Here is a 104,350-nt window from a genome sequence, read left to right as displayed (position 1 = left end):
AACTGTGGATGGATTTTCGCAGATCACATCCCCATCCCTCAGTGTCAGCTATTTAGTACACAAAATATATGAAACATTGGTAGTTTATTAGATTGATGGGAAACAGTGGTTTCTCTTGCAATCGAAAGTAAAGAAACTCTGGTTCATAGGTGACAACTCTCTATTTTAGAAATTTCACCGTGTGGACAGCTGTGGAGGCTTACAGCTCATCTACTGCAGCAGATCAGCATCAGCAATGAGACATTAGCATAATCTGTGCCCTCTACTGCCCTGCACTCTCCTCACTTTTATTTGAATGGTGCACTAACAGCACTGAGTAACACAAAAGTATCAACTTTTCCATCATCATTGCAGATGAAATTTTTCTGTTCTTCGATATTTTAAGATTTTACAGCATGGGATAGGAAGATTATGCTTATTTTGCTCTGAACATTGGATATTGAAAAACATCCAAATTATAGAGTTAAATTGACAATCCAAGGGAACAAGAATCCTTAAAAATGGAAAGGAAGATAGGTCTACAGAAAAGACCATACAGAAATGCACCTTTACTGGCTTTGAAGATAGAGGAAGGGGCTGCTAAGAAGCTGGGAAAGACAGATTCTCCCTTAGGGCCTCTATAATAGGATAGAGCCTTGCCAATGCCTTGGGTTTTGCCCACTGAAACCTACATTGGACTTCTACAGAAAATTGAATAAATTACTAAATATGTAAGTACATTTGTTTAAGCCATTGTCTGTAGTAATTTGTTATAGCAGCAAATAGAAAATTAATACAATTATATAACTAAATAGTGACATTTGGGATATATCACCTTAGATAACATACAATTGAAGTAAATTCAACTTTTTAAAAAAATCTTTTTAATGTGGCTACCAGAATATTACATATGTGGCACATTGTTTATTTCTATTGGACAATGTTGATTTAGCACTTTATGGCTTGGTCATTCTGCGTGTTGGAGAAATGCAGGATTATTTTTTGAGAAGGCTCTTGGACTGTCCTCAGGCCCTCTTTTGGCTACTTCTTAGGTTGTGGCAAGGAGGTGACTTTCTGTTTAGTCATTTGACCTGTTGAACTCCTCAGCTTTCAGCTTTCATAAGACAGTATCAGTCTTACCTCCACTCTGCTGAGTTAAAGCATATGATTCAGCATTAACAGGCAATATAGTTACATTCTACATGTTGTTAGGGAATGTGACCTCAGACTCATAGTTGTTCAACACTTGCCAATTTGAACAAAGTTACAATGCTCACTTAAAGAAGTCATGATTATTACTGAAATTACGGAAGGAAAAATAAGTATCAACATTTACCTGTAGGCCTAGTTCAGAACTAACAATGGATATTCGTACAAACCATACTATAGAATTTTTTGTGTGTGGTAGAAGCTAGCTGAATTGACACTCGGTATTCTTCCTGGGCACACATTTCTCAGTCTTCCTTGCAGTTAGCTTGCAGCCGTGTGATTGGGTCTGTCCAGCGGTGGTGGGCAGAGAGGATATACTTCCAGGCTTGGCCATAAAAACCCATACATTTCGTCCACACTTTCTTTCCCTCTGTGATAACTTCAGGGACCTCTAGTGTAAGATGGCAAAAATCACAGAATGGGAGGATTCTGGATCCCTGGGTTACCACCTAAAAGAAAGCCACCAAGGAATGTTACAAGGCTGGCTTTGTGAGTGAGAAGAAGCCATTGATCTTTTAAGTCACAGAGATTTTGTGGCTTATTTGTTACCACAGCATATTTTAGCTTTCTCTGACTAGCATAGTTCTATTTAATAATGACTTTAGGCGTTGTTTAATTCCAGAAACCACACAGGTAAGTTTATTTCCAATTATATGTAATTTCTAAAGTACAAAGCCCATCATCCAACAGGCAAATAGTTCTTAAAATATATCTAATGCAAAAATGTGGAACTACTCCATGCGTCCTTGGAGGCTGATGTGAGGATTCATAAATTCATAACAGAGGAGAGGGACATGATCAATGTTTTTACAGTTCAGTGAAATTGTAGTTTAGTGATCTACTGGAAGCTGGAGGGTTACAAATTCCAAACAAACAAAAATAGTACCGGTGGCACTTCTTTTGTTTCTATTGACGATTTCAGGGTTTTAGTATTTCCCCAACTAGAAAGTGCTTCTTCAACTAAAATTTTATTATCTCACAATGTGCTCCTAGATTCTCCTGGGTAGCCACATTGTTAAAGTATTTCTAGATATTTTTGAAGCTTGAAGAAAAAAGGCAAAACTCCTCTGCCATTTTTGTCACTTAAGGTGGTCATTGTTTCACATATTTATTTTTTATCCAGTAGGAATTTTAATTATAGATAAAGCTAACTTTTTTTTACTGAAGCTTTTATATAGTATTTATACTTATAACAGTCACTGAGGCTATTCTTAAAAAAAAAATCCTTTATAAACACACAAAAACTCTCTTCTATACTTTAATCACCCAACTGTAGTGAGAAGTGATAAATTATATCTGGTTTGGAATTTTAGGTTCATATCAACGTTACCAGTGTTCCACAAAGCTCAAGTTGTACTTTTTTGAAGGAGCAAGTGGGGTATGGGTAAGAGGAGGAATTAAGTCCATAAAGAGTGATAATCAAACAAGACGTCTGTAGAGTGATTCATTACTCTTTCAAGAGTTCAAAGGGCTATCTCTGCAATTCGTCTTGTCCAGCTGAGTCACAGAGTCATACGCCTCATAGCTATACTAATGGCAATGTAATGTTGTTTCTAATAATGCACATGCTTAAAAGTTCAAGAGGATCAATCACAAGGGCTTTAAATGCTGAAATGTGCAAAGATGCAGAATTTCTGCCCTGAGGCCTTTGGGAATGAGATATTTAAGATGGCATAGGTATGAGATCTTGAAGACATATTAGAAGTTATAACAGAGTCAAGCTTAGTCATGGTATCTAACGGTTATAATCTGAATTTTCACTTCTGTGGTTATTTGCAGGAAACTTAAAATCCGAGTAAAATTTATCTTGCCCTCAAGATTACCTTAAGATGGTTCTTTTTTGCCATCAGTTCACATATGTGCACATATGTGTGAATATAAATTTATTTTAATATAAGTTTAAGAGAAATGTTGCTAGAAAAGTTATGGCAATTATTTCCCAGGCTCTCACAATGTGTTCCAAATACAAATATCAATAACTTAGTTATTCACATTATTAATGAAGTTAACTGAGAGTTGATATCAGATGTTCCTCCAGTTATAGAGGACTGATCAGACCAGGGGGGTAACTCATGTAGACTGAAAAAATTATTAAGAACAGTAAAGTTGATATAGTAATAGAGACCCTTTGGAGTCTCCTTCAGAGATATCAAGATCTCAATGTTGCGAAGTGAACAAGGACATAATTAACATGCTTTTAAACTTTATAACTAGAAAGGAAATTTGTTATTCCTAAACCAACCATAATAATCATAACACTCAGATAATTCTAGAAACTTCCAAATTAGAGTGCCTTGTGAAGATGAATTCTCAATCTCTTTTATCACATTGTAAGAGATAAATAAATAAAACATAATCCCACATGATCTACGGAAAAAAGTCACAAGTTATCAGCTTCTCAGATTGACTAGCCTGGATGACATCATGCCACGTGTTTCCGGGATCTCAACTTGCAAACTTCCCCCACAAAAGCTTTATAAGTCAGTAAAAATTGCCCTGGATCCTATTGGTTTGATGTAAAGTAAAATATTATTGGTGGAGGAAACATATGTTTAAGAAGGTTGGTCTGTGAAGTCCTGTTGAAATGAGAAATGTAGACTCATATACATGGTAGATAGCGTTTGAAAACATTTTGTCTTTAGGAAATGTAAAATAAACTCCTAAGGTGACAGTAATACAAAATGCTTGAGGCATTTGTTACATGATTGCCTTCTATGAAGCAAAGGTGAGCTCAAGTCATGGTTATTCCTGAGGCTAAAAGAATGTGTGTATTTGGCAGTGTAATTGTAGTAGATTTAGCGGATTAATTCTGATTGGTGGGAAAAGCCTTGGAAATCACCTTCTCAAATGGTTTCTGGTTGTTTTCATCAGCAGCTGTACATTGTTAATAGAATTTGATGAGTTAAAAATGGTACCAAATGCTTATTTTGAGGTTAGTCAGACTGCATTTCTGTTGTTTTTTTAACTAAATAGTAGGCTTATGTGTGGTGAGTCATTGAGTGTTAGCCTGTAGATACAGACTCAGGAGAAAAATAAACATGTGTGCTTGAATTAGGGTGCAGCCTGCTGGATCCATTTCATCTCCAGTCCCTTCTGCTCCAGGAGGTCACCCATGGGGTGAGGCCAGTATTCACAAAGTAATTGCAACTTTCCTGAAGATCTAAAATTATTTTAAAATAAAAAGTAAGCCTTCTGAAAACAGGCTGACATACAATTTTCCAAAACCACTGAATTTTTTTTTTCCTGCAAATAATTTACATTGCTTTACTTTCATTCACTTAGCATGTCCTAAACCACTGATCTTCCTCTCTTCCAAACCTGCTCCTCTCCTGTGCTCCTGTCGTGGTAAATGGCAGTACCATGCTCTCTCACTTGTCCAACTAAGAAATGGAGAGTCATCCTTTGCTTTCTCTTCTCCCTCACTTTGCAATGAATTGATCAGCAATCCTGAATATCTCCTTCACAGTCTTGAATTTTGTTGTCTTGTTTGTCTTCCCCCATAGGTTATAATCTCTCCGGGGGGCCAGGGCACTGTCTACTTTGTTCCCCATGTGCTCCATATGCCTCACACAGTTCCTGGGGCATAGCAGGCACCCAAAAGCTTTTTGTTAAATAAGAGAATGAGTGCACCTTTTGTTGAATGTTACTATTTAATGGTATTTTCACATCTCAATCCCCTTGTATCTAACATAGTGGGATGCATCTATATACTTCCTTCCTTCCTTCCTTGATGTTCTGATTGCAGGAGTCAGTGAGATTGCAAAGAAATCACAGAATGTCTGAGCTGAAAAGACTTGCAAATGTTGTTAGTGCAAGTCTCTCATTCCGTGAACAAAGACCTTGAGGCTTCAAGAGGCTAAGTAGTTTGCCAAGTCCTAGCAGAGGGGGCATTTATGTCTTTGTCCTAGGGAATATGGAAGAAGTGAAAGGGAAAAATAAGGAAAGCATCAGATCTATTATCCTATACATCTTTGAAAGAAATGGATAAAGTAAATAATAGATAAATAATAATTACAAAGGATTTGTCTATTCATTTCCATGCAGAAATTTTTTCTATAAACTCTTGTGAAATTTAATATGTGGGTGAGGCATAAACATGAAGTTGCTGATTTTTTTGGTGAATTAGTTTATTACTTTTTTTCTTAAAGAAGCTTAGGGTCATGAGACACTTATGGGCATGGACACTAAAAGAGGCAAGAAGGAAATGGTATGTAAATGCGGAAAGGATGGCAGCAGGGAGTGAAGAAGGCTGATTTTGGCGGAGATCATGTAAGAATATATACAATTGATTCATGTGAGTTCTTTATTTTTGTTTTTTCATTGAAGTATAGTTGATTTACAATGTTGTGTTAGTTTCTGGTGTGCAGAATAGTGATTGAATTGTATGTGTGTATATGTACAATTTTTAATATTCTTTTTCATTATAGATTATTACAAGTTCTTGAATATAATTCCCTGTGATATATAGTAGATCCTTGTTTATCTATTTTATATATAGTAGTTTGTATCTGCTAATCCCAAACTCCTAATTAACACCCCCTTGCCCTTTGCCCTCTGATAACCATAAGTTTGTTTTCTATGTCTATGAGCCTGTTTCAGTTTTTGTAAATAAGTTCATTTGTGTCATGTTTTTTAGATTCCACATATAAGTGATACATTTGTCTTTCTCTGTCTGAATTATTTCGCTTAGTATGACCATCTCTAGGTCCATCCATGTTGCTGCTATATGGATTCTTAAAAGACACTCAGGCTATTGATGATTGGAAATTACTAGGTATACTAAATATTTCCATACTGTTGCTCATTAACCTACTCATATTTAGCAACTTGTCTATGGTATTTGGGATACAAAGGCTTTTCGTAGTTTTGCTTGCTAGATATTTTAGACTTTTTACTGCTGTTACTAATAACGACCCAGTGACAAAGATAAATATGAGATCCGATCCTTTTTGTCAAATTTTGTTTTACACAAGAGAAAATTTAATCGAAGCAATTACTTGACTTTCGTTTTGAAATGAAAGAGAAGCAGCTGAGCTACACAGCTGAAGATAGAATTTCATTTAGTAATGAGGCATGAAGAATCTTGACCTTGAAAAGAAATCAATTCATTTATATTCATTGATGAATGTATTTGTTCATTCATTCATTCAATAAAAAGTTATTGAGTGATGTATGCAGTAAGTGATGTAACCTAAGAGACTTGAAGAATAAGTAGGAGTAAGTAAAGCAAAAACATGAAGTTATAAGATTAAAAACACAACATCATTCTCTTCCTTAAAACTTCCTGTGGCTTCCCCATTGCACTTAGATTAAAGCTCACATGTATTTCCACAGCTAAAATTCCCTGCATGGTTGGACTTCTGTCTGTGTCTCCCACTTCATCTCCGACCACTCTCCATTTACCTTTACGTTTCTTGATTATATATACCAAGTTGGTTTCCCCTTTAGAGTTTTGTTTCTGACACACTAGAATGCATCCAATATGCCTCTTTCCTTTTTTCTTTAAATCTTTGGCAATCTAACTTCAGACAATGAAGAATGACTTTCTCGTTAATTCTTCCCTCTGTTCAGAATATTCTACCTTCCTACTCCTCCGTCTTAAATCAAATGTCACTGTCCAGAGATGCCTTTCCTAACAATTTTATCTAGGCAGACAACTTCTCTGTAATAACTTATCACTACCTGCAGTTATCTTGTTCATTTATTTGTTTGTTTATTCTTGTCTGTCTCCCTTCAGTAGCGTACAAGGTCCATGAGAGCAAGGACTTTGTCCTGTTCACTCTTGTGCCTCCAGTCCCTAGAATAATGCCTGACACACTGCTGGCATTCAATAAAAAAAAAATACATGTCCTGGAAGATGAGTTTTGTCTGTGAAATAGTAAGCTCATTGGTGCAAAGTTGGTACTCAACAAGCACTAAATTCCCATCCTGTCAACTGATGAGACTAATCAATTCTGTCCCCTGATATGCAAATATCACATACACACCATCTTGGATACAGAAGATGTGGCACACTATTAGTCAAAAACACACAGTAAAGGAATAATGACAGTGTATCTTTCTGCTCCTGCCAATCCACTATTGCCGCTCTGCTCTGCATCCCTAGAATACAGACCTTTAAAACTGCTTCAGAGTTTCCCTTATTCTCTGGCATCTAGCTGGGTTTGGCCAATAGGAAGTACAATCAGGAGATCAGAATGACGAGTGAAGTTTTCTTGACTGAGTTCCTTTACTGGAGGCTTCAAGTGCCTGTTGGGCCGTCCTTTCCCATGATTCTCTCCCAGGCTGTGGGTACTGTTCCTTCGTGCCTGCAGATTTTACATGCCTTGCTGATCTCTCTTAACCCTGCCCATACCTTTGTTAATAGTCCATTAGAAACTCCTCAATCACTGAAGAATGCCATCCCTCAAAATGGAATACCCATCTGTTTCCTGGTAGAACTCTGATTGATAGACAGAATGAGAAAAAGTGGGCAGAATTAAAACATGGCCTTCAGCAACACAAAAACAAAAAGTGACAAGAGCCATGGGGTGACTAACACCAACAGTGGGCCAAAATGTGCAAGTTCTGCCATCTCCTCTTTTTGCATCTGTGGATCATTAGCTTCTGAGGTTGGGTCCTCTAGAAGTAAATGCTGAGACAGATTTTTGGGTTTAAGGGATCAACACTATGAAAGAAGGAAGAGAAAGAAGGACTGGGCAGAAGGGGAAATCAAACTGCAATGCAAGTTCTCCAGAGCTTCAGTCAACCCAACAAGGAGCCCAGGAGTGAGGAATGCAGATCAGAGTGTCTCACATTAGGCTGAAATGATCCTGCCTTTGTAATCCCTTGTCATTTATTCACTAGATCACCCACGAAGGGGTGATCTTGGGTAAGGTGGCTCTCTGCAGCTGAGGCAGACCTGGAAGTAGCTGCCAGCCAGAGGCTGTCTGATAACTGCACTCCCTGCAGTTGGGGAGAAAGTCTTACCTTGAAGATGGGATGTGGGGGCTGTCTCCATGTCTTCCACACCGGTTTGATTTCAGTCTCTCCTGGGCCTTATCTATCACTATGCACCTGTCTATCATGGGAACTGTTTCCAAAGGCTCTGTTCTAGTGCCCCCCTCCCTAATAAGAAGTACCCCAGCTTAATTAGTTCAACTTATTCCAAGTACCTTCTACAGTAGTCCTCCTTTATCCATAGGGGACACATTCCAAGACCCCCATGTATGCCTGAAACCATGGATAGTACTGAACCCCATACATGCAATGTTTTTTTCCTATACATACATACCTATGATAAAGTTAACTTACGAATTAGGCACAGTAAGAGATAAAAAATAATAATAAAAAATAGAACAATTATAACAATTTTTTGTGTTTTTTATAATGATATATTGTAATAAAAGTTATGTGAAGTGGTCTCTTTCAACATTTCTTATTGTACAAATTTAATGCCTTTTCCATCTTTTTAAAAAACTGAAATATAGTCAGTTTACAATGTTTTGTCCATTTCTGGTGTATAGCATAAAGTTTCAGTCATACACATACATACATATTTTTTTTTTCACTATAGGTTACTACAGGATATTGTATATATTGTATAGTTCCCTGTGCTATATGGTATAAACTTGTGTATCTCGAACTCCCAGTTTATCCTTTCCTACCCCTTTCCCTCCCTGGTAACCATGAGTTTGTTTTCTATGTCTGAGTCTGTTTCTATTTTGTAAATAAGTTTATTTGTATCTTTCTTTTTAGATTCCACATATAAATGATATATATGCTTTTTCCATCTTAACTAAGCACTTACACACTATATGGTCATAACTTTTGCAGTTTGAGGTGTGATAGCAAAACGAGCGCAAACTTCTTTTTCCTTCTTCACGGCTTCCTGATAGAAGATTCATTCTTACTGTCTATCTTAACAACTTCAGCATATGACTTTTATTTCTTCCCTTATTAAGTCGAGAACGTTCACCTTTTCACTTAAAGGGAGCACTTTACAGTTTCTCTTTGGCATATCCAAATTGCCAGTATCACTGTTCTTGCGCTTTGATGACATTATTAAGGAAACCAAGGACTCCTTGAACACAAGCACTGTGATATCTTGACAGACGATCTGATAACCAAGACAGCTGAGGGAGTGACAGGCAGGATGTGCTGCACAAAGGGATAATTCATGACCAAGCAGGAGGGAGCAGACAGCATGAGCTTCATCCCGCTACCTAGAATGGTGCACAGTTTAAAACCTGTGAGTTATTTCTGGAATTTTCAATTTAATATTTTCAGACCTCCGTTGACCAAGGGTAACTGAAACCATGGAACTTGAAACCGTGGATAAGGCGGGACTACTGTAATCAAGTTTCTTTGTCTTATAAACTGCCGGAGTAAGAGGCAGCTGGTGAAGAAATATGTTCCCGCTTCAGGAAATCTGAGGTATTAAGAGAAAAGATAGTACTATGTAGTACCAGAAATAACATCACCAACCAGTAGAAGTGCAGCACTCGTGAGTACGTCTATATTCTCATGGACAGTGTTGCTTTGCGATATTGTCTCCAAGATTTTGAACATGTGTGGCTTTGATGATTGATTCTTAAGCTTTACGTAGTGGGCACTCTTACCTCCTGTGTGGTTTCTCAAGAAAGCTATAGCCTTGCAAATCAGTATTCCTGACAGTGTTACCATGAAGTCTTCCTCAGTAGCAGTATTATATTTTAATATTGACACAGTACTTGAGCTGCAAAATGCATCAGCAATTAGATAATGTGTGGCTAGTTAACAAGACTGTTTTTACAGGGGAAAATTGATACTTTGGTTTCTTTAAACTTAATGTTCTTATCCCTTTTATGTACCATCTCTTTGGATCTGTTAGAGACAGTTGACATTGGGCTCCCTCTTTTTCAGATATCTTGTTAAAATATATTTAAATAATGGTCTGAACATAAAATGAGATAATCTGAGCGCATTAAATAGCAAGAAAGTGGGAGCATTTCTGGCAGGAGTAAATCTCTCCAAGCTGGTATCTTAGGCAAGAGCTTTTTTTCTTGTTTTTCTTGACTCAAATTACCAGGCAAATTAAAATTTACCTAGGTTCTTCTCCCTCTTATCTTAGAACATAGTTAAATTAACTAGTTCAGTATTTAGTGGTAACATTTTAAATACTGAATACAGAAAATGATAAAGTCATTCATTACTCAGTATTCTTGATTTGCTATCATAGATTATGTAAATAATTCTGTGCCAAAATTTGAAGCTGAAGAGCCAGTCCTTCTTTGTCTTTGACAACATAGTTTACAGATTTGCAAAAGTGTTCAAGAAATGAACCTACACTTTTTGAGTGTGCAGATGTACAGCTATGCAGTGCTCTGCTTGGAAACCAAAGGAGCCTCCAACTCAGGCTCTATCAGATTCTTTCTAAGGATGTAAAAATCTTTGATCTCAGAGAGCAGGCTTCCTACTAATGATTGGTTCTGGAAAACAAACAGAAAATACACTTTCTTCTGAGGGACTTTGAAGGCAAGTCTTTCACTTTAGCTTGCTCAGGCACTAGAGGGGAGTGCAGTGTCATTCAAGCACTGAGTTCTGTGAACCGCATGTCCTCTGGCATGCCCAGACCCTGGGGAAAGGTACTGCAAAGAAGGGCTGACAAAGATATCTTCTCAGGATTGAAATAGGACAACCTTGGTTTCCAAAAATCTACTGAGATCTAGTGTGTTACACAAAAGTTCCCAATAAAGGGATTTGATCCCTTTTAAGAGACAATAACATTCAACTAACTTGATTTTCATAACTTTATTGATATTTTAAAATGTCCTATGCTCACTGATTTTTAAAAAGAAAGTCAAACAATATGGAAAAGTACAAAGAAGAAAGTGAATACAACTTGAGCTCACATGATATACTCCCACCATATGGGGGAGGATTCTTTCAGATTTCTCTCTCATTCTCTATGTACAAAAATATACATACAATTTCAAATATATAAAATGACATTGTGCCTGCTCTTTCTGGAATAGTACTGTTGCAAACAGAGTAGACCTCTTTCTGTGGCAGATGATGCGGTGTTGAAGCACAGTGGTGTGAGTGGGAGAAGTTGCAGAGCCCTGGCTTTAAATTTCTTCTCCACTCACTATGTGACACTGGGCCAGTGAGCTAATGTATCTCTGTGTACCTCAGTTTCCTCATAATGCAGAAATGGGGACGATAATATTACCTACCTCAGACAGTTGATGTGAGAGTAAAATTAGATCACATAATTGCCTAAGATAGTGCCTAGAACAAAATGAGTATTTAACACATTCTAACTATTACTCTTAACTAAATACAGATTTTAACTTCAGAGAACACTGAAGGCTTTTAAAATATGAAAATGGAATTTTTTTCAAATAACTTTCATCATGATATTCAAAAATCATGCTTTTAACATGAATTATTATTTCTTCTACATTTAACTATATACTTTCTCCACTCTTGCTGTTATCTGTCTGTTTGTTTTTTGAGGAGGGGAGGTAATTAGGTTTATTTATTTCCTCATTTTCAGAGGAGGTACTGGGGATTGAACCCAGGACCTTGTGCATGCTAAATATGTGCTCTACCTCTTGAGCTAGACCCTCACCCTCTCTTGCTGCTATCTGCACGCAGCAAATACTATGTAATTCTTAACTGATTTGCTGGAAAAGTTTAACGGAAAGAGATGAAGTATCTTTTTGTGGAGGCCTGTTTAAGAATTGCCGCATGGAGTGCAAGGTGCCTTTAAGCCAGAGAGTTTCACTTGGGCCAGCTTTATAAGACACGACTCTAACTAAGAATTCCTGTTAATTATTAAACCCTTGTGTGTAATCTGGGTACCTGACACTGCAGACACTGCAGATTGAGAACGGAGCGTCCCTCAAGTTAAGCCTAAACACCGATAGAAAAATGTAGTTAACAAGGGATTTAAAAAACCGAAATCTTTTCCTTTAATACTTAGTAAAGAGAGTGGGGTGTCTCCTGTTTGGGCTGGCATATCTACAGCCTAAACAATCAGTTTAACTCTTGTTTGGGATTCCTTCTTGTTTTAGCATGGCGGAGCTTGGAGTTCACAGAATCCTCCTCTTGGTTATTTCTCTGACAAAGTGTCTGGAAGGCAAAAAACTGCTGTCAGACTTTAAAAAATGTGGTGACTCGGAATGTGAAAGTAAGTTGCTTTTCTTTTTTCCTACTTTTCCTCTTAAATGAAGCTTTCAAATGATGTAAAATGTTATTGTGAACAAGTATGACAAAAATAAACATTAATATCATTGAGAAATAGGTGTAATTATAAAGTATAGCTCACTATGAAAATGATATGCTGGAAGCAAAGCATTTTGTGATAGTTTTTAATGTAAATATGCAAAGGGACAAAGATCAGCCTGATATATAAATAGATCAGAAATTATAAAGATATTTATCCAGACCTCAAAAACAAACTAATCAGCACTTTTATTATTTTTTTAGGATAAATGTAATTGATTTATATTAAAAGAGATAGCAAGCCATTTGATAGTTTCTATGAAGCCTTTACATTTTTTTAGTTCTATTTCACAATTAGAACTTTCTGATTCTCATGAGTTTTCTAGGAATGTTTTTATTTCAAACCAGCATGATTTATTGTCTAAACTTTATCAAACATTAATCATTTCTGTGTTCACTTATTATGCAAAAATACTAAAATCAGTGTTAAAGTACATAGATTTATTTATATCCTTTAATATTAAAGTTCCTCTATCTTCTACAAAGGGAAATTAATTTTCACTTTATTACTTAAGGACTTCGTTTATTTTCTGACATTAGCATTATGGTACAAAATGAATAGCATCCCAATATATTTAGAATTGCTTTAAATATGTTCTCTCTCTCCAGTATGTGAGAATTTCTTATAATTTACCACATGTAAATTAAAAATGCAAATGATTACTAGTATAAACAAATAACTTAAATTTTTTATGAGTAAATAATTTCCTTAATCATTTGGATATGTAATTTAGTATGCAGAAAAGGTTTACTAGGTGATATCTTATAATAATAATAATCATCATCATGATCATCATCATGATCATTATCATCATCTTTCTTTCCTTCTTTACAATCTCTTTTTAGTTTCCTTAGGGCTGGAACATGGAAAGAGAACATTCAAATTTATAGTAATTGCTACTGTTATTTTAACTTTAAGTGTGTGACAATCAAAACGTTTTTTATATTATATGTTAGTATAATTATGACAGTTAATACGGTATGTATATTACTTTATATGTTGAAGGGCTAAATCTAGCATATGTGGTTAAGATCATTCATGGTTATTAACAGCCTATTGTATTCTGAGTCTAGGGGTGAGGGATGTGTATCTAACAGAAATAAAATGAAATGTAAGATAAGTTTATTGTCCTCCAGGAATATTCATTCTGGTGAATAATGACAAGACAGGTCAACATGAAACTGTAAACAGTGATACAACAGACGGATAGTTGGTAACACTGAAATTCAGAGAAGGGGCAGAGTAGGCTGGGCCAGTTAGGGATGGCTCCTAGAGGAAGTAGGATGTGAGTTGTCCATGAGGAGAGACTGATGGGTTTCTTGGAAGGTTTAGGAAAGAGTAGAAAGAAAAGTTCAGCAAATGGAAGGCAAATGTTGCAGTGAAAAGAACGTCAGTGCAAATCTGGCTCCACCATTTACTATGTGTGTAACCAACTCTTTGAGACTTAGTCAAAGCTCATTTGTTAGTCTAAGATTAGATTATTTACCTCATAGGTCTGTTTTGAAGATATAATAATAATAATAATAATAATAATAACAATAACAACAACAATAATAATAATAACAACAATAATAATAATAAGGCATGAAAGAGCTTGTCATGATGCCTTGAATATTGTAGGTGCCAAGAAGAAAACTAATTATCTTTTCCTTCCCTTTCCACTGACAAGAATTATGACACATTCCAGGGAAAATGGATAGACCAGCGTGTCTGTAGAGGAATAAGAGAAAGTCATTTTAAACAGGGAGGGAGGACTTGGTCATGGACAGCCTTGGATACCAATCCAAAGAGCTTACAATTGATTCTGTGCAGTGGGAAGTCTATGTAGGTTTTTGAGGACATCAATGAGATGAAGAAATTAGCATCTGGAAATGCAGAGGATGTTTTGGAGGAGGGCAAGATGGGAGGGGGATAAAGAACATTTTAATTTAAAATGTGTGTTTTTCTTTGCATGTTTACATAGCTTTAATAAGCAGGGTCTTAGCCACAAGAGACTACAAAGGATCTGACTGTCGATACCTGAACTTCACTAAGGGAGAAGAGATATCTGTTTATGTTAAACTTGCAGGAGAAAGGGAAGATTTGTGGGCAGGAAGTGTAAGTATCTAATCTTATAAACTGAATACAGAATAAATCACCAGCTTGCACGAGGATGCCTGGTTTTCATCTCTAGAGGAACTTCAAGAATTTCAAAGCACTTTATATATATACCCTTAAACATATTTAAACAAACAAAAAGTGGCTATGTTTGGTGTTGGTTCCAGAATTTCTATAAAAGTAGCTTCTGGGAAGGCAGTCTGGCTGGAATGAAGGATTAATAGTGCCTTTAAATTATTTTTACACAGCATGCACAGTTTTTGGACTTAGGTTTTATATTTACTTGGAGACACTTTAGAGGTGCTGATGGAGATTATGGGATGACCAGGCAACCTCAGCCATCTCTTGGTGCTGCCAATGGCCAAGTTTAAGAGAGACTGGGAAGTTTTAGTTAATCAGACTAAAAGGCATGTCTTTCTGAGCAAATAAAGGACTGAATTGCTGAAGAGAGCCTCAGAAAGATTAGTAGCCTAGGGAAATGAGGTATATAAATTTTTCATGGAAAAAAGGAATAACTGAGAGAAACTTTTATTTGGCCAAAAGTCCTATTACACTGAAATTCTAGAAGCCTGACTCATCTCTCTAAATACCACAAGAAAGGTGTTTAAACTCAGAAGGGCCAAGATGGCCCACCATTACACCTCAGTTGTAAGTCTTCCAGCTCCAGTTGCTGTAACTATTTGGAAACTGACAAAGTGAACTCTACAATGTTGTTTCTTAAACGGGTATCTGCCTGGATTAAACATCTAATGCACAAAATGAAGTGTGCTTGGAACTTCTCCCTGGTTCTACACCAAAGTACATGCTGCTTTTGTGCAGAAGTATTATTTTCACACAGAGAAAACAAGAAATAATGCTTTCTTTTCCTTCTGTGTTAACTCCTGTGTCATTTTTATTATACCTGCATTGCATACCTCCAATGCATTCAAGGCAGAGAAGTGGTATGTTTAAGGCACCACAAACGGTAGGAAATCTTGGGAGCTGCAAAGTCCAGGCAAACAATTCTGGCCAAGGAGAGGTTCAGTCATATAGTCCCTGATGCTAAAAAGCAGGATAGACCCAAATAGATTCTGTTCCTTCAAATAAAGATCACAGAGGCTACACAAGAAAGAAATCTTAGTGTGGAGGAAGATACAGCTCAAGTGGTAGAGTACATGCCTAGCATGCACAGGGTCCTGGATTCAATCTCCATTACCTCCTCTAAAAATAAATGAATAAATAAACCTAATTACCTCCCTTCCCTCCTCAAAAAAGAAACAAACAACAAAAAAAGAGGTCTTATGTATACACAATATGGAAATGATGTAAGTATCAGACTGGTTATACTTGTTCAGCTTGGGAGTAAAATTTCTCATGGCATCTTTTCATTCTAAAGCATAATAATGTAATATAAGATACAAACCTATTTTCAATTGAAAGCTTTAACCATCCATTTTCCTATGATGCTGGATTAAAGGACCAAAATAAATATATTCTTTAAACTTTGACAGGTATAGGAAATGGGCTTGTGAGATGCCTTCACTCCTGGGGGACATCTTGTAAGCACTTAAAAGGGATTAAGAATATCATTGTTACCTAGGTACCCTCAGAAGAGTTGAATGGAACCAAATCCCCCCTAGAGGACTCATAGATCTTCACCATCTTGATGAATCCACCTTGGTCCTTCAGAGTTTTAACATCTTACCTGATTTTGACATCCTGAAAATGCTGAAATGTCACAGCTCCATTGAGCATGGCTACTGTTACCATTCCCTTGCCTTCTGATATTCCAGGTTACTAGAGTAAATCTGCGGTCCACCTGGGCAAGAAAGGTCATTAAAGAACAGAAAAAGGAAGAAAATGAGTGGTTTTCCCTGTCAAATTTGAAAAAGTGGCATTTTATAACTTGGCCCTTTATTCCCTCAAATTAATGTTCTTTTGAATAGCAAAAAGAATACTATTTCACGCACTTTCTTTTATGTGGCAAATGAAAGCCAATTAATGTCTGTAATTTAAAATAGATGAAAGTCAAGGACATGAAACAAAATTAGGCTCAATAGCTATTATTGCTTTGATCACTCTTACTTGCTAATCTTTGTTCTTCATTTTGATAGAAAGGAAAGGACTTTGGATATTTCCCCAGAGATGCAGTCCAGATTGAAGAGGTGTTCATATCCGAGGAAGTTCAAATATCAACTAAAGTGAGTAAACTCATTTCGGTTATTAATTGAATTAAAAATGTCTTGGCTGGAACAGTTTTCTGTAGTGAAAGTGCCCATTGGTCATGCATCTTGTATAGTGGGTCCATAATAGAACTTGTGACTGAGAACTCACTCTAAGAATAGTTTGAGATATGAGTAAAGTTAGGTAAGACTAAGGTGATGACAAAGATTTTGCTTTCCGGAAAATTAACAGACAGGTTAAAAACATGGATTCTGGAGGTGGACTGAGTTCAAAGCCCGGCTCAGCCACTCAGTAGCTATGTGGCCTGGTGTGCTTTAGTTTTCTCTTCTGTAAAATGAAGATGATGATTCTAACGTAGTGCCACCTCATAAATTTATTGAAGAAAAATGAGCCTGTGTAGAGCACATAGAACAGCACTCAGTAAGTGCTACATAAGTGTCAGATATTATTACTGTTGTTATTGTCCTACTGGGACAGAGCCTATTATTTCCCATCACACTTTCTAGGTCTCATATCTCATATCTAGGTCTCTTTCACTGTTGGAGTTTTAAATGGGCTTCATAATGTTGGGCTTAAGAGTGAGAAAGGGCATCAGAAGGTGGCTTTTCAATATGTGAATTTGATGAGCCTGTTTAATTCAGATTCCACGTTAAGCCAATTTCCCTTAAGTGAGGTCAGTGTGAAGGGAGTCTGCCTAGTTCAGTAAACTATCATCTGGCTCTCTACCAACACAAAGTCTGGGATTAACTGTTCACTGGTCCTGTCAGTTCCGTCTTCTCTTCATTTCCACTCTTCCCAGAGCTTGCATTCAAGGCCTCACTATCTCTTGAGTAGAACCGTACAGCAGGCTTCTTACTGGTCTTCTTACCTCTACTTTTGCCTTTTTCCAATTCATTCTCCAAACGACAATGGTTCTTGTAGATACAAAAATGAACATAAAAATAAGCAGATCATGTCATACGTTTGGTTTAAAGCCTTTAAATGGCTTTTTGTTGAACTTGGATTCAAGCCCTGACTCCTTATCCCGGCCCTACATGATCTCTTCCTGCCCCGCTGCTGACACTGTCTTCACCACTCTCCCCTCACTCACGGTGCTCCTGGCCACACTGGCCTATTGACTGTTCTTAGAACATGCCAAGCTCTCTCCCAGCCCAGAAACCCAAATAGGCTGTCCCTCTGGAATGCCTCCCCTAAATTCTTCACTTGGCTAGTTCCTTCTTACCTTACTGGTCACAGCTTAAACGTGAGTGCCTCAGAGAGGTCTTGCATGATGATTCTAAAGGAATTACTGCTTTTTAATCCCAGCTTCCTGTTCATTTCCTGCAGAGCACTTATCACAATTTATAATTATTTTTTCCTGTTGTTTACTGTAGAATGCCAGCACCTGGCACAGTGCAGGGCACACAGTAGTCATATGGAAGGCCCGAAGTCTTAGGTCAAGTTCCCTGGAAAACAGCCTTTGAGCTGGACCTTTGCATCCAAGAAGTTTACTGGAGAGTACTCTTGGGAATGGCACCTGTGACAGAACAAAAGAAAAAGCAGGATTGGGCAGACAGAGAAGTTGAACCGTGATGTAGTTGCAACAAAAGTTTCAGGTGATTCCATAAGGGTATTTGAAGCTGGGATGGCCTTTCAGAGTTGGCCTGAATAGAGGCAAGGGGTTAGGGCTTTTTATCCTTGCATTACTGGCTCATCTGGGGTAGTGTGACCTTGGGTTAGGTTAGGCTAGTATTTACTAGAGATGGTTACTATTTTAAGTATTTGATTCATTTAGTCCTCACAACACCCCTATAAGATAAGATAGGCACCGTCATTATGCTCATTTTACAGATGAGGAGACGGAGAAATAGAAAAGTCATCTAATTCACCCAAGGTCACAGAGCAAGTAAATGTCAGGATCAAGATTTGAATCCAGGGAGCTTGGCTCCAGAGTTTGTTATTAATCACCTACTCTGTCGCAGTGCCGAAAACATAGTATAAAGTTGCAATTCTGAAGTTTCTTTTTAAAAATTCTGAGCTTTATTCTCATTTCATATTGGTGCTATCCAAAGAGCAGTGTGTATCACTGTTTCACACCCTCAGATGAAAAAAAAAAATGCTCCACCATTTTTCTTCTTGATGATTTGGTTGTTCTGTGAGATGAGCAAGGGGATCCCTATCTCCACTGGCTACATGCAATTTCTCAATAAAAGAAGTCTAAGTGTTTCAGTGCAGCTTGTGACCAGGCCTTCATGCATTAGAGTCTCTGGTTTGTCTGAGTTGTGACCATGTGCCGTGAAATTCCACACCCTGAAACCACTGCACAGCTGCATGTGTCCATTCAGGTACCCTTACAAGGAGCAAGATTGTGTGGACATGTACATCTTTTCATTAAAGTTTATTTGCAGAATATACACAAAGCCTTGGTTGTCTCTGCTTCTCAAACTGTTCAATAACATTAATGCCAACAAGCCAGTTATGATACAAGTGTTTGAGATTAGGAGATATATGATTTTAGCTTTTGCTCTGTTGTTGAGCTAGTTGTGTGGTCTTGGGCAAATCATACTCATCCATCTTATTAAAAATTTTTTTTTAATTCTTATTTTTTATTGAAGTATAGTCAACTTACAATGTTAGTTTCAGGTGTACAGCAAAGCCATTCAGTGTGTGTGTGTGTATGTATGTATATATATGTATATATATATTCAGATTCTTTTCCATTACAGCTCATTACAAGAAACTGAATATAGTTCCCTGTGCTATACAGTAGGTCCTTATTGTTTATCTATTCATACTCATCCATTTAAAATGATTTAGGGAGAAACAAGGAATTTTGGTATATTAATGTCAATCATAATTTTTTTTCTTTCAGGAATCTGACTTTCTCTGTCTTCTTGGAGTAAGCTTCGTATTTGAAGATGAAGATAGTGAATTAAACAGTGATAACAGTGAAAATATATACCCATATGGAGAAGATAAAGACACCAAATCTAATGTATATGAAAATGATTTTCAGACAGAACCTGGCTTTTATTCAACTCTTGAAAGTATTTTGTTTGAAGATCAATTTCCAGCATCAGAGGCTCCTGAAGATGTCAGAAGTACTAGTGAATCAAAAGACTGGGAAGCAGTAAAAGCTGGAAGTACGGAACAGTATCCTAGTCCAGAAGTGGATCATGTCCCACCATCCTCAGCTGTGCCTGAAGTGAGAGGATGGTTTGGATTTGGAAAGGATCAAGCTGATGGAAGGACTTCTGAATCAGTTACTGAACCTCTACAAGAAAGCTCATTTCAAAGTAGAAAAATAGCAGTGGAAGAGAACAACTCAGAAGAATTAAACAATGGTGAGTCCCAAACAGAACATAAGCAAGAATCTGAATCAGAATCCGATTCAGTGCCAGAGCAGCAGTCTGAGCTAATGAGTGAGTCAGAGCACATTCTCAATCCTCAAGACACTGGTTGGTTTGGTGGTGGATTTACAAGTTATTTTGGTTTTGGAGGTGAGGATACAGGGCATGAATTATTGTCCGAAGAAAGCAACCCACCATTACAAGATGTTCCTAATTCCATATCCTCTGAGGAAGAACCCACAGTTCCATGTACAGAAGTGGCAACAGAAAAAGAAGACACAATCACTAATGATAGCTCAATTCTCAAGCCAAGTTGGTTTGACTTTGGTTTTGGTATGTTAGGTTTTGCATATGCTAATAAAGATAAAATTACATCAGATGATGAAAAAAATGAAGAAGGAGGTGGGGGAGATAAAGGTGGACATCCTCCAACAAGTGAATTTGACCCTGAAATAAAAATGATAAAAATTATGGAAACTGAAGATCAAATAGTCAAGGAAAGAGTCTTAGAGAAAACAAATGATTTGGATACTTTACCATATTTTAAAAAGTTCTTGTATAATTTTGACAACCCCTGGAACTTCCAGAACATTCCAAAGAAAACAGAATTGCCATTTCCCAAGCAGACATTGGATGAAAATAATGTAGGTGAAAATGATGAAACAGAAGAATTTTCACTTGAAAATTACCCCACAGATAATATGGAAGATACGATGTTGAAAAGCAGATACAGTCAGTCAGGTTAGTATAAAAATATCTGTAATTTATTTCTAAAACATAATTTATTTTTCAAAGTATGTATCACATGAAGAAGTCCAAGAATCCATATTTCTCAAAATACTCAATAATCAACAGCAACCTTATTAACCACCCTTTTTTCAATTTCTAGTTTACTCCAGGACAGATCTTAATATTATAAAATAAAATCTCAAGGGAAAAAATAACTGGATATATATGGATATTTCAAGGAAATCTCAAGTTATTTTACAATAAATTTTTATCAAATACTATATGTAAACAGGTCAAAAAATATAAATAGTGCTAAGGCTTTTTTTTTTTAAGCAAAAGCAATTTCTGTTCACTCTGTCCATCTCTACTCACACCTCTGTCCCAGGGATAATAATTTCTCTTATTTTTTTAAGCAAATTCCTTTTAGTATTTACATTTGTTTTCTAAGTAAAATATTTATATTGTTCTGCTTTGATTAACCTTTTTAAAATAATGTCCATTGACTTTCTTTTCTGGTAGGTGAGGGCTTGTGCTTCTTTACCCTCACTTTTTAGCTCATTTACAAAAAAAACCTTCCCAATACAGCTATATTTGAATGGTGTTCCTAGAAACCTAAGCAAAGGAAGACTTCAGTAATTCAAAATAGTCTTGATTCCTAAATGATACTTTATTCTAGGTCTGTATCTCCTCCCTGCCCCTCCCCTAGAAGAACCAGGGTTTACTTTAAGTGTATGAGATGATAAGGAAACTCAAGCAAAAATAATGTAAAAAGTTTTCAACTTTCTCCCTCAAATTTCTCAGTTCTGGGGGCTCAGCAGAGGGTAGCAGAAGAGAGCAGAGTATCAGAGGACACTTCTAGATCTAGATATCCAGGTATCTAGCTCTCCTTTGGCTAAAAGCCTGTGGATTATATTTTAAGTAAAGAATTATATAACATGACTTTTCCATATCTCCATTCTGATGTCTATATGAAGGGCAGATTAGAAACTCAGCAAATATTGGCCAATAATACAGAAATAGTTGAACCCCAGAATGACAGGAAATCTTTCACAAGAAGAGATCAACAATCAGTTGCAAAACTCAAACACATTTCCATTAGAGCTAGTTGATTTTTTGAAGTTTCAGAAGAACTGTATGTCATTTCTTTTCTTTCTTTTTTTTAAATTGAAGTATAGTCAGTTGCAATGTGTCAATTTCTAGTGTACAGCATAATGTTGCAGTCATGCATATACATATATTTGTTTTCACATTCTTTTTCATTAAAGGTTATTATAAGATATTGAATATAGTTCCCTGTGCTATACAGAAGAAATTTGGTTTTTTTAATCTAGTTTTATATATAGTGGTTAACATTTGCCAATCTCAAACTCCCAAATTTAACCCTTCCCAACCCCTTTCCCCAGTAACCATAAGATTGTTTACTATGTCTGTGAGTCTGTTTCTGTTTTGTAGATGAGTTCATTAGTGTCCTGTTTTTCCTTTCCTTTTCTTTTTTTTTTTTAAGATTCCTATGAGTGATATCATATGGTATTTTTCTTTGTCTTTTCTGGATTACTTCACTTAGAATGATGATCTCTAAGTCCATCCATGTTGCTGCAAATGGCATTATTTTATTCTTTTTTATGGACAAGTAGTATTCCATTATATAAATATACAACTTCTTTATCCAGTAATTTGTCAATGGACATTTAGATTACTTTCATCATTTCTTAATATTCTACAAAATGTAAGTTTTTTACTTGATCAACATCCTTAACCAGATAATATACTTTAGATTCTAACTCTTTTCTAAATAAGAAAGGTGTAGGTGTGATGATTTTCATCACTGAAAAACCTTAGAGACCTAGACTGTCAAAGTCTAGAGGAAATTATTTTATTCTAAACTTGTTAGATCCTAAAGGAATATTTGTGAAAAAGCATATAAGAATAATTGGAAAGAAGAGAGACTAAAACAAAGCAAAACAGTATCAGGCCCAGAAATATAGAAGATTCAAAATATAGATATATAAAAATATTTTAGAGCCTATTTATAGAAACTCCAGGGCATTCTGAATATCACTTTAGTAGAATTTATCATTTCATATAGTGATGCTGGGAGAATTTCTAAATATGAATAACTTGGTGAATAGTCAAATGAGAACAGGGCATTGAGGCAATTATAACTAGTTTTTGCAATTTGCAGATAGTAACTACTATATGTAAAATAAACACATGTTTCTTCTGTATAGCACAGGGAACTATATTCAATATCTTGTTGTAACCTATAGTGAAAAAGAATATGAAAATGAATATATGTATGTATTTGTATGACTGAAACATTGCTGTGCAGCAGAAATTGATACAACATTGTAAACTGACTATACTTCAATTAAATAAAACTAGTTTTGAGGGATTTTTATAAAAATATTCAGAAATTCCTTTAAGTTTCAAAAAAAGTATGTCTTTACTATATAAACAAAGTGAGTTTTTTAAACATTTCAATATTAATTGAATGAAAAGCAACCTGGAGTCATGCAAAGTTTGTTTTAAAGAAAAAATACTAAAAGGGGGATTCAGATAAGGCCACAGACTCTATTTTCTGGATATTGGAGAAATAGTCAAAACAGCCAATATTTTCAGATAATTTTAATAACCTTTAGAGAATAACAAATGGAAACTTGACTCAATTAGAAGGAGTACATAAGAAAAATGAATCACTGATCTTGAATCAATATTTGTGAAAAGTTGAGATGTGAGATAACCACATATACAAAGAAACTAATATGCTGACATAAGAATTTGCAAAACAGATAAATTAGGGAACAGTTATTTATATCACAATATTAATAATTATTTTATAAGAGGACTCAATTGAGCTTAAATAATGAATTTCCCGAGTACAGTTAAATATGAAAAATTATTCATTATTTTATTTGACATAAAAATTCTGTTTATTAACAGTTTTAAGAAAGTCTTACCTGTATCTAATGTAAATTTTAAAGCTTAACTTTAAGTCATGTGAAATTAATACCTCGAAACTAATTAAATATGAAAATACTATAGGAAGTTTTCATTTTTCTTAACATATATTTATTTTAAATGCAGTTTAAAATAGTATCTTAAAGGAATCACTTTAGCCACATATAAATTTGGTGTAATTAATTGTTGAATAAACCTTTTTTCCTCTAACGCCATTAAACATTAATGTAGATCACTCTTTGAATCTTGTATTTACAACAGTCCTATTGTATTCAGACTCTTGAGTTGATTGCTCATTTTCACTTTAATGTCCCCAGGTGGCATTATTAAACTACAGATATGTGTTTGCTCAGCTGGGACTTTCATCTTTTAAACGATGCTAAACAACTGACAGCATCAAAGCAATGTGTTAAATTCATAACAATGAGTTAGAGATTGAATAATTCACTTAGGACTATTCTTTAATACTGTTTTTCAGGACTGCACTGATACTTTTCTACCTTTGTCTTAAAAAGTAACTGAGAAATAAATCCCACAATTTACTTGAGTACTACACTTCAGGCTAGGACTAGTTAAATTTTTTTTTTAATCCTGTTTAATTCATTCAATCAAGTGATCGGTTTAAACTGTTTGGAAACTGAATTGTCTTAAATTGATGGCTCTTTGACATGGCATGCACTAAATATATGACACAACATTACAAACATGGAAAACTTTATGTCTCAACATTTTTTTTTTAATTTTGGGGAAGGGTAATCTTATTTAAATGAAAGTTCTCAAGATGTGCATATATATATCTTCATTCTAAATTTGAACTCATGTGTATTTTTGTTTAAAGGTGTAAATCATTTAAATGTTTAATATGTAGCAGTAGAAAAATCAAGAATATTTTATTTAAACCTCTATCAGCTTTGTTTAATTGAAACGCAAAATAAAACTTACATTTTCCCTAAAGTAATGATCATATTATCAGCTGAGTAATATGCATTTTTATCAATAGTGTAGATTTATATAAATTCTGTAAAAAAAAAAGCAATGATGATATTGATAATTTCTTGAGTTTTCTTTCTGAAATTTTTGACACTCTTATCTTACTGAAGCAATATGTGAATTTCATGATATAACCAAGTTAAGGAAACATAAAATCTCTTGTGAAGTTTTGACTTTGTCAGACACATTTATAGCATAGAAATAGAATTCAAAACACAACTTGGTATTGATTTTAACTTGATTTCTCAGCACAGCTTTATGCTGTTATTGTATCTGAAGGAAAAATAAGCATATACCTGTGTATATTCATGGCAGCATGTACTTTACTGACAATTGTATGAGAATATATTATAGTTGTTATTTTTATGTTCTATTTACTTATATAAAATTTTGGGGGGGTAAGAATTAGGTTTATTTATTTTTTAAGTGGAGGTACTGGGGATTGAACCCAGGGCTTCAAGCATGCTGATCATGTGCTCTACCACTGACCTATACCCTCCCCCTATATTCTAATATCAGTGTTTTCCCTCTACTGAGCTAGCACAAATACAAAATGTTATTTTAATGCTGTCAATCTTTTCTTGATAATTTCTGAAATAAATGGATAATTCCTAAAATAACTTAAATAATGATGTCAAGAAAACGTTTTGGATTTATATTATCGATATTTGTTTTACACAACACACTCTAGTAAACTAGTAAATAATATAATATGCTTTAAAATATAAAACATTTTATCAGTGCTAACTAATACGGATTGCTCTCAATTATATCTTCCTCCAAAATTTTCACTTGATATAAAGAATGTAGTTGATTTTGGGATTGAAAAGGCTTCTATTCATTCATTGTTTCTTGTAATATACTTAGTAGATGATATATGATGTATGGTATGGTATACAATGATATACTGGACACGGGTTGAAGGGAATAAAAAGATTGAGATTTGAAATTACTAAAGCTCCAAGAGAGTGGGAAAAGTTCAACACCTGACATTTGATTGGTACCTTATCATTTTCAAATTTGTTTCAAATATCTTAAGAATATGGGTACCTTTCTGTGCAAACGACTAATATAGTTTCTTTAGTAGCGGGCAATTCTTCCACCTTTGGAGTAACCTCATTAAAAGACTAAGTGATAATGGCTTTTATGTTTAATAGTACATATTAGCAAATATGTGTTGTTGATATGCATGATCCAGTGGATTAGATTTGAGAACTTGGAAATTAATTGCTGTTAAATTCTAATATTGCCTTTCTTTATCCAACTAGCTCAGTTTGTCCTATTTTACTAAACAGAATTAACTATCAAGTTGGATGTAGAAACTAAGTAATTTTGTTCATCCTGACTCTCTGGTTCTCTAACAAATAGAGCAAGAAAAATCTAGCTCACCAGTTTTCTTGAGTGTCAGGAATATATATTTCTTGCAAGCATTTAAATATTACACCTTCTTGGATAATAACTGTATCTTAGAACAGTGAAATCCTGTGGGGATCTATTTACTGTCTGAATTCATAGTCATAAGCTTTTACATGGTGTAACAGGGTTGTTAGTAATAGTTATGTTTTTTAAAAAATATTTTTAGGCAGTGTAGAGAATAGAGTAGTATACAGTTTAAAAAATTCTTCAAAGGTCAAAGAATAAGGGAAAGGCTATGTGTAGGTTGAATAATGGCCCTTCAGTCTCCAGACACTGTGAATTTGTTACTTTACACGGCAAAAAGGTCCTCGCAGATGTGATTAAATTAAGCATCCTGAGCTGGAGAGATTATCCTAATGGGCCCAGTATAATCACAAGGTTTCTTACAGAAGGAAGGCAGGAGGGTCAGAGTAAGAGAGAGAGGTTAGAAGATGATGCACTGCTGGCTTTGAGCATGAAAGATGGGGCCATGAGCCAAGGGATGCAGGTGGCCTTCAGAAGGTAGAAAAGGCAAGGAAATGAATTCTCTAGCGCCTGCAAAAGGAACACAGCCCTGCCAACTCCTTGGTTTTAGGGTTTCTGATTTCCAGGATTCTAAGAGCATATACTTGTAGTGTTTAAGCTGCTACATGTGTAGTAATTTATTATGTCAGCAGTAGGAACTAACACAGGCTACAAATTTATGTTTTAATGAATTCTTTCCATAATGAAGTAGTACAAGGACCACAAAGGTTCAAAGAATGACCTTCCTAGAAAACAAATAGGAAGCCCACAACGAAGCAAGTGTCAAAAAATCCCCAAACATTTCTCTTTATTTATTTGCAGATAAGGTCTCTAATACAGAGTTACCTATGAAAATTCCTGAAGAAGTACATTTCAAAACTCTGTCTTCTAAAAGTAATGATGAAAAATCGGAAACACCACTAGATGCTGAAAGGCCTGCTCAGGTAGAAATAGACACACCTGTGGAAAACTCCCTGCCAAACAGCCAGATCTTTTCAATTGATTATTCTTTGTCTTCTCAAAATTACATTGTTCAAAAAGGTAAGAAACAGGTTATATGTTCTCTAATGCAGCCATTTAGGAAGAAATTAGATTCAAAAGTTACATCATATCAAATGTTAACGTATTTTTATTTACGAACCGACAGAAGATGCTTCTGAGTGTCAGATTTTGAAATATTTATTTCAAATTGATGTTTATGATTTCCTGAATTCTGCGTTTTCACCAATTGTAATTCTTACAGAAAGGGTAAGTTGACCTTTAAAATTTTTTTTCAATGATTTTACCTACTTTATTAATATAGGAGCAACTGAAAATTATATTTGAGTGAATCCTCCCTATTTAAATGTTAAATAACTTTTATCTTTATGTAAAATCTTACATATAAGCTTTCTCCTTACATGAATGATTTGTTGCATAGATATTATTAACAATTTTTAAAAAAATTTTTCCTTAAGCTTTGTTGATCTTGAGCATTGTTTTTTTTTTTTTCTTCCTTTTTTTCAAATCAGGGAAAATTAAACTAACAGTTAACTCAGAAATAAAAATTAATCTTAACTTATTAGTATTTGAATGAGAGCTGTGACCCCAAAATGGTGTAATAGGAGAATCCTGCAAAAGCAACTAGTATCTCAAAATTTAATCAAGTCATAACAAATTCCAAAATCTATCTACTTTTTCATTTATTGTAAATCCTATTAAATTCTAACTCATTTATTGTAAGTACTGTAGTACTCGACACATAGGAGGCCTTTTTACAAATGTTTGTTCCTTTTCTCATCTATTGCTATTATGTAAATAATTGAGGAAGTACTTTAGTTCTTATTTACATTTTAAGATGAAATTTAACACTGGTTCCCTTCAAGGAACTCACTCTAGTTGGAGGACACAGGTAAGAAAAGCAGTAATTGTAGTACGGTGCTGGAATAGCCACAGGATGCAATGAATATACAGGAGGAGCTGTCTAGTAGACTGATTGGAAGTGGTAGGTAGAGAGAGTGGAGAGCCTGGGAAAAATGTCCCAGGGGAGACCTTATTTGAGTGATCTTGAAGGAAGAGTAGGAGTTAGCCAGGCAAGAAAGGATGAACATTCCAGGTTGAGGGGAGAGCATTTTTAAGAGTACAGAAGTGGGAGAGATCCTGGTATTTTTGGAGAATCTATAAGCAATTCAGTCTGATTGAATATAGGGGGAGACTGAAGTTGTATACTGGGATTAAATAAAAAACAGCTTTGCATGTTATGATAGGAAATTCAACTCTATCTTTTTTTTTTTAATTTTTTATTGATTTATAATCATTTTACAATGTTGTGTCAAATTCCAGTGTTCAGCACAATTTTTCAGTCATTCATGGACATATACACACTCATTGTCACATTTTTTTCTCTGTGAGTTATCATAACATTTTGTGTATATTTCCCTGTGCTCAACTCTATCTTTTAAATGATGGGGGCACTACTGAAGAATTTTAAGTAGGGAGTAAAATGAAGTTTCATTTATAAAGTCTATCTGTCAACATTGTCAAATAAGAATTGAATGGGTGAAGATCAGAGGCAGGGAGCCAAATCAAGAAGGTATTGCTTTAGTTCAGGAAATAAATAGTAGAGGTCTAAACCAGGCTTTATAAACTCAAATGGGATGACTGTAGCATAGGTAAAAGTGGGAACTGTAACCAGCTGGAGAGTATATGCTTTCTCCAAAGGATGTAGGTAGCTACTACTTATGTTCAGCCTGATTTTTGCCATATCTTTTGATATTTTAAGAAAAGTTAGAAATCTAGATATTTTGGGTGTGAATGTCCCGATTGTTAATGCTGGCAAATATTCAGATTTAAAAAAAATACCATGCAGTTTAGACAAAACATTCTGTGGGTTGGGTTTGGCCAACATTTTTAAACTTTAACCTAATATCTGATAGTGGTTGTTAAAATGATTGGAAGGACAATCTAGATAGATCTTTTGTAGATAAAATTCATTAGATTTAATGTAGTAAGGAGAAGAATTAATTCTACTTTTTAGTAGGTCCTACTGACATATCCCTCCTCTCTCATTCCCCTCCCCTAGAAATTATACCAGTGAAGTTACTAAATTAAAAAATGAATTACTACTTAGTACACCATAGTCACCTCTCATATAAAGTGCTTATTTAATAAAGGCTATGCTAAGTATGCTTACTTTTGTGGACTCAATAAAAATAGCCAAATAGAGTTTAATTGAACCATTTCGGCTGAAATCCTTTAGACATGAAAATATTAAATTTAAATTTATGTCAATTATCTTGTGACCTTGAAAAGTCACTTAATCTCTGAGGGAGCCTCAGGTTTAAAACTCTAACATCAGTAGCTGAGACTAGATGACAGGCTACTGGTCAAAACTGGCTTGGGCATTGTTTAAAAAATTATGAACCAGCCAGTTGCTAACATTTAAAAGGTGAGTTCATATAAAAAATATGGATTTCTGGGTTCTCTTGAAAAAGTGGAAGGTTGTAATACGTAGTCTCCCATTTTTCTATGACAACAAGAAATTCAAGCCGGATAGTCCCTGCATTGAATAGACATGCATTTTTCATTTCTCTACACTTATTTATACTGTTTGGCCTCTATAGGCTTAAGTTCATAATGCTAAGACTAAATGCTCTGAAGAGTTTCTGCAGATCAGGAATTCTAACAGTCTTAGTGTGTTTATTAAGCACCCATAATATAGTTTTGAATAGCTGTAGTAAATAGACAATTTAAGCAATTTTTCCAGCTAAATTTAGGTGAAAGGGTTTCCTTTTCTTCTTACCTAAATGTTTCAAGTAATGGTTTCTATTCGCTGGTAATTTCAGTTAGATACTTCCTGTATCTGTATGTATTTTCTAACATACTCTCACTGAAGGGTTTAAGTAATGGGAATCAATACCACTTTTTATCTACTATCTTTTGTAATTGAGGAGGCTCTTTAAGTTATAACATTTATATACATATTTTTCCCTTTTCAGTTTTGTTAGGTAGAATTATTACAGTTTGACTGCACATACACATTATATATATATTTATATATAACATTTATATATTCTTAACTAGAATGCTTCATTTATCTGTGGAATAAACAATGGAAATTATCCAGCTGTTGTTCAACAGGTAGCTCCTGATGTTATATGTTCTGAGAACACTCTTACATCATTAGTACAGAAAATGAAGATGAGGCTCAGCATGTTTAACCTCCTTTCAAAGACTAGATCTTATAGCCTGTGACAGTGCCTGTTTAATTAAACGGAGTAACCGGTATTTACAGTTTAGCAACAGGGCCCTTCATGGGGGAAATCAGCTTCTAGGTTGTGGCCAAGGTTTACTGGTTAGCATGTTTCTAATGCTCTTGTTTGCTTTCTTTCTTTCTTTCTTTCTTTCTTTTTTTTTTTTAACATTTTTTATTGATTTATAATCATTTTACAATGTTGTGTCAAATTCCAGTGTTCAGCACAATTTTTCAGTTATTCATGGTTGTTTGCTTTCTGATAGCTGTCGCAACACCAAGGGCATTTGTTCTCCATTTCCTTTAAAGCAGGCCTATATAAGACAACAAAATCTCATGTCTACTTCAGAACAAACCTTGACTATCTTTTTCATGGTAAAAATCATGTACTCTATATGAATATACTGTAGCATAAAACATTCAATGTTATTTTATCAGTTACCAAATTCAGGATTTCTCTTTTCAATTGTCGATTTTGAGAGGGTAGAACTATGCGTAATATTTAAGTAAAAATTTCACCAGGACTTATGTCCATGAAATTGGATTATGGGTTGGTAGTCACAACTCCACCTAAAGCACCCCTTTACCAAACAAGTGTCAGAACAGGATCACTGTCAGTGTGGAAACAGAAGAGTGAGTGCAGGATGTATTAGAATGTGAAATCTTTCGCAAGGATATGATGTCCTTAGTAGAACTTTATTTACATATTATGATATTTTAACATGAACTTTTTAAAAAAAATGGAATTGAAAGATCTAGAGGAAGAGGTAAGCTTCTATATGACTATTAAGTGTGCAGCAAAGAAATTAGGTTTAAATCTGGTGTTGTCTGCTTTACTGTTTTTGCCATGGGGGAAATTTTTGGATTTTTCTTTAAAATTTCACTTATTCTTTTGTCCCTGTCTATTTTTAAAAAAATTTGGAATGGTAATTATTGAAAAATCAGAAAAAGGCACAGACTGCCTTAGGGAGGGCAAAGGGATTTTTCCAAAAAGTGTTTTAGGTTGTAAGTCCTGAAAGCTGATAACGATTCTAGAGTTCCCATGAAAACGTTCAGACTTATTAAAGAATTTTCATTCAGTGTTACAAGGATCTAATTGAGGCACATATTGCTCTAAGATTCTTTGAAATTCTAAAGTTTTGGTTTTGCTTCTGTTTTGACTTTAGTAAGCTATTTACATAGTTTAATTTCAATACACACTGTCCAACACATTTGAAGGTTGTGTGAGATCTTAAAAATGGATAATTGTTAAGCAATTTCTGCTCTTTGATACTGATGGTTCCGGAAACTTTTTAGGCTGATGTGGCAAAAGAGAGAGAGAGCCCGTTGAGTTTCGAGAAACTAGGTTGCATTTTGGTGCTGAAAATCATTTGTTGTGAACTTGGGCCATTTTTGGATTTTTTTTCTGGCACAATAGTTCTGTGGCTGCTAGAGCTTAATATTAGGGAAGTTTCCCAAGGATCTAAGATTTTGTTCAACTGTTGAGTTCTTTTGGGTGATTTGTTTAGGAAAGAGTATCTGTTCCTTTTTGAGTTGCTTCACTGAGGACTTCAGTTAGAAGGCTGATTTGGTGAGAACGATTATTATGGGGGCAGGGAAGACTTAGAGATGGGTTATACTTTACACCTGTGTCAGTTAAAACCCATTCCCAAAACAGATCCAGCCCTGGGTACTTTATTCAACAGATCTAAATATAGGGTCCTAAATTTAGAGGGCAAGGTGCTACTTTTAGCTACACTTCTCAGAGAAAAGCACGCGCCCAGCTTCGTTTCAGCGTCTGGGTTAACTAGGAGCTCATCGCGTTTAAGACAGTTTTGCTGAGCAAGTGCCCAGGTAACTCAGGTAAAAGTGAGTATATCCCTCGAGCCCTCCGCTGGGCAGAGGAGGCCCCATCGGTATTCTCTTGCGTGGGAGAGGTTAAACTTTGCCCAGACCGCAGCTAAGCCAAGACGCCTTCCTGTCCAAAGTCCAAAGTCCGGACACGGTTGGCAGGACGCAGAGGCGCGGGGCCCTACTGGCCATTCTCTGACTGGAATGGAGGCGGTCGCCGGTTTCCCTGGGCCGGCCGGTTCCCCCGGGGTACGACGCCGTCCGGGCTTCTGCAGAGGGCCGCAAGAGCAAAGAGCTGGGGGTTGGGGCTGGGCCAGGCGCCGGTCCCAGGGCAGAGGGGGCGCGTCGCGCTCACTCCGCGGGGCTTCGCCGAGGGGCCTCGGCCGAGGGGCCTCCAGGAGAAGCCTCGCCGCCGCCACCTGAGGTGTGGATTCATGGGCCATAGCTCTGGTCTTTGGGGCGGTGCGGCCCACTCCGCAGCGCAGAGCCCGAGGTCGAGTCCCACACTCAGCCTCGAGCCCCTCGGTTTCCAAGGGTGGGTAGCTTCGCCAGGTAGAGCGTCGGCCCCTTTAAGAGATAACGACCAGGACACGTCTACCAACCTCGCGCGAAGAAGGAGGGGAAATTTACGCGGCCCCGCGACCCCGCCCCCTGCCGCGGTTTGGCCGAAACCAAACTGAGGGGTAGGCCGGCGAGGAGAGTGCAGGTCGCAGGCTTGTGCTGGAGGGCGTGGACCTTCGAGTCTCGGGACGGAAAGCATAACATGGGGGCTGAAGCTCCCCTGGTGGGCAGCGTGGACACTTGAGGCCTGTCGGCGCCGCTCACCTTCAGCATCCCCCCGCAGCCGGCTCCGCAGTGGTCTGCTCCGGTTGCCGGGTGCGGGTTTGGGTTCCGGACCGAAGGCTGCGCGTTCTTTGCCGCTTGTTGTGGCTGGGCCAGGCCCTGGTTACGGCCGCCACGGCCAAGGCAGCCTTATCGCCATGGAGGGGCCCAGGACTGCCCCTCAGCCGTACTTGGGGCTGGTCCTGGAAAAGCTTCGCCGGGTGAGTCAGGGCGCGATCAGGGTTACTTGGCCCAGAGGTCGCGGGAGCCTAGGGAAGGAAGCAGCAGAGTTTGGGTTTGGGGTCTGAGCGGCAGGGGTCGGAGGTCCTGAAGTAGGTTCTCACTTGCCGCCGGGCTCCAGGCAGTAGCTAGGTTCGTAGGATGCTTGGGCGTTTATTTGTGTGTGCGGTGGAAGGGGACATGGAGATGAGGAAGGTGAAGAGTGGATTTGCTTAGCGGGGCTTGACAAAGGTGTGTTTCCCGGTTCCTAAAATGAATTAGTTTTTCCTTCATGTTATTTATTTTGAACAGAGGTCAATGACACGTGGTTTCTCTGGCTGTGAGAGACTTGAGGACTGATCCTCTGAAATGATTTCCTTTTCGTGCTGAAACTTCTCCTTGCTTGAATGGACAACTAAACCTAGTCAAGGAGTCAGACTTCTGATTCTGTATTTTCTTTTAATAAAGAATGCTCTTTTGAGATGCTTTACCATAAGTGAGATTGTTTTTCGCTTTTTTTCCTGTGTCTTCTTAATGTAAAAGGTTGTGTTAATGTAAAATCTGGTGATATTAAACTCCCAGTGTTCACAATTTTCCTCTTCTTTTTTTTTTTTTTAGGTTCACTTTGTAATCAGGTTGCAGGGATTTTTCTGTTTACACCTGTCTTTATAGACATGCTTAGGCATATTTATGTCACCGTGTTTTAAAAAACTATTTAGATTAAAAATTTCAAAAGCCCCTTTAGATATTGGGGCAGTTATGATGATTGGTTTCTTTTTACGTAAATTAAAAAGTTCTGTTGCCATGGCGTTTATTCAACCGTAGTGTGCCTACTGATTTTACATATGTATACATATAAATACGGATGACAGGTCCATGGAGATTCTAAACGGACTAAGATATGGTCTGGGCCACTGGTGTCATACTGTCTGTTAAGGGAGAGAAGACAAAAACAGTACAAAGTAAAAACTGATGCATCCATACAAAATGCTGGGGGAATAGAGGGGTAAGAGAGATTACATTTTCTTAAGTGTTTATGAAAGCCTTTTCAGGCTGAGCGAATAGTTTAAGCAGAGTAGGCATGAAACAATATGCTGTGTACAGTAAAGTAGGAGCTGTATTATTAGAGTGTAAAGTGGGCTCAGAGAGTAAGGCTTTTGGTTTAACTATATCTTCCTGATAGTAGTATGTAGGTTAGATGTAAGGACAACAAAAGTAGAAACAGGGTATATGGGAGAGATGACAATGTTGTCAAGTAGAGCTAGAGAAGAGGGTACTGAATGGGAAATATTTAGGAGCTAAGAGCTAAAATGGGTAGGAATTTATTGATGGGATGCAAAAGATAAGAGAGAAAAAAGAAATCTAGAATGACTCCTAGGTTTCTGGTTATGGCAACTTACTCATTTGAAGAGTTAGGATTTATAAGAAGAGAAGGATATTGTGGGATGAGGTAATTTCAGATTGCACACATTTCCCTTTCATTAAAAACAACAATAATCAAAACTTAGTTTTTATAGGACCATCAATGGAGAGAGACATGGAGAAGGGTAGCCAGATTTTGTAGAACTTTTTTTCTAATCCATGAACAGTATCTTCACCTGGATTTTTTTTTTTTTTTGTGTGTGTGTGTGTGTGTGCTAAATATGCTATGCTCACAATACTGGCCTGGGACCTAGGATGGCACAACACTGCTCTGCTTTTTGATTTTTTTTTTTTTTTTAGTTACATTATTTTTTGAGATATAATCACATAACATAAAATGTATTCTTTTGTACTATCAAATTTAGTGATTTTTTTTGGTATGTTCACTGTGTTGTGTAAACCATCACCACAACTTGCAAATACTTTTATCACCCTAAAAAGAAACCCTGTGCTTATTAGTAGTCAGTCCCATTTCTCCCCTCACTCCATCCCTTTGCCACCACCAGTCTACTCTGTCTCTATGAGTTTGTCTTTTTGACATTTCATGTAAATGGAATTGCTCAATATGTGGCCTTTTGTGTATGGCTTCTTTTACTTAACACGCTTTTGAGATTCACCCATGTTGTAGCATATGAGAGGACTTCATTAATTTTTATGGCTGAAAAATATTTTCGTTGTCTAGATATACCACATTTTGAGTATTCATTCATAATTTAATGGATTTTTGGGTTATTTGCACTTTTTGACTATTATGAATAACGCTGCTGTGGACATTCATGTACCAGTATTTTTAATGAATATATATTGGATTTATATCTAGGGGTGGAATTACTGGATCATGTTTACTGTGTGTTTAACATTTTGAGGAACTGCCAAGTTGTTTTCCACAGATGGTGCACTATTTTACATCCCCACCAGCAGTTTATGAGGGTCTAATTTCCCACATCCTCTCCAACACTTTTTTTTCAATTGCTACCCTAAGATGAGTGTAAAGTGGTGTCTCATTGTGGTTTTGATTTACAGTCCCCTCATGACTACTGATGGTGAGCAACTTTACATGTGCTTATTGGCCGTTTGTGTATCTTTGGAGAAATGCCTATTGCCCGTTTAAAAAATTGGACTGTTTGTCTTTATTGTTGAAGATAAAGGGTTCTTTATACATTCAGGATACTAGCCCCTGATTAGGTATATGATTTGCAAATAGTTTCTTCTGTTCTGTAGGTTGTCTTTTCACTTTTTTGATGGTGATCTTTGAAGCACCAAGGTTTTAAATTTGATGCAATCCAATTTATCTTGTTCCCTTTGGTTGCTTATGCTTTTGATGTCATATGTAGGAAACCATTGCTTAAAATAAGGTCACAGAAATTTACATCTGTGTTTGCTTTTAAAAGTTTTGACTCTTACTTAAGGTCTGTGATCCATTTTGAATTAATTTTTATATAATATAAAGTATGGGTCCGGATTCATTAATTTGCAAGTAGATATCCATTTGTCCCAATACCATTTGTTGAAAAGACCTCTCTTTCCTCATTGATTTTGTATTGGTACTGCTGTTGAAAACCAATTGACTATAATTTTTTTAAATTGAGATATAGTTTATTTACAATATTATATTAGTTTCAAGTGTACAACATAATGATTCAGAATTTCTACAGATTATACTCCATTTAAAGTTACTATAAAATATTGGCTATATTCCCTGTGCTGTACAATATATCCTTGTAGCTTATTTATGCATTGTAGTTTGTACTTCTTAACTCCCTCCCACTATCATTCCCCTCCCTGTTCCCTCTCCCCACTTGGTACCACTAATTTGTTCTCTATATCCATAAGTCTGTTTCCATTTTGTTACATGTATTTGTTTGCTTTATGTTTTAGGTTCCACAAATAAGTGATAGCATACAGTATTTATCTTCTCTGTCTCATTCATTTTACTATGCATAATAGTTTCCAGGTTCATCCATGTTGTTGCAAATGGCAAACTTTTATTCTTTTTTATGAATGAATAGTATTCCATTGTATATATGTACCACATCTTTATCCATTCATCTACTAGTGGACACTTAGGTTGCTTACATATCTTGGCAATTGTAAATGATGCTGTTATGAATATTGGGGTGGGTATATCTTTTTAAAATTAGTGTTTTTATTTTCATTGGATATATGCCCAGGAGTGGAATTGCTGGATTGTATGGTAGCTCTAGTTTTAGTTTTTTGAGGAGCCTCCGTACTGTTCTCCATGATGACTGAACCAATTTACATTCCCACCAGCAATGTGCAAGGATTCCTTTTTCTCCACATCCTTGGCAACATTTGTTATTTGTGGTCATTTTGATAATGGCCATTCTCTGAGGTGATACCTCATTGTGGTTTTGGTTTGCATTTCTCTGATGATTAGGAATGTTGAGCATCTTTTCATGTCCCTCTTGGCCATCTGTATGTCTTCTTTGGAAAAATGTCTGTTCAGGTCTTTCATTTTTTAATTGGGTTTTTTTTTTTTTGATAATGAATTGTGAGCTGTATATATATTTTGGATATTAAGCTCTTATTATACACAGTGAGCTGTGTATATATTTTGGATATTAAGCTTTTATTAGTCAGATTATTTCCAAATATTTTCTCCCATTCAGTAGTTGTCTTTTCATTTTGTCAATGGTTTCCTTTGCTGTGCAAAAGCTTTTAAGTTTAATTAGGTTCCATTTATTTATTTTCACTTTTTATATCCTTTGCCTTAGGTGACAGATCCAAAAAAATTTTGCTGTGAGTTTTGTCAAAAAAAGTTTTCTGCCTGTGGTTTCTTCTAGGAATTTTTATGGTTTCTGGCTTTGCATTTAGATCTTTAATGCATTTTGAGTTTACTTTTGTATATGGGGTGAGAAAACATTCTAATTTCATTCTTTTACATATCACTGTCCAGTTTTCCCAGCACCGCATATTGATGAGACTTGTCTTTTCCCCATTGTATATTCTTGCCTTATTTGTTGTAGAGTAATTGACTGTAAGCGTATAGGTTTATTTCTGGGCTCTCTGTTCTGTTCCATTCATCTATGTGTCCGTTTTTGTGCCAGTACCATACTGCATTGATTATTTTAACTTTGTAGTATAGTCTGAAGTCAGGGAGCATGATTCCTCCGGCTCTGTTCTTTGTCAAGTTTGATTTGGTTATTTGGGGTCTTTCGTGTTTCCATATAAAATTTAAAATTATTTGTTCTAGTTCTGTGAAAAATGCCATTAATATTTTGATAGGGATTGCATTGAATCTGTAGTTTGCTTTGGGTAGTATTGTCATTTTAACAACATGAATTCTTCCAACCCATGGGCAAGGTATATCGTTCCATCTATTTGTGTCATAATGTTTATAATTTTAATAGTTTATTTCTGGATTCTCATTTCTACTCCATTAGTCTATATGTCTTATTTGTGTCATAATGTTTATAATTTTAATAGTTTATTTCTGGATTCTCATTTCTACTCCATTAGTCTATATGTCTATCTTTTAAATCATTACCAAACTGTCTTTATTACTGTAGCTCTGTAGTAAGTTTTTAAATAGGGAAGTATAAATACTCCAACATTGATCTTCATTTTCAGTATTGTTTTGGCTAGTATGTGTGTGGATAGATAGATAGATAGCCATGTGCTTGTATGTATGTATGGCTATATATCTGTATATAAAGAAATACTATTCCTTGCATTTCTATGTGATTTTTAGGATCAGCTTGTCCATTGTTATGAAAGAGGCATTGGAATTTTGACAGGGATTGCATTGACTCTGTAGATCAATTTGAGGAGAACTGCCATCTTGACAATATTAAGTCTTCTGATCTATGAACATGGGATATATTTTCCTTTATTTAGATCTTACTTAATTTCTCACAAGTATTTTGTAGTTTTCAGAGTAAATTTATTCCTAAGTATTTTATTCTCTTTTTGCTATTGTAAATGGAAATATTTTCTTAATTTCATTTTAAGATTGTTTATTGCTATTGTATAGAAATATGACTAATTTTTCTGTTTTCATTTTGTATCCTGTGGCTTTGCTGAATTTGTTTGTTAACTCTACAGTTTTTTTTCTTTGGTATGTCTACATGGATTATTTAGGATTTTTTATATATAAGATTATGTCTTCCTCAAAGGTAAATAGTTTTACTTTTTCCTTTCCAGTCTGGGTGCCTTTTAATTTTATTTATTTATTTTTCTTTCTTAATGGTCTGGCTTGAACCTCCAGAACCATACTGAATCAGTGTGGAGAGAGTGGACATCCTTGTCTGGTTACTGATCTTCAGGTGGAAGGTTTCAGCGTTTCACCATTAAGTTTGATGTTAGCTATGAGTTTTTCATAGTTGCCTTCAATCCTAGCCTGCTGAGTGTTTTCATCATGAAAGGGTATTGCATTTTGTTATTCCCTCCAGGATATCCATGTAGATTTGTCCAATAATCTGGTATTACAAAACTCACAGTTGGAGTCATAGATTTGTGCATTATTATCATAGTGGTAATTAAAGCCATGGAAATGGACAAAGTTGAAAAGATAGTATGTTTTTTAAAAAGTACCTGGAATATAACTTGTTAATAAATGTGGAATTAGTAGATGGGTAGATGGATGAATGACTGAATGAATATTAGCAGTTTCTAATGAGGTAATTATTAATTTTACATACCCCATTTCATCTTGTTTGGGTGAACTCATTCTACCTTAACTCTTTTTAGACCATTTGACTCTAAAGCTCTTTTGATATTCTTTTAAAGGCAGAATTATTATTTTTAATGGTCACCAGTTTACATTTTTGTAAAATAAAAAAATTAAAGAAATTAAGAAGCATACTCAAAATAGTTTTTATCAAACTTAATTATGAATAATGAGTGAATCAGTACCTCTTTTAAACTTTTTGGTGGTTTATTACTAATTACAGGAAAAAAATCTAATTTATTATGTAAAGGAGAATTCATTTTTCAATTTTTATGTCTTGGAGAGTGTAGCTTCATGAAACTGCATTACAATCTGAGGGCCTGTATGTTGACATTCAATTATATTGTCTTTATTAATATAGATCATGTTTACTTGCAATTAGATGAAAAACAATTTTAATTTAACCTTACAATATTTTGTCAACTTGATTAATTGATTCCTTTAAGATGCTTGGTTTAGAATTCCTTTAATACTCATGTTAGGGAGTAGAATAGATTTTAAGTATTCTGTGATTAATCACTACCGTATTTTATGGAGGGTTACCCATTACTTCTAAAATTTAGGACCAATTTATAGAATCATGTGTAATTATGTATTTCATTATATTTATTGATGTTTGTTAAGTTTGGGTTTTTTCCCTATACTTTTTTTTTAACGTTTTTTATTGATTTATAATCATTTTACAATGTGTCAAATTCCCAGTGTTCAGCACAATTTTTCAGTCTTTTCCCTATACTTTTGAAGAGATAGGGTTCTATATTGTAGTTAAAATTTAAGGGTGAAAAGTCTCTATGAGAAAAACAGAATTACTAAGACTAGAGCAATGGATTTAAGATCAATTCTTGTGACTCAGATTCTTTGCTATTTCTCAGTCCGCTAGATCTCACTAGATTCCACTGGCTGAAGGCTTTAACCTAGGATTTGCCATTTCCTTTCAGAAGGAGTAATAAAATGCTACTGAATATAAGAAATATCACCATACTAAAGATAATTGCTTGTTTAATCTGAGAGATGCTCTTAGAATTGTCCCTTAAAGTGTTATAGTATTGTAAAGAGATCATGTCAATTGTTAGATTTTTGAAGTGATGTGCATTTTATGTTTTGACATAGTTAGCTGAAAGTAAGATGGTTGGAGACTATATAAACTGTAAAGAAAACTCCTTTTCTCTTCAGTTTTGTGGGTTGAATACCTCTTTCTCAGAAACAGAAGTTTTTTTTTTTTAATCATTGATTGTTTCTAGTGATGTCACAATCCTATGAGCTGGTAACCAAGGTAATGTAAGGAGTGGCAGAGGTAGAGATAAGGGTAAAGGGGTATTTTTTTTTTTAGAAGATGTATTTAGGTTTTTTTTTTTTTTAATACAGTTGAATGAACTATAAATAACATTTTAGAAGAGAATATATATAGATCAGAGATATAAAAAATATTTTGGAGAGGAGAATAGTTGATAAAGGGTGTTTTTCTAGGTAGAAAAGGCCTAAAAAGGGAAGATTTGCCATAGAGGTTTTGGATTGAACCCTGGAAAGCATCAAACCTGACTTGAGATTGTTCGTAAAAGGGTATTTTTTTTTCCTCCTGTATTTTACCTTTGTATGTGATTGAGAACTATGTGGGCCTGGTAACAAAATAAAAATAACCACATAGGATGAGGATGAAAAATGAGGTGACCCAGAGAAAGATGAAATACAGAACTGCAAATGCCTTAAGCTGTTTTGTGCTGAAGACTTGCTAGAGAGAGGGGTGTAGAAAGGACATGGTTACAGGATTATGGTCTTTGGAGGAGGAGTAATAGAAATAGTTCCCTTTATTGAGTACCTGCTGTGCATTTCATGCAGCATTATTCCCATTTCTAATAGAAGGGAGCCACAGTGGTAGGGTGGAGGGATTCAGATTCTAAATCCAAGGCACCATCAGTAGTTTCCAAACTTTTTACAAAGTGAAGCAGCAGATCCTTTTTGCCACATAGGGAAATTGTGTTTGGAACTCAATATACAGAAAAAGCCGAAACTGGTTGAATCAGGGTCAGAGCACCTGATTCAGCTTCTTTCTCTGGCCTTCTCTCCTCTTACTCTCCGTTTCAGAAGCTCGGAGGCATCTGTTGAATACCCGTATGAAAATCGTTGTATTTCATCATACTGCTGTCCTTTATCACTTGTAAATAGTGGTTGAAAATTGCCAGAAAAATACACTCTGATACCTTCTGCTTGGTGGTAGCCTGGTAGTCAATTTCATGAAGAGAGTGTTAATAGTGTTTACTTGTAAACTTGTAGTTATGTTTGTGTCTTAGTCCATTGGCACTGCTGTAACAAAAGTACCATAGAGCGACTTAAACAACACGCATTTTTCTCACAGTTCTGGAGGCTGGGGACACCAAGATAAAGGTGCTGTAGATCTGGTGTTTGATGAGGGCACACTTCTGGTTCATAGACTTCTCACTATAACCTCCTGTGGTAGAAGTGTCAGGGGAGCTTTCTGGAGCCTCTTTTTTAAGGGGACTAATCATTCCCCTTTATGAAGGCTCCACTCTCATGACTTAAGGCCCTACTTTCAAACACTATCAGATTGGAGATTAGTTTTTCACATAGGAATGTTGGGATTGAGGGGGCACAAAACTTGTGTATAGCAGTTTGTAATCAATAGTTTTTATCAAAAGTGCATTTTTTAAGAAGTTGATTTTCTTTGTCTTGAAGGTTGTGGCAGCATTGCCTGAGAATATGAGGCCGGGTTCTAATTTCTATGGTTTTCCATGGGAATTGGTGATATGTGCAACTATTGTTGGATTTTTTGCTGTTCTCTTGTTTTTGTGGAGAAGTTTTCGATCGGTAAGTAACCAATGCTATATTAAGTTATATAATACATAAGAGAATGTTCATTGTGTCCTCATATTGAACAAATAATATGAGAAACATACCTTTTGTTTTAATGAAAGAAGTTCAGTTGTAATCTGGGCTCCTCATGTTAATATGTGGCTCTTAGAAACTGAATATGGATTTAGAGGAATTTTTTAAAGTGTAAAAATTAAAAACAATTTATTTGTAGGAGTATTCCACACTAATACTAAAACCTTACCTTTATTTCTTAATTGTTTATTATTTGGGGTCTGTTTATTTTTAGCAGTATATTAAACACCTGTGAATGTACCACCCAAGCTAGAATCAAAAACATTGACTGCCACTTACATATAGGTGATCCTTTCTCATTTCATCCCCCTGCCTCCTAGTACTAGAGGTAATTCTGTTCTGGAGCCTATGTTGATTATTCCTATGCCTTAAATTTTTTTTTTCTGGGGTCTTATCTACATATATCCTTCAAAAGTATGGTAATTTGCTTAGTTTCATGACATATATCATGTCTTGAAACTGTTTTTTACTCCATCCTGTGTTGATTACTAACATTCCTCCATATTTTGGGCCTGTTTTGATTGTACTAGAATATGACATTGTAAGAATATACTACAGGTAATTTATACTTTTTATGGGCATTTGTTTCCAGATTTCTCTATTACAAATAATGCTGTTGTGTAGATTCTTACACATGTTTCGTGTTGTATATTTGTAAGAGAGTTCTGTCTTTTTAATACTTGAAAACCCTTACTTCCTTGTCTTTTAACATCAAATGTTACTTATTGAAAAGTCTAGTGTCAATGGGATTCTTACTCATTTGTAATTGATCGATTCTCTGTGGAAGCTTTTAACTTGATATTCTTACTTCAATATAATATGTTTAGGTTAGATTTTATTTCTTCTTTAGAATTTTCTTGAATATTTAAATATGAGATCTTTTGTCTTTTTTAATTCTGGGACATTTCTTCTGCATTTTACATTTTTTTCCTCTGTGGGATTATTATCTTTTTAGATATTGGCTCTTCTCCTGACTTTCGTTATCTCAACTTTTTCCTCCTTTTTTTTAATGGTTTAGTTACCTTTTGAGATTGTTTCTGAATCTGATGTTTCAGTTCCCTAACTGTTCCTCATCTATACTTATTTTCTGTACCTTGACTTTTAAATCTTGTTTCTTTTAATTTAATTCCTATACATCTTCTGTAGATGATTTATGTCCCCATTGTTTGTTTGTTTGTTTTTTTAACTTATATTACCTTAGCCCTAAGCCTGGCCCCCTTAAAAATGAAATTTTTCCTTCATTGTTTGAGAGAGAGGTTAAAGAAGATAAAAAAATATTTTTTAAGCTTTTCCTTATGGTTATCAGATCCATGGCCCCCTAGTAACATTTTTTAAACTGTTATTTTGGTTATTAATACTAGGGGAGATGATAATAGGGGCTTCCTTAAGTAGTTTGTTTTAGGGTCAAATACGTTTGAGGAGCAGTGGGCTAAATGAAATGAAACAGGTATGTTTAAGGTAGACTTTATTTCAGAGCCGTTAATGTGCTAACACAGAGTGAATCCTCAGTAGGGAGACTTTAACATGTAGCATTTTTTCTCATTGGAAATAGAGCACTTGTTGACTAACTTATGTTTATACTAAGGCAATAAGAAACCTGTTGTTTTTAAGTTGGCTGTAGAAGGTAAATAAATTATATTTGCTTGAATGTGTATTTGTTTTAATGTAATTTTTGTTAAAAATTTTTCAGATTAGAAGTCGGCTTTATGTGGGTAAGTTTTCTTTTCTGTTTTAGAGATCTCATCATTGTTATTTATAATTGAATAAATTAAAAAACTTGATAACATTAACTTTTTTTAGGAAGAGAGAAAAAGCTGGCTGTAGAACTTTCTACACTAATCGAAGAAAAATGTAAACTACTTGAAAAATGTAGCCTTTTTCAAAAAGAGGTAAGACATTTTTGAAAATGTTGACATTCATGTTAGAGTCAGAGGGCTTTATACCTTTCAATGCAGCTACTTCTGTGTAAGTTTATTAATGCTTTGTTTGCAAAGAATGAGAGTTCAGTTGCTCTCATATTACCAATCTTAGTAATATTAACCCTTGTGGTAGGTGCATAGTGGTTTCAGTTTTTGTTTCCCTGACTAATGAGGTTAAGCACCTTTTCATATGTTTATTGACCATTTGGATATCCTTTCTGTGACATTGCCTGGTCAAGGTGTTTTTTGTTTTTTTTTTCCCCTTCCAATTTTTAAAGGTATGGTTATCTATCTTTTTCCTTTTTGGTATGTAGGATTTTTTTCTGTATTTTGGATACAAGTCTTTGTTAGATACCTGCATTGCAAATATCTTCTTCCACTCTGTTTTGCCTTTTTATTTCAAATGGTGACTTGGTAAGCAGAAGTTCTTACTTTTAACATAGTCTTATTTATCCATCTTTTCTTTATGTTGACTGCTATTTGCTTCCTATGTAAAATTTTTTTTTTGGTCTACTCAAGAATATGAAGTTATTCTTCTGTGTTATCTTTTAGAAACTCTTTTGTTTTACTTTTTTCATTTAGTCTTTATATTAGTTTGCTGGGACTGCCATAACACAGTACCACAGACTGGGTAACTTAACACGGAAATTAATTTTTTTCACAGTTTTAGAAGCTCTTTAGTCCAGGGTCAAGGATGTACACAGCTGTACATCCATCACTACAATAATTTTTGAACATATTTTTTACCCCCAAAAGAAATACTGCACCCCTTAGCTGTTACTCTTTATGCAGTCTCTCCCACTCCCAAGCCATAGATGACTCACCTACTTTCTGTTTCTATAAGCTTGCCTACTCTGGATTCCATTTCATGTAAGTGGAATCATGCAGCCTGTGGTTCTTCATGACTAGCTTTTTAAACTTTGCATAATGTTTTCAGGAGTCATCCATGTTGTAGCATGTATCAGTACTTAATATCTTTTGTTTGCCAAATAATACTCCCTACCACAGTTGATATATCCATTTTTCAGTTGATGGACATTTGGATTATTGTACTTTTTATTATAAATGGTGCTGCTCTGGATTTTCTTGTACAGGTTTTTGTGTGGATATATGTTTTAAATGCTCTGGGTATTTGCCTAAGAGTAGAATTACTGGATCTATATTTAACTTTTTGGAAGAACTGCCAGACTGTTTTCACAATGATTGTGCTAGTTTATATTTCCACCAGCAGTTTGTGAGTGTTCCGTTTTCATATCCTTCCCAACACTTGGTATTATGTCTTTTTGATTATAGCTATCCTTGTGGGTGTGAAGTGTTGTCGCAGTGAAGTTTTAATTTGCATTTCCCTGATGGTCAGTGTTGTTGAACCTCTTTTCATGTGCTTATTGGCCATTTGTATATCTTTTTTGTAGAAATATCCACTCAGTTCCTTTGCCTATTTTTAAATTGTGTTATTTGTCTTTGTTACTGAGTTCTAGCTTTATATATCATAGATATGAGTCCCTTATCAGGTATATAATTTGCAAACATTTTTTCTCATTCTGTGGGTTGTCTCCTCACTTTTTTGGTGGTGTCTTTGAAGCATAAAAGTTTTAAATTTTGATGATTCAGTTTATCTAGTTTTTCTTTTGTTGGTTATGCTTTTGGTGTCATTTCTAAGAAACTGTTGCTTAAAACAAGGTCACAAAGATTTATGCCTATGTTTCCTTCTAACAGTTTTATAGGATTAGCTCTTATGTTTAGGTCTTTGGTCTATTTTGAATTAATTTTTGTATATTGTGCAAGGTAGTAAGGGTCCAGCTTCATTTTTGGCATGTGGATATCTAGTTGTCCCAGTACCATTTGTTGAAAGAATTTATCTTTCCCCATTGAATTGTCGTGACATCCTTGTCAAAAATCAACTTACCGTAATTGTGAGGGTTCATTTCTGGATTCTCAGCTGTATTTCATTCCTCTATATGTCTATCCTTAATGCCAGCACCACACTGTCTTGATTAGTGTAGCTTGGTAGTAAGGTTTGAAATTGGAAAATATGTGTTCTATAGCTTTTCAAGACAGTTCTGAGCTTTTTGCATTTTCTGTGATTTTATGATCAGCTTGCAATTTCTGCAAATAAATTAGCTGGGATTTGATAGGGCTTATGTTGGATCTGTAGGTCAATTTGGCGAGTATTGCCATCTTAACAGTATTAAGTTTTCTGACCCATAGATATGAGATGCTTTTCCATTTATTTAGGTCTTCTTTGTTTCAGTTTTGAGGTTTTCAGAGTATAAAGTTTGGACTTTTTTTTGTTAAATTTATTTCTAAGTATTTTATTCTTTTTGATGGTATTGCAAATGGAGTTGCTTTTTTTAAATTTTATTTTTGGTTTGCTCATTGCTGGTCGGGTGTTTATTCTCTTGTTTTTCTAAACATTTTTGGGACTTTTAGAAAGATCTGCTCTTTTATTTCTGATAATTATTTGTCCTTCTTTCTCTCTTTATCTTCTTAAAAGCCTTGACAGTGGTTTATCAGTTTTTTAGTGTTTCCAAAGAATAATCTTTTGGCCCAGTTGATTCTTTTTACTTTATTTGCTTTCAATTTCGTTACTTTATTACTTCTTTTTTTCACTTCTCTTTCGTTTATTTGCTCTTTGCTCACTTCTTGGGATGGGTACTTAAATCATTGAGTGTTTAGCCTTCTTTTGTAATTTCTGTATTGAAGTTATAATTTACTTGGGAAGTTTGGCTTTCATTAAAGTATCTCACCACTTTTGCTATGTCATGGTTTCCTGATATTCAGTGTAAAATATTTTTACAATTTTATTGTGATATCTTCTTTGAAGTATTGGTTATTTGTTAGCATATTTATTAATTTCTAACATGAGGATTTCCCAATAATTTGTTTGTTATTAAGCTTTAGCTTAATTTTACTTAATTATACTTAATTTAGAGAATATATTCTGTATAATTTCGGTCCTTTGTTGTTTGTTGATACTTATTTTCTGGCTTTACATAGTATTGATATTGGTACATGTTTCATATACAGTATATATGTATTATCCTTGTACCAATACCATTCCATTTTTTTTTACTAAAACTTTTTGTTATATAAATATAAAAATTAAATCACTTTTTAAAATTCATATTGTTTATTGGTTATTGTGAGAAATATGTTAACATTTCCCATTAAGATTTTGGATTTCTTTTTCTCTTTTTTTAGTTTTGTTAATTTTATGTATATTTAGGCTATGTTAGGTGCATACAGATTTAAAATTATTTTATCTTCCTAGTTAGAAATGAACCCTTTTATCATGAAACGCATTAATGAAATTAATATCATGAATTATTTCTAGTAATTCTTGACTTTTTGTGGTATATAGTGTTAACTACTTTAGTTTTCACTTAGTGAATATTTGCCTGATAGATCTTTTCCCACTATTTTACTTTCAACCTTTTTATATATGTATATTTAAGTTGTCTTTTTGGGAAATAGTATATAGTTGGGTTTTGCTTTTTTTAATCAGTCTAAAAAAACTTTTTATTTAGACTATTGAATTCATTTGCATTTAATGTAATTTCTAATTTATTAAGGTTCAAATCTATCATTTTAACTATTTATTTTCTGTTTGACCTGCTGTTCCATGTGCCTTCTCCTCTTCTCTTTTGTTTTCTTTTAGATTGAAATAGTTTTTTATTAATATCTTCTGTGTCAATGGGTTTATTAGTTATGGATTATTTTCTATTCTTTTAATGGTTACCTTAGAGATTTGCAACGTGTATCCTTAACTTATTAAAGTCTAATACAAATTTATGTGTTTACTACTTACTGGACAATGCAGAGATATTAGAATGCTTTAATTCCACTTGCATCCTTGCAGCCTTTGATCTAAGGGCCGTTGCACTATATTTTGATTTTATATTTATGTAACCCCCCAAATCATTTTGTTTTCCTTTGAAACAGTTAACAATCATTTGGATTTATCCACACATTTATTCTTTCTGTTGCTCTTCATTCTTTTACTTCCCTTCCAGCTTACATCTGGGATTATTTTTCTTCCTCCTAAAGAATAATAAATAGAAAGACCTTCTGGTCTTTTCTTTTCTGGAATAAGAAAACTGTTGATAAATTCTCTTAGCTTTTGCTAGTCTGGTAATGTCTTTATTTCTTCATTTTGTAGAATACTCTTATAGTAGTCTAAATTGGCAGTTATTTTCTTTAAGTGCTTTGGACATCTCATTTTACTTTTTTTTTTCTTGCCATGTTTGTGGGCTAAGTCAGCAATAAGTTTTGTTGAAATTTGATGATAGTATGTCTTTTTCAGGATCTTTTTTCTCTTTCAATTTTTAAAATTGAGGTATGATTTTATAGTAAAATGGAGAGTCTTAAATAAGCAGTTCCATTAGTTCTGACAAGTCTGTTCACCCATGAATCTGCCACTTCATCAATATATAAAATATTTCTATCACCCTTAAATTTCCCTGTGCTCATTTTCAGTCAGTCCCTTACCAGTACCCACTTTGTTTTTATCACTATACGTTAGTTTTTGTCTATTACAGAGTTTGTATAAATGAAATCATACTTCTGTGCTTGTCTGTTTTCATTTAGCATGATGTTTTTGAGATTCACTATGTTGTTGCATATATTAGTAGTTTTTCTTTTTACTTATAAATAAATTTGTGTTGTAGCAACCTAACGCAATTTAAAAAATCCATTTATCTCTTAATATGCTTATTTTCCAGCTTTTGACCTTTATGAATAGTTACTATGATCATTCTATCAGGCTTTTTTTTCTTTTGTGTGTGTGTGTATATATATGTTTTCATTTCTCTTTAGTAAATATCTGTATTAGAGTTGGTGAGTCATAGGGCAGATATTGTTTAACTTTATGAGAAACTATCTGGTTACTTTTATGATTTTCTCTTTGTCTTTTATTTTCAGCAGTGTTACTAGTTGTCTGGATATAGTGTTTTCTGTTTCTCATTCTTGAGGTTCATGATGTTCTGGAATCTGTGACTTAATGTCTTTCATTAGTTTTGGAACACTTTCGATCATTACTTTTTCAAATTGTTTTTGCCTTTTTTCCCCCTTCTCTTCCTGGGATTCTAAGTACTTATATTTTAGCTTTTTACTATATCCCATAATGTATCTATGTTCTTTTCTGGATTGTCCGTCTTTTTGTTCACACTTCATCCTGGATATTTTCTTCTGATGTAGCTTCCATTTTACTAATTCTCTTCATCTGAATCTTTTAAATCATCTATTGAAATCTTTTTTTCTTATTTTTTTAATTGAAGTATAGTTGGTTTATGATATTGTATTAATTTCTGATATACATATATATATATATATTTATATGTTCCTTTTGATATTCTTTTTTATTATAGGCTCTTAAAAGATACTGAATATAGTTCCCGGTGCTATACCGTAGGACTTTGTTGTTTATCTATTTTATTGTTTATCTGTTATTGTTTATCTATTTTAGTAGTTAGTATCTGCAAATCCCCGACTCCCAGTTTATCCCTCTAACCTCCCCTCCCGTAACCGTAAGTTTGTTTTCTGTGTCTGTGAGTTTGTTTCTCTTCTGTAAATAAGTTCATTTGTGTCATTTTTAAAAGATTCCCCATATAAGTGATACCATATGGTATTTTTTTTTTCTCTTTCTGGCTTATTTCACTTAAAATGATGATCTCTAAGGTCCATCCATGTTGCTGTGGATGGCATTATTTTATTCTTTTTTATGCATTGTGTGTGTGTGTGTGTGTGTGTGTGTACTGCAACTTCTTTATCCAGTCATCTGTTGATTGAGATCTTAATTTCATTATTACTTTTTTCAGTTCTAAAGTTTCATTGTGGCTCTTTTTATAGTTCTTTTTCTTTGGTTCAATATTGTCTTTTAGTTCTTCTTATATATTCAGCTTACTTATTTTACTGTCCAAAGGAGAAATCTGTTACCTACATCTTCCAAGAGTCTTTCTCTTGCTCATTTTTCCCCTTGCTTCTCAATCAAATCTTATTTTCTTGAGTGCTGGGTTATTTTATGTTGAGTGTCAGTAATATCATAACAAAAATTGTAGAGGTAAATTTGAAGCTGTGGATGATGTTCTCTTTCTTCAGTTAGGATTTACTGTTGCTTTTCATAGAATCAGTGGATTGTAGGGCATGTGTAGGTTGGAGTAAAATTTATAGAACTTTTACATGTAGTGTCGCTTTTTTTCAGTATGAAGGTTTAGAGTCATCTTTAAAGGATTCCAGCTTTGAGGAGTCAACAGAAGCACAATGTTTGGAGGTAAAAACAAATAGTGTAATTATAAAAGTTGGAGAAGGAATCTTACTAAATAACAAACTTTAAAAGTAATGTATCTTCTCAAAACTGTTTCAAAGGAAATGTGAAAGAGCATTTCTGGATGTTAAAATGTAAAGAAAAAGTTAAATATAGAAAATAGACTATTAGTAGTTAGCAAAAGATATCCTAAAAATTTGAGCTCTTGTTGATAACTTGTTTCGAATGAAGCATATTCAGTTCTCTGGAATCTAGGGCTATTAAATTGAAGCTCTTTATTCTTCATCCCTGGGAAATATATTGAGGTAACTATTCCTTTTTTGACTCAGTTTGCTCCAGGATGGAAAAATGGAATTCATTTTTGTAAATTTAGGAATAGTTGGTGACAAGAAGTTATGTAAATTGAGGCAGTACTTTCTTTTACTTCATCCCAGTATTTTAGGAGTTGACTAGAATTAGACCATAGATTTATGTTACACACAGTGGTTTGCTGCTAAATGTTTAACACTTGGTTCTCTAAGAAGCAGGGGCCCTTAGTTTTGCTGAGTTCTGTTGTGTAACTACTCCCACCAATTCCAAGGTACCAACGATGCCACTGAATGTGGAATTTGGAAGAGATAATGCATAGTTGGCTCTCCTGAGCCAGGTATGATTAGGCAAGTAGTAAGGAGGGACTGTGGTAATTTGTGATCGAGCTAAACTACAACAGATTAGGGTAAGTAATAGGTGTGCCTTACTACTGTTTAGAGATTGAAGCGTTGTAAAAAGCATATTCATTTTAAAATAGAAAATGAAGGACTTTGTGCCTTTGGTGTATGTGTTTATTAGTCAGTTCAGCTTGACAGTTCTCAATCACTGATGTCTGCAATCACCAGAAGCTTATGTATCATGATTCAGAATTTCCTAGTAGAGTCCAGAGATAGTTATAAATTGAATTCCAAATGATACTAATTTCTCAGTCTTCTCTTTCTTCATTTGTTACCTGTTAATATCCTCAAGAGCTTGTTGAAATTGTTTTATCTGTTGACCCTTTGTTTTAACTACTGTTCCAGTAGTAATTTATTGGATTGATTAAAATACAATTTTACAAGGAATTTGGTATACTAACAAAAGAGCAAAAACTGGAGAGCATAAACATTTTCTCAAGTTTTGTGGCATTGTGGATGAAATAAAACACACCGATTTATTTTCAGGCATTGAATTTACATAATCTGGCAGTAAAATTAGCTGAATTTTTACTTTAAAATGAACATTTTGCAAGTTTTTCTCTAATTTTAGTAATTTTTTGAAACATTTAATGTTTATTTTTAAGATTGGTAAACATAAATTAAACATAAACTATATTGTGATACAATTAAAAATTGATATTTGAATCTGTAGATAAAATCAAAACAACAAAGTAATTTGATTCAATTCAGAATTCATATAATCAGATAGTCAAATTTGAGTAAATATATATAAATAAGTTTTTTAACTACTATAATACAGTATGTACTTGTTCTGCTTTTGTTTTGGCCTGCATTAAATTCTTTGATTTTTTTCGGTTTGTTTATTTATTTTTTTTTGACAAGTTTGTTGAAGGATCACAAATACCGGAGGTATGTTTATTACAGTATTTGAAATCCAATTGGAATAATCCAATAACTAATCATTTTAAATTAAAAAGATCACAATCATTTAAAATGAAAAAGTCTTAATTTAGTGTAGAATATTATGAAGCAATCTTGATTGTTTTTTGAGTTTATTTTTTATTATGTCTTTAATGACATTAAATTAGATTTATTTATTTATTTTTTGGTAATGCTTTAGAGCAGAGGTTGGCAAACTAGACTCTGGGCTCGCCACCTGTCACTGTAAATAAAATTTTATTGAAACACAGCCATGCTCATTCATTTACGTGCTGTCTTTGCTTTCTCACTACATACACATACCCCTTGAATAGTTGGGACAGAGACTGCTTGGCCTACAAGCCTTAAATGTTTACTCTCTGCCTTTTTATGGAAAAAGTTTGCTGACAACTGCTAGAATTGCTATTATTTCGATGTTATAAAAATGAACAGATATACAAACTGGGACTTATTTAATATATATTTATTTGATTATATTCATCTGATTTATCTTAAATTCTGATTTATCAAAAATTCCTATGTCTGTCTTAAAAAGTTGGCTTCCTCTTTTAGGCAGTCTGTGAAAAGCTGCTCAAGTCCAAATCTGAACTTGAGGATGAAATTCATTTTCTAGAAAAACAGTTAGAAGAAGGGAAATCTAAACATTCGGAGCAAGATGAATTGGTAAGACTTTTATGTTTGAGGAAACTATAGGAAAAAGAAATTTATTGAGTTAAAAAATGATATGATATTAGTTAAACTATTAAATGCAGTGTAAAAAAAAAAAAATCCAAAGAATACTGACGGCTTTAAAGAGGAGAGTAAAATTTTCCAGATTCTCTAGCTCTTTTTGTTTGTTGGAGGTTATTACCATGTTACATTTCTTGCATGTTCTTATAAAAATTTGCTATTTGCACTATGAAAGTAGCTCACATAAATAACTTAACTTGCACAATCACATACGTAGTGGATTTTTTTTTAATTACTCATAAAGTGTGTTAAAAACATTTTAACTTTGTCATTCTGTTTTAAAATCCATCTTAAGGAAGACCTTGATGTGTGTGAGATTAGTAAGATATGATGCTAGTGGACTTCTTTTGAGCCTATATAATGTAAACATTATGAAATATTAAAGATGAGTTGAAATACTATTGTTATATAACTTTCATATGAAATTCTTTTAAGCAGATGGCTGAGAATTTTTCTTAATTTGAGTCCTTTTTGTGCAGTGTTAGTTATACCTAATATATTGGTATCTTGGAACCTGGAGGAGTCTGGTAAATACTTGTTAATTGACTGATACTGTCTTTTTAGATGGTGGATATTTCAAAAAGGATACAGTCCCTAGAAGAGGAGTCAAAGTCCCTCAAATCACAAGTTGCTGAAGTAAGTTGAATTGGTTTAATAGGTTTATTGGTTTTGAAAATCATTTACATTTGACTATCACTTTTATAATGATCGAATAAGTATAATATTAGAATTTAGATTTTTAAAAAAATACAGTATAGCTCAGGAAAGTTCATTTTTTCATTGGACAGGTATTTATTGAATTATTGCTGTGTACTGGTCATTGTTGAAGGTGATTGGTACTTAACATTGTAGACAAAATAGAAAAGCCCTCATGGAGTTTACATTCTGGTATGAGAGACAGACAGTAAAAAGTTAACAAAATTTGCTGCATAGTGCATAGAAGATTATGAGAGGTTAAATCATTTGTCTAAGGTCAAGTTAGTGGCAGAGCCAGGACTAGACCTTGATTCTAGGCCAGCCTTTTTTCTGCTAACAGCATGCTGCCTCTCCTGTTAATATAATATTTGGCATAGTTTTGACTTTAATTCCATGTTTTAGGGAGTGTGTGTAAAAAAGAGCTGTTGTATTAAACTAATTCTGATAATCTCATTCTGTTGTATTTTACTTAGGCCAAAACAACCTTCAAAATATTTCAAATGAATGAAGAACGACTTAAGATAGCTATAAAAGATGCTTTGAGTGAAAACTCCCAACTTCAGGAGAGCCAGAAACAGGTTTGTACTGTAAAGGGACTCTTCTGCTTGTGAATATGTAATTATGAATGTTTTGGGTGTACTCATAACTGACTCGTGCTAGGGGCAAGAGTAGGCTCTTTCTGGAGACCACGAGAGCAGTTCAGTCTCCCATGTATTCTGTGGCGTCTCTTTAGTATATGATACAAAGGTCTATACTCCTCGCACCCTCTTCCCCCATGAGTGGAAGTAACCCAGGGCATTCAGCATTTTGATAATCACAGCAAATAGCGTTTAGCACTAACTCCTCAAAGCCAGCCTGAAGGAGGGCAGAGAACACCTATGAGAGGTACTGCAGCTGTGGGTGTGGGGCCTAAGGACAGAAGCAGCTGTGATGACAGATCTAATGAGGATTTAATTTAACTTATACCCTCTTCCTCTCCCACACATGTAGAACAGTCACACACCCATAGATGTTTCTTCTCTCACTGTTCTCCCAATACAGTTAGAATTTTTCAGTGGGAAGAATTATCAGTGATTGCATCATTTATGATTTTACAAATATTACAGCCAAGTCACGTGATGTGCTCTGAATACATACTCTGTTTGACCCCATGTTTTATTTGCCCTAGAGTTAATAATTGTCTCATTTCCTTTATATCTATCTGTGATTCATCTTTATACTCTTCTAGGGATTATGTAAGTATTTTATTTATGTGTTCAGATGCTTTGGGTGATCTGCCAATTTCATTTTTGTCTTGAAGCAGTTCTTCCTGGAGTCTTCATCCTCTTGGTCCAGTAGGAACTTGTTCTCTAGGTCTGTTGTCCTCTGTTGTCCTAAGATTTCACTTCACTCCATCCTTCTCCTTGTCCTTCTGTGTTGGATCTTCTATTTCCTGTCCTAGACAATGGAGAAAAGGCAGTCCCTTCAGCAAGTGGTGTTGGGAAAGGTGGGCAGCTGCATGTAAATCAGTGAGGAATACTCCCTCACACCATTCACAAAAATAAACTCAAAATAGCTGAAAGACTTAAACATAAGAAAGACACTATATCCTGTGTCCAAGCTGTGCTCTTATGTGGGTAATTCCCATGATTAGCTTCTTGAGAAAGGTAGAGAAGGTAACTTCTAAAAAACTGGCATACCTTAGAATGTCTTCGCTTATACTTACTGACATTTTGGTTGGGTATCTTCTGTGTTGAAAAATTTTTCTCGAAATTTTGACATTATTGCTTTATTGTCTTCGTTTTCTGGTATTGGTTTTGCAAAGTCAAATGCTGTTTGGATTACTGAACCCTTTTTGTGATCTACTCTTCTTTCTTTATCTTTACACTTCTGTATCTTTCACTTTCATTGTTTCCAGTTCTCTGAAATTCCATGGTGATGTGCCTTAGTGTGCCATACATTTCTTGGCTACTCTCAGTTTGGAAACTCCTGCTGTTGATTTAGTTCTGGGAAATTTACTTGAATTATTTTATACTTTTTGGGATATATCTTCTATGATACATGTAATTATTTAAAAATGTCCTTTTTGGTTACTTTGTCTCTGTGGAGCTTTTGTTCACTTATTCTCTGATATTTTTCACTTATAAGAGTTTTTGTTTTCTTTTGCTTATGCCTTTTTCTGGTTTGATGGATTCAGTATCTGTCTTTGCTGAGGATATTATTTTTTCTTTTTTTGAAGTGTTTTTCAGATCTTTGAGTTGTCTTGTTTCCTTTGAGTTCCTTTATTTTCTGTTTTGGCTTTTGTATTTTATGTAAGAGTTTCTTTTTTCAGATGTTTGGTGATTCATGGGTGTCTGCTCATTAATAGTGAAACTCTCCAAATCTAATTGGAAGCTTTGTGTGTGTTTCTCCTGGGCCCTTCTATGGGGTAATCTGGCTAGAGTGTTTCATTGGAGGATCCCCAGTTGTTGGTATCCAAAGACCACCTCCCACAGGTGTGACTCCTCCATAGTTCCCATTTGTGGGGTATAAGCCTGTTTGCCAGCATCTAGGACAGCAGCTTAGTGAGGTGGTGGTGGGCTGGTATCTCACTACTCAGTAAGTCAGCTTTCAGTTAATGCTTTTGCGTTTTCAGTATGTTACTCCCACCTTCACCTGGTTCAGATGTCCCCGAGTTTTAGGTTCCAGCTCTCCAGAGAACAACCCTCTAGGCTTTTGACAGATGTGTATGTATGTGTGTAAGTATGTGTTTGTGCATGTGCATGTGAAAGACAGTGGGGTGTGGCGGAGGAAGTGGTGGACCGAGAATTAGAATGTGTGTGTGTATGTACGTACAAGGAGAACATGGGAGATTTTCTAACTGCTTTTCATGCAGACTTTTGGGCATTCCTCCTCTTTTCATTCCACTTATAACCCAGTGCTTCTGCCTCTAAATTCTGAGTCTTTCTGGGTTGTATCCAATCAAGCTGCTTTTAGACTTTCCTGTCTTCCACCTTAGATTTTAGTTCTATGTAGTCTTTTACTATGTTTCCGTCTCTTTCAACTTTCCATTTCTGGAGTTATCTTATTCTTCATCACCTGTTCTCTTTTTCCTTATGGGTTTATGCTTTTTTCTCCTAAACCTCTTTTCTGTCATCTTAGTAGATTTCAGGAGAAAGTGGTAAGTCCTGTGTTAAATTTGCTGTGTTATAATCAAAAGTCATCTTTTCTAAAAATTTAGCCCCAACCCCTCTCCCACCTCCCCCACCAAAAGGATTGTAATGAAAAATAAATAAACGAGGAACAAAAATCAATTAGGATTTTCTCTATTAGTGAAATTAATTGAACTTTGGATGTGACATAGACTTTAAAATTTAAAATTTTAAAATTTTCTGTGTAAATCTTCATTTTATATTTTACCTATGATACCTAAACAATAAAGATATTTGTTTTTGTTTGTGAAAAAAAGTGGACCTTTCTACTTTGGAAAAATTTCACATAGATTGTCTTAACTCTTTTATAGCTGCTTTCATCTAACTCTTTTTTAATCACCAAAGTCCTTGAAACAAACTGTTCTGTATTCACTGATTCCATGTTCTCATACACTCTTACATTAACCTTAAAAAACGGCTTGCTCTGTATGCAGTCTCTGTAGTAACTCACGAGAGACCACCTAATCACCAGATGCAAAATTTCTTCAGTTCCCATTTATTTTTATCTGTTGGTGTCATCTTATACATTAATGGAAAAGGATTAGTTTTTTCTTGTGCTAAGGAATATGCTGATGAAGTCTGAGTTTTGCAGAGAAACCCAGTAATTGCTATTTGATAGAATAGTGTTTTAAGACTTTAAATTTGGCCTTTTTTTTCATATTTGTATGGCTCAATTTTTTTTATGAATTGCTTGCTCATTCGTTTGTTTTGTTGTTGTTGGTTTTTTTTTTGGCCCCTAATTGACTTCTAAGAGCTCTTTGTATGTTAATTGATTGATACTGTCTTTTTATATGGTGGATATAAGAATTCCTTTCTAGGAATCTTTTTTAAAATTTTATTTGTAATTTTTTGATTTATAAAGCTTTTAAGCATTATTTAGTTAAGTCTATATTTTATAATGATCTGTATATTTTGTGTCATGTTCAGAAAGTCTTTCATCTCCTGTGAAAGTATATATAGTGAAAGATTGTTTATGTAGAATTTGATCTGTGCCAGATTAATGGTATTTCTGAAGATTAGTTATTTTAACTACAAAACAGCACATGACTAAAAAATAAATTTTAATGTAAGGTATGGCATTTTATGTGGAGTATAAGAAATGGTAAGGAGTGGCTGAATCTAATGATATGTTTGTTTCAGAAAGCTTTTTATTTGATGTAAACTTGTTATGTTACTCAGTTGAAGAATATTTGCGTCTGTTATTTTACATTACCCCTGTTTTGAAAGTTCTTTGAAAACCGGAGGCCTTCCTTCCTTCTTTCACTTCCTTCCCTTCTTTCCTCGTTCCATTCATCTGTCCCCCTCTCTCTTCTTTCCTCCCTTCCTTTTTCTCTCTCCCTTCTCAGGGACACGTTGCGTTGTATGATATTTATTAGTGATACACCTAGATACATAAATAAGTGCCTCTACACATAAGTATGATAAGATAATATGAGTTGCTTTTCTTTTTCTGGGTTTGAATTTTAGCTTTTACAAGAAGCTGAAGAATGGAGAGAACAAGTGAGTGAACTTAATAAACAGAAAGTAACACTCGAAGACTCCAAAGTACACATGGAACAAATTCTGTGTGATAAAGAAAATCAGATTAAGGTAAATTCCCCTGCTGGTTTGTGACTGAGTCAGCCAGAATTTTATGCTAATTCTTAAATTTGAAAATTTTTGTTTTTAGCAATTTTTATTTTGATAATTTATTTGGCCACATTTGAGGAGGTGTCCTTTTTGGCATATGTTCCAGTTTGTACCAGGGTTGTTATCCTTGCTGCCAAATGCTCCTTGAAGACTTACAGATTTGTAGCATATATACATATCTACATTCTGCATGTCCTTCCCCATCCCCCTTCCCCTCCCAACCCTGTATTTCAGCCTAGGTATTTAATGAAGCAAGACAAGAGATTGAGGGGAGAGGGATATAGGTCAGTGGTAGAGCACATGCTTAGCATGCGCAGGGTCCTGGGTTCAGTCCTCAGTACTTCCATTAAAAAAAAAAGAAGAGGTTGGAAGGAATTTTAGAAATTAGATTAATGAAATTATATGTATTGACTGACTATCTTTAATACCTAGACTAACTGGTATATGTACTTTCACAGAGATGAGTACTTTGTAAAACGTAAACCTAATTGAAATTTGACTCCACTAGGAATAAAATAATTGGTGTAACTGTTAGGATTTGTTGACTTTATCCTACTCCCTATCTCTCCCTCCTACCACTTTTTCCTGCCTACTCTTTGAAATCTTATGCAGTCAAGCTGCAGACAGATACTCAGATGTGAGTAATGAGTGATAAGAGGTAAAGCTAACATTCCGTAGTCTGCACAGAGAAGTAGACATTGTCATCTTGAAAGCTATACATTTATGCTATTTACGTTGCTACTAAGAATATTTTCAAGATTCCATCTTCAGGAGTTATATTCATAATTTGCATATTGTTTTATTTTTTTCCCTAAACTCACTCTGTTAGAGGACTTGTGACTCTTCCTAACAGAATAAGAACTCAAAGCTGTAGGCCATGATATTTGTGCCTGGAACTCTCAAGAGGGAGGAGATCGAAGGGTAGAAATTGTAGAGCAGGGTTTTTAGGTGGGTCCTTCCACAGAAATACTGGAATAGTCTATTTTATTCTCTATAGTGTTTGAAAATCTTCCTTTATTCAAGAAAATTCCAAAAGTTTGTTGGAAAACCTCTAATGTTCCAGTTCAGATTCTTTTTTATGACATTTTTTCCCTTATGTCAGTTAAGTGCCTCATCTAGTTGTTTACTTGAATAAGTTGAACCAGAAATCTGATCTTTTCATATGGCATTTATCTCAGTTGTGGGTATGTGTGACTTCATGTAAAATTTACTCTAATGTTGAGGGGAGAGTATAGCTCAGTAGCAATATAGCTCATGCTTAGCATGCATGAGGTCCTGGGTTCAGTCCTCAGTACCTCCATTAAAAATAAATAAATAGATAAATAAATAGGTAAACCTAATTATCCCTTCCCCCCACCCCACCAAATTTACTCTCATGTTAATACCACTTATCTGTGGCAAGTGAGAAATATTATATAAGAAAATGTTTTGTTACTTTATAGTCATGTGATACATTTAGCAAAAATGGGCCGTTATCAAGTATTTTATTTGCTTTAGGAATACCCAGTTTTGGTTTTTTAACTTGAAAAGTTTAATAGTCAGTAATTGTTTGTTTTCCAGAGTATTTACATAGCTTATGCCAGGTGGAGAATGAGAACTCATGTACTGTTATCTATGTGGACTGATTTTTGAACTACAGAAGTTGTAAAGCCATTAGAACAAGTCATTACCTTCTCTCTTTTTTTCCCCCTTTGCTAAATGTCAAGTCTCTGACTGAGCGCTTGCTAAAGATGAAAGACTGGGCTGCAGTACTTGGAGAAGACATAACTCATGATGATAACTTGGAATTGGAACTGAAGAGTGATTCAGAAAATGGTGCGCACTTAGGGATTACGTCGTGACTCACACTCTTGCTAAAAATGATGCCTGGCTCTTGTGCTTCCTTTTAGTTCCCCATGTGCACCACATTCTTTATACACTTGTGTGATATTCTGTCCCTCTCTCACTGTCCCTTTTAGTTAAGTTTCATCTGTAATACCACCTTTTCAGTTGAATCTTTCTCCAACCCCTCAGACAGACCTACAGCCTCCCTCCCTTTTATTGGCTGTACATATGTATCTTCATTACGGTGGTCTTCACACTGCATCATAATCATTTTCATGCCTGTTTTCCCCTGTACTGTAAGGTACTCAGGTGGATGGGTGAGTAGTTTAAAAATGAGTGTTATATAAGTGAATGCCTCAGGATACTTTTTTTTGCTTTGGTTAGATGGTTCAGATAATCACAGTACTTTAATCTTGGCCATCCCAAATTCTTACTGCCATTGCTGGTTGCAGTCTGGAAGCTCAGGCAAAGGTTAGACTCACTATAGCCACTTAGTGTATTTTCCAGCCAATTTCTTAAAAATGGAACATCTTGTTTTGACATAATTATGGACTCATAGAAGTTGTAAAAGCCGTAAAGAGAAGTCTTATGTATCTTTCATCCAGTTTCCCCCAGCTTTAGTTCTCGTGACTTCTGTGTGCTTTCTCTTTTCTCTCCCTCCATCCTCTGTATAATTAATAAATTTATTAGGGAGAAGGTGAGATTTTTAAAAGATTTCCTTTAATGATAGCATGAATGTGTTAGAAGAAAAGTACATTCCAAAGTAAATACATATAGTTCTGTTTATACTTTTTCACTTCTGCTTTATCTCATAAGAAATAATTTTTTCTTTTCTTAATGTTTTTTTTAATTCTTATTTTTTATTGACATGTAGTTTATTTACAATGTTAGTTTCAGGTGTACAACAAAGCAGTTCAGGTGTGTGTATATGTATACACACACACACACACACACACACACATATATTTTTCAGATTCTCTTCCATTATAGCTCATTACAAGAAATTAAATGTAGTTCTCTGTGTGATATAGTAGGTCCTTGTTGTTTATCTGTTTTATACATAGTAATGAGTATCGGAAATAATTCTTTTTCTAAAGAGAAAACTCCTGCTTGTTGAATGTTATTTTAATTTGAAGTATAATTCCACTTATATTTTGTATGCTGAAGGATTCTAAGACTAATTGAGACTGTGGGCTGTATTTAAGTGAATACCAAATCCTTGCTATAACCCTGTTCTTAGAGTAGGGTAAAGAACCTTGTTAGATAATACTGTGGTACTTCCAGTGCTTTCTTTGTTTAGTTTCTGCTTCCTGAGGGCAGGTCCAAGACCGTTGTGCCTTATATTGAATTCTTTATTGTAGCAAGAAGAAGGATTATAAGGCTCTGGCTGAGTGAACTGATAAAATCATTTGAATGTATGTTGTGGCATCGCATTATTTTCTCAACTTATTATTGTTTCTGTTTTTCACTATAGATAATCAACCAAAAGGAGCTTTGAGGAAACTGATTCATGCTGCTAAGGTTTGTATTGCCACATAAAACATAAAGAATATAGAGAAAGAAATAGAACGTGGATTAAATCCATATGTCCTAGTAACCGTTTTAAAAGTCTATTTTATAGTTACCATGTAAGTGATCAGAATTTTTAGAAATGATCAGAATTTTCTTCATTTGCTTTTTTCTTTTTATAATAACTAGAAATTTATATTGTTAATTTTTAGAATTTCTTATAATAATTTTCAAAATGTGCACTCATTTGTTTGGGTAAAGAGTATATTTTAAATGTTTAGTGTATTTTCTCCCATACTTCCCTGTATGAGCATTCTTCATCCTCTGGTCTCAGTATTTTCTGATCGCCTATTGCCTCATACCGTGTTTCGAGAAGTGAATACTAGATTCATTTTCTTGTGTTTTGTCTCCTCTCTTTTTCATCCTAATAGTGGTATCCTATCTTTATTGATCTGTGTGATGGCTTGGTAATGTAGTTTGAAGGTTGCCTTAATCAGAACTTAGGTGCTGAAAGCAAATAGCTACTGTTTAAGCATCTGTCACTGATCCTCTCTGTTCTTCTTCTGAGAGTTACAACTATTGATGACTTTGCTAACTTTCCAGGACGGAAGCTGCATTGTTGGTGTATGTAGTCTAGCTGGTAATTTCATCAAAATGATAAAAGAGCTTCAAAAGTTTGGGATGGTATATTGAGTTTTTTTTTGTGTGTGTTATAATTGATTAATGTTACTATTTTTCCTTCTTCTTCTCCCTTCTTTGAAGTTAAATGCTTCTTTAAAAACTCTGGAAGGAGAAAGAAACCAAATTTATACTCAGTTATCAGAGGTGGATAAAGCAAAAGAAGAGCTTACAGGTAGGTAATCTACATACTTATGAAGTTTTTCTAAATAAATACATCTCTTTATAGAGAATGGTAGCATTAATTGAATCAATTGGGAGATACAATTAGATTTAAAAAAATTTCTACTTTTGTTGGTTATTTGTGGAAACTTAGTCCTGAGTTTTCATTATTGTTTGTAAAGTCATCATTTTCTCCATATTTATATAAAATTAAAATAATGGCATTATTTAAAAAAATGGTAAAACTATACTTTAAATTTCAGTGTCATAGGTGTGGTATGGTTTTAGATATTAAAATGTAGCAAGTTAAAACTCTTAATTAAACCTGTGTTAATTGTAAAATTGATTTTTAGTACTGCTATACTTTATAGATCCTTTTACAGTATAGTTTTCTTCTTTAATGTACATGAATAGCATATTAGCATCATATAAGAGTGAAGGAGCAATGTTAGACCTGTAGAACTGAAGTGTTTTTTCATTGAAAACATTTTTACTTATTTTGGTGGTAGTGGTTTTTTTTTTGAAGTAAACAAATTCTGTTAGTTATGTTTGAAATTTTTTTAACTTGATATAAGTAACATTCCATTTTTTAAAAATTTCACTGTAACTGTTAGCATAAAAAAATAATGGAAGGACATTCTTAAATATCAACAATGACTCTCTTTGAATATGGGATTATGAACAGATTTCTGTTTTCTCTTTACTTATCTCTATTCCCAAAAATTTCTACAATAAGTGAACTGTATAATAAAACATTTTTGGAAAGATTGAACCACCAGAGATACAGATAATTTAAAAAATTGTCATATCCCTATTCACATGATGTTGGTAATTGGATTATTTTTGGATTCTGAAAAACATTAATATTAACTTTAAAAAGTTTTGCTGTATGTAAAACATAGTACCAAAAGCCAAAATTTTCAGGAGGAAAAGATACAGATATGCCTGTTTTTAAGGAGCTGTATTTGAGTACATTAACAGACTCGTAGTGAAAAATTGTGTACTAAGTGCTATAATAGCAAGGAATTTGCTCACCAGTTACCCCATCGCTTAATAGAGTTTCTTGGCAAATCTCTATTAGTTTCTAAAATTAGCATTTGGAGATTTTGTGTTTGTCTGTACCCTTCTTCCAAATCTAACTTTCTTTTTTTAATGTGTCAGGAAAGATACATTTCTGTAATTGATACTCCGTTTATAACAGGAAGGTTTTCTTCTAAACTGTTTCTCCTCTCATTTGGCCCTTTTTGGTAATCACTTACAGTGCTCTTTTAAGAGGATTTGAAACCAAATAGTTAAGGTAGAAGTACAAAGATATAATGAAGATTTAAGTGTGGTTTATTTATTTATTTTTTAAATAGAGATAATCCAATTAAACATTTTTAAAATTAAAGTGTAGTTGATTTACAGTGTTGTGTTAGTTTCTGGATACAGCATAGTGATTCAGTTATATATGTATATATTTTTCGTATTCTTTTTCATTATAAGTTATTACAAGTTGTTGAATATAGTTCCCTGTACTATACAGTAGGACCTTGTTGTTTATCTATTTTATATATAGTAGTTTGGAAGTGAGGGAGGGATAAATTAGGATTTGGGGATTAGCAGATACAAACTACTATATATAAAATAGATGATCCAATTTTAATAGAGACAATACTCAACATTATTGTCTGTTAAGTGACTTAACAGTGGCTTGTTAGGAATTAAGACTTAGCAATGGCAATGGCTAAAAGCCTAGGTCAACAGACTTAACAGATGTAGATTTAAAAATTTCTATTTTTAATAGACAGATGTGGACAATTTTCTGCACACTTATTTAATGTTAATGTATTTACCTAAACTATCATTTTGGTGTGTACATTTTTAATAGGTGTTTTAGAATAATTATATACTATTACATATAATTAATAATATTTTAATACTTGTTAGTATGATTTTGAAGCTGCCCTCTTTAGGCAGAGTGAATTTTGACTTGTATTAAGATATGTGGTAGTGATTCATACACATGTTGTAGGTGATGGCACCCCAGTCTTAAAGGAGTTAGGTTATGTTGGAAGAGAAATGAGGTTTTAAAAACAGTTGGTGCACAAACTATTATGTATGAAGTAAGCTACAAGTAAATATTATACAACACAGGGAGTATGGCCAATATTTTGTAATAACTATAGATGGCGTATAACCTTTAAAAATTGCAAATCACTGTACTGTACACCTGTAACTTACATTGTACATCAACTATACTTTGATAAAAAAATTAAAACAATATAGTTGATGCACTAATTATAAAATATAAACAGTTACTGTTTAGAATTGTTTATTTTAGTTTCTACAGATGATTCTTTTAGGTGGCTTAGCAGTTGAAGCAAACCTAAAATTGATATTTTTCTCTTCAGTCTTGATCTGGCTTAAGCTAGCAGGACTTTGGAACATTTGTTATCAGAAGATCTAAATTCCTAGCTTGATTTATAGCATAATATCAAAATTTTGGCTTAAAAGGGGCTGAATTTATGTATTAGCAGAGAAAGTTAAAAAAAAAAAAACGATTAAAAAAAAGCATTGTTCATTTCTGTGAAAGTAGTTTCACAGAAAATATTGAACTAAATATTTGCCTATAAAACTCTCATCACTAAAACCTTGAGAATTTTATTGGCTTTTAGCTCCTAGACTGAAAAAATTAGATAGTAGAGTTAGAATATTGAAGATTTTGGAAGATCTTTAAGTGATAAAAAATTTTATAACAATTTATATAACTTTAATTAAAATGTTAAAAGGCATTTGGGTAAACAGTACCTTATAGATTTTCTGTTGTTGGAAAGAGTTTATTAATAATTTATTTTTATGAAATATTAATGTGCAACTTAGAATATTTACTTCTTTAATTGTGATTTTAAAACATTTTCTATAGAGTGTATTAAAAATCTCCAGACTGAGCAAGCATCTCTGCAGTCAGAAAATACACAGTTTGAAAGTGAGACTCAAAAGCTTCAGCAGAAACTTAAAGTAATGGCTGAACTGTATCAAGAAAATGAAATGACACTTCACAGGTAATAAAATTACATTGATAACTCCACTAAATGGCAAGTAAAATAGCTTAAAAATGTCACATGTTGAGTTTATGTTATTATTCAAAGTTCTCAATTTATTATTGGGTTACATTTCATCAATTCATTTTTAAGAAGGTTATTTCATCTTGAAACACTTTTTCTTCAAGGAAGAAAATATAAGTGATATTGGAATTTCCAAGCTAATTCACAAAATCCTCTTTAACTTCTACTAAATAGCCGGCACATGACTGCTGATTAAATGTCACAATATGGCTAGGTAGGTCAGGGAATCTAGGTGGACATTCTAGTAATTGAACTATCCATTAATTCCATCTCTGATTATGTAAAACCGATTCTCTCCCTTGTGTAAATTGCTCCTGCCCAGCTGCTCCTTGTCTCAGTAAATGCTAGTGTCATTTGCTGAACTGCTTAGAGCAGCTGCTTATGCCTCCTTGACTTCTTTTTTTTTTTTTTGACTTCTTTTATATCCAATATTCATTCTCTCATTAGATTCTGTCAGCTTTTCTATATCTTGAATCTGACCACTTTCCCCCACCTTTCATTCTAGTACTCTGATCCTAGCCGTCATGCATTAGTACCTGGTTTATTGCAATACCCTCATGAGTGGTCTCCCTCCTTCCATTCTCAGCTTCCTGTACTCGCTTTCAGTAGCATAGCCCTCTAAAATGTAAGTTAGGGGTATTGGCACTCTCTTGCTTGGAACCTCCAAATGCCTGTACATCACACTCAGAATTTAATCCAAAGTTTTTACCATGGCCTATAAGACCCTACGAGATCTGGCCCTGGGCAGCCTCTTTAATTTTAGCTTGTTTTCTTTTTCCCTTATTATCTTCCAGCCACACTGGCCTTTTTGATGATCTTTAGCATGCTAAGACATCTGTACCTTAGAGTGCTTTGTACTTCATCCTGTTGCCTTGGAATGGTGTTCCGTATGTAAGGTTCAGTCCTTCACCTCATTTGAGTGTAGGTTCAAATGTTGTCTGAAAGAATCCTTCCCTGGTTCCTCCAACTGAAATAATACCTGCCCCTCCCTATCCTCTTGTCTTGCATCTTGCTTTATTTTTCCTTATTGCTGCTGTTGTCCTCTGGTGATTGATTATCTTTTTATAATTCCCTACATTTAATGTAAACTCCATGAGTGAGTTACCTCATTCTCTTCTCTTCTTTATTTCCAGTGCCTGAAACTGTGCACATGGTATTCAATAAATATTTGTTGGATATATGAATAAATATGTTTAGTGCTTTTATATATTATACTGAAAGATTGTGTGTGCGTGTGTATACTGATGCCTGAATGCATACTTACACAGAAGACCGTTGAGATACCTATCTGGAGACAGCAGATTTTCAGATACCACTATCACATTTTTCATCGTTAAATGAAACAAAATGTAACAGACTTGCAAGCCTCTTTAAAAACTTAACGGAAGTTACTACAGTTGATTCTCATTATCTGTAAATTCTGTATTTGCAAATTCACCTACTTGTGGAAATTCATCTGTAACCTCAAAAGCAGTACTTGCAAAGCTTTAGTAGTCATTTGCAGACTTGGACAGAACAGTGGAAGATCTGAATTGCCCAATGTGCATGTTCCCAGTTGAGGTCAAACAAGAACTCTGCCTTCTTGTTTCAGCTCTTACTCTTGTAAACAAGTGCCCTTTTTGCAGTAAATTTATTTAGTGCCACATTTTTGTGTTTTTGTGTGCTTTTTTTTTTTTAGTGATTTAGCCATTTTAAATGGCCCCCAAGTGTAGTACTGAAATGCTGTCTAGTGTTCCTAAGTGCAAAAAGGTAGTGGTGTGCTGTGCCTTATAGAGAAAATACATATGTCAGATAAACTTTGTTCAGACATGAGTTCTAATGTGGTTGGCCATGAGTTCATTTTTATGAATCAGCAATATATATTAAATGAGATTTCTTTAACCAGAAACACATAAAACAGGGTTATATGTTGATTGATAAAAATGCTATGATCCGAGCTCTTAGGAATCTAATGGTGTATTTCCTTTAGGAGCAGTAGTTCAGTGTTTGCTAATTTAAGACTTGTGGTGACTTTATAGACTATAACCAGTGGGAATAATGAGATTCTGTTGTATGCATTTGGAAACTGGTAGAGAATATTGAAACTCCATTGATGTCAGGTGCTGGGTGGTAGGTTACACTCTTTCACTACCAAGCTGTATACTTCAATCATGCTTTGGATTCAATTCAGAGTTTAAAAACTTGCTATTCATGATGGAATTCTGGGCCTTTTGCAACTGCTCTGGGCATAAAAGAGAAATAAATCAGACTAAATGGAAGAACTACAGAGTAACCTAATAGTTTCTGTCAGTAAACCTAGGAATGGGCCCTTCTTTTTAGGTTAGGATGAAAGATATTGTGAGTAAACTTCGGACAGAAAAAGGGTTATCTGAGGTGAAAGGAATACTTTTGAGTGTATCTTTTTTTTTTTTAAACTGATGTATTGTCAGTTTACAATGTTATGTCAATTTCTGGTGTACAACATAATGTGCAGTCATATATTTGCATACATATATTATTTTTCATATTCTTTTTCACTATAGGTGGTAGACAAGATACTACATTTAGTTCCCTGTGCCTGTGCTATACAGTATAAACTTGTTGTTTATCTATTTTATATATAGTAGTTAGTATCTAGAAATCTCAAACTCCCAATTTATCCCTTCCCACCTCACTCCCCCGCCCCCTGTAACCATAAGTTTGTTTTTTATGACTGACTGTTTCTGTTTTGTAAATAAGTTCATCTCTTTTTTTAGATTCCATGCATAAGTGATATCATATAGTATTTTTTTTCTCTTTCTGGCTTCTCTTAGAATAACGATCTTTAGGTTCATCCATGTTGTAGCAAATGGCATTATTTCATTCTTTTTTATGGCTGGGTAGTATTCCATTGTATAAATATACCACAACTTCTTTATCCAGTCATCTGTCAGTGGACATTTAGGTTCTTTCAATGTCTTGGCTATTGTAAGTAGTGCTGCTGTGAACATTGGGGTGCATATATCTTTTCAAATTAGAGTTCCCTCTGGATACATGCCCAGGAATGGATCTTGAGTGTATCTTTTGAACAACAACAACAAATGTTTAATTATAGAATTTTAATGAGTAATGTTTAGAATTTGAAAGAAAAAAGGTATTCTCTGTGGATATTCAAAGCAAGGATGGGAAGCTGAGTAGAATCCTAGCTGCATGTGTGTTGTTCATTAGTTTGAAATGTGGTGAATTCCCAATTTCCATCATTAATGAGCCCACCCACATTCAAGAGGAGGGTTCATAGACTTTACTTCTCAGTGGGAGGGGTGACAGGGATTCTGGCCATTTAAAATCTATATAGTTTATAGGAACACACCTGTCTTCCGTCTCCAAGCCCACTACACTTTTATGGTTTTCCTAAGGAGATGGTTTTTATTTTCTTATAACACCTATGAAACAGTTGATCTGAGGAGTGCCTCCTAAGCAATAGGTAATGTAGTGTGTAGACTAGAAAACAGTTACCGTTGTACTGTAGAATTTCTTTAATGGTTTGTCATGTTTTTCCCCAAAGTCATGAAAAAGGTGAGGCACCCGCCGTTAGGACTCCAAATGCGTTTTCTGGTGGTGTTCAAGTATTTCTTTAGGGACCAGTGTTATTAATGATACCACGTGAAACAACATGGGTGATGTAGTATAATGGAATCACTATTTACTAGCTCTATGCCTCAGTCCAGTTATTTAGTTTCTCTGTGCTGCATTTTTCTTTTTGTAAACAGTACCCTTTGTGTAGAGCTGTTGTGTTAAATAAGATATTGTACGTAAAGGTGTAAGAAAAGCTTTACTCGAGGGCTCATTAAATTAGCCATTATTGCTAAAAGAACTAGCAATAGTAAGTTGGACTACTACTGTGAAATTTTATTTACTTTGGGTTCATTATGTGTAAATTTGTGTGTGTGTGTGTGTGTGTGTGTGTGTTTGTGTGAGAACTGGCCTGGAAGTCCAATCACTATTTTAACAACTTAACCAATTTAAAAGTTATTGAAACACAGTTCATTAATGACTTCTTGTTTAATAAATGCAATACTTCTTTATACTGGAAGGCTTGGTAAATAATATACAGTTATAATAGTTTTTATTAATATTTACCTATGATAATCTTATTTCTGTGATGAATTCTTATAGAAAGCTCTTGAAAACTTCTATATTAGTAGTACTGTTTTAAACAAGATGCTTTACAGTGTGAGTTTATAGTATTAAATTCCACACTCAGAATCTTTACACAGGTACATTTTTTTTCTTGCATGTGATGTTTTCATTGGTATTATGCATATTGCTTTATGGGAGCAGTAAAGTTAATCACCAGTTGTCATATAATTAAAAATATATAATTGATCATTTTATGACATACAGTAAAAGACATAAAACACTTTGTGTTTTAAGGAAATTGACAGTAGAGGAAAATTACCGGTTAGAGAAAGAGGAGAAACTTTCCAAAGCAGATGAAAAGATAATCCATGCAGCTGAAGAGCTGGAGACCTATAGGTATTGAATATATTTTTCCCTTCTTTTTGATGTTTAAAGCAACCAGACAAAGCCTGTATTTTTGTTTCATTATTTTTTGTTCAGATATCTTGCTGTTACACACTTATACAGGAAATATAAAAAGGAAGAAATGTTTTTCTTTCAGTGTATGATTTTAAATCTCTCACATTAGTTGGATTTGAATATGGGTGTCCTATTTTCTGTTAATGTTAAGAACTTTATTAATGCAATTAGTTTTAAAGTCTTTCCTCTTTGGTTCACATGGGGGAAGAATGTGTATGATGTTAATCAATTTGAGAAGTATGCCACGAAAGGGAGAGTAAGCCTCACTTAAAGTTATGAAGGAGTATTTAAAGACCATAAGCCTAGTTTTTATGTTAGCTTAGTCCTCAGTGAGCAAAGGTAAAATTATAGAAATAGTAAAAACCTTGAGAAAATAAGAGGCAAGATTCAGCAGTATTCCAAATAATTGTGATGCTTCATTTTACATTAGGACTAGTAAGCTTGAGTTTTATCCAAAAGAAGGAATGGTCTTGTTAGTCTTATAAAAATAATAAGTAACATTTTATTTCTCACAAATCATTAATTTCCTAACATTCTTTTAAGGTTATAGACATCTGAATAAATCTCCCAATATCATCCTTCTTAAGAATAAAAATGAACCAGTATGCCATCTAAATCTTCTCATGGTCTTTGGTTTAGGTAAACCCAAGTAGTAGTATTCCTAAAGCTTAATTAATGTCGAAATTATCTCAGGCAGAAATAAACTTTAGAAACGCATAAAGGTGGTTAACACGTGAAATTCTGTAGTTATATGAAACAATGCACTCTAGGTATTTTAATTAATATTTTCAGTAGAGGTAGTGTTCTATCATTTCTTAGTATATGTTAATAGCAGAATGATTATTTGTTCTTTATAGAAAACGAGCCAAAGATCTAGAAGAAGAATTGGAGAGAACCATTCGTTCTTATCAAGGACAGGTATGTGTGTGTGTGTGTGTGTGTGTGTGTGTGTGTGTGTAAGTAACCTAAAACAGTTGTGATTTGTTTGAATTAGTATCTCTCTGTTTTGATGCAGGAGTATACTTATTTGACGAATTGTATACCTCTTGAGGTTTTGCATGGAGCTGTGGAACATTTCTAGGGAGGCAAAGATTCTGTGATAAGAGACCTTGTTTAAAGTGGCCATGTGTCCTGCTGCTGCTTTGGGAATGTGTGTTGTGTAAATAAACAGATATATATCAGCACCGGGGTCTTTTCCACTTCAGTCTCCTTGTTGTCTCTTAATTGGCACTTCCCGTTGTAGTTGATTATTGGATAAAATAGACATGTACTAGACAAAAATTTTAGTTGTCTTTATTTTTCCAGTTTTGGTTTTAAAAGCAGAATAGAGTAGATCATGTGTATGTGAAAATTTGCTTTAAAATGTTACTTATTTTTTTAGGGACGCTTGAGTTATTTTTGAGTTTATGAGTTGTATACTGAATCACAGCGGTAGATGTGCATTTTTTTAATGAAGAAAAATAGTTATCAGTAGTATTTTAATGACTTTGTTTTTCAGATTATTTCTTATGAGAAAAAAGCACATGATAATTGGGTAAGTACTAAATTATCTTAGGCTCTTTTGCCAAATTGTTCTTTTTCCTAATTGAAATGAGCAATGTAAAAGGTCTACTTTTACACTGAGAATAGAGGTAGTATTTACAGAAATCAGTTTCTTTTAATTTTGCCAGTAGTGAAATTATGTTCCTTATGAACTAAATACTTCGTATGACACAGTTATTCACAAAATCTGATTTTTCCTTCTCTGCTTTCAGCACATAGCTTCTTTTCAGGGAGCTTCTACTTTCTTTGGGGAGGTTAATATAATGTTCATGGACTTGTTTCAGGCACTGGATTGCCACTAATTGTGGACAAATAACTTAAAGTTCCTTAGGTCTGTTTACCTCTCTGTAAAACAGTGGGGCTGGACTAAGTGATAATCTAAAGCCCTTCTAGTTCTAAAAGTTGTACCATTCAGGTATCTGATTCTCACTGTTGAATTACTTGTTACACATTAAGAAAAAGACCATCGTAAGAAATGACATGTCAGAGCCTCAGAGGAACTGTATGAGGAAATAATAAGCATGTAGGTTTTGACTAATTGTCCGAATGATCCCTCTAACGTGAAGAACTGTAGAAATAGCTGGCCCTCGGAAGAATTGTCCCTCAGAGTCTTCAAGGGGAAGCAGTTTGCACAGTGGGTGAATGTGGGGTCTGGCATCAGCCTGTCTTGGTTGATATCCTGGCTGTATCACCTGCCACCAGTTCTCTTACCTATAAGATAAAAGATATCATTAGTATCTATTTCATAGTTATTGTGATGATTAAAAAGGATATTTCTGTTAGCCAGGTACCCGACATATAGTAAGCACTCCGTAAATGTCAAATTATCACTGTTATACTGAAGCTTGGAAGGTATTTTTTAGGCATGGATATTTCTTGGAGTAGAGATTCCAGCTTTGGGTGAGAAATTAGATACATCGAATATCAAGGTCCCTCCCAATTCTAAGATTTTGTACGCTTCTATATTGAGGTTTCAGTGAAGATTTGTTACTGAATTAAGCTGGGCTTGGAGATGAGTTTAGTCTTCTTTGGTACTCTTCACCACTTTCTAAATACTAGATGCAGACTATTTTTAAAGATTGAGAGGAATTGATGTTTATTAGTATCTGTTATGTTCTAGGCACTGTACTTATAAACATTTTATATATATTGCTCATTCAATCCACACAGTAACTCTGTAAAATAGGTATTATAAATTAGGTCTTACAGACGAGGAAACACCCTGAGGTCACATGATTAGCGATGTAGAGTGGAGATTGAAATACTGACCTTTTAGTTTCTAAGTCTTGTGCTTTTTCTTTTCAATATATTGAATTTCTTGTTTAGTAAAGAATGACATTGACTTTAAATTAAAACATGCAGAAAAATATGCCCTTCTTGTCTCAAAAATCAAAAGATTTTTTCAGATTTATAAAAATAATACATACTCATTGAACAAAAGTTTATACCGTGTAGAAGGGTACAGAGAAGAAATCAGCAGCATCACTTTAATTTGTTCTGCACTTTTTGGACTGTTTAGACATAAAGCACATATATATGTTTAAAAAATGAAATCACATATTAGTTTTATAACCTTCTTTCTTACTGTATCATAGATATTTTCTGTGAATGTTTTATAATTTATATAAACCTTTTCCATTTTATAAACTTTGTTTCCACCTCTTTACTGTTATAATTTTATAATTTCAGATATTACATTCTCTATTGAGCATTTCTTTGCTCTATCCTGTTAGATTTAATTTTTTCTTCCTTTAAACTCTCATAGTACTATGTTTTTTTGTGTCCTATGGCAAGTACTGTGGTCATTTATATTTGTCCTTACCACAGATTTAAGCCTCTTAATAGAGGGACTGGTTCTTTTTCCTTCACACCTGTACCTCATAGAATGCTATTTTGATACTGTAAGTATTCAGTATCTGAATACAGTGATTCAGAATACAGTATGGTCATTCACTGAATTATAGTTTTGTTAATCTTTAGGTGTAAACTTTTCAAGTTTGAATCACTGCCATCAGTTTACTTTTATATTTTTTTGTTGTAGGTGTATTTTTAACAAATACTATTCTATAATCATAGTAGAAGTTACTTTTGACTTTATGCATTTTTTGTGCCATATACTTGAGTAAATATGTTACACTATAGGCGGCATGTAGAAATAATTTCGGTGCTGCATTATACAAAATTAAATGAATTAGTATTTTGTTAACTAAAATTGTTGGTGTAGTATTCTTTTTTGTTAGTACAAAATTAGGTGATTACATACTGGAGAAAGATGATTCATGGAATCGCTTTGATAGTGCTAAAATGTGGTTAAGCTATATTTTAGATGAATATTTGCCCAGTTAAAGTTAATTTTATTTGTGCAGTTCACAATTTTAAGTGAACGCATTTGATAGTATAGTGCTTTTTAATTGTAAAAAGTTATAGACTGAGTTAATTACCTATGTTTTTGTGATTTTACATTTGCTCTAGTGCGTTGCATAACTTCGGCAGGCCTGATGTGCCGCATACTGCCGCTTCTAATCTGTAGAGTCCACAGAGTAACTGGGAAACATGCAGTATTCTGGACAAGTTTAACCTTTGCCCACAACTGTTTGGGAGTATTGCATGTTCTTGGTCTAAGTGTAAGCTTTGTTTTCTATAACATATATACTCTGATTTTTATTAAATATAAAAGTGTCACTAAACAAATGTAAAAGACTGTAGAAATATATCTGTATAGTGTTGTGCACTTAATAAACATGCAGCATGCTGTGATTATATTCAGCCATTTAAAAATAAAGGCCTGTATCAGCTTGCTGTGAAGCTATTTGAGACCTTTAGTTTCACAGAACGATAGTGATTTCTTTCCAGAGGTGGTGCCATAGCCAGTGCTGCTGTGCATAATGATCCCTGGTCTCCATTCCAAAGCTGGGATCCTCTTACATTGTCATGGTGTTGGATATTTACTGCACCAAAAGCATTTATTGGCAGGTACATGATTAAACTCCAGCCTTAGGCTCATGTCTTCTGGTTATATGAAACTCATTCCCTTTTAAAAGAATTCTCTGAATTAAAACATTTTTACGTTGAGTTTATTAAAATGGATGCTTACTTACTCAAGTGATTGTGATATTTGTTTGCCATTATTGAGATACTTAGGTGTGCTCATCTTTCATTTTAAATGTTCATAAATTTATTTTAAAAACGTATTATTTTCCTTAAGTTGGCAGCTCGGACTGCTGAAAGAAACCTCAATGATTTAAGGAAAGAAAATGCTCACAACAGACAAAAGTAAGTATCTTAGTGGAAACACTTTAACAACTTCAGTTATGACTTTTATTCTTAGTTTTATTAATTAGTTAACACTTTTATAAGGATAAACAGGATTGTTTTCAGTGAATCCGGCATATCTACTGGTAAAATATCTGTTATTTTACCAGGATTAACTAGATTTTTTATTAGAAATACTTGTCTCAGAGTGATTACTCTAACAGAGAAGGAAACTTTCAAAGATTCTTCTGTAAAAACTGAAACTTAAAAAAATTGTTTTTGAATCAGTATAGGTAGGAGGAGGTTACAAAGGATGAAGACAGAAAGGATGAATCTCTCTGACATGGTAATTCTTGGAGTATCAGCATCTTTTAGTGGATAAATGGATAGAATAAATATTTATTATTTCTCCTTGTCCCTGGTTTTATTGCATTGGATGGTATTGCTTTACAATAACAAAATGAAAGAGGATAAAAGTATACAATGTACAATTGAAGGGAATAGTAAATGCTTTTCTATGAAGATTGTAAAAGTCTTCCCAGAGTGTTAAAATTTCCTGCCAGCATGTGCTATTAACATTATCCAATATTAGTTTTAGTCTTTTTGCTTGTCTTTTCTACTCAGAAATTAAAATGGAATGATTAAATGTTTTATTTAGATCTGATGGTCAAGATTCTTTTAAAATGTCGTATTTTTAAGATAAGTTCAGGAGTAAAATAGCAGGATGAATTAATCAGATTCCAATTTTACGGTATGATTGGAATCATATGGGTAACATTACAGTGGAAAGCATATATGACTCAGCAGTGGGAGCTCTGTGTTTTAACTCTGGTATTTTAATTTTGCATAAATCATTTAAGCTCCTAGCCTCAGTTTCCTTGGTTGTAAGATGATAGACTTGAACTGATTGACCTTAGAGAATCCTTCAAGATCTTCCTAAAATTTGGATTCTGTGATTATATCACTTTCTGTAGTCTGGTTTTGAAGAAGAAAACAAAACAATGCCAAACCTCAACAGAGCATCACTATCACTAGGCAAAAAGGAATCTGTTACCCCAAAATAAATAGTGGGGGGTATGGAAAGGTGTTTTGGTCAGAATAATTTTAAAGGGTCTGTTTCTTCTATGCAGATGTTGAGAATAGTGAAGAGTAGCTTGTACTCAATAGTGGCATTTTTCTTGAAATGTGGGTGCTTCTCTTGGATGAGTAACTTAGAGATGTTTGTTCTTTATTTGCAGATTAACTGAAACAGAGTTTAAATTTGAACTTTTAGAAAAAGATCCTTATGCACTTGATGTTCCAAATACAGCATTTGGCAGAGGTAGTCTTTTTTTTTTTAACCCCTCATTTAAAATACATATATTTTTATATATATTGTACATATAGTTTAAATTAGTATAAATTAACACTATTACTTATACATTTTTCAGATTTTGGAGCTAGGGTTCTAATCTAAGTTCTCTCACAATCTCCCAAGTTTCTGAATTTTGTTTCCCAAGCACTAATGTAAATAATGGCTGCCTCCCTTTCTCAGTGCATTTTGTTAGATGATATATTAGTGCCTTGAGTTCCTTGATAAGCAGAGTGCTTGGTACATAGTAAGATACTCATTAATTATTTTTTTGGGGCATGAATGGGTAAGGAGTGCTTAAATGGTGTTAACATTGTGACTGTTTACATAGTAACTATTCTTTGGAATTTGCTTGAATTATAAAAATAAGAATTAAAACAGTTGGTTTAAAATTATTTAAAAGTATTAATTAAAAAGGTGGAAAAACATTAATAAACAGAGTTTTGTTTGCTTTATTATCCCCAAGAGAGAGGACCAGTTCTTTGGAAAATGTATATAGTATTTCTGTCCATTCATTAATGAGTTAGCATTTTTATGATCTTAAGTTTTTCAAAATAATTTTGGTTGACTTGGAGTTAAACTTCTAGGGCAATGAAAACAAACCTTATCGTTATATGGGTAGAATCTTCTTTTAATAACTGTTGAAAAGTGATAAAATTCACTTTTGAAAGTCCAATTTCATTAAAACGAAAGTTTATTTCTACATTGAAGAGATAGCAGATTGTTTTGAATTTCAAATAGTAGCAAAATCTGGAGTGAGGGGAATTATACAGAAGGGATTTTGATCTGAATCTAATGCAAAAGTCTCAGGGTAAATAATGCTTTGATGTTTTGTTATAACTCCATTTGGATATTATATAAGCTATATAATAAAATTGACCATGTTTTGAAAAGTGTTATTTTGGTGGTATTTAAGTTTGGTTTTTGATGTTGTTGCTGATTTTTGATCTTTGAAAGCATAACCATTATTTGGGAGTGGTGAAGTTTGTAAAATAATAAGGCTCTTGGTTATATGGTTTATAGGTAAAGTGATTTACTTAAAGAACTAGTAAATGTAAACTGAATTTTCACTGGTGATGAGGTGATGAATCAAAAGTAATTTCTGATGCTTCAGAGTATTTTCTATTTTTTCCCCTACTTTTCAAAACCCAAGCTTTATTCAAGTAATTCATGGCCCAGTGCAGCCTATCTGGCCCTGATTTAAACTGAGCCCTTCCATGTTACAACACTCACCAGCTGAATGAAATATCAGGAAGTGTACTGCCACTAAAAGAAAGCAAAACCGAATGCCATGCCCCTCAAAACCTCTGTAACTCAAAAATATCACCAGTGTCCTTTGCTTAATATGGTATGGTTATTTAAGTGTATTTAGTTACCAAGAGGATGATATTTTTATTTACTGAATGTCCATTTGGTAGATAGACTTTAAAAACATAGGGTTCCATTTTTAATTCTAATCAGCAAAGCCCAAGGGATGGTTAGTATTTAGGACATGGAATAAACTTAAATTGGCAATAGGATGACCCGATGGTAATTGTTGAAGTGAGGTTCTAATCTGTAGTATAGGTGATTGAAACTATGAATTTAAATATGCTGTTTTAATTATTCCAGAGCATTCCCCATATGGTCCCTCACCATTGGGTCGACCTTCACCTGAAACGAGAGCTTTTCTCTCCCCTCCAACTTTGTTGGAGGGTCCACTCAGATTCTCACCTTTGCTTCCAGGGGGAGGAGGAAGAGGTATATTGTTTAAACATCTTTATTACTCTAGATTTCTTCCTTACTTTATATTTTCATCTCAACTTATCTTTAAAATGATCTTTAAAATAAACCTTTGGGTAATACAGGCATTCCTTGCACTTATTGTGGGTAGTTACTTTTGTTTGGAAAAAGGGAGCTTTATGACATCTAATTTTAATACATTTTTCTCTTAGAAACATTGGTATAATAGATTACATTTTGGTCAAGGACTTGCTGCATCTCTTTTTAAATCATATTTTAACTTCTTAAAAATTACTGTGCTACATAATATATAACTTTATAAAGACTACGTAAAATACATAACAATATAACCTAGCATAAAATTTTATTTTAATGAAACATTATTGGAATATAGAATTTAAAACCTTTTTTTACTTCATTATAATGACCTTCTTTTTTAGAGTCAAGGAATTCAGAAGTGCTCTCTTGTAGGCAGAATTTTGTTGGGAACCTTAATGGAGACCTAAATCATTTGTTAATAGGTTGAGAAACTGACCCAAGATTGTCTGCTTCGTAATCCCCCTTACGTGTTTTTGAGAACTTCCAGAGCCACATCAAGCCGAAGCATTAGCTGTTGATCTTTCTGCATTTTTTTCATCAGCGTACACCCTGATGTACTTGTGTACCTTGAGTTTTTCTCTTTTGATCTCTCACCATATTTGTTTACTTTGTCAAGTTGCTTTAAAATTTTCTCTTGGAGTGTGGCAAAATTGAAGCCTATTTATTCCAAAATTAGGAGTCTTAGATTTTTATTTCCAAATCTGTGTTTATATAATGTCGTATTACACACCAACAGAAGTGTAACTGAAACCAGTTATATGCTACCCTTACTACTTTTGATGCTCCCTGGTATCTTCTATTCAGTTCTATTCCATTGCATTAAAAAGAGAATGCTGATTAAGACAAAGTTAATTTCATGCACTAAAATGGGTTGCAGCCAGCAGTCTGGTGCCCTCTCATAAGGGTCAATTGACTAAACTGCCAAATGTCAATCACTGGAAGTTGAAGGACATAAGTCAAGGATTGCTTGTAGTCAACTGAATATTTGGAATAAGGATACAAATTACCTTTGATTTCTCCTCTCCTATTTAAATTACTTTCCTCTCCTTTTTAATTACTTTCAAGATACAGTGTGGTTCGATCACTTGCAAGGGCGTTTTACTATTTGTTAGAAAAGCTACAGAAGTTTTAGGTAAGTTATTAGCAGGTCTTAAAAGAGTTGCTTTGGACTAAAAGTTTCTATGACCCACCAAAGAAGAATGACCTTTCTTTACCTTCCTCTTACTATCTTTTTTCTTTTTTTTAAATTTGAAAGTTTGGATGCGATATATGTTTGAATAAGATTGCGTATAAGGAAAATAATTTCTTTTTAGAGTAAATTGTATATAACTTTTGGACTGAATGAAAAATCTTAACCTTTAGCAATTTCATGTTTGTAGTTTTTCATCTGGTAGGCAGTCAGTTGGTCTGTACTTTATTCCTTTGGAAGTAAGCAATCAGGAGAAAGCCTTTGAATGTCTCTTTTAAAGATCTGTTCTTCATTCTAGATGAACTCAGCCTAATTGACATTTGCACATTTCTTACTGATTTAACTTTCTGCTTTCCCAGCCTTTTTCATCTAATGATTTGATTACAAGGATAAGCAAGCTATATTTGAATATTCTTGCATTCTTAAAATGCAAGAAATATTTGAGAAATTTAATAGGATGTACAACTATAAGGAAAAGTTGACCTTCTGACATAAAAGTCATTTGGCCTCCTGACTACTCTACAAAAGAGAGTACATAGAAAAACCTTAAAAGATTACTACTATATATTAAAAAAAAAAAAGAATGGTATACTGATTTGCACAAGTTAACCATGAAAAGGTCAAATTAGTTTTATTCTCTTAAAGGAGGTACTAAAATGTGGCAAGCATTTTAGAAAGATTTCTGTTAAAATAATTTTCTAAAAGCTGTTCTTTGAAAGAGTAAATAAGCTTTTATTTTCTGGGCACTATAATTTTGAGAGACCTCATTCCCCATTCAATGACAGATGAGGTATTGATATATTTTGTTATTTAATATATTAAATTTTTTATATTTGTCTTTTTCATTTTAATTGTATGTGGGCTATTAAATGAGGTACTGTTTTTTTCTAGTGGTCTTAGGATGGGAACTTTAAAGTGATTCCCCTCCTTTATAAATGTAAGCATGCCAGATTTTCTTATACAGATGAGAGTTTTGGGGTGGGGGAGATAATTAGGTTTATTTATTTTTAATGGAGATACTGGGGATTGAACCCAGGACCTCTTGCATGTCAGGCATGCACTTTACTACTGAGCTATACCCTTGCCCTTACAAATGAGTGTTAATCTTGTTCAAAATGTTTATTCCAACAGTGCTGTTGTCTTGAAACTTTTTTTATATTTGCCTTTAGCGTTGTCAGCTCTTTCTGAAAGTGAATTTGATATTTAGAAATTGCTTTTTAAAGCCAAATTTATTTGGTGGGTATAAAGTTTTGTAATCAGAGTGGTTAAAATCATTTTGAGGCAGGAGATGAGTCATGTAACATTAAGTTGTAATTTCTTGAGTTGCTCTTAAATTAATCTAATTAACATTTCTAAAAGAGTTGTTTACTTTGACTAGTTACAAAATTATTGAAATAGGTATATATCTTCTAAGATGACTGTTTTAAAGGACTCATGCTCTTTTTGGCTTTTGACATATTAGTTTAAAGAACAAAAAACCCATTTTACAATTATCTTGTTACATTGGTATAGCAGTCTTTACTTTGCAATTTAGTTTCTACTCTTACTTTTCAGACTTAGTATTTATAATTTAACCACAAATTTTATGTGTAAACAATGATGTTGATAACATTTAAAATGAATTTTGTAGACAAGTGCTTGTATATGCACATGGCAAAATTATTTTTTCCTTTTGGTCTTAGAAATGTCTATGGTAGGATAGTTATAGTCTGATGTGTCTTAGGGGAGCTTTGTTGGAACCTGATTGTTTTCCCTTTTTAAAACCTGTCTGCATTTTATTTGGTATAAGTCTTATAATACTTTTTTAGATAAAACAGAGTTGTATTTTTCTTCTTTAATTAGGCTCAGGAGGCCCAGGGAACCCTCTGGAGCATCACATCACCAATGAAAGAGGAGAGTCAAGCTCTGATAGGTTAACTGATCCCCACAGAGCGGCTTCTGACACTGGCTCCCTTTCACCAACCTGGGAACAAGATCGTAGGATGATGATCCCTCCATCAGGTATGAAAAGAGGATAGTTACTACTTACATTTGAAAGACAACTAGTATGTGCAACATACAGGAATGGAAGAAATGAGGTGTACAAGTGTGTCCTGTCTTAAGAAAAATCATGGTATATATAATAAAAAACAACAATACACAAATTTCCAAACAGAATAATTAGGGGTAATTGTTTATATTACCTCCATGCCCCCCCCCATTGAATGTCTCTATTGTTTTTGTTGCTCATAGAAGTGATATGTGTTTATGTTTTTGTTAGAAAATTCAAACATTGGAGAAATATGTAATTAGGAAAATGAAAAAGTCTCCCTCATCATCTTAAGCATGCCCCTCCCAGAATTTAGTTTTATATCTTTTTAGGGAGTTCTTTTTTTTGATATGTGTTCAGTTGATTGAATTATAGTTTGTCTTAAGTTAGATTCATTTTGATCTCCTTATTGAGATTTTGGAGTCTTCATGCACTTAATAAGGCATACTAAAATCTACAGCGATGCTCTCATCCTCTTAGAGGATGATATTTACTTCAAGTTGTTTCCAAATTTTTGGTCTCTCACTTTTTGAGGAGTGTATATTTCTTGTATCACTTATATCTCTTCTTGTGTAATGATCCTTTATACGCTCTGATGATTAGTATTTGGTTGATAACTTACTGTCTGCATATTTATATAAAATTGAAAGATCTGTGTTTAATTTTTCAATCTTCCTGAAGAGAGTAGATTGAGGAGAGATTAGGATGTGGGGACAAATGTAGATAAGTTTTTGAAAAAATTTGCTTTTAATAAAAGAAGGAGATGAGATAGTAGCTGGAGGGAGAGCTATTTTTGTTTTTTAAAGATAGAAAGTACTACAACACGTTTATTTGCTGATGGGAATAATCTAAGATTGGGAGAGAAGTTGATAATATATGGGAGAGGGTGTAATTAAAAAAATGAAACCCTTGGGTAGTACACAAAGAGGATGGGATCCAGAGTGTAAGTGAGAAATTAAACAGGGACTGAATAACTTTGTGAAAGGAAGGAAGACGGAGCAGATATGTGCAGATAGAGAGACTGGGCAAGGGTGAATGAAGGTGTTCAGCTGTGTCAATTTTCTTGATGTGGCAAGGTTGTTAACTTGGGATGGGAGGGGAGGGGACTGTCAGAAATTGGAAGAGGGAGAAAAAGGTATACAATAGCCATTTAGGAGAGTGAAGGAACTTAAATGTCAGTAAAATGTGATATGATTACAGGGCAATCTTGAGTCTCCATTTGAAGTTTATGGTCATAATTTTGAGTGAGGTCAGTCAATACTATATTTTGGTATAGTTTATAATCATAAGAATTTAGTTTATCATTACAGCTACTTTGGGATATTTGCTTTGTGCCAGATGTTAAGTGCTTTTTATTAATCCCTTTAACAGAGTATTTTTCCCATTTCACAAATGAAGAAACAAAAACACAGATAATGTAGCACAATCCTGTGTATTACCTCCCAGAATTTCCATATTAATACTTGTTTCGTGTGTGTGTGTGTGTGTGTGTGTGTGTGTGTGTGTGTGTGTGAGAGAGAGAGAGAGAGAGAGAGAGAGAGAGAGAGAGAGAGAGAGAGAATGTGTAAATAAAACAAACAAAAAAAATCACACACTATGTGAGTTGAAGTCTATTCTGTTTACCTTCTCAGGGTCATTACCTTCCTTCTTTCCCAGAGGCAACTACTCATGAGTTTAATGTGTATAAACTAGTCTATATTTGATTTTTTTAAAAGTATGTTTCTATTTTATCAAGTTTTTAATCAGCATATGTTCTTGCATTCTTTCCATTTTAATATAAAGTTTGTTATTTTAATTGCTGTACGATGTTTAAATATATGAATATACTGCAGTTCGTTTGTGTAGTCTTATTCAGTCTCATCTGATGAACATTGAGGGTGTTTCAGTGTTTCACCATTGCTAACAATTCTGCAGTTAACATCTTTTTTGTATATATATTCTTTAGAGATGAGTCCAGGTAATGAAATTGCTGGGAAGTAAGATATGCATATTTTAGGTTTTAATGGATATTGTCCATTGTCCTCAAGAGTGATTATCGTGAAGTATTTGAGAGTAGCTTTTTCTTCAATACTTGATGTAAAACTTTTTTTGAATATTTCCAGCCGTATGAGTTAAAATTTTTCTCATTTTTTTTTATTATTCCTTGTAGCTCTTTGATTATTAGTAAGCTTGAACATCTTTTCTTGTTCATTGGTCATCTGTATTTTCTCCTGTAAATCACCTGATTTATTTCTCTTTTGCTTACTAGGAATTCTCAGTATACTTTGGATACTAATGTTTTGTCTTTTGCTTATTTCATTATTATGTATGTTATTGTTATACAACAGTTTCAAATTTTGTTTTAGGTAAATTAATCCATTTTGTTTTTTTGGAATTTTTGTTTTGTTTAAGACATATCTTTAGATCAAAAAGATATTCTCTGTTTTCTTCTAAAAATTTAAAGTTTTGTTTTTGGTTTTTAAGTCTTTTTAATCTGTATATTTTTTGTTTTGGGACAGTGTGAGGAGTTCCTTTTTTCACCATTGGATAGACAGTTTTAATACTGTATATTAGTTTATCAATTTGAAATATCACTTTTAAATTAAATGCCCTTATTTGCACAGGTCTGTTTCTTAGACATTCTCTTTATACCATTGGTTTCTTTATTCTAGAGTCATAACCTCTCCATATCAGTGCTTTCATCAACTACTTTCTGGAAGTTTTGCTTTTCCATTTCTTTAAATTCCTTAATCATCAGATTAAACTATTTCTTCACATTCTGTTTTAAGTGAAGATTCTTACTATACTTGATTAGTAACCATTATTGAATTAAAAAAATTCAGATCCTTTGTATATCTTTATAATTCTTCTTAACCATGTTGATATTCCTGTTACGTGATAGACTCCCAAACTGTTAGATTGTTACTCAGGGAACTATTGCTGTCCAAGATTTGTTTTGGAATGAAAAGACATGAACAACATTTTTGTTTTTAACTAGACATGTTGAATTTTATTCTAATTTTTAGTTTATGAAATTGCTTCACAATGCCCTGTACATTTCTTCCCACCCCTTTTTTTCCCCCTGATTCTTTTTCTCTCCCTTCTTTCTTTTTAATCATCTCTTCTTCTATAAGCCTGGTAGAAAAGGTAAGAAAGCAAAAAAGAAAGGAACTGTTCACGTCCTTATTTGTATTTCAGTCTTGCGTTGGTCATATGCCTTCCATACAGTTTTATCTTATTACATTGTCCGTCTGTATATATGTACACGTACTTAAACATGTATATGTATATTTGAGTGTCACCAGAATACCCTTATTTACTCATTCATCCTTCCTTATTTTTCTTTCAGAGCAAACTTTTCCTCCTCCGTGACACCATTTCTGATTCCTCCAAACAGAATTAGATAGGCCATCTCCCATATTATTTGTATGCCCCTTTATTTAAAACATTAATTTGTTTCTATTTGTTTCTATCTCTGTTAGACTATACACAGCCTGTATCAAAACCAACTTTGTGGGGGAGGGTATAGCTCAAGTGGAAGAGCGCATGCTTAGCATGCATGAGGTCCTGGGTTCAATGCCCAGTACCTCCTCTAAGAATAAACAAACAAACCTGATTACCTCCCCCTACCAGAAAAAAATAAAGCTTAAAAAGACCCCCCAACTTTGTATCACTAATGCCTGGCATACAATAGGCACTGGGAGATTTAAGGAATGGACTGTTTTCACCAAAGGAGGACAACATGGGCATATGATTTATAAAGTAAAATACTTGCAGCAAAATTTTGTTTTTCTGAGGTTACCGATATTGTGGGGAGATGTTCTTTAGCAACAAAGTAAGGATATGGTATCTTGAGATACCTGATTAAGAAAGAGTTGGGAAGTCTTCAGGTTTCCCCACTGTATCCCCTTGCCCAGCTGTGCCATTTAATTAATCCCATGTTTAAAGTAGGAAGGGAGAATGCAGGTTAGATCTCACTGGCTGGTATTGGCCTTTTCTTTCACTGGGCCAATTCAGACCGTTGAGTCAGCCGTGAAAAAAGGGGGCAATGAGCCTTCAAGACTATGTGGATCTTTCTGTCCTGTTGCATCCCTTCGCCCTTGGGAGCTCATTAAATACAATTCTCTCCATCGACTCTGGTTAATGTCAGGTGGTTTCCTTGGCTTTGTGTGGGACAGGTCTGTCAGTAAGGTCCCAGTGGCAGGATCAGAGGACAAGTGGCATACCCAATATTGTATGGCATTCACATTATGAACCATTGCCTGGACAGTCACGGAAGGCAGTTTTAGGCTTTTGTCTGTATCTGTTAGGATAGGAGAGAGTCACACAGCTCATTCCCTTCGACCTTTGCCATATTTTGGGGATGGGCAAATGCCTACTTAATGCATTGAAGTCTGCCATCGTCTATCAGAGATGAGATAGACTACCTATGTTTTTTCAAGTGTGATGAACGCTACAAGGATCCATGGATTATTACCATTTTGTCATCATAAATGACACCTGGGGACAAAGAAAGGTGGTTTAGAATCCCCTGAGTCTGAGTCTGTACCAGATTTGTGTCTCTCCAGATACCCTTAATCTTCCTTCATTCTTTGAGTCAGAGATCTTTCCCTTTGGTTGTAGAGGGAAGTTAAACTCCAAAATATTGAAGTTACTGAAAATCTGATTACTTGATGACCTCTGAATGATGCTCTTTCTGCTTTGGTGACCATTTCTTTTATCATTGTCTGTTCTGCTTAATTTCTTGCTATGTTTACAACATATTCTGTTTTTTCTTTCTTTGCTGATAGCTAGCTCCTAAAAGTCTTTTTTTGATATATTGATGTATCCACTAACTTCCACTATTATTAAAATTGAAAGCTGAATATATATAACTAATTTCTATTCATATATTCTAATTTACACATAGTAATAGAAATTTTCAAACTCCAGGATAGCATTACACTTGTGTTTACTACAAAAACAGTTATTGCCTTTAGTAAAATGTGTAATTTTCTTAAAATTGTTTACTATTACCTACCAAGAATATGGATCAAAGTCTTTTAGAAAGCAAGAAAAATATCTACATTCATATATTAAACTTCAGTTAACTTGATTTATTTTTATTCTAATGGAGATATTTTAAAAACGTGTTTTCCAGGCCAGCCATATCCTGATGCAGTTCTTCCTCCACAAAGGCAAGACAGATTTTATTCTAATTCTGGTAGACTTTCTGGACCAGCAGAGCTTAGGAGTTTTAATATGCCATCTTTGGATAAAACAGGTAGGTAATACCTTGTGTGCGTATATGTGTTTTTTGATAATGGTGGCGTAGTAAAGAACTGGAAGCTGAATAAAGGACTAATTGTGATCTCTGCTTAGCTCTTAAGGCCAAAATCTCTTTCCTGAAAATTTCCTGGTTTTAAGTTTCTTGTTATACTGTGTGTATCCACGGCATCTACACATATGTAGATGGTTGGTTTGGACAGCATGATAATGAATTTACTGTATGTACCTATAATGGTTAATTTTACTGTGTTTCATGATTAACTTTCTAGTTTTTCAGTCCACTTATGTATATCCTGTTTAGTAATCAGGGAAGTTAGACTGGCATGAATGGATATGTGAAAATCCACCAGAAAAATAATTTGAGTAATGCTCTGTTGTTGGGTTAATCAGTTACCTTTTAAAAACATTTTCATGCTTATATAGATTTAACTCACATTTACTGAGCAGTCGTTTGTCAGGAGCTCTTTTACTTAAACCACCTCACAGCAACTCATTGATATTGAGAAATATAGATAGCCAGTGTGTCAATTAGGAGTGCAGAACATTAAGAAAATAAAAATATTAAAAGTAAATAGAAAAGTAAAGTAAATTTATTGGTAAAAGGGTTCCCCGGGAAAGGATATATATATATTGAGGAGGGGGATTATCCAGCTGAGGTACATACTGTTTTAGGAAATCAGTCTTTTTTTGAATAATAAGCAGAGAAGTGGACTATGGCTTGGTTTTCTGCTGTTGGTTATAATTAAGTTAATTATTTCTGTTTGGGTTTTGAAATTGTTTTCCCCCATTAGTTCAAGCTTAATGGAATAAAAGTGTATGTATGATTGAATCAATGTCTAAACTAATGCTATTTAAAATTTTTCACATGTCCTTTTTTTTTTTTTTTTTTTTTTGGTAATTGAACATTGTCCAATTTAGCAGATAGCTTTTAGGTGCCTTCTGTTTAGAAGGTATCCTGCTTGACATGTTAGCTAATATGATTTTAGTAAGGCATAGTTTTTAGCTGTAAGAAGCTAATAATTAAATAGGGGAGAAAGACAAATATATATGCTTAACTAATACAGGTCAGAATAGCAAGTCCCACTAGAGAACATGGCTGTGTTCACAGAAAGGGAGAACTCCCATATAGTTGGAGGATCAGGGAAGACACCATCAGGAGGTGGCATTTGAGCTGCTTCTGAGGGAATCTGAAAAATTAGTTAAGAAGTAGGGGTCTGCGTCAGTAATAATGAACAGTATAAGTAAAAACAGAAAAGACAGCATGACTTATTGATGGATAATGGCTGTAAAACTGAGATATTAACCCCTTGCAAGGTCTTATGAGGGTTAAATGAGTTAAGGTGTGTGAAAGTATTTTGTAAGTAGAAAGATGCTATATATATGTAATACGTTGTTGTTGGTTTATCAACATTTGGTATTTACATGAAGGAGAGTGGTGAGTGATACAGTTGAAGCACATTAACTAACAGTAGTGCTTAGTAAACGTGTATTGAGTGAAATGAATTATCTCGTTTAATCTTCACAATGAACCAGTGAAATAGATACCGTTACCCTGATTTTATAGATCAAGAAACCAAGGCTCAAAAAGGTGTTCAAAATCTCACATAGGAAGCATCAGAGGCAGGATTTGATCCCATGTCTGACTCCAGAACCATGGTCTTGATCCCTGCACGTCACTGGAATGAGAGGGTAGTGGAGCAGTTTAGTGCATCAGCCCCGCCACTGATGCACTAAATGTCTGTAGAATGCTTACTGTATGACATGCATTATGGTAGCTGCTGTATTTCAGCGGTGAATAGGTCAGCAGTTCTTATACCTTGAGGTCTAGTAAAGGTCTACAGGCATTTGCACTATGTACTGACAGAAGTAATGAGTGCATGATGTTATGGGAGCACGTGAGTTGCTAACCTGGATGACAGGTATTGGTGTTTTGAGTGTGAGAGAGTCAAGAAAATCTTTTTGGAGGAAGTGACATATAAGGTGAGAATTAAAGGAGTAGTTAGCTGGGCCAAAGTATGTGGATTTTCTGGAAGGAGAGAATTGCATCCTTAAAGACTTAGAGTTGAGAGTGTCCTGTAAATTATGGCTGTAACACAGAGTGGAAGTCATAGAATATTGAAACAGGTAGTGAAGAGGTAAGTGGTGCATAAAGTTTTCAAGGCCTTGCAAACCTGTTCAGAAATTTTAGACCTATCTGCAGGATAATGGGAACACACTAAAGGATTTTAAACAGAGAAGTAATCAGATCTGCATTTTAGAGAAATAATTTTAGTTGCATTGTGGTGAAAGGACTGGAGGGAGCTGTTGAGACTGGAGGGAGGGTATAACCTTTTAGGAGACTGTGACGGGAATCTACCCTAGTGACAGCGGTGCCTTAGCGGAGGGGATGGATGCATGAGAAGAGACGGGGAGAAGACAGAAGTGGAAGGACTTAGGATTGAAGGCATGGAGCAAGGGAGAAGGAGGAGTCTTGGCTGTTGCCTAGGTTCTCGGCGGTGGCATGTGGGCCATTCGCTGTTCTGAAGCAAGGAACAAGGAACAGTGGAACGTTTGACAGGAAAGATTGTTTCATTTTGAACTTAGAAAATTAGCAGCACCTGTTCTACACCTGCAGGACTATCCAAGTAGGCATGTCAAGTTTTGAAGTCCTGGGGGAAGTAGCTCGATCTGAATTATACATCTGGAAGTCATTAGTGGCATCCGTCAAACTAAAGCTGTAGGAGTGGATGAGATTTCTCAAGGAGAAAATGAGAAGGGATGGAGGGCCGAGGGTGAACTCTGAGCTGACCACTGTTTAAGGATGGTCAGAGTAGTGGAGCCCACCAGTGGGACTGAGAAGGAGCAGCTAGAAAGGAGAGACAGAGAAGGGTGCCATCAGAGAAGCTGAAGGCTGAGAGAAGTTAAAAGAGGGAGGCAGTAGTCTACAATGGAAAGAATAACATTAAATAAGGACTAAGGAGTTAGTTCTGTTTTAATTTAGTGAAAGAAGAGCTTTTTCTTTCTTTCTTTTTTTTTAATCTGGGGGCAATAATTTCAGTGGAGCGGTGGATGTTGCACATAGATGGCAGTACAGTGAGGACAGAAGGGGAGGAATTCTGAACTATATATATGTATATAGAACAGCTTGTGATGGTGAAGGGAGAGATAGCTGTAAAGGGGTGATTCTCTTTTTCTGTCTCATTTTTAAATAGTAGTTGGGAGAGCCTTGCTGATAGGATGGGTCTAGCAGAAAGGGAGGGAGGAGGGAGGCAGTGGAGAGAGGAGGGTCCCTGCGGAACCTGGAGGGGAGGGATTCTGAGTACAGGATCAGGGTCTTAGATTGTCCAGAGGAATCCTTTTCCATGACAATAGGAGGAAAGATTATAGGACTGTAGTTGCTGATACATTTATGTTTGACTACAAAAAAGTTAGGGGAGTTTCTAGGTGACTGGTATAGCAGGTTTGAGGAGATTGGAGGTTTGAAATTGTTGAGGAGAAAACTGGCTTAAAGACAGAAGAAAGGCGAGGCATTTGGCAGCTGGAAGTATGGCTAGAGCTCTTGTCAGCCTGGAGTGGCTGGAGCTGTCTCCTTGGCTCTGTGATTTATTTTACCCTCAGAAGTACTGGGTGGCTCAGGTCTAGGCAGAGTGGAAGCAAAGAATTGAATTAATCTAGGGCTGAATGTGGTGAAGCACATGTGAAAAATGGCCATTAGTAGGACGTTAATGACTGGCTATAGTGATGGAGTTTGAAGTCAGTCAATTAGGGAAGGAAATGAAGAAAGGAGGATACAGAGTTCGATCAGAGGACCGGAAGCTTCAGTGTCATCCAAGGACAGGTACAGTGAGAGGAACTACTTGCGGTTGGAGAGAAGGCTGTTTGAATTTATGTTCTCAGAGACTGAGCAGTTCTTGATGATAAAGTCTAGGAACATTTATTTAGAAACAGTGACTAAATTCAGTTGCTAGTCTGTGTTACCTGATGGAGGAATAAGGAAGGAAGGATGAGAGGGAAGGAGGGAGGAAAAAAGGAAAGAAGTAAGGCAGGAGAACAAAGAAGGAAGGAATGGAAGAAAGAAGGAAGGGAGGAGAGGAATGCTGCCTCCTAGAAACCTCCCTAATGATGCTGCTCACAGGATTGCCTTGAACAAGCTAGGGAAACCACTGCTACATGCCTTTGCAGAACTCTGAGTCTGCCAAAATTTATAGGGACCGACCTCAAGCTGTCTTTAGGCCCTTAGACCGGATGCTGGTATCAAGCTGGTTTATGCACTGACAAGGGGAGGGGAATATCAGGAGATACTGTGATCTGGAGATCTAAGCATGGAGTGATAAATCAAGTATTTTTCATGGTTTAACTTTTATGTCTAGATGGGCCAATGTCCTCAGAAATGGAATCCAGTAGAAATGATAGTAAAGACGATCTTGGTGTAAGTATTGTAACTAGAATTTTATCCATGTATTTTTTATCCATGTAGTTTTTGATTAAAAGCTGCTTCTTTCCCTTTGACAAATATACTTCGTACTCAGCGTTATAGCTGTTTTCTTTCTAAATTGCATCCTATAGTGATCAGGTACAACTTGCAGACTCTAGGTTTGAGTTAGTTCATATAGTTAAACAAGACTTTGAATTTTCCTGCTTGGATTTTTATTTGAATGTTTTAAAGTATATTTTTTGTTTACTATGCTTACAATCTTGGTTTTGGTCATGCTGAAAATATCAACATAAGCATCTTTTCTTTTTTTCAGTACATGCTTGGTAAACAAATGTATATTTTGGTACTCTTGGACTATTCTTTGTGTTTTATCTTTAGCCAGACTATTAACTTTGTTGGTTAAGGCTATTTTCTGTTGAGTTAATAAAATATTCATGATAGCTGAAATCTATCTAATATGAAAAACTGAGTCCTTCTCTGGAGCCCTTTAAGATGTCGTAGACTGCTTTCTGCCAAGGTGCCTAGATTCTTTCTTCTAAGCCTAAGATTTTCAGGAAAACTATTGCAAATTAGCTGTTTAGTGACTGCCATATGTCAATTTGTTACAGAATTTAAGTGTACCTGATTCATCTCTTCCCATCGAAAGTGAAGCAACTGGCCCTGGCTTTGCTCCTTCACCTTTTCCTCCAATCAGAGGTCCATTGTTCCCATTGGATACAAGGGTCCCTTTCATAAGAAGAGGTCTTCCTTTCCCTCCGCCTCCTCCTCCAGGAAGCATGTATGGACCTTCCCGAGATTATTTTCCACCAAGAGATTTTCCTGGTCCACCACATCCTCCATTTGCAAGTATGCTTTTTTTTTTTTTTCCCTTTAAGCTTAATATATGTCTTATAGAGTAGATCAGAGATACTAATTTTACTTTCTGTACATGTAGTAATACAGTGGAGGAAAATTTTTCTCATGTTCTGTGAATGTACCACTACTTTTCCAAATTGGAAAGATAGCCAGCCATCAGTAATGAGGCTTCAACTTGATTCATCTGAATAATGTGAAATTACTTCTTTATTTCAATAATCAAGAAAATGGTGTTTTTTTGCAGCAATCTTATGTTAATACTAAAATGATTTGTATCTTATTTGATAGAAATTGGGTACTGTGTCAGTTAGTGAAAATATAATTTATACTTTAACATTAAAATTACTGGCTAAAGTATTTTTAAAAATCTTTTTTCACAAGTAGCTCCCATGCAGTCCTGCTTATTTACAGCCTAATATGTGTTTATTATGTTTTGACTAATTGTTGAATTTATTAAAGTTATTTCATAGCCTCACATAAGAAAAGAGGAATAATTGTTTTTATATCTGTCCATTACCATTTAGAACTATAGGTTTTGGCAGAATAAATACATGGTTACCAAACACTAGGCAAAAGCCTATTACTTGCCTGAAGTAGTCATTCTTTTCCACATTCCTCCTCCATTTTTCAAGTTCAAAGTGAATTAAAATGAATTTTATTTAGGGAATTTGAAGACAGTTTTTGATATAACTGGAAATGTTTTAGGGTAGTATCCAATTAGATTTGGGAATTACTGATCTGGATTTTAAGTCTGCTAAAAATTATATTACCTGAAAACCTTTTTTAGAATGAGTTACTATCTTTTGAAATAATTCCTCTCCTTTTTAGAAAGTGTTAAGATGTTAAGATTTTCATAGGACAAAAATTGCACCTAAAGTTAATGATATTCCCTGTAATCATGTGTAGTTGAAGAAAGTATGTTTTACTTGATATAAAAATTCATTTGTTAGATCAGGTAGTTCTTCCAGTGCCAGTTTTTAAAAATAAAGAGAAGTACTAGAAGTTATAAGGTAATGATTTATTGGGGCCACAGTTCAGGTGCTTAAAGTTAAAAATGTCTTTTACCAATCTCTTTGAACAGTGAGAAATGTCTATCCACCGAGAGATTTTCCTCATTATCTTCCCCCAAGAGCTGGATTTTTCCCCCCACCCCCACCTCCTGAAACTAGGGGTGAGTTCCCATCAGGGTTGATTCCACCTTCGAATGAGCCTACTACTGAACATCCAGGACCACAGCAAGAAACTTGACAATATTTTTGGCCTCTCTTCAAAAGTAATTTTGACTTCTCTTTTATTTTCAGTTTAAGTAACTGCTGTTACTTAAGTGATTATACTTTTGCTCAAATTGGAGCTTAATGGAATTATAATTCTCAGGATAGTATTTTGTAAATAAAGATGATTTAAATATGACTCTTATGAGTAAATTATTTCTATTTTATTTTATTCTAGATAGTATAATTATTTTAATTTGATTAACATATCCACTATCACATAAACAGTAATGAGAGTTTTATATCTGTAATCTTGTAGGTGAGGATGTTTTAAACTCCAAAGGCTGTGTCTTCATGCCAAGAACTGTATTTACTGTGGTTGTAGACAAATGTGAAAGTAACTTTATGCTTAATTAAATAAATTTTAATTGATTTAAAGATTTGTTTGGCATTGATAACAATAAAATCAGCTAGTTTTTTCATTAATATGGCTCTGTTAGTTAGTTTTTTTTGCTTCTCCCGATAGCTTTGAGGCTCAAAACTAATGCTTTATGAGCCTTTCCCATTCAATTATCTTAACCAGAAATGTGCCTTCTTTCTTGCAAATAGACATGAATGACCCAAAGCAACAAATTAATACACTTAAAAGTCAAAGTTGATTATATTTTAAAGAAAACCAGGATGTTATCTAATGGCAGATTTCAGAATTTGGATCTTCTTAGTTCATTCACTGGTTTCCTGTACAGTTTTATTTTTTTTCTTGGTTTTCTCTTCATTTGGAAGTATATTTACTGCTGAGCGGGGTATGTTGAGGTTTTCTATAAGAGAACTGTATGAGGCAGTGTGTCATCATTTTGGGCTTTGAACTCATTATCTTTAGAATGTTTTTCTAACTCAGGTTTGTGTTCTGTTATTAGCCATCTTGCACATTAATATGATTATGACAAGAAAGGCACTTAAATATAGCTAATAGATGGTACACTATTTATGTCGAAGTTGATTGTTTTTAATTGTTTACTTGGATTTTTTCTTCAGTGCCAGAAGACAGAAGAGTTAATATTTTTGCACCAAGCAGTGATGCATGTGTAATTGGCACACTTGGTTCCAGCACTTTTCAGATGTTCTTCGAAACACTGCTCTTGTGAGGTGTTTCCACTCCCTCTCCAGGCTCACCCGTGCCTCTGAAAAAAAGGCTGAAAAGAAAGTCTCTGTGGGAAATGCTTGGATAAAACAAGAAGTAGAATGAGGACTATAAAAGCTTTGTTACATTTGGTGTTAAAAACCAGATTTCAGGGGGGCATGAAGTCTACTTTTTTAACTTGGGAAGTGAAAGGAAGAAGGGAAATGCAAGAGGAGTGGTGTGGAGTGTTCCAGTCAAGTGAAAGTTTTTCGTTTGCCCTGGGATAGGGGAGACTTGTCCTGGCTTAAGACAGAAGAGAAGGGGAGAGAGGAAGGCAGATCAAACATAACAGAGAGTGGACATAAACTGAGGCGGAGGGTCATGGAGGAGGCAGGGAGAGCGCTGGGTGAGAGCCTGGTGGAAGAGAAGACTTGATATGGGCTCAGTGGTCTAAAATGCTTCGGGGATTCCAGAGTAAATGAACATAATTAGCTTTAAAATGTTTTATTAAAGTAACATAAACTAATAAGAATACATCAGATAATGGTATTTTAGGATGAATAGCAGGTTTTCCCCATTTACTTCTTATCCCCAGTTAAACTTCCTAGTCAGTTTCTGTTTGAACTCTTTTTTTCCCTTTTTAATTCTGATGATTTTAGAATTTTAGAAGATACACTTCTACCTCTAATTCCTGATTTATCAACTTGATTTTTAAAAATTTATCAGTTTGATTCCTGGAAATGGAAAATTAGGACTTAACACACTTACACTATTCCCGTCCCCATTTTCCTTTCCTCTTCATGTTTGATATTTATCCAGGTTAAGGCTTTCTGTTGTTACCTTTGTAATTAATATATTTAAACCTCTATTCATACCCCTTATCTTTATTCCACCTCCTTTCTTCCCCTACCCTGTCCAAAATCCTGTTTTCTCTTAGCTGTACATTTATGTTTTCAAGGTTGCTAATAATTATATTATGCCTACAAGCATAACCTAGATTTGATCTACAATTTGAAAATCATAAATAGCATTTATATCATTATCATCATTAAATATTATTCACCATCAGGCCAAATCATATATATTTGACCCTTGAACAACATGGGTTTGAACTGCCTGGGTCCACTTATACGCAGACTTTTTTCAATAGTAAACACTGCAGTACTGCACAACCCATGGCTGGTCGAATTTGTGGGTGCAGAACCTTGGATATGGAGGAACCTCGAATATGGAGGAATAGCAGATAAGGAGGGCTGACTATAAGTTATAAACAGATTTTCAACTGTGTTTAGGGTCGGCCCCCCTAACCTCCAGTGTTCTTCAAGGGTCAACTATACTAAGTTTACCTTTCCTCCTCTCCAAATCCCAGTCTTAAAATTTTTGGGTCATGCTGAAGAGAATGTTTTTAAACATCAGGGCCAAATTAATGATTTCTTCTTACCTGTTCTCTCTTTCCGCATTTACGTTTCTGTGATACATTTTGGTTATCTTTATACTTGGGCCAAGAATACAATACCCCCCCCCCCGCCACTTTTCTAATGTACTTTCTCTCCCCCCCACATTATTTGCTATTATCATATCCTAATTTATAAAAGTTCTCTTCATATCTTTTCTGTTGGATATATTATTATTTATGTTTTTGTTAAAGACTTTTATTTTGCAGACCTTTGTCCTCCGGCTGCAAACCAGACTGGCTGCGCTCTAGGCCTGTGAACGGAGACTGCCTTTTTTACTGATTTCTTGGAGTTTCTCCTGTTTCCTGTCTTGCTGTTTTTTTTTTTTTAATTAATTTAAGTCTTTTGCTGGAGTTCACAAGTAATTTCCTAAGAACAGATGGGGAATGAAACATTTGTGAATCCTTGCATGTCTGAAAATTGCAATCCTTCAGCCCCCTTTTTGGTGTTTATATGGGTGTAGAATTCTGTGTCAGAATTTTGAATATATTATTCTTTTAACATCAGTCAGTTGACATCAATATGTTGTCTTTTAACGTCCAGTGTTGGCAATGAGAAGTCTGAAGGGAGTTTGATTCTTTTCTCTTTGTTGGGGACCTGAGTTTTGTATAAGACACTTTTAGGAATTTATCTTTGGTGTTCTGAAAATCACAGTTTGATGTGTCTACACTTGAGACTTTTTTCACTTATTTTTGTGTTAGTTCAGGTCCTCTGAGGAGGAGATTCTAAGATGTAATTAGACATAAAGAGATTTATCAAGGGAGAACACCTGTAAAGGATTTAGGGGTGAGAATGCAGAAATAGGTGGAGAAAACCTTCAGACCTTGGTTCAGATTGACTTCTGTGAAAGCAGAGAGAGTGGGAAGCTCAGGTAGGAAGAGCGTCAGATTACAGTGCAGCTCAGAGAAAGCTGCCATCTTTCAGATTCAGAAACCTGGGGAGCCGCGATCCCCAGGGCAAAGATTGCCTGTGAGAGGAGTCCCTCGTTGGGTAGGAACGGCTCTGCTGTAGTGCCCATGCGTGTTCTGTCCTGGCGGGGAGCTGTCCCCAGGGAGAACCTGGTCTTGGTGTGAACCCTGTAGGTGCAGCAGCTGGAGGCTGTCAGCTCACTGCTCCTCACAGCCATCTCTCTTTTGGAGGCGTACTTGGCGCACTCCTGGCTGCCATGTTGTTAGGCACTTCAACTCTGAAGACTCATGTCCCATGTCCTAAAACTCTGGGAAATTCTTTTTTACTTTTAGTAAATTCCTTGTCTATCTTTTCTGTCATATTTTTCATCTCTTTCTCTCTCTTTTTTTTTTTTTTTTTTGTTTGTTCTGGAAAGTTTTCTTAACTATATGTTCCAGTCATTCACTTAAAATTTTTATCTTCAACAATCCTGTTTAATCTTTAAGAGCATTTTTTAAATTATACTTTGTCCCTTTTTCATAGATGCCATCCTTTTTGTAAGAATCTAGTATCTTGAATTTCTCCATAGTATTTTAGAGGTTTCTAAAAGTACTCTTTGAATTATGTGTTTCCTTGGAGGTTAAAAATTCTGTTTGCTTGTTTTGGGCTTTCTTTCTTCACATGCCTGGGAAGCTTAAGTTGTCCATGTTTGGTAAAGATGAACTGGTGATTCCTGTATTAAGCCTCCTGTTTCTTTCATAGTAGCAGCTACTTTGACAGAATTTGATATGAATGCTACAAAAGAGATGGCGGGTTTTGGGGGAAACATGAGAGCTCTCTGGTAACTCTCTGTTTCTCTCTCTTTATCCATCCGTCTATAGACACTTAGATTGTTTCCATGTCTAGGCTAATGTAAACAGTACTGCAGTGAACATGGTGGTACAGATGTCTCTTCAAGCTATTGATTTCATTTTCTTTGGGCATATACCTTGGAGTGGAATTGCTGGATTGTATAATAGTTCTTTTCATTTTTTGAGAAACTTCCATATAGTTCCTCCATAGTGGCTGTGCCAGTTTATAATTGCACATAGTGTACAAGGTTTCCTTTTCTCCACATCCTGTCAGCGATTGTTATCTTTTGACTTTTTGGTGATAGATATCCTAACAAGTGATTATCTCATTGTGGTTTTGATTTGTGTTTCCCCGATGATTAGTGATTTTGTGTATCGACAGCCATTTGTATATCTCCTTTGCAAAAATATTTGTTCAGCTCCTCTGCCCATTTTTCAATTTGGGTTATTTTTTTATTTTATTTTATTTTTTTGCTATTGACTTGGATATGTTTGTTGTATATTTTGGATATTAACTTCTTATCAGATTTGTGGTTTACAAATATTTTCTCTCCTTCAATAGATTGCCTTTGTTTTGTTGATGATTTTCTTTGCTATGCAGATACTTTATAATTTGATGTAATCCCACTTGTTTTTGATTTTGTTGCCTTCATTTTCGGTGTCAGATCCAAAAAATCATTGCCAGGACCAATGTCAGGGAGCTCACCCTCAGTGTTTTCTTCTAGGAGTTTTATGGTTTCAGGTCTACTGTCAAGTCTTTAACCCATTTTGAGTTGATTTTTATGTGTGGTGTAAACTAGGGTCCAGTTTCATTCATTTGCATATAAATATTCAGTGTTCCCAACACCATTTATTACAAGAAGAGATTATTCTTTCCCCGCTGTGTATTCTTGGTGTCCTGTTGAAAATTAATTGACCATATATGCGTGAGTTTATTGCTGGGTCCTCTGTTCCATCCCACTGGACTGTCATATTTGTTTTTATGCCAATATCATACAGATTTGATTTCTATGGCTTTGCAATACAGTTTGAAATCTGAAAATATGATGCCTCCAGCTTTGTTTCTCTTTCTCAAGATTGCTTTGGCCATTTGGAGTTTTGTGATTCCATAGAAATTTAGGATCTTTTTTCTACTTCCGTGGAAAATACCACTGGAATTTTGAATAAGAATTGCATTAAATCCCATAGATTGCCTTGGGTAGTATGTACATTTTAAACAATATCAGTTATTTCAATCCATGAACATGGAATATTTTCATTTATTTGTGTCTTCCTCAATTTTTTTCATTGATGTCTAATAGTTTTCAGTGTACAGGTTATTCATTTCCTTGGTTAAATTGACTCTTAAGTATTTTATTGTTTTTGATGATACTGTAAATGGATTTGCTTTCTTAATTTCCTTTTCAGATAGGTCACTGTTAGTGTTTAGAAATGTGACTGATTTTTGTATATTAATTTTATGTCGTAACTTTGCTGAATTTATTTCTTAGTTCTAGCAGCTTTTTGGTGCAGTCTTTAAAAAGGTTTGCTGTACACGCATACCTTGGAGATACTGCAGATTCAGTTCCAGACCTCCACAGGGAGGTGAACATCACAGTAAAGTGAGTCATGTGAATTTTTTTGTTTCCTGGTGCATATAAAAGTTGTATGTTTCTACTGTACTGCAGTCTGTTAAGTGTGGAATAGCGTTATGTCTAAAAAAAAATGTACATACCTTAATGAAAAAAATAATTAATTGCTAAAAAATGCTAACCATCATCAGAGCCTTCAGTGAATCATAATCTTTTTGCTGGTGGAAGGTCTTGCGTCTGTGTTGATAGCTGCTGACTGGTCAGGGTGGTGGTTGCTGAAGGGTGGGGTGGCTATGGCAATTTCTTAACTAGCCTTTTAGAAGTTGCCTCCATTTGTTGGGCCCACAAGCATAGCTAGGACCAACATTATATATATTTCAATCACTTGAGAATCTCTAATAATATATCATCCCAAGTAAGTGGAATTCGATTAGCTTCCAGAAATAGTTACAATTACAAGGTAGTGAGTATTTTAATTTTATAGTTATCTTGCCTGTCTCTTGCCAGTAGGTAGGCTAACCATGTAGTAACTACATGCTTTTTCTTATTATAAAATAAAGCAGTACACATACATTAGACTATGTCGTGTATTTACATTTTCAGTGTTTTTTACACACACACATAACACACTTTACATGTGTCAGACAAATTCACACACCTCCATGATCATTCTGTTGCTTTGTGGTTCAGCAGAATTAGTGATACACACACACACACACACACACACAAATATACCAGGGGCAGTTAATACAGTTAAGAAATAAATGGAGATGATGAAACTTTAAAATTTAATATCTGTATGAAAAACTAAGTTGAATAATAGTATTATCTGCCTAATAATGGTATAGTTGTAGTACTGATGAGTGGCAGGATAGAGGTTCTATAATATAGGGGTCCTGCCTTCTGGGTTCAGATTTTGCTTGACCACTTACTGTTTTATGACCTTGGACATGATTCTTAACCCTTCTTTGCCTTAGTTTCTTCATATACTAAATGGAGATGATACGTCCCACAGGGTTGTTAAGAGAGTTAAATAAAAAATTTTCTTATAAAGTGGTTAAAGTCATGCTTGGCAAACTAAATATTCACTATGTGTCAGTCATGGTATTTCTTGGCTAATTTATCCAGTGTTTTCTTAGAAAATTTCACTTAAGTGAATATTTCTTGATTAACTAAAATGCATTCTTTTAAACATAAATTTTTACTTTAGCTATCTTTAAATATCTTGAAAGTATTTCTAAGATGTATTAAATATTCTGTTAACTCATTACAGAGATATTTTGAAGACAATGTATTTTCCTGTTGATTCAGGGTCATTGCAAACATTTATCATCGCTGTGTAATTCAAGGGGTGTTTGTTTCACATTCCTCCACAGATGGTTTAGGATTAGTCATGTTGTCTTTTCAGTGTATAAACTTCTATGCCTTTCACAGTCACTCCTCTCTACTTCTAATCCCTGTAGACTGAGAAACAAGACTAACAGGCTTGTTAGAATTATGCTGAATGTAAGAACAAATGGGCTTAAAGGAAACAGAAGTGGCTCTTCTGAACGTGACACCTTTAAGCATTAGTTCAAGGGAATAATCAGGTCCCCACCAGCCCTTTGTATTTTTTGTGGCTCCTTGGCCACACCCCAAATAGCTGAGGTGGTTTTCTGTAATGCCCATATTAAATAAGCATTACTCCAATGACGGTAGTGCTTTAAATTGAAATCTGAGTCAACTGCAGGGACGTATTAAAAAAAACTATTTAGAAGTTTCCTACCTACAACTAAACTAGTCTTGACACTCTCAGTGGCTCTCCAAGCCTCTTTCAGCTGTGACGCACTCACCTGTGAGTGGAGGGGAACAGTCTGTCCTCCAGCCTTTGTCACATTTTAGACTCAGCCGGGATCACAAACCACGTCAGTAGCTTGGGTCATACTGATGCTTTAAGTTACAAATTCTTTAAAATAGAGGAAAGAACTAAAATTAAGTAAGAGATACCCTTTTATTCATTACCTAGATAGAGGAAATTTAACATTTGCCATATTTTACAGATGTTACAGATACAATTGTCCTCACGCTCCAGACGTTTAAGCTCTTGTGAAGAGGATGATGTGAATGTTGTTTGTTTCTCCGGTTAAGTGTGTTTATGTATGTATGTAGGTTTATTTTTTCTGCCTTTTAAAAATGTATATCAATAGCGTCTTTATATATACATATATCTCCTTTAGAATATGACTTTCTTCACTCTACTTTTTTTGTGATTCATCCATGTTAATAAATGTAGGTCAGGTTATTTCATATTGACGACTGTGTAGTACTTCACTGTCTGGCTATGCCACAATAATTTTGTTCTGTTATTAATGCTTTTCATTATAAATAGTATAGAAATAAGCATCTTAGTATGTTTGTCACATGAGCAGTAGTTTGTAAAGCTGTAGTTTTCAAACTGGGGTACATCCCCTCAGAGGATGTAAAGAATTTCCAAGCAGCATGCAGGTATGCTTTTAGGAAAATTCAGAGTTTCACCTTCCAGGTGTATTCTTCTCTAAAGCTTTCCGTCTAGGGAAGAACTTGGGAAGAAGGTGCAGACCCTCCTTTCCTACTCATGGTAGGACAAGCAATGGAAGGGGTTCAGCCCTCCTTGATGAAGGTGCATTTCCCAGGATAGCAGAGAAGATCGCTGGTTCCACAAGGCCTGAGCAGGTCTGGAGATGCTGAGCGAGCGATAGGCACTGTCCAGAGCACAGGTGGGGAGCAAGCAAACAGCAGCCATTGGCACTGGATGTGCAGTGCGAGTCTGGGTGCCAGAGACGAGGAGGTCTTCAGAGCAAGTGGGTGGGCTGGGCAGCCCCACATTTGACATGCAGGCCGCTCAGGGTAGGCAGGAAGCCTTCAAAGCATGTGGGCCGTGCAGCTGCTCTGCTTTCTGTGTCAGGAGGGTGGAAGGAAGGTCAGGCCGAGCCTGCAAGGTGGCAGAGGGACCACGTCTGGGCCCTTGGCTGGGGCAGGCTCCACCGCAAGTCTCACACCTAGGCTGCCTGCTCAGGGAACTGTAGGAGAGCCTCTGCCTTCTGCCATGTCCCCCAAGGCCCTTACTGAGAAAACTTAACATCATGCTGACTTTAAAGGTGTGTTACTTAAAGGAGTTCCATTATTGGAGAGCATATATTGAAGGGTACATTCAGAGCTGAGGCAATAAATTAATAACTGACACATGTATGGGTTTAAGGAGGAAAACAAAGTAAAATTTCCAGATGATCAGGCACTTAGTGCATTTTTTAAATGGATGAGTGGGAGCAGATACGGAATTACTGTGGCATTTAGATCCCATTATATACATTTTTAGCAGTGATGTTTACATTTCATTTTAAATTAATGTTTATATTGACTAAGATTGTGACCAATTGTATATATATGTAAATATATATATAAAATGTATTATATATATGTATATGAGATACAAAAAGGTGTACAAAGGAGTAGATGGTTTTTTAAAATTCCTTTAGGATTTTTAGGGACTATGAGAATGACAACAAAAAATCAAAAACATGGTATTAGAGAATACATCCAGAGGTGAAATTTCTGGGTTATAGGACACAGGCAACTTCAGCTTTCCAAGGCATTGCAAAGTTGCTCTCTACAGTGGATATACCAATTCAAGTTCCAGCTGTCAGTGTTTCCCTCTTCCTTGTCAGCACTTGGTATTTATTATCTTGCCCTCACTTGTTTAATTTTTATCTTTCAGGAAGGAAGGATGATTCAAGTGAAAATTTATTCACAATATACCTTCCATTTTCTTTCTGCAACCAGCAACCCGTTAGTATACTGTACCAGACTGATGCCCTTCCAGGCTACCTGAGTTCTGGGATGGCCAGGAGCCCCAGCTGGTTGCCTCTTGATGCCTTCAATTCCTTCTTGGAGGGCAGCTAGAGTGGAGCTGGGTCTGATGGTGCATCCTGGATAGAGCGCATGCTCAGGCACTCACTTTGCCCCAGCCAGATGCAGAATTCCGTCAGTCATGGACAACAGGGGGCCTATGAAGCTGTGAGAGAAGCATCCTCCAGGTGTTCAAAGGACAGGTAGGAAGCCCAGGTGTGAAGCTCCAGATGCAGCTGGTGGGTGTGAGCTGGAGATAGGGGGAGGGCTCCCTGCAGGCCTCTAATTGCTTTCATATAAATCAGATACTTCTGTCAGTGATGTGTGCTCTCAGCGGTGGCTAAACCAGCAGCAGGGTTATGTACGAGAAATTACAAATTCGAGCTTCATCATTATTTTGAAAGACTTTTATGTAATGAAAAAAAAAAAACCACTTGAATTTGAAAGTAATTCTCATTACAAGAAATCTCAGCATTATACTTATCCTTACATTTAGAGCTGTTAGATTTTGTAAGTGTAATTTCAGCCCCATAAAGTTTTGAATGGTTGTGGGGAAAAAAGTTTTAAAAATTATCACCTATTTGTGGGGTTTCGCTGGGTGGCAATATTAAAAATTTTTAGTAGGTTATCAAGTAAAAACATTTGACAAGATTTTATTTGAAAGTTCTATACAAATTGAATAATTATTTCCTCCAATCCTTTGCATTTTTTCCCTCATCAGTTATGTAATGAAGGAAACAATGATTTTTTTTTCTTTGTTCAGATTCCTTCTAGTTATACCATTATTGCTGTATGGTATTTTCTGTATGTGTCAGGACATGAAAAAGGTTGGGAAGCATTGGTATCAACAATGTGGTGTGACTGTTGGGTATTACTCATACCTACTGTATGTGACTCCATTAGCACCATTTTATATCACTGGCTTTATAAAGATCCAGTCATGCTGGAGTCATGCTACAAGCCCCAAGCAAGTTAGGTTCTGAATCTCCGTTCAACCCTAAGCACCCTGTCCTTCCCAAGTCCTACACCACCAACTCTCTAATTTCTTCATTCTGAGGGTGGTGGAAGAAATGGGAAAGTAATTTTAGATCCATAGATTTCATATTGTTTAGTATGCTATGTTTTGAAAATATTTTATTTAATATATTTAAAGATGATCCTGCATATGTCTACAAGCTGTTAGGCTAATAACAGTTGAAACTTTTAGTGAAGAATCGGGGGTTTAGCTAACTAACCAAGTCAAATCCTTCATTTCACAGATGAGGAAATAGAAGCTCCAGGAAGAGTCTGTGCTCATGTAGCATCAGAGTCAGAGCGTAGAGGAGAAAAGAGATAGTGAGCCTGTTTAGTGCTTTATTATATACAACTTCACTTGTACACTATTTTGGTATTTTAAAGACAGACAGGTTGACTTGGTCAAAGGAGTTAGATATGTCCAGGAAATAAGGGAGCAGCAGGTATGGTGACAGTTCTCTGGGAACACCAGGTTATTCCATGATGAGGCAGTGTCTGGAAGGGTGGAAGGAAGGACAGCTGGAAGAAGGAAAAGCAGCCCTTTCCTTTCTCATCAGTGACAACTGTT

General features: G+C 34.8%; 1 protein-coding gene across 15 annotated transcripts; it reads left to right on the top strand.

The window, feature by feature from the left end:
* The first annotated feature begins 12,011 nt into the window (after positions 1–12,011).
* MIA2 (MIA SH3 domain ER export factor 2) lies at positions 12,012–93,219 on the top strand. Of its 15 annotated transcripts, XM_010967028.3 has the most exons (31): positions 12,015–12,086; positions 12,228–12,343; positions 14,403–14,536; positions 16,630–16,716; positions 19,551–20,769; positions 26,947–27,165; positions 27,272–27,372; positions 42,030–42,161; positions 43,930–43,951; positions 44,040–44,128; positions 50,358–50,426; positions 51,992–52,018; positions 52,601–52,711; positions 53,342–53,413; positions 53,947–54,051; positions 58,111–58,233; positions 59,979–60,087; positions 61,571–61,617; positions 62,368–62,458; positions 65,351–65,489; positions 69,945–70,046; positions 70,967–71,027; positions 71,608–71,643; positions 74,857–74,924; positions 76,142–76,224; positions 77,866–77,994; positions 81,107–81,265; positions 86,413–86,535; positions 90,890–90,948; positions 91,563–91,800; positions 92,891–93,219. In XM_010967028.3, the coding sequence occupies exons 2-31, from the start codon at positions 12,229–12,231 to the stop codon at positions 93,055–93,057; spliced, it is 4,236 nt and encodes a 1,411-aa protein (XP_010965330.2). In that variant the 5' UTR covers positions 12,015–12,086; position 12,228; the 3' UTR covers positions 93,058–93,219. The 15 variants fall into 15 exon arrangements, 14 of the variants coding, with proteins under 14 accessions (XP_045360245.1, XP_010965330.2, XP_045360244.1 ...); XM_045504288.2 differs by lacking the exon at positions 77,866–77,994 and having other exon boundaries at positions 12,015–12,343; XM_045504287.2 differs by lacking the exon at positions 51,992–52,018 and having other exon boundaries at positions 12,016–12,343.
* The last annotated feature ends 11,131 nt before the right edge of the window (positions 93,220–104,350 follow it).

Source organism: Camelus bactrianus, chromosome 6 (genome assembly GCF_048773025.1).
Source record: "Camelus bactrianus isolate YW-2024 breed Bactrian camel chromosome 6, ASM4877302v1, whole genome shotgun sequence".
Classification (NCBI taxonomy): domain Eukaryota; kingdom Metazoa; phylum Chordata; class Mammalia; order Artiodactyla; family Camelidae; genus Camelus; species Camelus bactrianus.
The sequence above is the reverse complement of the archived record's forward strand: the minus strand, read 5'-3'. Positions and strand labels throughout refer to the sequence as shown.

Coding starts and splice junctions, on each gene's coding strand:
- MIA2 (XM_010967028.3), top strand. CDS start 12,229: ATGGCGGAGCTTGGAGTTCACAGAATCCTCCTCTTGGTTATTTCTCTG. Junction 12,344..14,402: donor TGGTGACTCGGAATGTGAAA/GTAAGTTGCTTT, acceptor ATGTTTACATAG/CTTTAATAAGCAGGGTCTTA. Junction 52,019..52,600: donor AAGGATCACAAATACCGGAG/GTATGTTTATTA, acceptor TTCCTCTTTTAG/GCAGTCTGTGAAAAGCTGCT.